General features: G+C 46.2%; 3 protein-coding genes and 1 long non-coding RNA gene across 5 annotated transcripts in view; 1 reads left to right on the plus strand and 3 right to left on the minus strand.

The window, feature by feature from the left end:
• Positions 1–956: 956 nt before the first annotated feature.
• Positions 957–18,795, minus strand: KRTCAP2 (keratinocyte associated protein 2). Its single transcript, XM_068251474.1, has 5 exons — positions 18,694–18,795; positions 17,283–17,437; positions 13,848–13,911; positions 6,705–6,771; positions 957–1,150 (listed from the first exon to the last, which is right to left on the minus strand). The coding sequence occupies exons 1-5, from the start codon at positions 18,695–18,697 to the stop codon at positions 1,030–1,032; spliced, it is 411 nt and encodes a 136-aa protein (XP_068107575.1). The 5' UTR covers positions 18,698–18,795; the 3' UTR covers positions 957–1,029.
• Positions 18,796–34,521: 15,726 nt separating this feature from the next.
• On the plus strand, positions 34,522–72,850 carry TRIM46 (tripartite motif containing 46). 2 transcript variants are annotated; one of them, XM_068252530.1, is made up of 10 exons: positions 34,522–34,638; positions 38,834–39,077; positions 45,063–45,406; positions 46,543–46,686; positions 48,156–48,251; positions 56,495–56,748; positions 59,497–59,618; positions 65,452–65,751; positions 66,152–66,449; positions 67,534–72,850. In XM_068252530.1, exons 1-10 carry the CDS (start codon positions 34,576–34,578, stop codon positions 67,910–67,912), a joined length of 2,244 nt encoding a protein of 747 aa, XP_068108631.1. In that variant the 5' UTR covers positions 34,522–34,575; the 3' UTR covers positions 67,913–72,850. The 2 variants fall into 2 exon arrangements, with proteins under 2 accessions (XP_068108631.1, XP_068108632.1); XM_068252531.1 differs by lacking the exon at positions 34,522–34,638 and adding an exon at positions 34,999–35,067.
• On the minus strand, positions 59,313–98,381 carry LOC137532242 (uncharacterized). The gene is made up of 3 exons (XR_011023893.1): positions 97,679–98,381; positions 94,362–94,473; positions 59,313–59,652 (listed from the first exon to the last, which is right to left on the minus strand). It is a non-coding gene; the product is annotated as an uncharacterized lncRNA (long non-coding RNA).
• A 42,361-nt stretch (positions 98,382–140,742) lies between these two features.
• The window catches only part of MUC1 (mucin 1, cell surface associated), a 40,702-nt gene continuing 37,265 nt past the window's right edge, over positions 140,743–144,179 (minus strand). The window contains exon 7 of the mRNA XM_068252532.1: positions 140,743–143,633. Coding sequence (XP_068108633.1) covers positions 143,565–143,633 — 69 coding nt within the window. The 3' untranslated portion in view covers positions 140,743–143,564. The remainder of the gene's footprint in view (positions 143,634–144,179) is intronic.

The following is a 144,179-nucleotide window of genomic DNA, read 5'->3' on the forward strand; positions in this document are numbered from 1 at the left end:
AGCCTGACTTAAAGGGAAGGTTCACGCTGCTAAAAAAAAAAAACTGCACTCACCTGGGGCTTCTTCCAGCTCCTGGCAGTCGATTGGTGCCCTCGACGCAGCTCCTCTCCCTCCGGGCATCCAGCGGTGAAGAAGCCGACCTCGTCAGGTCGGCTTCCAGGTTGGCTTCTGTGCGCTCCATGGCGGGGGGTCACGTGGAACGCACATGACGCCGAACCGGAAGCCGACCTGGCGAGGTCAGCTTCTTCACCGCTGGACACCGGGAGACACAGGAGCTGCCAGGAGGGCACAGATGGACTGCCAGGAGCTGGAAGAAGCCCCAGGTGAGTGCAGTTTTTTTTGTTTTTTTTTTAGCAGCGCAGATCTACCCTTTAAAGATGAACTTCAGTGAAAATAATGACAGCTGGCAATCTCACAGCACACCCGGAGGATGGAGGGAAAACTGCAGCGCTGGATCCCAGGTCAGATCTCCTTAGCAGCAGGATTTTTTCCCGGTTTTAGGGTCTGAAAGGGTGAAAAAAACATGGTACCGCTTTTAGACTCTAAAATCCGGAAAGAATCATAACGCCAAGGGGGTAAAAGGGAGCAAAAGTGATAATGTAACCATAGCCAATTGCTCCTCATTCCTTCCAGGTGTCATTTGTCAGAGCGCAAAAGACTGCTGCAGTAAAATCTACGTGTCAGAAACTAGTGTTCATATAAGGTTAGTAGATTTTACTAAAGGCGGTCCTGAAGTGGTTATAATTTGGGGTTTGGCTGGGCTTCTTTGACAGATAATGGAGTTTAGGTCTGCCAGATGCCGTGCACAGGCCATGTATCCGCCCAGAAGAGGAATACTGACTGCTAAGGCCTGCTGCACGCGGGTGATGGAGACCAATCTGATTGGCTTTCTGGGAAGGGCGTGTCTGTAGGAGGAGTTTGGCGTCCAGACTATCAAGCCACACCCACACACAGAGTAGTAGAAATATGTGGCACTTTATTTCCCGACATTTGGGGTGGAATGTACAAACGGGGAGTGGGGGGAGGGGATCAGGACCTCTTCTTACTCTTCCCGACCACCTTCCCCGGCGTCATTGCGGGCGTCGCTGTCTGGTACAGTCCGGAGGAGATCTTGTTCACATAATAGATGTCCACCAGGGAGAAGATAAAGCTAAGGAGGAAATGAGAGGGGTTAAAGTGAAACGCCAGATTAAAAATCTACTCAGCAGAGCTAAAAAGGCTTGGTGTTTCTTTAACAGTTTCACAGCATCAGAACTTTGTTTTTCTTATAGAAGTGTCATTTTTAGCTGCATTTTTAGCTAAGCTCCGCCCCATCAAAGAAAACTGCCCGGGCTTTTTTCCCCTGATGCTGTGCAAAGCATGATGGGATTTCTGATGTTGTTGTTCTCGTTGCCTATCAAATGGGAGGGTGATCAGGACACAGGACAGTTGGAACTGTGTCTCATGCTCCCTGTCACCTCCTTTCAACCAAAAAGATGGCTGCCCCATGAAAAAGATGGCTGCCCCATGAAAAAGATGGCTGCCACATGAAAAAGATGGCTGCCCCCTGAAAAAGATGGCTGCCCCCTGAAAAAGATGGCTGCCCTCATGAAATCACAAAGTTTTGCCTGTTCTTTTAAAACAGGGTGGGTAAGAGATTATATTACCTATCTATTTTAATTAACATAAGTAATGTAACTTAATGACAGTATGTTTGTTTAGGCTGGAGTTCCTCTTTAAGGAACGCATCCGCCAATCATAATCAAATTCAGCAACCCGCTGCTACCTGGTCCCGATTCCGCAAATCTCAGTGATGGAATTTGCATAAAACGCACAGCATGCTGGGAAGCATCTACACAACAACACACAGCATTCCCTAGTGATGGTTATCTGCTCAGAGCTGTACATGATGAGTAAGTGCCAGCTCTTGGGGTCACCCATATTGGAGAGGAACTTCTCTACACAGCAAGAAGATCACAGAAACTGCATACAGGCGCAGCCCCCAGAGGTAAACAATGGCACTCCCCCTAACCCCCAGGCACCCCGAACACTAAGTTACACACCTCAGGTTCATTGTAAAAAGCAAAAAGGTTTAAAGGGTGCTCAGTGCACTTTAAAGCACACCTGCGCAGCATGGTGGCCTAGTGGTTAGCGCTCTCGCCTTGCAGCGCTGGGATCCCGGTTCATATCCCGGCCAGGTCAACATCTGCAAGGAGTTTGTATGTTCTCCTCGTGTCTGCGTGGGTTTCATCCGGGTACCCCGGTTTCCAAAAACATACAGATAAGTTAATTGGCTTCCCCTTTAATTGTCCCTAGACTATGATACATGCACTACACGATATAGACATATGACTATGGTAAGGACTAGACTGTGAGCTCCTCAGATGGACAGTTAGTGACAAGACAATAGATACTCTGTACAGCGCTGTGGAAGATGTTGGCGCTATATAAATACTAAATAATAAATAATAACACCTGAAGTGAGAGAGATATGGAGGCTGCCATATTTATTTCCTTTTAAACTGCTGATCTCTTTGGCTGCAGTAGTGTCTGAATCACACACCTGAAACAAACATGCAGCTAATGCCCTACAAGTATTAGAGGAAGAGGATCAGCAGGACAGCCAGGCAATGTGCATTATTTAAAGGAAATAAATATGTCAGCCTCCATACCGGGCTGTGGAGTTGGAGCAATTTGGGGTACCTGGAGCTGGAGGTTTCATAAATTGAGGAGTCGAATGATTTTTGTACAAAATCCACAACCCTGGTAAGTATTAGACTAAGGATTGAAGTCAGAGCCATTTTGGGCACTTGGAGTCAAAGGTTTCATAAACTGAGGAGTCGGAGTCAGAGTTGAAGTCAGATGATTTTTGTACGGACTCCACAGCCCTGCCTCCATATGTCTCTCACTTCTGGTGTCAGGATTTGCTTGCCGGGAACTTCTTGTTACACACACACAAATTAAACTACCTTACTTATTCTTTGGATTATGCTGCCACCTAGTGACCACATGAGATATCGCATTTAAAGGAAAATAACCACAAAACAAAAAGTTTAGAAGCTCCTGCTTCTGTTAGGGGCAGCAGTCTACCTGCACTCCCACATGGATTCTTGAGTCAGGTAAAAAGGGCTCCACTCGGCCTAGGACATTTGGGTGCCACCATAGCCTGTAATGTGAATTATGGCGATAGCAGCGCTCAGTGAGTAATTTGGGCGCCGGCAAAAGACGGAGCCTAAATTACGATAAAAGCAATACCTAAATTGCGTCTTACCCCCAATGTATGACACCTTTGAGGGGGAATAGTAATTAACGCCGCCTGCATTAATTACGAAAACACTCATAATGCTTTCCAATGCACAATTAAGTGTGTGTGTGTGTGTGGGGGGGGGGGGGGGGGGGGAGTGGAGCCAGCACTGTTGCTTTTTATCGCACAATACGTGCGATTCCCCATTCCCGACAGTCAGCTGTTCTGCCTGCCAAGAAAACAGGTTCATCTGTAGAAAAACTGCTTAAGTGGGACCCCTGCTTAATACTTTAGTTATTCTCTGAGCCAGAAAAGCTTGTGAACTCGCTGGCTGCTGGATCTCACGCGCCTGCAGAGTAACAAGCATGCACCAGGAACGTCACAAGTCCTAACCTGCATGCTTGTCAAGGATGGGGCTTAACTATTCAGTGTGCTGCAGGAGCAGGACTCCCTGCAAACCAGCAATGCCAGTCCCCAGATTCACAGGACTGTAAACACAGGTTCACTTTAAGACAGAATTCTGAGGTCTTGTAATTAAAGGGAAGCTCAAGTCAAAAAAATAAAAAATTATTTTAAACTTGCCTGGGGCTTCTTCCAGCCCCCTGGATTTGTACTGTGCCAATGACGTCCTCCTGATCCCCTCCAGTCAGCAGCGGCGACCCCCGCAAAGCTGGCTTGTCGACACCGGCCAGGGGCTACAGCGCATGCAGGGCTCCGAGCTGTGCGCACCCTAAACCGGGAGTGTGTGCGCATGCGCAGTATGGGAAAATCACTACTGTGCATGTGCAGAACGCTCCCGGCAACGCGACCCGTGTGTGCGCGGCTTGGAGCCGTGCATGTGTAGTAGCCCCTGAATGCCGGCGACAGCCAAGCTTTGCGAGGGTCGCCACTGCTGGCCAGAAGGATCAGAAAGACCTCGTAGGCACAGTACGAGTCCATGGGGCTGAAATAAGCCCCGGCAAACTTAAAATCTCCCCCTCCCCCCTTTAAAGTAAAACATGAAGCAAAGTCACAAGAGTGACAGTGATTAAAGTCCTACGTTTTAAAATGACATTGAGGCTTCTTTTACACTAGATGCTAGGAACACAAGGAGAAAAGACACAGCATGCAAGAGCTTTTAAAATTGCAACAAAGTTTAGTTGCATCAGAGCCCAGAGGGTTCTTTTACACTACACACGATTCCTATGCGATGTCCTGGATGCTGCAATTTTTCTCCTTGTGTTCCTAGCATCCAGTGATCTCTGGGGACACCAGTGTGCAAAACCGAATGCGCAGGCTTCAAATGGGACAATTTTTAAAGAGACTCCGTAACAAAAATGTAATCCTATTTTCTACCATCCTACAAGTTCCTATACCTATTCTAATGTGCTCTGGCTTACTGCAGCACTTTCTACTATCACCATCTCTGTAATAAATCAGCTTATCTTTCCCCTGTCGGACTTGTCGCCCTGTGTCTGGAAGGCTGCCAAGTTCTTCAGTGTTGTGGTTCTGTGATGCATCTCCCCCCTCCAGGCCCCTCTCTGCACACTGCCTGTGTATTATTTAGATTAGGTCAGCTTCTCTCTGCTCTATTATCTTTTACAAGCTTAATAAATCGTCCTCTGAGCTGGCTGGGCTTTCACATACTGATGAATTACATACGGGCAGAGCTGTCTGCACTCTGCAGGAAGAAACAGCCTGACACTTCAGTGGATGAGAGCTGCAGGGGGAAAGAGACACACAAATGATCTCTTGAGATTCAAAAGGAAGGGTGTATACAGCCTGCTTGTGTATGGATGTATTTTCTATGTGTGGACATGCTGTACATCAACCTACTTCCTGTTTTGGTGGCCATTTTGTTTGTTTATAAACAAACTTGTTAAAACTGTTTTTAACCACTTTTAATGCAGCGGGGAGCGGCGAAATTGTGACAGAGGGTAATAGGAGATGTCCCCTAATGCACTGGTATGTTTACTTTCGTGCGATTTTAACAATACAGATTCTCTTTTGGCTTTTATACAAAGCACTTTCATGCTGAGAGGTACCCTGTAATTCAGGACCTCCCCTGATGTACATTTTATTTCCCCTTATTTTGTTTTTCTTGTAACTACAATAAACAGATCACACTTAGGGGTTGATTCACTAATAATCGTGCGGGTACCCTCCTGTTACTCGCGCTATTTATTAATCAGTCTGCATAATACGAGCGCTACTGGCAGCGTAGCGCGTAATTAACATCAGTGACATGAGCGGACGATATGCTGCTGTTGTGCAGTATAGTGAGCTCTAGTAACTTTACGCCTGGTATTTGCTAATAATGGGCTCCACTTGTCCCGCCCTGAGCTCCGGCGGGTCCAGTCACTTTAATGAACGTGATCCCCCCCACTTTGATTGTGGGGGGATCGCATCCTTTAAAGTGACTGGACCCGCCGGGGCTGAGGGCGGGACAAGTGGAGCCCATTATTAGCAAATAGCAGGCGTAAAGTTACTAGCGCTCACTATGCTGCACAACAGCAGCATATCGTCCGCTCATGTCACTGATGTTAATTACGCGCTACGCTGCCAGTAGCGCTCGTATTATGCAGACTGATTAATAAATAGCGCGAGTAACAGGAGGGTACCCGCACGATTATTGTTAGTGAATCAACCCCTTAGATCTTTCTATTACTGTATTCACTACCTAACAAACATGATGGTTTTACCGGAGTACTGATGTGGAGAGGTTCTAGTGCCTGGTGACCTGCGCTGAATTTGTATGGTTGAGGTTTGACCGGGAACAGTAGGATTTGTCTTGCATTTGGTAGCAGTCACTTAACCATCCTGGTGTTTGATTGTTTTGCGGCGCTCGGCCGCAGGTGGTTTTTTTTCACTTTTTTTTATCATCATGTAGCTAGCCTATCATGTAGCCTAGTGCTAGCTACATGATTCCCCCCTCCCTGCCTCATCCCTCCCACCCCTCCGATAGCCGCCGGCGATCATACCCAACAGGAAATCCCGCTCTGAACGGGATTTCCTGCTAGGGCTTCCCTTGTTGCCATGGCGATGAAAGGAATGACGCCATCGATGTCAGGGGGAGTCCTGATCCACCCCTTAGCGCAGCCTGGCTGTGATTGGCCAGGCTGCGCAATGGGTTTGGGGGGGGGGGCCCTCTTTTGCGGCACGTAGAGGCGTAGCCACGGCGATTGAGTGAAACGCAGCTAGCAAAGTGCTAGCTGCGTGTTTAAAAAAAAAAAACAATTGTCAAAAACGACCCACCAGGTAATGGACGAGCTGAGAACGTCCATACTGCTAAGGTGGTTAATATGTTTATTAGGACCAGGCACGGGTAAATAACCCCTTGTTTCCTGCCGCACACCTGAGGAAATGAAGCCTCATTTAAATCATGCATAGTCACTCGTAATAACTAGTGAGCCCGTCACTGATTAGGACTATTGGTACTGATTATTGTTTTGAATTATGGCAGCAATATAAATAATTCCCATCTGTGACATTTTATACTCACCACGTAGTGACGCAGACTCTGTGCACCAGCCCTGAGGCGAAGAGGGCAACGAAGAGGCAAACCAGCACTGCAAAGCAAAGATAGAAGCTGTTATCTAACTAGAACAACCACACAGAGGCGCTTGGCTTGCTACCAGCTGCTCCGATATCTGCCTGATGAAGTAGGATTGTACCTGTGAAACGTGTTGCATTGTGGAGCATTCAAATAAAGTGAATTGTTGACTGAATCAACAGAATCTTGTCTACCTTTGGGGGGGAGAAGTCCACCACCATCTCCCTTCTTAAACAGATTTTAGCGTATTTTATTCTTGTCACCAACGCCTTCACATTTACAGTGTATATTCCAGTCCATCCTTGGTGGAGGGGTATTATCCCCTACTTTTCTACAGAGAGTGACTTCTTAACCTGAGTGGGGTTGGGTGTAATCTCCCCACCTGCCTGTACAGTGGTTGCTGAGTGGTAACCCTTGTTTGTGAGTATTATTTATCCTCTTCAACCATTTACTCATTAAATTAAACACACTACACTGTTGTGGGCTCTCTGTTTCTCTTTTTTCTTCTGTACAAGAACCACAAGTACATCTCCACCCCACCCAGAGGAATACCACCAACCCAATCCCATCTCAGCTAGTTGAATACCACCAACTAATTCAAACACAGGGGAGCGCCCACCTACAAAATCTGATCCCCTCCCACATAAAGGAGTACCCAACAACCTGTTCTCTCCAACTCACCTTCACTCCTTCCAAGACAGAAAAGTATGCCAAAAAAACAAACTGCAACCAACCCAACCCACGGAAGTAGCTATCACCTAATCCTATCTTATTCCACCTAGGGGACATTGAAGCAGCCCATACAATTCAGGAGAGTACGTACCCACCAACTGGGTCTTTACTAGTTGGCGGGAGCACTTATTAACCCAATTCTATCCTAACTAGGGACATCCCACCGACTAAACCCAACTCAGTCCCATCCAGAGAAATGCTTACCAACCCTGTTTGAACACATAACATCCAGCAAAGTAACCACCAACAGAATCCTCACTTATCCAAGAGCATGCTCCTCAACCCAATCCCATCTCACCCAGTAGAGTACCTACCAACCTATACTGATCCCATCTCAACCTGGGAAACACACAACACGACTTCATCCCACCCAGGATGCTGCACCCACCAGAAAAGCAGCTGTCAATTGAATTAGACCAAATACACAGAATTTAACCTTATTGGAGGAGACTAAGGCCTAAAACTTTAAAAAGTGTACCAGAGCTGAATATTTAAAAATGTTTTATACATACCTGGGGCTTCCTCCAGCCCCATCCGCTCCAATCGCTCCCACGCCTCCGCCCTCCGCTGCCTCAGTACCGGGTCCCGTCACTTCCGTCAGTCAGAGCCAGTCTGACGTAAGAGAAGTGCGCTGTTTGCACATCTCTCCAGCCACTGGAGTGATTCATAGAGGGCGCCCTTCTCTTGCGTAGCTAGCCGCGACTGACGTCAGTGACGGTAACCGGTTCCCGAAGCTGCGGCCAGCGGAGGACGGCGGCGTGGGAGCGATCGGAAAGGATGGGGCTGGAGGAAGCCCCAGGTATGTATAAAATCTTTTAAAATATTCAGCTCTGAGTCCCTTTAACTTTTATTAATTGTAAAGAGTTAGGGCTCGTCTCCACTAGTGCGGCGTGCGTCTCACAGACGCACGCCGCACTGAGCGGGTGGGCGGGATCGCAGGCGAATCCCATGAGCCGTGCCATGCACGGCTATGGGATTCGGAGCCTCCGCGGCGAATTCTGCAGGGGGTTCCGGGCGAATCGCTCCCGCAAGAGATTCCGCCGCGGCGCCGTCATCCCCTATGGCAGTTTCCCCGTGCGAATCATGTGCGGGGAAACTCTGCAGAATCGCCGGCAAAACCGCCCTACTGGAAACGGGCCCTCAGAAACATTTGTGGCACCAATATAATCAATTGTGACGTGGACAAAAAAAAACAAAACAGTGGATTGAGGTTTGGTAACTGTTTCATAGCCCCACCCCAATAAAAGCAACAGGGGGTTACCTCAATGCACACTGCTATATAGACAAAACACCTTCACCCCACATAAAAAAACCCTACATGTTTCACCCCTTTAAAATGGGGGCTTCGTCAGGGGTACAGAAAAGTGCTTGTGCAGGAGTGCCCAGTGCTAAAGTGCATTAATCTACATAAACAATAATCATTCACATCATATCACAAATGGACAACCTTCGGCTAAGGTAACAGTAAACCGAATTAGACCCCCATCTAAGGACAACCAACCTGATGTCAACCCACCAAGGTGAGCAACCATGAACTTGACCTCATTCCATACAGGTCAGAACTGAATAATGTAATCTCTCAGCACACCCTCACCCAGGAAAAAAGACACATTTATATCCCAACCTACCAAGCAGACTGCTCATAAAACTAATAAGCCCCCAACCCAGGACAGCATCTGCAAACCCAATCCCAAAGGAGTCTGTAACAACCAACAAAAACTAGGAAGCCAACATCCTGGCAGTGTAAGTACTGTACCACTTGACATGCAACACAAGCTCTTTATTCAACAATGTAGATTTATCAAAACAAGTGGAAAGAAAACTGGAGCAACTGACCAGAGCAACCAATCAGATTTTTACTTTTAAGTGAAACAAAGATTTTGAATGGTTACTCTGAGCATTTTTCTCTGCTCCTGATCGAGAAATCTGGCCCAACAAGATCTTTAAGTAGAACCTGTTGCGTGTCAGCCTCGTATGTGTGCAATATTGTACAAATAATAGTAACCCCTCCCCCCATTGACATTGTACTTGCGACTGCCCTACTGGGTGACGGCATCTTGCCTCTCAGCTAAGGGCTAGTTGACACCGCAAGTGAGTCAACGGGAAAGATCTGCAGCAGCAGTGAACAGGGCTGTGGAGTCGAGGAGTCAGGGCCAGAGTACCTGGAGTCGGAGTTGGTGGTTTCATAAACTGAGGAGTCGGATGATTTTTGGACCGACTCTACAGCCCTAGCAGGGAAGCTACATACACACGTCCAACAAGCGCACAACCACCCACACGACCTGTATGTCCACACGTCCGGACGGATAAACGACCAACTAATTTACATATTACGCACGCAAGCAGAACGACTGACTACACATGGACAACAAGTACAAGTTGTTTAAACGTCTTGTAAACACGCATCAACTGCACGATATCACACCAACAGTCGTGTGAATAGATCCGGCAGTTGGATTGTTCGAAACGCCTGTTATCAGTAGCTCTTCAAGTCATTTGCATGCGGACACAATTTGACCAACTCCGTGTAGCATGAGGATCAACAGATTGTAAATACTAGGAGCAGATTGTGTCGGTAAGCTCTCATCCTACATGGAGGTGGTAATATTGGTCAGTGGACTGGTGGATGAAAATTAGCTTCAAGCAAAGTCTAAAGCCTGGTACACACCTTCAATTATGATTGGCCAATCACTGACCAATTTTACCACCTCCTTGTAGTAGAAGGGTTTACCTACATAATCAGCTCCTAGTATTCAATAGCTGTTGACCCTTCAGTGTTCACCCCAGAGTTTTATTTCCAGCCGGCTGGCATGATAAAGTAGCCGGGTGGGGCATGATAAGAGAATGCAGGGCCGGTGCTTCTGTGTGCAATTCTGCTTACAGCATAGGAGGAGGTGAGCCGATGACAGCCGGGTGCTCACCAAAACTGGTCCCAGCTAAAAGAGCCTGGGGAGAACACTGGTCTTATACTACAAGGAGGTGCTTAAATTGGCCAATCAAAATTGAAGGCGAGTACCAGGCTCATGCCTAGTCAAATTGAATATGGCGAATCACAAACGCCTTGAAATGGTTATCGCAAACTCTTCCACAAATGCTCTGATTCAATTACTGGGGAAGTGGTTAAAGGGGACCTGAACTCTTGCACAGGACAGAAGGGAAACAGAGAAATGCACCCTGTATGTATTTAGAGAGTTTAGCCTGTCTAATCCCTCCTCATCCGTGACTAAGCACCACTGTAATTTGATTTCTTCAGCTCTGCAGCACAGCTAATTTATTAATACAAGATGTTAACCCTATTTCTACTTCTATGAAAGCAATAAGTAGACACACTGTCAATTTATTGCAGGATTTGTATGAGCTGTAACAAAGAAATGTGTTTCCTGAAAGGTAATTATGCTGTTGCATACCTTTCAGAGCAAAGAGGAAGTTCTGAGTTCAGGTCCAACTTAACAAAACCGCACTGCAACCATCTGTGGGAACCAAGCCTTAGGTGCCCAGGGTCACTCTGAGGACACTGATAAAATGGCACCATCTTGCGGTGATGCACAAGTAGGGTGACTGACGCTTTTTGTCAATTCTTATTCCTAAGCAGCAAATCTGACATGTATCAGAAATTTGGATTGTATGAGGAGTTCACAGAGTGTGTGCGTGTAGAGTTGCGTGTGTAGTGGGTGTGTGTAGAGTAGTGTAGTGTAGTGTGTGTGTGTAGTGGGTGTGTGTGTGTGTGTGTGTGTGTGTGTGTGTGTGTGTGTGTGTGTGTGTGTGTGTGTGTGTGTGTGTGTGTGTGTGTGTGTGTGTGTGTGTGTGTGTGTGTAGTGTGTGTGTGTGTGTGTGTGTGTGTGTGTGTAGTGTGTGTATGTGTGTATGTGTGTATGTGTGTGTGTAGTGTGTATATGTGTGTATGTGTGTGTGTGTAGTGTGTATATGTGTGTATGTGTGTGTGTAGTGTGTATATGTGTGTATGTGTGTGTATATGTGTGTAGTGTATGTGTGTATTGTGTGTGTATTGTGTGTGTGTGTGTGTGTGTGTGTGTGTAGTGTGTGTATGTGTGTAGTGTGTGTATGTGTGTAGTGTGTGTATGTGTGTAGTGTGTGTATGTGTGTAGTGTAGTGTGTATGTGTGTAGGTGTGTGTGTGTGTGTGTGTGTAGGTGTGTGTGTGTGTGTAGGTGTGTGTGTGTGTGTGTGTGTGTGTGTGTGTGTGTGTGTGTGTGTGTGTGTGTGTGTGTGTAGTGTGTGTGTATGTGTGTATAGTGTGTGTATGTGTGTATGTGTGTATGTGTGTGTGTAGTGTGTATATGTGTATATGTGTGTATGTGTGTGTGTAGTGTGTATATGTGTGTATATGTGTGTATATGTGTGTATATGTGTGTATATGTGTGTATATGTGTGTAGTGTATGTGTGTATTGTGTGTGTGTGTGTGTGTGTGTATATGTGTGTGTGTGTGTGTGTATATGTGTGTATGTGTGTGTATGTGTGTAGTGTGTGTATGTGTGTGTATGTGTGTAGTGTGTGTATGTGTGTAGTGTAGTGTGTATGTGTGTAGGTGTGTGTGTGTGTGTGTGTGTGTGTGTGTGTGTGTGTGTGTGTGTGTGTGTGTGTGTGTGTGTGTGTGTAGTGGGTGTGTGGTGTAGTGTAGTGTAGTGTAGTGTAGTGTAGTGTAGTGTAGTGTGTATGTGTGTGTGTGTGTAGTGTGTGTGTGTGTGTAGTGGGTGTGTGTAGTGTAGTGTGTGTGTGTGTGTGTAGTGTGCGTGTGTAGTGTGCGTGTGTAGTGTGCGTGTGTAGTGTGCGTGTGTAGTGTGTGTGTGTGTGTAGTGTGTAGTGTGTGTGTGTAGTGTAGTGTAGTGTGTGTGTAGTGTGTGTGTAGTGTAGTGTGTGTGTAGTGCAGTGTGTGTGTGTGTGTAGTGTAGTGTGTGTGTGTGTGTGTATAGTGTGTAGTGTGCGTGTGTGTGTGTGTATAGTGTGTAGTGTGCGTGTGTGTGTAGGTGTGTGTAGTGTGGGTGTGTGTAGTGGGTGTGTGTAGTGTAGTGTAGTGTAGTGTGTGTGTGTAGTGTAGTGTAGTGTGTGTGTGTAGTGTAGTGTGTGTGTGTAGTGTAGTGTGTAGTGTGTGTGTGTGTAGTGGGTGTGTGTAGTGTAGTGTGTAGTGTGTAGTGTGTGTGGTGTGTGTGTGTAGTGTGTGTGTGTGTGTAGTGTGTAGTGGGTGTGTGTGTAGTGGGTGTGTGTGCAGTGTGGGTGTGTGTGTAGTGTGGGTGTGTGCAGTGTGGGTGTGTGCAGTGTGGGTGTGGGTGTAGTGTGGGTGTGGGTGTAGTGTGGGTGTGTGTGTAGTGTGGGTGTGTGCAGTGTGGGTGTGTGCAGTGTGGGTGTGTGCAGTGTGGGTGTGTGCAGTGTGGGTGTGTGCAGTGTGGGTGTGTGTGCAGTGTGGGTGTGTGTGCAGTGTGGGTGTGTGTGCAGTGTGGGTGTGTGTGCAGTGTGGGTGTGTGTGCAGTGTGGGTGTGTGTGCAGTGTGGGTGTGTGTGCAGTGTGGGTGTGTGTGCAGTGTGGGTGTGTGTGCAGTGTGGGTGTGTGTGCAGTGTGGGTGTGTGTGCAGTGTGGGTGTGTGCAGTGTGGGTGTGTGCAGTGTGGGTGTGTGCAGTGTGGGTGTGTGCAGTGTGGGTGTGTGCAGTGTGGGTGTGTGTGTGTGTGCGCAGTGTGTGTGTGTGTGTGCGCAGTGTGGGTGTGTGCAGTGGGTGTGTGCAGTGTGGGTGTGTGCAGTGTGGGTATGTGTGTGTGGTGTGTTTAGTGTGTGTGGTGTGTGTGGTGTGTGTAGTGTGTGTGGTGTGTGTAGTGTGTGTAGTGTGTGTGGTGTGTGTAGTGTGTGTAGTGTGTGTAGTGTGTAGTGGGTGTGTAGTGGGTGTGTAGTGTGTAGTGGGTGTGTGCAGTGTGGGTGTGTGTAGTGGGTGTGTGCAGTGTGGGTGGGTGTGCAGTGTGGGTGTGTGTAGTGGGTGTGTGCAGTGTGGGTGGGTGTGCAGTGTGGGTGTGTGCAGTGTGGGTGTGTGCAGTGTGGGTGTGTGCAGTGGGGGTGTGTGCAGTGGGGGTGTGTGCAGTGGGGGTGTGTGCAGTGGGGGTGTGTGTGCAGTGGGGGTGTGTGTGCAGTGGGGGTGTGTGTGCAGTGTGGGTGTGTGTGCAGTGTGGGTGTGTGTGCAGTGTGGGTGTGTGTGCAGTGGGGGTGTGTGTGCAGTGGGGGTGTGTGTGCAGTGTGGGTGTGTGTGCAGTGTGGGTGTGTGTGCAGTGTGGGTGTGTGTGCAGTGTGGGTGTGTGTGCAGTGTGGGTGTGTGTGTTTTCATCTCAGCAATCTGTAGGAAGATTTGGGGTCACACTCACCCTCTGGGAAGATTTTGGCCTGAAATCCTTTTCCGAAGATGAGGTTTTCCAGGTTACTAAAGGCCTGAGGTCCGGGTTAAGGGAAATCTCTGGATAGTTTTAATAAAAATCAATAGGACACATTTATAAAAAGAGCAACATGGCTGTCCTCTTATCACTCTTTGTGCCACACTTCTATCATCCTGATAACCAGATCAGGCTGACTACAGCAAAGACTACACAGGAATAGGGTTGGCAATGCTTAGGAGAACCGTGTGATCAGCTGATAGATTTGTAAGGTTCCGATTTGCTGTAATGACTTCCTGGTTTAACACATGATCATGATCAGCAAATCAGAGCCTTACAAATCTACTGATTAAACTGATCACATGCTTCTCCAGGAGTTCTAAGCATTGTCATCCCTACACAGGGCATAAGACATGAGGCTGAGATGCCAATGCAAACATCTACCAAGCGCATCTCCACCTGATTCATATTTTAGCCCCTTGTGCTACAGTACATAGGAATAGGACCTGAGGGAGGGGTTTATGTGGCCCCCCAAATATCCTTTATAAAAAACACAGATATAATTGAAGACTCGGAAAATGTTAACCTTTCTAGCACAGTAAAGGATGAGGGTAGGAGAAAGGAAGAGAGACAAAAACAGGGAAGGATTGCAAGGAAGAAAGAAGGAAGGGAGCGGGTGAAAGGAGGCAAGGCAGATTGTGAGCAAAAATAAAGAAATAAGGAATGGTGAGAAGGAAGGAGAGGATGAGGGGGTGATAGAGAAAGGGAAGGAAGAAAAAGTGGTGGGAAGGAAGGAGAGGGGGAGGGAGTGATGGAGAAAGGGAAGGAAGGAGAGGGGGAGGGAGTGATGGAGAAAGGGAAGGAAGGAGAGGGGGAGGGAGTGATGGAGAAAGGGAAGGAAGGAGAGGGGGAGGGAGTGATGGAGAAAGGGAAGGAAGGAGAGGGAGAAAGGGAAGGAAGGAGAGGGGGAGGGAGGGAGGGAGTGATGGAGAAAGGGAAGGAAGGAGAGGGGGAGGGAGTGATGGAGAAAGGGAAGGAAGGAGAGGGGGAGGGAGTGATGGAGAAAGGGAAGGAAGGAGAGGGGGAGGGATTGATGGAGAAAGGGAGGGAAGGAGAGGGGGAGGGATTGATGGAGAAAGGGAGGGAAGGAGAGGGGGAGGGATTGATGGAGAAAGGGAAGGAAGGAGAGGGGGAGGGATTGATGGAGAAAGGGAAGGAAGGAGAGGGGGAGGGATTGATGGAGAAAGGGAAGGAAGGAGAGGGGGAGGGATTGATGGAGAAAGGGAAGGAAGGAGAGGGGGAGGGATTGATGGAGAAAGGGAAGGAAGGAGAGGGGGAGGGATTGATGGAGAAAGGGAAGGAAGGAGAGGGGGAGGGATTGATGGAGAAAGGGAAGGAAGGAGAGGGGGAGGGATAGATGGAGAAAGGGAAGGAAGGAGAGGGGGAGGGATTGATGGAGAAAGGGAAGGAAGGAGAGGGGGAGGGATTGATGGAGAAAGGAAAGGAAAGAGAGGGGGAGCGGGTAATGGAGAAAGGAAAGAGTGATGGAGAAAGGGAAGGAAGGAGAGGGGGAGGGAGTGATGGAGAAAGGAGAGGAGGAGGAGGGAGTGATGGAGAAAGGGAAGGAAGGAGAGGAGGAGGGAGTGATGGAGAAAGGGAAGGAAGGAGAGAGTGATGGAGAAAGGGAAGGAAGGAGAGAAGGAGAGAGTGATGGAGAAAGGGAAGGAAGGAGAGAGTGATGGAGAAAGGGAAGGAAGGAGAGAGTGATGGAGAAAGGGAAGGAAGGAGAGAGTGATGGAGAAAGGGAAGGAAGGAGAGAGTGATGGAGAAAGGGAAGGAAGGAGAGAGTGATGGAGAAAGGGAAGGAAGGAGAGAGTGATGGAGAAAGGGAAGGAAGGAGAGAGTGATGGAGAAAGGGAAGAAAGGAGAGGAGGAGGGAGTGATGGAGAAAGGGAAGGAAGGAGAGGAGGAGGGAGTGATGGAGAAAGGGAAGGAAGGAGAGGAGGAGGGAGTGATGGAGAAAGGGAAGGAAGGAGAGGAGGAGGGAGTGATGGAGAAAGGGAAGGAAGGAGAGGAGGAGGGAGTGATGGAGAAAGGGAAGGAAGGAGAGGGAGTGATGGAGAAAGGGAAGGAAGGAGAGGAGGAGGGAGTGATGGAGAAAGGGAAGGAAGGAGAGGAGGAGGGAGTGATGGAGAAAGGGAAGGAAGGAGAGGGGGAGGGAGCGATGGAGAAAGGGAAGGAAGGAGAGGGGGAGGGAGCGATGGAGAAAGGGAAGGAAGGAGAGGGGGAGGGAGCGATGGAGAAAGGGAAGGAAGGAGAGGAGGAGGGAGTGATGGAGAAAGGGAAGGAAGGAGAGGAGGAGGGAGTGATGGAGAAAGGGAAGGAAGGAGAGGAGGAGGGAGTGATGGAGAAAGGGAAGGAAGGAGAGGAGGAGGGAGTGATGGAGAAAGGGAAGGAAGGAGAGGAGGAGGGAGTGATGGAGAAAGGGAAGGAAGGAGAGGAGGAGGGAGCGATGGAGAAAGGGAAGGAAGGAGAGGAGGAGGGAGCGATGGAGAAAGGGAAGGAAGGAGAGGAGGAGGGAGTGATGGAGAAAGGGAAGGAAGGAGAGGAGGAGGGAGCGATGGAGAAAGGGAAGGAAGGAGAGGAGGAGGGAGAGATGAAGAAAGGGAAGGAAGGAGAGGGGGAGGGAGTGATGGAGAAAGGGAAGGAAGGAGAAGGGAGTGATGGAGAAAGGGAAGGCAGAAGAAGGGAGTGATGGAGAAAGGGAAGGAAGGAGACGAGGAGGGAGTGATGGAGAAAGGGAAGGAAGGAGAAGGGAGTGATGGAGAAAGGGAAGGAAGGAGAAGGGAGTGATGGAGAAAGGGAAGGAAGGAGACGAGGAGGGAGTGATGGAGAAAGGGACGGGAGACGGAATGGTAGGAAGGAGAGGAGAAAGAAGTGAAGCAAGAAGAAAGACAGAGTAAGGAAAGGTAGGAATGGTGGGAATGAAAGGGGGAGGATGTGATGGATGGGAAAAGGAAGTCATATAAAGGAGGAAGAAGTGTTGGAAGGAGGAAAAGGAAGAAAGCGTGGCGGAGGAAAGGAAGGAAAGAGAGAGGAGAGGAGGATGTGATGGAAATGAAAGAGGCATGCAGGAATTAGAAGAAATGGTGAGAAGGAATAGGAAGAGATGGAGGAGGAAAGGGAAAGAGGAAGTACTGAAGGGAGGGAAGTAGATGAAGAGGAAAGAAAGGAGGACGAGCATGAAAGAGGACAGGAAGGAAGGGGAGGGGGGTTGCAGTATCCTGCTCAGGAAACAGGAACAGTCATTCCACAGCTGCCACATTTACCACTGGACAGCCAATCACCCTTGATATCATCTTGTGCCAGGACTGTGCCAGCTGCTATGGCCAGAAAACACAGCTTGATCACTATGGACAGTAAGGATACGGTGAGGGAGAAGAAGAAGATTCCGGAGCCCAGCAGTCCGCCCAGGATGGTCAGCCACTCTGAAGAAGCCAACTGCTTGCTGAACATCTGCATCCCAGCAAACAGAAGCAGCGACACCAGCGAGGAGAGGGCCAGAGAAATACCCGTACTGACCGCTGCCAGGGAGAAAAAGAACAGACACCGTTACACACAGCAGTAATCAGCACATGGGGGGAGGGAAGTTGGCGCTAGGCTAGATTAGGGAGCCCAGCAGGACACCCCATAGGGAAAGTACACTAACGTGATTGGGCAGACAGCATCCTCTTTAACTGCAATCACAATGCTTCGTCCTGTATAGGGTGCTGTGATTCGAGAACTGTTCTCTATGAGGTTTCCTGTTGGTCCCCTAAACTAAACTAGCTTTTGGGGGGTTAACTGTCCTTGAGGTACATCCAAGGGTAGGGAGGGCAGTGAGCCCTCAGGGGAACGGGGAAGCTGTTGCAAGGAGACCTCTACAGGAAGTGGGGAGCTGTCTCTGAGGTGTCTCAGGCTAGAAGGGGGGTGTCACTGAGGGAGGGGAAAGGGGGGCAATGGGCTATCGTTGAAGCAACTCTGGAGAAGGGGGGCAGCAGGTGGTCACTGAAGCACCTCCAGGAGAAGGCAGAGGGAGCAGCACTTACAGGGCAAGGGGGGCAGTAGGCTGTCAAGGGGGTGCTTCCAGGTTAAGGGTGTTAATAAATCTGTCACTGAGTTGCCGGAAGGGGGGCATTGGGCTGTCACTGGGGCTCCTCCAGGGGAAAAGGGGGTGATAACTGTCACTGAGGTACAGCAGAAGGGATGGGGGGGGGGGGGGAGGCTATCAGTGGGGCACCTCAAAGGGAAAAGAAGAGCTATTGCTAAGGTGCCTCAAGGGGAAGCTGTCAATGGGGCCAAAAACATACACAGCTAAGTTAAATTGGCCCAAGACTACAATGGACTATGGTAGGAATTAGACTGTGAGCTCCTCTGAGGACAGTCAATGACTTGACTATGTATTCTGTAAAGTGCTGCAGAAGAGGTCAGTGCTGTATAAATACTGACAGAGAAAAGTGAAGCTGCACTGGGGTGCTTCAAGAGGTGGGAAAGGGGGGGGGGGGGTGCAGATATCACTGGGGTATCTCTAGAGGAGAGTTGAAGATGCCACCAGGGGGACCAGGTGATATAATTATGCAGCACCTCCCTTCCCTCCTGCACCCCATCATGCTGCATTATGTTCTATAGCTCTGTATAGTGCAGGGCAGGCCAGCGTGTACAGGAGGGACACGTCATCACTACTCCCCTCATTCTCCACCCCTCCCCCCGCTCTTCAGCCTGTCCCCCCCTTCCAGGTAACCTTCCCATACTGCCACCGCCGCCACTTCCCGCACACAGATCACCCCAATCCCAATCTCACCCATTGCCGCCGCTGTTCCAACAATTTCAGCTCCCCGTCAGCAACTACTTTCCCTGCTGCGCATGCGCGGCTCTGTGACGTCAGGCGCAGCTAATTTTAAGCAGCGCATGCGCAGCTGAAATTAAAGATTATTAGACGACGGCCGCTACTGTTCTAGAGTTTCTTTTCTTGTCGCTGCAGAGCAGTGAAGCACGGATTCCAGCTTGTAAATAGCCTCTGCTGCTCAGCCTGGAGAGGGAACCATCCTGGTGACAGTAGCCTCTGCTGCTCAGCCTGGAGAGGGACCCATCCTGGTGACAGTAGCCTCTGCTGCTCAGCCTGGAGAGGGACCCATCCTGGTTACAGTGGCCTCTGCTGCTCCGCCTGGATATTGTCCCGTCCTGGTGAAAGTAGTCTCTGCTACTCAGCCAGCCTGGAGATTGTCCCATCCTGGTGACAGTAGCCTCTGCTGCTCAGCCTGGAGATTGTCCCATCCTGGTCACAGTAGCCTCTGCTGCTCAGGCTGGATATTGTCCCATCCTGGTCACAGTAGCCTCTGCTGCTCAGGCTGGATATTGTCCCATCCTGGTGACAGTAACCTCTGCTGCTCAGCCTGGAGATTGTCCCATCCTGGTGACAGTAGCCTCTGCTGCTCAGCCTGGAGATTGTCCCATCCTGGTGACAATAGCCTCTGCTACTCAGCCTGGAGATTGTCCCATCCTGGTGACAGTAGCCTCTGCTACTCAGCCTGGAGATTGTCCCATCCTGGTGACAGTAGCCTCTGCAGCTCTGCCTGGAGATTGTCCCATCCTGGTGACAGTAGCCTCTGCTGCTCTGCCTGGAGCTTGTCCTATCCTGGTGACAGTAGCCTCTGCTGCTCTGCCTGGAGATTGTCCCATCCTGGTGACAGTAGCCTCTGCTGCTCAGCCTGGAGAGGGACCCATCCTGGCCATAGTAGCCTCTGCTACTCAGCCTGGAGATTGTCCTATCCTGGTGACAGTAGCCTCTGCAGCTCTGCCTGGAGATTGTCCCATCCTGGTGACAGTAGCCTCTGCTGCTCAGCCTGGAGATTGTCCTATCCTGGTGACAGTAGCCTCTGCTGCTCTGCCTGGAGATTGTCCCATCCTGGTGACAGTAGCCTCTGCTGCTCAGCCTGGAGATAGTCCTATCCTGGTAAAAGTAGCCTCTGCAGCTCTGCCTGGAGATTGTCCCATCCTGGTGACAGTAGCCTCTGCTGCTCTGCCTGGAGATTGTCCCATCCTGGTGACAGTAGCCTCTGCTGCTCAGCCTGGAGATAGTCCTATCCTGGTAAAAGTAGCCTCTGCAGCTCAGCCTGGAGATTGTCCTATCCTGGTGACAGTAGCCTCTGCTGCTCAGCCTGGAGATTGTCCCATTCTGGTGACAGTAGCCTCTGCTGCTCAGCCTGGAGATTGTCCCATCCTGGTGACAGTAGCCTCTGCTGCTCAGCCAGGAGATGGACCCATCCTGGTCACAGTAGCCTCTGCTGCTCTGCCTGGAGATTGTCCTATCCTGCTGACAGTAGCCTCTGCTGCTCAGCCTGGAGATGGACCCATCCTGGTGACAGTAGCCTCTGCTGCTCCGCCTGGATATTGTCTCATCCTGGTGACAGTAGCCTCTGCTGCTCAGCCTGGAGATTGTCCCATCCTGGTGACAGTAGCCTCTGCTACTCAGCCAGGAGAGGGACCCATCCTGGTGACAGTAGCCTCTGCTGCTCTGCCTGGAGATTGTCCCATCCTGGTGACAGTAGCCTCTGCTGCTCAGCCTGGAGATTGTCCCATCCTGGTGACAGTAGCCTCTGCTGCTCAGCCAGGAGAGGGACCCATCCTGGTGACAGTAGCCTCTGCTGCTCTGCCTGGAGATTGTCCCATCCTGGTGACAGTAGCCTCTGCTGCTCAGCCTGGAGATTGTCCTATCCTGGTCACAGTAGCCTCTGCTGCTCAGCCTGGAGATTGTCCTATCCTGGTGACAGTAGCCTCTGCTGCTCTGCTTGGATATTGTCCTATCCTGGTGACAGTAGCCTCTGCTGCTCAGTCTGGAGATTGTCCCATCCTGGTGACAGTAGCCTCTGCTGCTCAGCCTGGAGATTGTCCCATCCTGGTGACAGTAGCCTCTGCTGCTTAGCCTGGAGATTGTCCTATCCTGGTTACAGTAGCCTCTGCTGCTCCGCCTGGATATTGTCTCATCCTAGTGACAGTAGCCTCTGTTGCTCAGCCTGGAGATTGTCCTCTTCTGGTGACAGTAGCTTCTGCTGCTCCGCCTGGAGATTGACCCATCCTGGTGACAGTAGCCTCTGCTGCTCAGCCAGGAGAGGGACCCATCCTGGTGACAGTAGCCTCTGCTGCTCTGCCTAGAGATTGTCCCATCCTGGTGACAGTAGCCTCTGCTGCTCAGCCTGGAGATTGTCCTATCCTGGTCACAGTAGCCTCTGCTGCTCAGCCTGGAGATTGTCCTATCCTGGTGACAGTAGCCTCTGCTGCTCCGCTTGGATATTGTCCTATCCTGGTGACAGTAGCCTCTGCTGCTCAGCCTGGAGATTGTCCCATCCTGGTGACAGTAGCCTCTGCTGCTCAGCCTGGAGAGGGCCCCATCCTGGTGACAGTAGCCTCAGCTGCTCAGCCTGTAGATTGTCCCATCCTGGTCACAGTAGCCTCTGCTGCTCAGCCTGGAGAGGGACCCATCCTGGTGACAATAGCCTCTGCTGCTCCGCCTGGAGATTGTCCCATCCTGGTCACAGTAGCCTCTACTACTCAGCCTGGAGAGGGAACCATCCTGGTGACAGTAGCCTCTGCTGCTCAGCCTGGAGAGGGACCCATCCTGGTGACAGTAGCCTTTGCTGCTCCGCCTGGAGATTGTCCCATCCTGGTCACAGTAGCCTCTGCTGCTCAGCCAGGAGATTGTCCCATCCTGGCCACAGTAGCCTCTGCTGCTCAGCCTGGAGATTGTCCCATCCTGGTCACAGTAGCCTCTGCTGCTCAGCCTGAAGAGGGACCCATCCTGGCAGAGCCGGGACAATATCCTCCAGCAACCAAGGCTGAGACACCAAAGTGCGCCCCTCCATCCCTGCCACCCCAGCTGTCACACACTGATTGCTATTAGACTAAGAGGCGCCACAAGGCCCACAACCTCCCCAACACCTTAATATCTGGTTATCTGGCTTGCAGTCACTGCCATGTATCCCCTTTTCTTATTTATTTCTGCTTCAAACACAATTAGGAATGACAGCTGAATGAATTCTGCGCCCCCTTCTACACTGCGCCCTGAGGCTGGAGCCTCTCCAGCCTATGCCTCGGCCCGGCCCTGCATCCTGGTCAGTAACTTGGCCTTAAGGGCTGGTTCAGCTGCCTTTTGCTTAAAGTGCTTTTTGTGCAAGTGAGCAGAAAAGACGGGAAATGAGGCGGTTGAGCGCAGTGTTTGTGTGAAGGATGGTAAACGATCATGCCAGTGGCTGTCCGTTCACTTGAATGGACAGCGCTTAAACGACGAGGGTCGTGGCCATCGTCTACTACTGTGAGACCATCCATGTGAACCAGCCCTGAACACATACAACTGCTTGTGTTTGCACATCGCAATCGGTCAGCATTTTGCTAGCGTTTTGCACAGGGATTTCCACTGCTTTTAGAAGCAGTTCTTTGTTTCTTTTTCTTACGTTTGCAGTGAGATTGCGGTTTGCAAATTTTTAAACACTTTTTTAGGTGGTTTAGGCAGTTAAATTGCTGCAAAATTCACTTTTCTACAGCGATTGCGAAGCGACTCTGCAGCATTCGTATCTTTTGTGTTGGAACTCAAATGCTCTGAAAATGCTTCAGCGACCCGCGGTTGCGATTTCCCTAATTGCAATCCCTCCAGAGGGTTTGCGTTCATTGACTTTCTTTAGCCTAGAAACTTCATTCCAAAGTGCGGCTAAATCTCTCTACTGGGCCATAGCTCTTAGGGCTGGTGTACACCTAAATGCACTTGCGTAATGGCGAACACTCAGAGTTTTTAGAAGTGATTTTTCTAAGCGATTCTAGGATTCTATTGATTTTTGGAGCGTTTTGGTGTAGCAATTTTTTATACAGTAGAGGTGCAAATGCAAAGCTTTTGTAAAAAAAAAAAAAGTGCTTGGAAAATCGCCCTGTTCGGCCTTGTTCACATTGCGTTGCGCTTGCGCTATTGCCCGCGCTATTGCCCACGCTGAGCAATTATTTATTTTTCTTCTAATCGCTTTGCTCTGCATGTTATAAGCGCTTTTGTAAGCGCTTTAGCAGAACAATTATTTAAACCACTTCCTGACTTCAGTTAGGAAGTGATTACTTTGCCCCCGGAAATGAATAAATACAATATATTTATTCATTAAATTGCTAGGGAAATCGCTATACAAAGCGCTTTCTCAAGCACTTTGCGATTTCCCTATACCTTCCATTCAGGGCAAATCTCCCTGAGGCTCCCTGCATACTGCAAATCCGTTTCCGATTCAGATTTTCAATTCCGATTTTCCCTGAATACATTCAACAGAAAAACGGATCAAAAAAATGCAGTGTGCAGTAAAGATTAAAAATCGAAATCAGAATCGGATGTAAAAACCGATTAAAAAGCGGAATCTGAATCGGAATCGCATGCAGTGTGCAAGGAGCCTTCAAATGGTCCTTACATCGCTTTTGTCAGCAACAAGCAAACGGAATGCATGAGAACTATCTCATTGGAAAGCATAGGGTAAGAGCTTTTAGGGCGATTTGTACAAAAAAAAACCCACCTCTAGTGTGAACTAGCCCTTCTAGCGCTTTTAGGCTCCCTGCACACTGCAAATCCGATTTGCGATTCCGATTTGCGATTCCAATTTTCCCTGAATGCTATCAACAGCAAAAACGCAGCATGCAGTAACGATTAAAAATTGGAATTGCATGCAGTGTGATGGGAGCCTTAGGCTTCTTGCACACTACATGCGATTCCGATTTTTTTTTTTTTTTATACGTCCGATTTTGGATTCCAAATAGAAATCTAAGCAGCATGCAGTACGTTTTTTAATCAGAATCCAAAATCAGATCAGAAAAAAAAAATCGGGAGTCGCATGTAGTGTGCAAGAGACCTTACAGTGATTTTCCACTTTCCTATACTTAACATTGAAGCTGAATCGCCTCAGAAATGCTGCAGAACCCGCGTTTGTGTCTGGAAAAAAAATCACATCGCTCTGGTATGTTCCATCCCATTCAAATACATTAGCCAAGCGCTTTTCAAAAGCGCTCGGAAGCGCACTAGGTGGGCCCTGGCTGCAGCTCATCTCTCCACATTCTATACTTTGCCCATTCTTACCCTCCTAAATGCTGCCACCTGTCTCCCCATCCTCACTAGTGCTTTCTATTTTCAGCCTCTGCCCATCTGCCACTACCGCCGCATTTCACTAAAGCTTTACCACATTCGGTAATGCAGAAAACAGCTGATTTTACCGATCACCTTGTCAAATGCCAATTCACTAAACCTATTTCACTCTCAAGTATATGCACCCAAAAGTAAAATTACTGACTACTGAGGTAAATTATCGACTTGTACAGTAAATACCTCAAGAAATGTCAAGAAATTGCAATTCACAAAGATTGAAGCATTTAGTAAATAAAGTAAAAGGGTTCAGTATTTACCTCCAGCTCTGAACAGCCGGTAACTCTCTCCATGCGGTAACATTGTCAGGCAGCCAATAGGGAGAGCCACACAGCCCTGCTTATCACTCCATTTGATCTGATACTCTGGAGGGCCTGACTTCAGAATGGCATAGAAGGAGATGGAGACATTTAGAGGACAACTGAAGTGACAACCAGATAGAGGCTGCCATATTTATTTACTTTTAAACAGTACCAGTTGCTTAGCAGTCCTGCTGATCTATTTGGCTGCAGTAGTGTCTGCATCACACACCTGAAACAAGCATGCAGCTAATCTTGTCAGATCTAACAATAATGTCAGAAACCCCTGATCTGCTGCATGCTTGTTCAGACTTTATATGGCTAAAAGAAGAGGCAGAGGATCAACAGGATAGCCAGGCAACTGGTATTGCTTAAAGGGAACCTGTACTGAATAAAATTATTTAAAATAAACAAACGAGGTAACTTCAAATGAACATTAAATAGTTACCTTGCCATCAGTTCCTCTCAGAAGCTCACCATTTTCTTCTGACAATAATCCCTTCCAGTTCTGACAACATTTTGTCAGAACTGAAATATATCAGTTGCTGTCAGTTATAGCTGAGTGGACAACTGATGTGCCCGGTAATGTCCATGTTTCCCTATGGCTCAACTGGGCGATGTTACAGTTTAACAGTGTGCTGACCAGAAAGCTGTTATGGGTAATGGCCATTTTCAAAATGTAGGATGGAAAATTCCCTTGATCACAGTGGACAAACAGGTTGCGAGAGAGGAAAAAGAGATTGATGAGTAGACTACATGGGAGAGGAGTATGACCTGTGTATGTTTATTTTGACTTAATTTTCAGTTCAGGTTTTCTTTAAAAGGATATCCGCCATATCCCTCTTGCTCCAGTTGTCCTTTAAAAAGGCTTTTCTGTATCCCTTTAGATGTGCATATATATATATATATATATATATATATATATATATATATATATATATATATATATATATATAAAAGAAGAGCTCCCTCTAGTGCAGGGGTCTCAAACTCAATTTACCTGGGGGCCGCAGGAGGCAAAGTCAGGATGAGGCTGGGCCGCATAAGGGAATCAATCAATCAGCAGCTCCCGCACTGATTGAGCGGCATCGCCGCCTCTGCCCACCCCCTCACTCTTCCTTCACAGAGAGGGGCGGGCAGAGGCGGCGATGCGCCGCGATTGACGTCAGGAGGGGCAGAGCTGAAGCTGAAAGCTCTGCCCCTTCCAGGAAATGCCGGCGGATTGCCCCCCCGGGCGATTTGGGGTCTCTGCAGCCCTCGTTTAGCGGCGGGGATGCGGCGGATTACTTGGGTGCACTGAAGCGAACTATAAGTAAGCTTTTACCGGCGAGGGCCACAAAATATTGTATCGAGGGCCGCAAATGACCCGCGGGCCATGAGTTTGAGACCCCTGCTCTAGTGGCTGCAGCACATTTAAAGGGATGCTGGGGATGCACTGACTGGTCAGTTAAACCCCGACTCATGCAGCAGCAACACCACCTGTGGGAAGACTCCCAGCTTCCTGCCTGACCTGCTCCACAACCAGAGCCGGGACAAGGTCCTCCAGCACCCAAGGCTGAGACACCAAAGTGCGCCCCTCCATCCCGCCCAGCCGTCACACACTGATTGCTATTAGACTAAGAAGCGCCCCAGGACCTCCAACCTTAACCTCTAGTTATCGGGCTTTCTGACTCTGCCATGTATCCCCTTTTCTTATTTCTCTCTGTTTCAAACACAATAGGGGAATGATAACTGGGTGAGTTGTAAGCCCCCTCCTACACTGCCCCCTGAGGCAGGAGCCTCTCTCTGCCTCGGCCCGGCCCTGTCCACAGCTGGTGACACCAAGCAGGGTTTTAGTGAATTAAAGCAAGCTTTTTCCGTACATTACCAAACTTCTACTGCATGTGGGAAATCTTAGTGAATTGGAAAAAAAATAAAAAAAATACCAAATGCTGCATTTTACCAACCTAAATTATTTCACAGGATTACCTTTAGGCTTCTTGCACACCAAGACGTTGCATTAGGTGCTACGTTAAGGTCGCATAACGTGCACCTAACACAACGTATGCTGCTGCAAGAGCCGACGGTAGAGTGAGCCGCGTTAGGCGGCTCGAGTCCTATAATGTCTCCCAGAGTGGCGCTGATTGGCCAGCGGGACCACGTGATGCGGAGCGAGACACTCTGCATCACGTGGTCCCGCCGGCCAATCAGCGCCCGCCAGTGCAGTGAATATTAAGTAGCCATGTGCGCGGCTACTGTAGCTGGCTCTCCCCGCCTCCTCTCCGCCCCCCACTGCGCATGTGCAAACAGTCTAACGCGGCTATAGCCGCTCCAACGCCGTAGCATGCTGCACTTTGCACAGAACGTGCAGCGTTACATGTAACGCAACGTGGGCTGTGTGAACAGCCCACTTGTGTTACATTGCTGTGCGTTGGGGGAGCGTTACAGGCGCACTAACGTGCGCCTGTAACGTCTTGGTGTGTAAGCAGCCTTAGTGAATTGAGGCCCATGTCTTTGCTCCAGCCTAGTCATTGAGTGCTTGGTGTACTCTGCAGAGTGCTGCAACCCATCTTGGCCCATCTACCACTACTGTACAGTTCACTGAACATCCCTGTTTGATGCTGGGCATACACGGTTCATTTCTGCCGCTCGATTTTCCGCTCAATTCTGCAGTTGATTCTCTTATATTCCGCAAATTTTTCTTATCTTGGATGGAACCGGCAGAACAAGGTCAATGTTTTCTCCTTTGCCCCACCTCCTGCATCATCCCCCATGCCATTGGCCCTCCTCCTTCCCCCTGCATAGTAACAGAACATGTTGATAGCCTATACCAGTGAAGGCTAACCTTGGCACTCCAGCTGTGGTGGAACTACAAGTCCCATGAGGCATTGCAATACGCTGACAGCTCTAAGCATAACTCGGGGAGGCAGAGGCATGATGGGATTTGTAGTATTATCACAGCTGGAGTGCCAAGGTTAGCCATCACTGGCCTATACTATAGGTCTGCACAGCCTCGTCCCAAAACTGTCTGTCGCCCTGGCAGAGATGGATTAACATGTAATGGGGATCTAGGCAAAGTAGTAGATTTGGGGCCCCATTGCCATCTTTTTGGTAAGCTGAAGTATAGAGAGGTCAGAAAAGGTGGGCCCCTTAACACCCACTGGGTCCCAGGTACCTGCCTAGTTTGCCTGGTGGAAGATCCTGCTCTGTGCCCGAGGCATTGAATCTCTTTGTCAGGTGTTCAACACTTAACGGAAATGCGCTCAGTATATACGAGTGAGTGACGGCCTTTCGCTCAGAGTGACACCCACGGCACATGACCCCATAAAGTCCCAACACATGGAGCTAGGGCGGCATTCATAATATCTACCTTGAATAATGACACCAAAGAATGAACCATCATTTTGTGGTGCAGATACATTATTATTACACATTAATGTCAGATAGACGGATTGCAATTTAGCGAAAATGATAGTTTCATTTGGTTGATTTTCATGTCAGGTTTTCTGGGTAGACACCGTGTGTGTATTTCCCTGTGCTGTGACTATATGGGGTTCTGTCCATCGCCAGGTGCTCTGAATCAGGGCTTGTGCACACCGAGCGGCTTTTTCCGCGTTTTCAGATCCGCTTGCGGCTGCGGATCTGCTTGGTCAATGTATCTCAATGGGGTGGTGCACACCAGAGCGGCAGGCGTTTTGCAGAAACGAAAAATGCCTGGGTGAGGCATTTTTTGGATTTCGGATGCGTTTCTGCCCCAATGTTAAAGGATACCACAACTGAAATGTGACATAATGAGATAGACATGGGTATGTACAGCGCCTAGCACACAAATAACTATGCTGTGTTCCTTTTTTTCTTTCTCTGCCTGAAAGAGGTAAATATCAGGTTTGTAAGTGGCTGACTCAGTCCTGACTCAGACAGGAAGTGACTACAGTGTGACCCTCACTGATAAGAAATTCCAACTATAACACACTTTCCTAGCAGAAAATGGCTTCTGAGAGCAAGAAAGAGGTAAAACGGGGGAATTTCTTATCAGTGAGGGTCACACTGTAGTCACTTCCTGTCTGAGTCAGGACTGAGTCAGCCACTTACATACCTGATATTTACCTCTTTCAGGCAGAGAAAGAAAAAAAGGAACACAGCATAGTTATTTGTGTGCTAGGCGCTGTACATACACATGTCTATCTCATTATGCCACATGTCAGTTGTGGTATCGTATAGGAAAAACGCAAACCGCTCTGAAAAACGCTTGTTCAGAGCGGTTTTGCAGGCGTTTTTGTTACAGAAGCTGTTCAGTAACAGCTTTACTGTAACAATATATGAAATCTACTATACTAAAAAACCGCAGCAGCAATCCGCAAAACGCTAGCAAAGCGCCTCATAAAAATAAAAAAAAGCGTTTAAAAATCTGCTAGCGTTTTGCGGATCTGCTAGCGGGTTTTGGTGTGCACCAGCCCTCAGAGGGTGTGGCTCACTTGTATGTACTGAGCACATTACTAGGTAAGGTTGTACACCTGACGAAGGGTGAGGAAGACCTGAAACTGGCTGTACTGATACATACAGAATAACACAGGGGAAGTGGTACTGTGCAGCATCTATACATACAGAATGACACAGGGGAAGTGGTGCTGTGCAGCATCTATACATACAGAATTACACAGGAGAAGTGGCACTGTGCAGCATCTATACATACAGCATTACACAGGGGAAGTGGTACTGTGCAGCATCTATACATACAGAATTACACAGGGGAAGTGGTACTGTGCAGCATCTATACATACAGAATTACACAGGGGAAGTGGTACTGTGCAGCATCTATACATACAGCATTACACAGGGGAAGTGGTACTGTGCAGCATCTATACATACAGAATTACACAGGGGAAGTGGTACTGTGCAGCATCTATACATACAGAATTACACAGGGGAAGTGGTACTGTGCAGCATCTATACATACAGAATTACACAGGAGAAGTGGTACTGTGCAGCCTCTATACATACAGCATTACACAGGGGAAGTGGTACTGTGCAGCATCTATACATACAGAATTACACAGCGGAAGTGGTACTGTGCAGCATCTATACATACAGAATTACACAGGTGAAGTGGTAATGTGCAGCATCTATACATACAGAATTACACAGGGGAAGTGGTACTGTGCAGCCTCTATACATACAGAATTACACAGGGGAAGTGGTACTGTGCAGCATCTATACATACAGAATTACACGGCGGAAGTGGTACTGTGCAGCATCTATACATACAGAATGACACAGGGGAAGTGGTACTGTGCAGCATCTATACATACAGAATTACACAAGGGAAGTGGTACTGTGCAGCATCTATACATACAGCATTACACAGGGGAAGTGGTACTGTGCAGCAGCTATACATACAGCATTACACAGAGGAAGTGGTACTGTGCAGCATCTATACATACAGAGTTACACAGGGGAAGTGGTACTGTGCAGCATCTATACATACAGAATGACACAGGGGAAGTGGTACTGTGCAGCATCTATACATACAGCATTACACAGGGGAAGTGGTACTGTGCAGCAGCTATACATACAGCATTACACAGGGGAAGTGGTACTGTGCAGTATCTATACATACAGAGTTACACAGGGGAAGTGGTACTGTGCAGCATCTATACATACAGAATTACACAGGGGAAGTGGTACTGTGCAGCCTCTATACATACAGAATAACACAGGGGAAGTGGTACTGTGCAGCATCTGTACATACAGAGTTACACAGGGGAAGTGGAACTGTGCAGCATCTATACATACAGAATCACACAGGGGAAGTGGTACTGTGCAGCATCTATACATACAGGATTACACAGGGGAAGTGGTACTGTGCAGCATCTATACATACAGAATCACACAGGGGAAGTGGTACTGTGCAGCATCTATACATACAGAATCACACAGGGGAAGTGGTACTGTGCAGCCTCTATACATACAGAATCACACAGGGTAAGTGGTACTGTGCAGCATCTATACATACAGAATTACACAGGGGAAGTGGTACTGTGCAGCATCTATACATACAGAATTACACAGGGGAAGTGGTACTGTGCAGCATCTATACATAGAGAATTACACAGGGGAAGTGGTACTGTGCAGCATCTATACATACAGAATCACACAGGGGAAGTGGTACTGTGCAGCATCTATACATACAGAATCACACAGAGGAAGTGGTACTGTGCAGCATCTATACATACAGAATTACACAGGGGAAGTGGTACTGTGCAGCCTCTATATATACAGAATTACACAGGGGAAGTGGTACTGTGCAGCATCTATACATACAGAATAACACAGGGGAAGTGGTACTATGCAGCATCTATACATACAGCATTACACAGGGGAAGTGGTACTGTGCAGCATCTATACATACAGAATTACACAGGGGAAGTGGTACTGTGCAGCATCTATACATACAGAATAACACAGGGGAAGTGGTACTGTGCAGCCTCTATACATACAGAATTACACAGGGGAAGTGGTACTGTGCAGCATCTATACATACAGAATCCCACAGAGGAAGTGGTACTGTGCAGCATCTATACATACAGAATCCCACAGAGGAAGTGGTACTGTGCAGCATCTATACATACAGAATTACACAGGAGAAGTGGTACTGTGCAGCATCTATACATACAGCATTACACAGGAGAAGTGGTACTGTGCAGCATCTATACATACAAAATTACACAGGGGAAGTGGTACTGTGCGGCATCTATACATACAGAATCACACAGGGGAAGTGGTACTGTGCAGCATCTATACATACAGAATTACACAGGGGGAGTGGTACTGTGCAGCATCTATACATACAGAATTACACAGGGGAAGTGGTACTGTGCAGCATCTATACATACAGAATCACACAGGGGAAGTGGTACTGTGCAGCCTCTATACATACAGAATTACACAGGGGAAGTGGTACTGTGCAGCATCTTTACATACAGCATTACACAGAGGAAGTGGTACTGTGTAGCAGCTATACATACAGCATTACACAGGGGAAGTGGTACTGTGCAGCATCTATACATACAGAGTTACACAGGGGAAGTGGTACTGTGCAGCATCTATACATACAGAATGACACAGGGGAAGTGGTACTGTGCAGCATCTATACATACAGCATTACACAGGGGAAGTGGTACTGTGCAGCAGCTATACATACAGCATTACACAGGGGAAGTGGTACTGTGCAGCATCTATACATACAGAGTTACACAGGGGAAGTGGTACTGTGCAGCATCTATACATACAGAGTTACACAGGGGAAGTGGAACTGTGCAGCATCTATACATACAGAATCACACAGGGGAAGTGGTACTGTGCAGCATCTATACATACAGGATTACACAGGGGAAGTGGTACTGTGCAGCATCTATACATACAGAATCACACAGGGGAAGTGGTACTGTGCAGCATCTATACATACAGAATCACACAGGGGAAGTGGTACTGTGCAGCCTCTATACATACAGAATTACACAGGGGAAGTGGTACTGTGCAGCCTCTATACATACAGAATTACACAGGGGAAGTGGTACTGTGCAGCATCTATACATACAGAATTACACAGGGGAAGTGGTACTGTGCGGCAACTATACATACAGAATTACACAGGGGAAGTGGTACTGTGCAGCATCTATACATACAGAATTACACAGGGGAAGTGGTACTGTGCAGCCTCTATACATACAGAATGACACAGGGGAAGTGGTACTGTGCAGCATCTATACATACAGAGTTACACGGGGGAAGTGGTACTGTGCAGCATCTATACATACAGAGTTACACGGGGGAAGTGGTACTGTGCAGCATCTATACATACAGAATTACACAGGGGAAGTGGTACTGTGCAGCATCTATACATACAGAATTACACGGGGAAGTGGTACTGTGCAGCATCTATACATACAGAATGACACAGGGGAAGTGGTACTGTGCAGCATCTGTACATACAGAATTACACAGGGGAAGTGGTACTGTGCAGCATCTATACATACAGAATTACACGGGGGAAGTGGTACTGTGCAGCATCTATACATACAGAATTACACAGGGGAAGTGATACTGTGCAGCATCTATACATACAGAATTACACAGGGGAAGTGGTACTGTGCAGCCTCTATACATACAGAATTGCACAGGGGAAGTGGTACTGTGCAGCATCTAAACATACAGAATTACACAGGGGAAGTGGTACTGTGCAGCCTCTATACATACAGAATTACACAGGGGAAGTGGTACTGTGCAGCATCTATACATACAGAATTACACAGGGGAAGTGGTACTGTGCAGCAGCTATACATACAGAATTACACAGGGGAAGTGGTACTGTGCAGCATCTATACATACAGAATTACATGGGGAAGTGGTACTGTGCAGCATCTATACATACAGAATCACACAGGGGAAGTGGTACTGTGCAGCATCTATACATACAGAATGACACAGGGGAAGTGGTACTGTGCAGCATCTATACATACAGAATTACACAGGGGAAGTGGTACTGTGCAGCATCTATACATACAGAATGACACAGGGGAAGTGGTACTGTGCAGCATCTGTACATACAGAATTACACAGGGGAAGTGGTACTGTGCAGCATCTATACATACAGAATTACACAGGGGAAGTGGTACTGTGCAGCATCTATACATACAGAATTACACAGGGGAAGTGATACTGTGCAGCATCTATACATACAGAATTACACAGGGGAAGTGGTACTGTGCAGCCTCTATACATACAGAATTGCACAGGGGAAGTAGTACTGTGCAGCATCTAAACATACAGAATTACACAGGGGAAGTGGTACTGTGCAGCCTCTATACATACAGAATTACACAGGGGAAGTGGTACTGTGCAGCATCTATACATACAGAATTACACAGGGGAAGTGGTACTGTGCAGCAGCTATACATACAGAATTACACAGGGGAAGTGGTACTGTGCAGCATCTATACATACAGAATTACATGGGGAAGTGGTACTGTGCAGCATCTATACATACAGAATCACACGGGGGAAGTGGTACTGTGCAGCATCTATACATACAGAATCACACAGGGGAAGTGGTACTGTGCAGCATCTATACATACAGAGTTACACGGGGGAAGTGGTACTGTGCAGCATCTATACATACAGAATTACACAGGGGAAGTGGTACTGCGCAGCATCTATACATACAGAATTACACAGGGGAAGTGGTACTGTGCAGCATCTATACATACAGAATAACACAGGGGAAGTAGTACTGCGCAGCATCTGTACATACAGAATTACACAGGGGGAGTGGTACTGTGCAGCCTCTATACATACAGAATTACACAGGGGAAGTGGTACTGCGCAGCATCTATACATACAGAATTACACAGGGGAAGTGGTACTGTGCAGCATCTATACATACAGAATTACACAGGGGAAGTGGTACTGTGCAGCATCTATACATACAGAATTACACAGGGGAAGTGGTACTGTGCAGCATCTATACATACAGAATTACACAGGGGAAGTGGTACTGTGCAGCATCTATACATACAGAATTACACAGGGGAAGTGGTACTGTGCAGCATCTATACATACAGAATAACACAGGGGAAGTGGTACTGTGCAGCATCTATACATACAGAATTACACAGGGGAAGTGGTACTGTGCAGCATCTATACATACAAAATTACACAGGGGAAGTGGTACTGTGCAGCATCTATACATACAGAATTACACAGGGGAAGTGGTACTGTGCAGCATCTATACATACAGAATAACACAGGGGAAGTGGTACTGTGCAGCATCTGTGCATACAGAATTACACAGGGGGAAGTGGTACTGTGCAGCCTCTATACATACAGGATTACACAGGGGAAGTGGTACTGTGCAGCATCTATACATACAGAATAACACAGGGGAAGTGGTGCTGTGCAGCATCTATACATACAGTATTACACATGAGAAATGTTACAATATGGCACTATCACACAGGAGAAGTTGTACTGTGCATCATGGAGGATTAGGGGCAGACAGGCAGGTTTGAATCCCCTTAGGCAGCAGCAGTAATTGGGACAGTTCTTAGAAATCATTGGATGAGCAGCCTGGTCCTCTCATCCTCCCCCCTCCTCACTGCTCATGCTCCCTGCATCCCCCTTCCCCCCTCCCCTCAGCTGGAGCATCCTCTGCACCGTGACTCCGGCTCCATCCTCTGGGGCCACCTGGACAAGCATGGCACAAGGGGACGACCTGCAGGCTTTCACCTCCATCATGGATGCCCTGGTGCGGATCAGTGTAAGTGCCTCATGTGTGTGTCTGTCATGTCTGGAGGGCAGCCAGGGGCCAGACGTAGTGTGCTGGCATGCAGGGTGCGCTGTGGATGAGATAGGTGGGTGCACACATATGCCAGGGTGGTGGGTGCAGGATATAGCTGACCTAGGGGCTGCATGCATCACATGTGTATCTATGTATCTATAGATTTATTGCTGCACCTATATAATTTCTATTATAGACATATACAACGATGGAGGGGGGGGGGGGGGGGGAAGGGTTGGCAGAGCGGCAGTAGTCCCCCTCCTCAGCTGATGCTGAAGCTGCAGCACATCTAGTGGTTACCACGGCAACTGCATCCTCCATCTTGCCAGGGATGAGAAGGAGCTGCAGAGTCCCCTCCCTCTCTCCATGTCAACCTGGGAGGACATGGCAGCTCGGAGAGCGAACAAGGTGAACTAGACAGGGAGGGACCGCGGGAGGGTGTGACGCATGGATCATATAGTGCACCCCAGGGACCCATCACACAGATTATCCATGCCTGGGGACTATATGGGACACAGAAGCAAGGATCTACCTGTCCTTTACATCGAGCATGTATGTAAGGCCAGAGATGACAAGTGCACTGAAGTCGTCACATAGCACAACTGCTAAACACAGCATGCTGGCAATTTCTGGGGGAAACTGCATAGTTAGTAATGACATCACATAGCATTATACATGCTATAACTACCAAACAAACTGTGCTGGGGATTCTGGGAGAGGCTGCGTAGTGATGACATCATACAGCATTATACATCCCATAACTGGCAAATAAACTATGCCGGGGATTCTGGGAGAGGCTGCGTAGTTATGACATCACATGGCGTTATGCGTCCTGTAACTGCCAAACAATCTGTGCTGGGGATTCTGGGAGAGGTTGCACAGTGATGACATCACACAGCATTATGTATCCCATAACTGCCAAACAAACTTGTGCAGGAGATTCTGAGAGAGGCTGCGTAGTGGCGACATCACACAGCACTATACATCCCATAGCTGGCAATTGGCAAACAATCTGTGCTGGGGTTTCTGGGATAGGCTGCGTAGTTATGACATCACACAGCGTTATGTGTCCTATAACTGCCAAACAATCTGTGCTGGGGATTCTGGGAGAGGTTGCACAGTGATGACATCACACAGCATTATGTATCCCATAACTGCCAAACAATCTGTGCTGGAGATTCTGATATAGGCTGCGTAGTTATGACATCACACAACATTATGCATCCCATAACTGCCAAACAATCTTGTGGGGGAGGGATTCTGGGGGAGGCTGCGTAGTGATGACATCACACAGCATTACACATCCTGTAACTGCCAAACATACTGTGCTGGGGATTCTGGGGGACAGAGAAATATATTCCAATACATAGAGTTGTGGCTGAACATTTGCAGGGATGATGAGAAACTATAGATTGTGCTTCTTTCATGAGGTTAGAAGAAGAAGTTAGAGATATTAGCTAAGCCATAGGGTTCTCCGAGCCCAGTCCTCAAGAGCCATAGCCATGCCAGTGTTTTGGATGGACTGAGAAAGGGGGGAAATGCTCTACTTGATGAACCACACATTTCCTAAATCACTCCCATCAATTAATTTGAGCTGTGACAAAAATGTGTAAAGACGTCAACCCTTGAGGACTGGAGCTGGACAGACCTGAAAGTAAATCGAAGATGAGGTAGTGAAGTGATCACCTTATCAGCATGCCCAAGATGAGGTAGAAGACGATTCGTTTTTGGAGAGTAAGTAGAACAGATTGTAGGCTTGTATGAAGAGGTGCATTTTAAGGGTATGCTTCAAGGTTTCAGGTGTTGGAGGGTGATGGATGTAACATGGGAGGGAATTCCACAGAATAGGAGAAGCTAATGAGAATTCTTGTAAATGTATGAATGATGGAGCTGACTGGGGAGGAAATGAATTAGCCCTAATGCATGTGAGCCAAGCTTTTTAAGAAGCTGATAACTTTGATTTTCCAATCAACAAGCAATCGGTTGGGAGCGTCTAATCGGCCTACACATATATTAGATGGATCTTCCACTTTGGGGTGGATTTGTAGAAAGGCCACAAAGGCCTGGATCTTCTGTGGCTGCTGCCCATAGCTGGACATGGAAGAGGGGGTGCTGAATATGAAAGAGGAGGCTGCAAATGGAAATGAAGGCTGCAAATAAAGAGCAACACATAAAGAGTGGGACTGCTTTGCAAGGGTGCTGTACAGGGGCATAACAATAGACCCTGCAAGGGATGCTGCCGAAGGGGGGCCCAGAAGCCAGAGGGGCCCCATGGGGGGGAGATTATTTTCCCTGTCCTGAGAGACTGACAACTAAGGGCACAGAGAGAAAAAAAACTTTCCGCTCTCTGCACAATTGTTCTAATGACTGTGTCTGCTCAGCCACTGATAAAGAATCATACAAAGTTTTGTAGACAAAGATTTGTAGACCGTCCCTATTCAGTGTTCAGCAGGGTCTTGTGTACAGTGCTGCTCTACCGCCACCCTTTCTACCTCTCCCCAAGTGCTCTGTACTGTAGTGATGCTGGGGAATTCTGCAGAGTCAGTTCTGCTCCAGCAGAGGAGGACAGAGTGAGTGTAATAAGAAGCTGAGGCTGGGAGCGCACTCGTCTGCTGGTTTTCTGCACACCATAATGTGTGTCTGTATGTGTGAAAACATGCACATTTTATCACAGAAGCTAAAGTAATTGATAGAGAAAATGCCTGCAGTGCTTCACTGCTGTCTGTTTTTATCTGCATGGAGAAAACACATTCAAGTGTGCACTAGCCAGTTGAATAACCTTGGTTCTCAGTTTACCTGTGCTGTGTAGAAAGCGAGGAGGGAGGGAGGGGCCCCATCCAAAGTTTTGCAGGGAGGCCCAGTGATTTTTAGTTGCACCTCGAAGAGGGGGCTGCACATGGAATTGGTGGGTTGTTATTTCACATAACCATCAGAAAGTTTGGAGCAGTTGAAAGTGGCGCAAAGACGTGTCTTGTTTGAAAGGCGCCCGTTGTAATCGCGGCCATTATGGTCGCCAGCTATGCGAATTGCAGCTCGGCCCTTATTTGTAGCCACAATTCGCATAGCAGGTGTTCCCAGCGCCTGCAATTATAGTGGGCACCCTTTTAAACAAGACTATGGTGACTAAGATGGGGGGTTAAGGTAAGTGGAGGGTTTAAGGTCTGTCGCTCACCCGGTGGGGGGGGGGGGGGGTGTTAAGATTAGGCGCCTATCAGGTGGTGTATAAGGTCTAGGGGTGGGGGGGGGGGTGTTGTTAAGCACCACTGGGGTGGGGGAGGGGCTTAGACACCAGCAGCGGAGGGTTGCGTGTGAGAGTAGCAAAAGGCTAGGTCATAGTAGAGTTTCGGTGCATATTACCGATATTTTACTATATGACTGCAACCTCCTGGACTCTCAGCTCCAGTCCTTGATACTTCACATTGATTATTTGCACGTGCAAATGACATGACGTACAAGACTAGACACGGTTAACAAGATGCAAATAATACTGGCTTACATGCAAATTTCATGCCAAGTGTATGCAACTTAGGAATTGAGCCAATCAAATGCTCTTCTGTTGTTTTTGATTGGCCCATTTGAAAGATGTACAACATTTTCATATATTTTGCTTGCAAGGTAGAATTTGCATCTCACTGACCATCTTTACGCATGGCGGATTGGTAGTTACCAGCACTTCCCATCACTCAACAACTGGTAAGATGAAAGATCATTTGTTAGTGCTTTCACATCGTACTGCAAGGTCATTTGGCAATCTTTCCATTTTGATCAAATTGTTGACTGGATGTGAGTTTCAGGCTCGTGTTGAGTCTACAGAGAAGGTAAAAAGATAACAATTTCTGGTTTTGACGTGAATGAAGAATTAGCAGGTGGACAGCAAGGAGCTCAAGATTATTAGAACAGAAAGGTCTGTAGCTGAGAAATAGAGTTGATGGCATCTGCACAGAAATGATACTGTACTAAGTGTCCACGACTGTGTATATAGAAAAGAGAAAGGGTCCACAAACATTGCCTCGTGGTACACCATCAGACAGTTGGTAATGACAGGATTTGGTAGACAATAATGACTGTTAACAGCCATTATACATCTCCTATAACTGATGAACACACCACACCGAGAAAAATATGCTGGAGGAAATTATTAATTGTAATTCTGTCGGTCTCTTTGTTGTTACAGACCAGTATGAAGAACATGGAGCGTGAGCTGTTGTGTCCAGTGTGTAAAGAAATGTACAAACACCCAATTATCCTACCGTGTAAGCACAACGTGTGCCACGTGTGTGCCACCGAGATCCTCCTCCAAAGAGGGTACGTCTGTGACCCCAACTCCGAACCCAACTCTCCGCTCTCCTCTCCATCCACACGTAGCCCCCGCATGGGCCGAAGGGTGGTACCAAAGCAGGAGAGGCTCATCAAATCAGGTGAGACACTGATCTACTTACCTCCATCCCCCAGGATCACTGCCGTCTACTTAGCTCAGTTTCCCAGAATGGCTGCAGCCTACTGACCTACATCTCACTGCTTTACTGCAGGCTGCTGATATTCCATCCTCCATGACGGCGGCTGCTGCAGTCTACATACTTCCATCCTACATTATAGCTACCATCTGCTTATCTCCATATCCTAGGATGACTGCTGTATGTTCACCTCGTTTCTCCATGATAGCTGTTGTCTGTTTATCTTTATTCCTCAGGATACCTGCTGTGGATGTACCTCTTTGGAGTGGCTGGATAGTGTAATGGTTAAGGGCTCTGCCTCTGACACAGGAGACCTGGGTTCGAATCTGGGCTCTGCCTGTTCAGTAAGCCAGCACCTATTCAGTAGGAGGCCTTGGGCAAGACTCCCTAACACTGCTACTGCCTATAGAGCGCGTCCTAGTGGCTGCAGCTCTGGCGCTTTGAGTCCGCCAGGAGAAAAGCGCAATATAAATGTTCTGTGTTTGTTTGTTTGTTTGCTCCTAGGATCACTGCATTCTATTTACCTCTATCCCCAGGATGGCTTTAGTCTGAAGATCTCACTGTGATTAGTTAGGTGGTTTAAGGCCTCTTTCCCACCAGGACGCTGCGTTTTAGGGGACGTTATTGGTCGCATAACGTGCCCCTAACGCAACGCCTGGTGGTGCTGGAGGAGGACGCTACCTAGAGCTGCATTATGCAGCTCTTGGTGGGCCTTTTTTGTGCTATGCGATGCGGAGACCACGTGATCCGCATCACGTGGTCCCGCCAGCCAATCGCTGCACAGAGCGGCCGCTCCAGGAAGTAAACACTGCACGTCACAGTGCAGTGAATATTAATTAGCCATGTGGCTGGCCGCGGAGGAGGAGGGGAGACCTCCTACTCCAACATTACTGAGCATGTGCAAACAGTCTAACGCGGCTTAGCCGCGTATAACGTACTGCATGCAGTACTTTCACTTGACGTGCAGCGTTACAATGTAACACAACGTGGGCACTGTGAACAGCCCATTGATTTTTCATGACTGTGCGGTGGGCTGCGTTACACGTGCGCCTGTAACGTCCCACTGTGAAAGCAGCCTAAAGGTGGCCATACATTAGTAGACTTGGCAACCGATCATGACCAATTGTGGGCTGAAATTGCATAAATCGCATGAATGGAAAGGACATGCTGGGAAATCTCGAGCCCACATGCTTGATCTGGTGTGTGGCGGTAATGGCACGCGATAATCCTGAACAACAAACACGATGGAAAAACCCTTGGCCATGTCCTCCCAAATGTAGATGTATCCCACCCCAGTGCCCGTGTATTAATACTTTACCTGTCCGATGTCCGCCACTGTCTCCACACTCTTCCTCATTCACGCACCACATGGTAGCACGTTGGGCGGGTGTGAGGTCACATCGGGTGCAATACGACGGCAACCAGGTGTGGTGCGAATGAGGAAAAGGAGGCCGGAGACAGCTGCGGACGCTGGACAGCCGCACTAGCGGCTCTCCATTCAGATTAAGGAGGAGAAAGCTGAACCCGATCGTATCCGCTCTACTGCGTAGACGTCAAGGACTCGTGCCTGCGCAGTAGAGCGGATCCAATCGGGTTCAGCTATTTCCGCCTTAACCAAAATGGAGAGCCACTAGTGTGCCTGAGCAGGATTGCGGTAGGTAAATATTCACCTTGCCGCGGTTCGGGGGGCTGCAGCGTTGGACTGCCGGGACACCAGAGGACGGAGGAAGCCTCTCGAGGTAAGTATCCTCCCAGAGGTGTTTTGGTTTTTTTACGGATTCTTTTTAAGGGGAACCTAAAGCGAGGCTTCCATATTTCTTTCCTTTTAAGCAATACTAGTTGCCTGGCTGTCCTGCTGATCTATTTGTCTGCCATAGTGTCTGAATCACACACCTGAATCAAGCAGAATAGCCAGGCAATATGCATTGTTTAAAAGGAAATAAATATGGCAACTTCTATATCCCTCTCGCTTTAGGTTCCCTTTAACATAAACTCAGAAAAACAGTCATTGGTAGCAACAGGCTCTTCTACACACATAATAGCAGCTGATGGCATTGTAACACAATAAAAATAGTTTAGATAAGTGACATTCTTAAAGGATGACAATCGCTAAATTTAAAATGCATGAGTATGCATATGTATAAAATGTACATTTTTCCAGAGTAAATTACACGAAACGATTCCGTTTTCCAATGTTGCTGCCAATTATATTAGCTTGTAAAACTCTGGCAGATGTGACAGGTCATTTTCCTCATGGGGGATTCACAGATATTTATTTACAAAAGCACTTATAGTTCCTCAGAAAAACAAGAATGAAAGAAACCGAGAGCCCAATCTGGTGTAGCAATTTCTACAAAAATGAAATTATAGTAGAATTAAATTATACTCACAAGTCAGGGTTACCACATAGGCAACCACTGAGACAGCAGGTGGGGAGAATTGTTACCTGACCCCACTCAGGTTTAAAAAGTCGCTCTCTATAGATAAGAAAAGTGGGGATACACCCCTCCACCAAGGGTGGACTAAGAGATTGAATAACCAGGATAATAGAGGCGACAACCAAGTATAAAATAGGTTAAAAACCGTCTAAAAGGAGGGAAATGGGTGGATTCACCTCCCCCAGATACATAAATGACCAGGCTAATTCAGCCGTTAGATATACAACTGTATTTATTTAAAACAATTCTCCAGTAATGATGCAACGCGTTTCACGGGCCAACATCCCGCTTCATCAGGCAATATAACAAGGAGAACACTGGAGAAAGAAAACAAGGGGAAAAAAAGGGGGGGGGGGAGAGATAAGGGGAAGGGGGGGAACAAAAAGAAAAAAAATGATGATGCTAGAAAGTGCTCCAAACTTCAACAGAACTTATCATATTCTGAAACAATTTTCATAGTAAAATATATTATTATTATGTAAAATACACAAAGCGAAGTGCGCTACCCCCTCCCAGTGTCCAGAAACCTGTTCGGACAGTCCTTATGAGCAATTGCTTTGTTGTTCAGCGTCCAATGTCCAGACACTCCAGATTAGTTATCCGTGGTGGAGGTTTCACATGTATGGAGAGAAAAGCAAGAAGAAGAAATTCATAGTGCAATCCTGTATGTATCGGAACACAGGGACATTCACCCTATGGGGCCCGATTGTGCGACTTCTATTACGGATTCACCTCTATGTGAGTGACCATCAGCCAACAATTGGCACGCTCACCTTATTGTAAGGCTGCCCAGCCCTACAGACAGCAACTGCACTTTCTGAGGTTTAGCCGACCTCCTCCCAACGATCGGATCATATCCAATCTCAAACAAACCAATAGAAAAATATCATAGTGCAAGTATGTTTGTAATACAGCTAGTTTTCATAGCAACGTATCTATTGATCTCCTGCTCACCCTTTGCTGCTGCTGCCCACACTCACAGACAGCTGTCCTCACTTTATGGGTGTGCAGTCTCAGCCACAATCCTTGCAGGTATAGTCCACCTTCTTATAGCACGATATCAGGCACACATCTAAAACTGAAAGGCTTCTGATAGTGTAAAAACCCACAGTTTTATTTATATAAAACAAGTATTGTACTCACAAACACAAGTACCCTGATGAGTCGTATGACATAACGCGTAGGGCGGAGCCTGGAAGGGAAGCGACCAGCAGCAGGAGGAGACGTCCCCTGATCGTTTTAAACCTAAATGCGCTTTTTATACTTGTGTTTGTGAGCGGGATGTTGGCTTGTGAAACGCGTTGCATCATTATTGGAGAATTGTTTTAAATAAATACAGTTGTATATCTAACGGCTGAATTAGCCTGGTCATGTATGTATCTGGGGGGGGAGGTGAATCCACTAATTTCCCTCCTTTTAGACGGTTTTTAACCTATTTTATACTTGGTTGTCGCCTCTATTATCCTGGTTATTCAAACTTACAGTTGCTCGGTCCAGATGCCAAAATAGTGTGAAAACAAGTTTGGAGGTCAGCTGGCATCTTTGTAGGGAGCCTTTTCAGGGAATGCTTTTGTAAAGAATAAGGGAGATACTGAGAAGCCGCCACAATGAGTTGAAGTCCTCCAAAACTTGTCAGATCTTTCATATTGTTACTGCCTACTCTAAGGCTGCTTTCACACTAGAGGCTGCGGTAGAAAAGGCTAAAACGCTGCCTTTTGCTGTCAGCTTTTTGGTGCTTTTTGAAGGCGTTTTTATGCTTTTCAACACCAATACATAACTTTTCAATTTTCAAAGCATTTTACAGCTCTGAAAAAAGTCTTTTTTTTTAATTATTGAATTCTGGGGATTTCTTTCAGCTTTGAAACGTTTTAAAAACGTTTTAAAAAAGCTGTAGTTTGCGTTTTCCATTGACTATCATTGAAACACGAAACGCCGCGGTCGGCCCTGAAAAAGCGCCGGGGAGCTTCAAAACGCAACTCTCAAAAATGCGGTGTTAAGTGTGAAAGGTAAAATGAAAGTCTATGGACTATAATTTTACCATGGAAAACGCTAACTATAGCCGTAGCAGTAAAACCCCGAAAGAGGCCTCTAATGTGAAAGAGCCCTAAGCGATGGCAATATAGGAGAAAAATAATTTATAGTGCATTTCACTCTGGGAGAAATGTACTTCTTATGTATTTTAAATGTAACAGTTTTTTTGTGATAGCGATCTTTTAAGCCAAGCATGAAGACTCATACCAGACACTAGACCTCTGGAATTAACATCTAGTGGGAGCTAAACTACTTTGAAACTTGTAGGCTTGGAAGAACAAAGAGAAATCGAGAACCCAATATGGTGTAGTATTGTTAAGTTGGTTGTGGTTTAAGGCTTCTTGCACACAGGGACGTTACAGGCGCACATTAGTGCAGCCTGTAACGCTCCCCCAACGCACAGCAATGTAACACAAGTGGGCTGTTCACACTGCCCACGTTGCGTTACATTGTAACGCAGCAAAGTGCTGCATGCTGTGCGTTCTAGGCGGCTAAGCCGCGTTAGACTGTTTGCACATGCTCAGTCATGTTGGGGAGGAGGGAAGAGCGGCCGGGCACATGGCTAATTAATATTCACTGCACTCAGTGACGTGCAGTGTTTACTTCCTGGAGCGGCCGCTCTGTGCGGCGATTGGCCGGGCGGGACCACGTGATGCCGCATGCGTCCTGGAGTACGCATCACGGCATCACGGACGCCAGAGCGAGCTGCACAACGCGGCTCACTCTGACGTCCACACCAGAGAGCACCAGGCGTTGCGTCTAAAAGAGGGGGATGTTCAGGTGGACTTACCTCCCTCGAAAATATAAAACTCAATTGAGTCACAATATATCAATACACTCCACTAAGTGGAGTTGAATAAAACATTTTTTTGTATTAATATATTGTGATTCATATTTTCGAGGGAGGGAAGTCCACCTGAACATCCCCCTGTTTTAGACGGTTTTTAAACATTTTTATTCTACTCTGGCGCCTCTGTACACCAAGCTTTTTTGAAATTTGTAGCACTTCATTGGAAAGAAAGGGTAGATGTAAATTTATACTTTTTGGGTTAGAATACAGAGAGTAATAGATCTTTCTTGCTCACTTAAAGGACACCTGAAGTAAGAGGCATATGGCATATGGAGGTTGCCATATTTATTTCCTTTTAAACAATACCAGTTGCCTGGCAGTCCTGCTGGTCTATTTGGTTGCTATTTGGTATATTGGTATACAAAATATACATTGTCATTGAAGGACATCCACGGCTATAACTACCAGGTCATTTTCGGGAGAGTTGATCCAGGGAATTATCTGACTGCCATCTGGAGTCGTAAAGGAATTTTAAGGCTAATTGTGAGTTTTTTTGCTTTCCCCCGGATTGACTAGGATATGTGCAGGTTCAGGACAGTGTTTTTTCTCTGGTTGAACATGAAGGATAGTTGTCTTTTTTCAACTAAACTAACTATGTAACTTTGTAACTTCTACTCTGGTTCTTGGCAGGCTTTGGCACCTATCCTGGCAGGAAGCGAGGTCCTGCCCACCCACAGATGGTCCTCTTTCCATGCCCATCCTGTCAGCATGACGTGGACCTTGGAGAAAGAGGACTGGGCAACCTTTTCCGGAACCTGACTCTGGAACGGGTGGTGGAGCGCTACCGGCAGACGGTCAATATCAGTACTGCTATCATGTGCCAATTCTGCAAACCACCCCAGCAGGAGGCCAGCAAGGGCTGCACCGAATGTAGAGCCAGCTTCTGTAATGAGTGCTTCAAACTCTATCACCCCTGGGGCACCCAGAAAGCCCAACACGAGCCCACACCACCAACTATGACTTTCAAACCTAAGGTGAGACCAAGGTTAGGCCTGTGTAATGTAAGACTAATGGTAATATAGGACACCCGATGTCCACTGCGTGCAGCTACCTCAATGTCAGGGGCGTCAAACTCAAATACAGAGTGGGCCAAAATTAAACACTGGAATCAAGTTGCAGGCCAACCTCAATGTCTAGTGGCTGGCCACCTTCCTCCCTTATTATGTCTCATGGCTCCCTATCTCCCCTATACAGTTCCCTAGTGTCTAATATCCAGGGCAGTTTCTAGGCTAAATTGCACCCAGGAGGAAGGTGTAAAAATTACGCCCCCTTCCCTCCACCCCCGTGGACTCGCGAACCCTTACTCTTTAGGGACAGTCACACAGCCACAGGTCACAAGTATATCTACCTACTTACTAATGACCAGCCGCTCATCCAGGAGGAAGCAGGGACCGGTTAAACACACAGGTGAAGAGAGCCCGGAAAGCCGACTCCTCCATGGGTGCCGTGCACTGACAGCCTGCAGTACCGCTACAGGACATCAGGTGTCATCACGCGGTGGTGACGTTATGATGACTTGATGTTGGGCGCAGGCAGCCCAGGAGGAGTCAAGGAAGGTGATTGCGGTGGTAATCTTCATTCTTCTTCCATTTGGCTGCACTGTGTGTCACCAGCTCCCTAGCGCTTATGTCCTTCTGCCTGCACCGACCCATTTTTTTTATTTGCCAGTCTGTGCCCTCCCTGCACTGCCCAAGAAATTGCCCCGCTAATACCTCCTCCCCTCTACACAATTTCCTGGAGTGTAGTGGACCTCCCTCCTCTATACAGTTCTCTATAGTCTAGTGTCCCCCTCCTTCCTCTACACAGTTCCTGATGTCTAATCCTCTCCCCCCTTCTGTCCCCTATACAGTTCCCTGGAGTCTAGTGATCCCCTTCCCTCCAATATACAGCTTCCTGGTGTCTAGTGATCCTCTCCCTCCGCTATAGAGTTCCCTTCCCTCCACCATATTGGTTCACCTCCAATATAGCTTCTCTGGTGGTCTAGAGTGGGCCAAACATAATGCAAAGTGGGGAAACCCCTTGGGGGCCAAATTTGATGGCTCTGTAGGCCAGATTTGGCCCGCGGGCCAGAATTAGACATGTATGCTCTATGTTATCTGCTGTCTTACAGGGCCTGACCTGTCCGGATCACAAGGAGGAAGTCCACCTGTACTGCAAGACCTGCCAGCGTCTGGTGTGCCAAATCTGCAGAGTACGCCGGACTCACAGCGGGCACAAAATCACGCCGATTATCAGCACTTTCCAGGCACTTCGGGTAAGATGGGTGCCATGGTCTGTCAGGGCTCTGCCAAGGTGCCAGTTATTTCTAATGACTGCTGAACTGTGTAGATATCTGCGTACGTGCTGTTCCTGTAATTTTTGTTTGATGATCAGTGATCATACCTCATCTTACTCTTCATCAGTTTGACGTTCGCTTATGTTCGCTGAACGTATCGCTGATTGATGCCAAATAGATTCTTTAACTACTTTGAGAATCTACAGTCTATATATATATATATATATATATATCTGCTGAAACATTGGTTCTTAAAGGATAATCGAGGCAACAAAATAAATCTACCTTATCTTGGGCTTCTTCCAGCCCCTAGAAGTCATGTGTGTTCCTCTGCCGCAGCTTTGGTCTTCTCTCGGGTCCCGCTAGCTGCCTTTGAAGTATCACCAACCCCTGATGGGCTCTTGAGGCTGGAAGAATGACTTCTCTAATTACTTCTAGGGGCTGGAAGATGAAGCAGTTGGTTTTGGCATACGGTGCTCAGTGCTAAGCACCGAAACTAGTTGCCCCATAGCAGTAATGTTATACTGCGCAGGATGCGGAGCGGTAATCCGGGGATCCGGTGATCACCAGACCCCAAATTACATCTACCTTCAAGTTGCAACAACTCAGAGGGTAGAATAGTATTTTACGCCCGCCTGAGACTTGAGCGGCAGGAGCTGTCATTTGGCTCACCCTGCTCCTAGCTCACTATAGATGGCATACATATACTGTGTACATGGGAGAAGCCCCACAGGGCCGGTTATCTCATGAACCAAGGTGAAACACTTGCATCAAGCGCAGAGTTTACAGGGGCAGCATGTTTGTACTGTGTTGACGCTAAGTCAGAGTAGGAGGAGAAGTGAGAGGAGAGTAAGATGAGGGAGTCATCATTGGGGAAAAGCAGCTCGTTGTGCTGTGTGAGGAGTCTGACAGTAAGTGAGGAGGGTGGAGGCAGGGGAGAAGCAGTGTTTCCTTTGACTTGCACAGCAGAAGGGCACTGCTATTCTGACTGAGGAGGAAAGAAGTGGCTAAGGGTGAGCAGTTTGTTTGTCACAGCCAGCCAGTGTGCTATTGTGTTGAGCTGCAGCATGTCATGTGAGAACATTAAGTGAAGCAGAGTAATCATTTCAAATCCTGGGCGGTTGGGGGGATTGGGGGTCATTTTGGCACAGGGTTAGCCGAATGATGGCTCACCCTGTTGCCGCTGAAATTCCAGGAGATGTTACATACTATTCTCCCTTCTGAGTCGAAGAAACATGGAGGGACAGGTAATTAGTAGTATGGTTATTGCTGGCACCCAAATTACTTTGAAATGTTTGCTGCGCCGCTATAGCCATGATAACATTACTGTATGTCTGTGGTGGCGCTAGAAGAAGGCGCTAAGCGGGTTAGAGCGCACGCTGAAACCACCTGTCTCGTAGAAATCTATCATAATCTAACATGGGGTAATAATTGGCCTTGTGTTTCAGGAGAAGCTGGGTAAAAGCATCACCTATATCCTGGGTAGTCAACACGTCGTACAAGGGCAGATCACTGAACTGGAGGAGAGCATAAGGCAGACGGAGGTGAGTGAACGCCATGTTTTCATGCCCACATTCCAAAATTGGGAAATAAATATGGCAGTCTCCATATCCCTTTAACTTCAGGTGTCCTTTAAGACCAAAATAAGAATGTGAGACTCTAGGAAAGCTCGCCCAGTGTTCATAGAGAACTTGCTGTTGTTTGTGCAGAAACTCCTTTATTGGTTGATGTAATCCAAATGACAAACAAAAGACCCCTATTATCATCAACTTTATGTACCCCAGACTCTGAAGCTTCAGTCTTCATAGAAAGCTCCACCCTTGCCCCGCCCCTTTATAGTCTGAACAGCAGGAAGGCTCCTTTAAAGGGATACTGTAGGGGGGGTCGGGGGAAAATGAGCTGAACTTACCCGGGGCTTCTAATAGTCGCCCGCAGACATCCTGTGCTCACGCAGCCACTCACTGATGCTCCGGCCCCGCCTCCAGTTCACTTCTGGAATTTCTGACTTTAAAGTCAGAAAACCACTGCGCCTGCGTTGCCGTGTCCTCGATCCCACTGATGTCATCAAGAGCGCACAGCGCAGGCCCAGTATGGTCTGTGTCTGCGCAGTACACTCCTGGTGACATCAGCGGGAGCGAGGACACGGCAACGCAGGCGCAGTGGTTTTCTGACTTTAAAGTCAGAAATTCAAGAAGTGAACTGGAGGCGGGGCCGGAGCATTGGGGAGTGGCTGCGTGGGCACAGGATGTCTGCGGGGGACCATTAGAAGCCCCGGGTAAGTTAAGCTCATTTTCCCCCGACCCCCTACAGTATCCCTTTAAGACAACAGTCTAGGTTTTTAGTTTTAAAGTGTAACTGTCGGGCATAAAATCAAAAAAATCAATTCTTTATTTTTATCTGGTAAACAAGTAATAAGGATGCTAACCAGGCAATCCAAAAGTTAAAATCTCTTTTAGTTTTCTTGTTTATAAATGATCATTTTCCAGTTTACCTGACTCTTATTTGGTACGTTGCTGCACAAAAGGAAGTTGCAGGGCATGCTGGGTTGTCCTTTTTTGTTTCTGTATATTAGTTAAGTCTGAGGGGAAATAAAGAAGCAAAAGAAGACAACCCAGCATGCCCTGCAACTTACTTTGTGTGGCAACGTACCAAATAAGAGTCAGGTAAACTGGGGAATGATCATTTATAAACAAGAAAAGTAATAGAGATTTTAACTTTTGGATTGCCAGGTTAGCATTCTTATTACTTGTTTAGCAGATACAAATAAAGAATTGATTTTTGATTTTATGCCCGACAGTTACACTTTAACCACTTCCGGATACCGGGTGGTTTGGCTGATCTGTGCTGCGGGGGCTCTTCAGCCCGCAGCACAGATCAGAAATCAGGCAGGGCGATCAGACCTCCCCCCTTTTTTCCCCACTAGGGGGATGTCCTGCTGGGGGGGTCTGATCGCCGCCGCGCTGCTGTGCCTAGCGGGGGGGGGGGGCTCCTCAAAGCCCCCTCCGCAGCACTAGTCTTCCCTCTGCCTCCTTCCCTCCCTCTCCCGTCCCCTGTGTGCGGCGCAGGACGGAAAGCCGTCCTGCGCCGGATAGGATAGGCTTTAGCCTATCAGATGCCGGCGATCCCCGGCCAATCAGAGGCCGGGGATCGCCGATCTCCTCTACGGCGCTGCTGCTGCGCAGCGCCGTATATATGTAAACACCGGGGAAGATCTTCCCCGTGTGTTTACATTTACCCTGCGAGCTGCGATCGGCGGCTCGCAGGGTGTTCACGGAGACACCCTCCGTGAACTGACATGGAACGGCCGCTCGTGGAAACCACTTCAGGATTCAGGGGCGTAGTTAAGCGTACGCAGAATCCTGAAGTGGTTAAATTGAACCCAAGGTGAGTGGGATATGGAGGCTGCCATATTTATTTTCTTGTAAACAATGCCAGTTGCCTGGCAGTACTGTTGATCTTCTGCATGCCTGTTCAGGCTCCATGGCTAAAGGTATTAGAGACACATGATCAGGAGGCTTGCCAGGCAACTGATATTGTTTAAAAGGAAATAAATATGGCAGCCTCCATATCCCTCTCACCTCGGGTTCCCTTTAAAATTTTCAGAATTGTAGAAATCTCATATGGCTTAAAAGGGTAATATTTGGGTGTCTGCTTGCTATCAGATGGCACATCTTGTTTCACCCTGTGCTGCTTGGACCCTGAAAGATCCGGAGCACCTCTGCACACCAAGAAAGGTGCAATGTGCAGCTTGCGTGAGCGCACCATTCAGCGTGGGTGTGGTCAGAACAGGTCATGGGTGCAGTCAAAAGTAGATGAACCTCGCAGTGGTGTGAAGTCAGCCGGCCTGCCCAGCATAACTTTAGAGGAAGCCCCCTCTTCTGGAATAAAGAATAGGGTCCCAATTACCGGATAAACAGCCATGTGAGGCGTGACAAAATAGGCATTTTCCACAACAACCACTTTTTAGATTATAATTAAGAAGACAGATCCCCCCACACTACAATTAGCTGACATGTTCCGCCAAAACAAATAACACAGCAGCGTGTTCACCAATCAACATAATTAGGCAGCGTTTCCTCCTCAAACGCAATTAGGCAAAGTGTCCCTCAAACAAGTAATTATGTATTTCTGCCGCACACACAAAAAAAGAATCAAAAAAAGGAAAAAAAAAAAAAGCGGTACGGATGTGGAGTCACACAGACGGCAGGGTGAGTGGCTGCACAAGTTGATCCGCCTGGTGGGTGGCTTGCCGGGTGGTGGTCAGGGGCTACTGTACATATGCTGGATTATCACGATGGCGTAGTGGTTAGCTCTCTCGCCTTGCAGCGCTGGTTCCAACCCCATCCAGGGCACTGTCTGCACGGAGTTTGTATGTTTTCCTCCGTGTCTATGTGGGTTTCCTTCGGGCCCTCCGATTTCCTCCCACAATCCAAAAGCATACAGATCAGTTAATTGGCTTCCCCCTGAAATTGGCCCTAGACTACGATACATACACTACACTACACGATACATACAGAGACATATGACTATGGTAGGGATTAGAATGTGAGCTCCTCTGAGGTACAGTTATGTGACAAGACAATATACTCTGTACAGCGCTGTGGAATATGTCAGCTTTATATAAATACTAAAAATAATTATAGGCTGAGACGGTCGTTATCGGCCCCCTCAGCTGACTTTAATCAAGTGTGTGTATGGGGCTTAAAGAGAACCTGAGGTGGGATTCTTAAGCTGGCCACTAACGGTCCAATTTCTAGCAAAACATTGTTTGAGCGATCAGAAATTCTGGTCGGAAGTGAAATATTGTAATACATCGTTCACTACGCCATGAACCAATCTTTGCTTTCTATCTATCACAACCAACAAGAAAATCCAAATTTTGGTTAAACAAAAATTCATTGGGACGACATTTTTTTCACTCATTCATAATCGATTGTGTCCACCAATGGAGACTATTTACAGCCAATCCGATCAGAATTTCTGATCGCTCAAACGATTTTTCGCTAGAAATTGGACTGTTAGTGGCCACCTTAAAGAGAATCTGTATTGTTAAAATCGCACAAACGTAAACATACCAGTGCGTTAGGGGACATCTCCTATTCCCCTCTGTCACAATTTCTCCGCTCCTCGCCGCATTAAAAGTGGTTAAAAACAGTTTTAGGGCTGGTTCAGACGGACGTTTGCAGAGCGTTTACTGCCAGCGTTTGGGGCTTGGCGTTAAACGCTCCCATTCAAGTGAATGGGAGCGTTTGTACCAAGCTTTTACGCGCGTTTGCACGAACGCGGCGTTCGGGTCCTGATTTTCACTGGCGTTCAAGGAGCCCCTGGAAGCTACATGTTGCTTCCAGGGGCGGTTAACCGCGACGGGTAATGTCCCCCTAGGGGAAGAAAAAACGCGACCGCATCCGAACGCAATGCGAACGCTGCTGAAAGCCTGAACGCATCACGAACGCAACGCCAACAAACGCGACGCCTCCAAACGTCCGTCTGAACCAGCCCTTAAAAGGTTTGTTTATAAACAAACAAAATGGCCACCAAAACAGGAAGTAGGTTGATGTACAGTATGTCCACACATAGAAAATACATCTATACACAATCAGGCTGTATACACCCTTCCTTTTGTATCTCAAGAGATCATTTGTGTGTTTCTTTCCCCCTGCATCTCTCATGCACTGAAGTTTCAGGCTGCTCTTTTCTTCCTGCAAACAGCTTTGCCTTTGTCTGTAATTCCTCAGTATGTGAAAGCCCAGCCAGCTCAGAGGACGATTTATCCAGCTTGTAAAAGATAAGAGAGAAGAGAGAAGCTGCTCTAATCTAAATAACACACAGGCAGTGTGCATAGAGGGGCCTGGAAGGGGGAGTTCATAGCAGAACCACAACACTGAAGAACTTGGCAGCCTTCCAGACACAGGCCGACAAGTCTCGCAGGGGAAAGATACATTGATTTATTACAGAGATGGTGATAGTAGAAAGTGCTGCAGTAAACCAGAACACATTAGAATAGCTTTTGGAACTTGTAGGATGATAAAAAACAGGATGCAATTTTTGTTACGGAGTCTCTTTAAGAATGATATCTGCACATGAGACTGGGTCTGCCTATACAGCACAGCCTCTGTTGCTATCTCAATCCCCCCTAAGTTCCCCCTGCGCTCTCCTGTCCCCCATAAATCACAGCCGCGCTGTCAACATGCAGCAGGCTGTGTTTACCTCTACACTGTCACTCCCGCCGCTCCCCCGCCTCCTACATAGCTCCGGTCCCCGCCCACGTCCCTTCCCTCCAATCAGCGGGGAGGGAAGGGACGTGGTCGGGGACCAGAGCTATGCAGGAGGCGGGGGGAGCGGCAGACTGACAGTACAGAGGTAAACACAGCCCGCTGTGACACGCTGCGTGTCGACAGCGCGGCTGTGATTTCAGGGGCATAGCAGAGTGCAGGGGGAACATAGGGAGGATTGAGATAGCAACAGAGGCTGGGCAATATAAGCAGACCCAGCCTCCTTGTGCAGATATCATTCTAAGAACCCCACCTCGGGTTCTCTTTAAAGGATACCACAACTGAAATGTGACATAATGAGATAGACATGTGTATGTACAGTGCCTAGCACACAGATAACTATGCTGTGTTCCTTTTTTTCTTTCTCTGCCTGAAAGAGTTAAATATCAGGTATGTAAGTGGCTGACTCAGTCCTGACTCAGACAGGAAGTGACTACAGTGTGACCCTCACTGATAAGAAATTCCAACTATAAAACACTTTCCTAGCAGAAAATGGCTTCTGAGAGCAAGAAAGAGGTAAAAAAGGGGAATTTCTTATCAGTGAGGGTCACACTGTAGTCACTTCCTGTCTGAGTCAGGACTGAGTCAGCCACTTACATACCTGATATTTAACTCTTTCAGGCAGAGAAAGAAAAAAAGGAACACAGCATAGTTATCTGTGTGCTAGGCACTGTACATACACATGTCTATCTCATTATGTCACATTTCAGTTGGGGTATCCTTTAAGGATGGGGATGCTATGATTCAAGATTCAAGCACTTTATTGTCTCAATATTATTTTGGTATGTACTCCTTTTGAATGTCTCTGCTCGCCCAGCACCCAGTATATAGTAGGCATTATCTTAAAGGGAAGGTTTAGGGTGAGTAAAAAAAAAAAAGTATAAAAATACACTTACCTGGGGCTTCCTCCAGCCCGTGGCAGGCAGGATGTGCCCTCGGCGCCGCTCCGCAGGCTCCCGGTGGCCGACCCGACCTGGCCAGGCCGGCTGTCAGGTCGGGCTTCTTCGGCGCTCCAATCTGCGTTTCACGCGGGCGCGGTGACGTCATCAGACGTCCTCCGGGCTGTACTGCGCAGGCTCAGAACTACTGAGCCTGCGCAGTACAGACCGGAGGACGTCCGATGATGTCAGCGTGAAACGTAGATTGAAGCGCAGAAGAAGCCCGACCTGGCAGCCGGCCTGGCCAGGTCGGGTCAGCCACCGGGAGCCTGCGGAGCGGCGCCGAGGGCACATCCTGCCTGCCACGGGCTGGAGGAAGCTCCAGGTAAGTGGATTTGCATTTTACTTATTTTTTTACTCACCCTAAACCTTCCCTTTTAAGTACCACTTGACACAGATATATTTAATAGTAGTACACAGTAATTGTCTCTAAACAGTTTCCAAGTTTTTATATTTGCTTTTAATTATCTAAAATACTAATTTGGTGTTGTTGTTTAAATAGGATGTTCCTTTTCTAAAACTCAAATTTAATTAACTACATTAAGCCCAAATAACCCCTGGACCCATCAGAAGTACCCCCTGGTGTACACGTATCACTGGTTGAGAAACTAGGATATAAAGAACATAGTGATTGTAACAAAGGTAGAAGTAGAGGAATTATTCAAATATGCCAGGTATTACAAATATTTAAAAATGTTGTACACAGTGTTAATTATTTCAGAGAAGATGCAGAGCTTAACAAGTTTATGGCAGATGGGAAAATGCTGTTTTTCAGTGTTTGTGTATGTGTGGAATAATCTAAGACAGGGCATTTCCAGGGTGAAAGTGTTGTCCTTGATGATGTTTTTGGCCCTGCTCATACAGTGAGGCTTATACAAGAGTTCCAGTGATGGTAGTTCAGTGCGGATAATAATAATAATTCCAATATTTGTATAGCGCTTTTCTGCTTTCGGGCTCAAAGCGCTTGCGAGGCAACCACTAGAGTACATTCAGTAGTTACATAGTTACATAGTTACATAGTTATTTTGGTTGAAAAAAGACATACGTCCATCGAGTTCAACCAGTATAAAGTACAACACCAGCCTGCTCCCTCACATATCCCTGTTGATCCAGTAGGCAGTAGCAGTGTTAGGGAGTCTCGCCCAAGAACTCCTTACTAAATAGGTGCTGACTTACTGAATAGGAAGAGCCAGGATTTGAACGCTAGTCTTCTATGTCAGAGGCAGAACTCTTAAACGTACTCTGAAAACACACCTGTTCAGAAAAGCCTATAATTTGCTATAGGCAGCACTGAAGGCACACTGGCTCACCCACTAATCCTGGTGTTTCCTTCCCCTTTGTTTCCTCCCCACTACCCTCTAGATTGTAAGCTCGCAAGGGCAGGGACCTCCTCCTAGTGTTTCTCATACTGCTGTAATTTTAACATATGTATATGTACCAACTACATATCCACTATGTATGTATCTGTATTTATTCTATTCAATGTCATGACTGTACAGTGTCTTGTATTTCTTATGTATATTTGTTCCCCATTATTTGTTTGTACTATGTACAGCGCTACGGAAGATGTTGGCGCTATATAAATAAAAAATAATAATAATAATAATACACTATCCATCCATAATGACCTTTGCTCCCTGAGAGAAGGGAGGAGCACGCTTAGGGTGGAGGTACTATAAGCAGAGGGAAGCTTTCTGGAGGAGTTAGGGGTAGGGACCACCTGCAAATGGTAACATACACCGAGGGAGGGGAAATGTGTCAAGCTTGAGTGGGTAATTAGATTTGAAATGGGCCTGTGCAGTTAGACACAACATCCTGAGTAATAGGTGCCTTGTTGCTTTATAAACTCTGAATTTTAATTTATGTAGTGCTGGTTCAGCCTCTGATAATGGGTAAAAGTCAGGGCCGGCCCTACCATGAAGCTGACTGGATCATGTAATTTAGGGTGGCAGACTGTAGGGGGCAGCATCAGCTCTACACTGAGATGATCTTTGTCAGTGTCTCACTCTGCTCTAAAGGAAGAGATGGAGCGCACTATAGTGCATTACCAAGGTTGGGCTTTATTCGCAAATATAAAAGTTATACTCACAAGACTGACAAAAACGCCTCTCAGCGGTACAGCCAACCGCTTCACTCCCTGGCAGTATGTCGGCGGCGCGCTGTGGCCAGCAGCGCGATCTCCGGTGGACTGGAAGCCGTTTCGCTCTAGGGGTGGGCGTGGCTGGAGGTCAGCGTGCGTAGGACGTCATGACGCGTTTCGGCGCTCTGCGCCTTCGTCTCACTCTGCTCTGCTGCTTCTGCCTAACTCACAGAGCTGTGTGTGCTGGCCCCACCTCTTAATTAATATTCACTGCACTTTGCTAGTTTTTGCCCAGGGATAGGGGTGGGCTCATCATCACAAGTTTGCTTCAGGCAACAAAAAGTCTAGAACCTGCCCTGGTAAAAGAAGTGGAAATATTAATATCTGTCATTGTTGTTATAATAAATGGGTAAATCTCACACAAGTTAAGGTCCTAGATTCATTTCTGTGTTGTGCTATAATAGCAAGCAATAATGTACCCATGTTTCTCTGGACAGGCCAACGGGGCGAAGACACATGAAGAGGCTCTGCAGCTTATCGGGGCTTTGCGTTCGGCACTGGATGACAAACAAGCAGCGCTGACCCGGGACATAGCAGAGCGGCAGCGCGAGCGACGCTGTATCCTGGAGGCGCAGGTGTGGGAGCGACAGACGCTACTGGAGAACTCGGGGCTGGTCTGCTATGCTCAGGAGGTGATGAAGGAGATAGAACAGCCATGCTTCGTCTTGGCTGCAAAACAGCTGCATGAACGGTAAGAACGGCTGCCTGGAATGCTGGGAAGAAATGCGCCATCCTTTACCTTTCCTGCAAGATTGCAAATCACAGCTACTCACAACTTAGGATGTAAAAAACTTAGGATGTAAAAATTGCATGACAATCACATCTATGTAAAATCAACTGCAATCAACAGGAGTGATGGAGCTTTGTATTCTGTACACACAGATAGGCACCCAGTATAACAAGTAGTGTATACTGCAGCGCTGTGTTGGTCACATGGATACATTCCTCAATTTTTCACAAGGAGGTCCACACTCTTCACTGTAGTGTAGTTTCATCTGTGGTAGCATTAAAGGTGCATAAACAGAAGAAAGGGGAGGGATCATCTCAGTGTGCTATCAACAAAGCTTTACTAGAAATAGTAGGCAAACAATAAAAAAGTACAGGGTCACTCACATAAAGAGGGTCCTAATCCATCTAGGTCCTCCCTCGGCTATGCTGGCTTCCCACCCTTGTGGTACTCAGGACCCTTCTGTACTGCGATCACACTGCCAGCTCTTGTCCCGACTAGTTTCGGCTGTTGCTATCCTCAGGGTAAACTTTTTTTATTGTTTGCCTACTACTTATATTAAAGCTTTGTTGATAGCACACTGAGGGGATCCCTCCCCTTTCTTCTGTTTATGCACCTTGAGTGCTACCAGAAGGTGAAACTACACTACAGTGAAGGGGAGTGTGGACCTCCTTGTGAAAAATCGAGGAACCTATCCATGTGACCAACACAGCGCTGCACTATACACAACATGCGATTTTGGGAAAAGGGATTGTTCCAGCTGTGGCAGCAGTGTAACACACTATACAAGTATCTGATTGGATGTGCCTCTGTTTTGTTGTACATTACCCAGTATAACAAGTTAGAACTCTTTACTGAAGAAAAATATATAAAAATAACAGAAATATACCATACACCAAGATCAGGAAATGCAGGTAACTTAAAGAGAACCCGAGGTGGGGTTCTGATTCACTTGCATTGATGTGCGCTTTACAGCTCAACGCACAGAAATGCAATGCAACCCTACGTTTTTGTAACGCTGCTCAGCACAGCGCATTGATGTAATCCAGCTACATTTAATTACATGGGAAAATCAATACCTTGCTGAACGCACAGGACAGTGCGCTGTGAAAAGCGCACAGAAACGGCCCTGTTGTGAACGAGGCCTAAGACCCCCCTGGTGGTGCCTAACCCTAAGTCCCCCCCCCCCCCCCTGGTGGGCGTACGAGAGGAATCGGCGTGGGTGACTTGGGTGCTGGATACAGCCGGCATATGGCTGATCCTGCTGCTGCACAAGTCCCGGCCGTGTTAAAGACTATTCCCCCTCCAGGCCGCTATGGATGGTGGAGAATCAAATAATTTGTCTTCCAGCTATCACTAGAAGCCAAATTATTGTGTTTTAAAAGTAAGTTCAGCTCCATCTTCTGACGGCGCCGAAGTTACTCCCTGTACGCCCAAGTCTCCTGCGCTGTATTCACTGTGTTCCCCTGGTGGTGCCTAACCCTAAGGGTGGTGCCTAACCCTAAGACCCCCCCTGGTGGTGCCTAACCCTAAGAACCCCCTGGTGGTGTCTAACCTTAACACGCTACAATCCCCAATAACGATAAAATGATACATTTCAATTTAATCACAGCCACCCGCTAAATAGCGTAACGTCTATTGGTATTACGATAAGTAACAATTGCGCCCATATATTATGATAAATCGGAATTGCGCCCATTTTTGGCCATGACTTTTTTAACTGCTCCTCTTCTGCCCAAGTACATATTCTTCCTGACTTGAAAGCGGGATTGTCAGCCATAAAATAAAATTCCATTTACTCACTGCTCTGAGTTTATTATGTAGTCTACATGCAGTCTGCAATGCAAGCATTCCAATATAATCATAAATGTGTCTGCTGTAATGAATCTTATCTTAGGGCCCGTTCACACTGCACGCGTTTCCATATGCGTTTTGGAAACGCGTGCGGGGGGGCCGACACGCAGGACATCAGACATTGCATAGAGTGCAATGTCTGATGTTCACACAGCATGCGTTCCGGACCTGTGCGGTCCGGGAACGCATGCTGCACGCAGATTTTACAAAAACGCGCGGCTGTCCCATTCACTTTTCAGTGATGGGATCAGCCACGCAACGCATACGAACGCGGATGGCGTGCGTTCGTACGCGTTGCGGTCCGCACTTTGTAGTCTGAACGGGCCCTTAGACATCCGGTTTTTATTCTGGTACATTGCCTGGGATTGGGAAGCTTGTTATCCCCCCTACCACATTCCTGCTACTCACTAATTGGCTGAGGGCAGTTCAGTGGGACAGACAGAGGCTGAGAAGGGAAATACACCTCACCCCTACGAAATACAATCTATGCTGTGCTCAAATTTGTTTACAAAGCAAGCTAGATATCACAGTGCAGTTCTTAGCACAGACCTCAGTGGGGACGGGAGGAAGTCTGACAAGGCATACACCATTTCAGGCAGGAGAAAAAGAGTAAGGGAGGAAACAACATCAGGATTGGCTTCAGTTATGGGCAGTAAAGATGGAAAATGCCTGGAACAGTTTTCTCTTTATTTACTATATAAAATTCACTGAAATCAAAACATGGGCAGTATAATACATCTGTTATGTAAGTAGAAAAAGTTTTTATCTACTTATATATGTGTTTTTTTTTCCTGGCATAGTATGACTGTCCCTGCAGCTTTAAGAGTCCACGTTTAATGTCCCTTTCTCATTGCTCAGGATTATGCAAGCAATCGATTCCGTCCAGGGCTTTCGCTCAGCAGCCTGCGCTCCTCTCCCGCCTTTCAAGCTGGACGTCAGCAGAGAGCTGAAATTACTGACCGAACTCAACTTTGTCAGAGGTAATTCTGAAGTCCTTCAACTAGAAAACATAGCCTGGAAGGGAGAGAACCCATCACGGGAGTTTATATAGGAAGTACAACCTCATCCATCAGAAAATGAGTGTTTGGTAGAACAGCCAATCAACATACACAGGCCATAGACCCAGAAATGGATAAAGCTGAAATGTGGCCCTAAGTAAGATAGCAGTTTTTGCCCTCCACCGATGTTTATCTATTTTTTTTTAGATTTGGTTGGGGGTAGCATCCACCAGGCCCCTATACTCTCTCCAGGCCCTAGGCAACTGCCTAGGATTGCCTTGTAAATGATCCGGCTCTGCACAGACCTGACTTACTAAGGTTCTTCTAGGCTGTAAACCAAGGGGGAACAATAGCCCCTGCCTCCCCTGTAATTTTGGGGTGGCCTGCTCCTCCTCCCTCTCCCCACCTGCATGCAAAGTAGCACATGTCTTGCATGCATCACTGCCACACCCTCTCTGCTGCCATTCGCCAGCTCCCGATCACATGACTGATGTGAGCCACATGATTGGGAGCTGGCGAATGACAGCAGAGAGTGTGTAGCTGGGATGCAGGCAGGAGACCCCCATTGCTGGAAGCAAGTAAATATTACTCTGCTCCCTGTGCTACTTTTCAATGGTGTCAAGGTAAAGTGTGCCCGGTGGCAAATTCAAAGTTGTTAACTAATTAATAGGGGTACCCCAGTTGTCATCAGGGAAGGTGTCGGTATCAGCAAAGTTAAGGTTATGGGTAATGTTTCAAGTGTGGGAATGTGTCAGAAACCCGAGTGTAGGGTATATGAGAAGTTAAAGCATTAAGGTCCAAAACCTGGCATGTGAAAGTTCAGAGTGTGGGGAAAAAGGGAAGCCAGGAAATATTGCCCAAAATAGGAAAAATGGGCACGTAAAGGTGTAAGGAGAGGGTGTCTTGCGCTGAGTGAGGAGTTGTTCAGAGTGTGGGAAATGGTACAGGTATGATGGAAATGTTGAAGGTGTGGGAAGCCGAAAGTAGGTACCTAGTACTCCTGTCTAGAGTATGAAAAGGAAAACCAGGAAATTAAATCCCAAAGTAAGGGAAGTGAACCAAATGGGGTATGAATGTTTGGTAACATGGGCAAAAAAGTGTTCAGAATGTGGGAAATGGATATGGTATCCAGAGCACTGGAGATGGTAAACAGAAAAAAGGGGCTTGGGTGGGAGGATTCCACGCTGTCCATTTGGGAGGGGTGCTACGGGACAATACCTCCCAACCTGGGATAGACCCAGCCAAATCGAGACATTTGGGAGGTATGCACTGGTCACTTACCACAGCACTGAAATATCTGTTAATAGACTCAAACAATTATATTCCTCCTGCTGCGGCTGTTCACCCCTATTCCTTCTTATGGACTGTTCCTTTATGCCTATGATTCATATCTACTGTAGTGTTGTATGCATCAGAAATTATGGTATTTTAAATAAATCAATATTACTAATGAAAAAATATTCTCAAACAGAATTGTATTAAAATGCCATTAAATTCTCAACAGTGGTCCTTAAATGTGGAAATGTTGTTCTCTGTGATACCTTCTATTTCTTCAATCCTTTATGTTTAACGGTTAGCATCCTTCACATAACCACACATCGGAGGAGTAGATTCATGAAACTGCAGTAAGCAAAATATCGTGCACAAAGTCTAAAGGGGCCCATACACTGGTCGATTTTAGCCATCTATCGACGGCCGATTCGACCGTTTTGATTGAATCGGCTAGAAATCGATGCAGCAGCAAGCATGATCGATCGGCAGATCAATCGATTTCCGGCCGATTTCGATCAATTTGCTCGATCGGTCCAGATGGAAAATCTGGGTCGATCGGCTACTGGCAGCCGATCGATGGCCCATAGGGTTGCATTGGATCGAATGGTGCAACACTGCATTTTGATGAAATTGCAATAGATTTCATTCTGAAATCTATTGAAATTCGATTCCTGCTGTGTGGCACACATCAGATACATCCCTGTCAGATTCGACCTGATAGACATCTGACAGAAATCTATCTGATGGTCTAATCTGCTGCAAATCTATAAGTGTATGGCCACCTTAAGGCCCCGTTCACATCTGAGCGTTTTGCCAGCGATTTTGGCAAAGCGATCAAGCGCTAGCGCTTTTTAAAGTGCTATTGCCATAATACCCTATGGGCCCGTTCTCACTTGGGGCGATTTACGTAAATCGCCAAATGCAAATTTGTATCCTGCACCATTTTCAGGCGATTTCCTCACGATTGCGTTTAGTGCTATAGAAGCGCTAAATACGATCGCGGAAAAAATCGGCAAGTGTGAATGGGTTTTTTTTTGTGTTAATAGCCAAAAATCGCCATAGCAAAATGCTAGCAAAAGCGCTAGTGTGAATGGGGCCTTACGCATGATGAGCAGAGCTTAATGCATTGCATGTAATGTATTGTATTCCACTAAAGGAATGGTCAATGAGATGCAAATCATTTTGAGGTGATGCAGTCTTATGCAAATTTTTAATGCAGCTTGAACATGAACCAGTCAAATCCTGCTGAGGTAAAATTCGATTGGTCCATTATCAAGCTGCATAAATTTGCATACAAAATTAGCATAATACTGCATCAGCTCGAAATGATGTGCATCTAATTAACCATCCCTATTCTGCTTACTGCAGTTTAGTGAATACACCCAAAAGTGACCTGCATAATACAGATCAATGGAGAAAAACGATTGCTTATTTTAGTCTTGATGACAGATTTCTAAAGATTTGATTTGCTGTTTCTGTAATTGCTTCCTTCTTTATTGTACATGGAAAGCAAAAGCGACATGTGATGACAATCAGCAAATCAGAGCCTCACAAGTCTAGCACCCGATCATCACACCATTTACAGCAGGATTGTCAGCCATAAAATAAAATTCCTATTACTCACTGCTCTGCGTCTATTATGCAGCCTGTAACCTGACCCTCCATTGCGAGCATTCTAATATAATCATAAATGTGTCTGCTGTAATGAATCTTATCTCAGTCAGCCTGGCTCTTTTCTTGTACATTGCCAAGGAGAGCTTATTATCTCCCCCCCCTCCCCCACCACCACATTCCTGCTCCTCGCTGATTGGCTGAGGACAGTTTGGTGTGACAGAGGCTTAGAAAGGAAATAGAAGATAAATCACCTCACCTCTCTGCAGAAGCTGCTGAAATCCAATCTTTGGTCTGCTCACATGTGTTTACAAAGCAAACTAGATATGACAGTGCAGTTCTGTATACACCATTTCAGGCAGAGGTGTAAGGGAGGAAATTACATCAGGATTGGCTTCAGTCAGAGGTAGTAAAGATGGAAAATGCCTGGAACAGTTTTCACTTTATTTATTATAGTAAATTCACTGAAATCAAAATGTGGAAAGTACAATACATACTGTATGTTATGCAAGTAGAACAAGTATTTAGCTACTTATATTTGTGTTTGTCTTTTCCTGGGATAGTATAGCTGACCCTCGTTCCTTAACACTGCAACATTTGAGCAACTGTAATGTTAAAATAGAAATGAAGTAAACATGTTGTGGATTTACAGTAAAGAAAGACTACCATAATTGGACATCCGTAGGTTTGAATACTCATATTGCATGCCGTGTCTTACATATTGTTATACACTATAATATACTAATGGGTCATTTCACCCACCAGTGCTAATTTAACTATTGGTGGAGGCCGGTGTGTTTCTGGCTTCTCTCTTCCTTCTGCCACATGAAAATGAATTGTAAATCCAAGAGGGAGAATGGGAGACCTTTGAGGTGGGTGTGGTGAGTGGGTGGAGCTGGGAATTCTGGTACAGAGATCCAAAACTTCTGGCAACTGAAACCGACTTTATGGTGGAGAGATCCTCGAGTTCACACACTCCAATGTTTATTGCAGTAATGCAGCCACATATGCTAATGGGCTGTAAGGAGCTGTTAGTACCGTCTGGGTGTTCCCACTGCCTCCCGTGGGGGTCCAGCTAGTCCACCTATAGCCCATTTCAGATCTACATGTCCCTCTCTCTGTTTGTAGGCTTGTCAATGTGACCTGCAGTCCAGGAGAGAGAAGAGGCAAGTTACTAAACCCGGTCTCCTTTTCGGAGTCTACAACCACCCTTTTTACCCTTCCCCTCCCTGTTCCGCCCACTGCTAATGGGAAACTCTACCCTAATTTCTAAAATGGCTTCCAATCTGACTTACTTTTATCTTCTTCTGTGTTTAGGATAATTCCAACCTTTTTTCATTTCTCATATTCTATCACCATTCTCTGGTCATTTGTTTTCTTCCATTATCTTCTGTCATACGTACTTCATCTCCATCATCTTTCTACTCATATTCTGTCTCTTCAACCTCCATCATCTCTCCATCATTTGTCCTCAAACTCCACCACAAATATCCCTCCACTTTCTTTCACCCCCAAATTCTTTGAATTTCATTGCCCCCTTTCTGCCTTCCATGTTCGTACACTATCTATCTCCATTCTCTATGTTCCATACCCTTCCATCGTACTTTTCATATCCCTTCCCCCTCTATCTGCTTTATTTAGTTTTCTTCATGTTCCATCTACTTCCTTTGTCCTCTATTCTCATCTATCATTCATCATCTTACCCTCTCCATTCTCTATTCCGACTCCTCCATCACTCCTATACTATTGGCATTTTCTCTAATCTCTAGCCTGTCTTTTCCATTCACACACCATTTTCCAATCCTTTCTCTCCATCTCCATTTGTCCTCTGTTTCCTTTATCTTCTGTTTGCGGCCTCCGTATTTTAGTCTTGCTTATATTTCTGCACTCCTTTCTTATTTTCTCTCCACCATCTCCTTTCCTTGCCCATATTTTTTTTCTTTGATAGTCTGTTTCCTAAGACCTCCATGTCCTGCTCTTTTTTGTCATTTAATTTTGTCTTCCTCTTTTTTCCAGTACCATTCATCTCAATCCTCTGTCATGAACATGGCCTTCATGCTGACTTGCTTTTTGTCTGCTTTGTTTAGGTCAGCCCCTTTCAATCTCTTATCCATTCTCTATTTTTCACCTTCAGGTAGATGTTTCCGTCCTCTGTCGTCCATTCTCATCCTTTATCCTCTTTCCTCTATGCTCATCTTTTTCCTCTTTCCTCCATCAACTTTCTCTCTCTACCACCTCCATCATCTGTCCTCCACCCCCATCATCCTTCCTATGTCTTCATCCTCTCTTTTCCATCTTTTTTATTCTTTCCTTCACCACCATCATATCTTCTCTATTTTCATCCTGTCTCCTCCTTCTACTGTACATTCTTTCTTCTCCAACCTCGTCATCTTTTCTCTATACACATCCCCTCTCTTTTTCTTTTGTCTTTTCTTCTCTATCCTTTCTCTTCTATCCCTTTAATCTTTTTTGTATCTCCATCACCTGCTCTTCATCTACTTCCATCTCCATTCTCTGATCTCCATCTCCTCATCCCACCTTCAACTCAGTCTCGAATGTCCATCTTTTAATGACATCCTTTGGCCCCCATCTCCTCTACCATCTTTTTTTCAGTCTCCTTGAATTACCACTTTTGTCCTACATCTCTATTCTTAATATCTGTCTATAGCTGCATCCTCATCTGTCATCCTCTTTCCTTACTCACCCTCTCCTCATCCCCTGAGTCTCCCTGGCATCCTCTTGACTCACCAGGCTCCCTGGATTGCCTATCTGCCTGCGTCTTCCTGCTCGTTATCTGATCTAGGATCTGCAGTAACGAGATCTCTGTTTCCCCCTCTCAGCATGGATTGCTCCCCATCTCCCCACTCTACCCACCTCACCCCTGCCCACCCTGCTTCTCTTATACTTGTGTTGTCCTTCCTTCCTCTTGCAGCTCCAGATGCCCCGGTAATTGACACCCAGCGCACATACGCCTATGATCAGATCTTCTTGTGCTGGCGCCTCCCCCAGGACTCAGCCCCTGCCTGGCACTACACGGTGGAGTACCGCAAAACAGACACCAAACACAAAGCCCTCAAGCTATGGCAGCGTCGGGAGGAGATATGGAGCCTGAGTACCATCTTAGAAGGCCCTGACATTGATAGCGTGTACGTGCTGAGAGTGCGAGGCTATAACAAGGCTGGGTATGGCGAGTACAGTGAGGACATCTACTTGCATACACCTCCAGCACCAGGTACACTTCCTCTACTGTAACGTGACTTCTTGCTTTCCAGCTTCGGGCTAGATGGCTGTGATGGCCTCTATCCCCAGAGATAATAAGATACCATTCTGTCCTCTCTACCTCATCCTCAGTCTATAGCAATTCCATGATTTGATCTTATAGTTACACAGTTAGCTTGATTGAAAAAAGACATTTTTCCATCAAGTCCAACCAAATCGATATTGCATTACTCATCTTCTATCTTCCTTTTCCCTCTCTCTTCATTCCTCTGTTCCTCAGATTCTCTTTCCCTATCCCCACTCATCTCTCTCTCTCTCTCTCTCTCTCTCTCTGTCCTCCTCATCATCTCTCTCTTAGTCCCCCCCTTTCTGTTTTCCTCTTTCTTCCTTACTCTCTATTTCTTTCTCCGCAGTTTTGAACTTTTTCTTGGATAGCAGCTGTGGATTTCCCCGTGACCGGCTCATAGTCAGTAAGGATCGCCGGGCGGTGCGTAGTGTCCCTGGTGTCCCCATGCTCTTTGCAGCAGAGCGTTTGATGAGTAGCTGTCACGTGTCCATGGAGCTGGTGCTGGGCGATGTCGCCATCACACAGGGCCGCTACTATTGGGAGTGCACAGTGGACCCCAGCTCCTACGTGGTGAAAGTGGGCATCGGCCAAGAGAGTAAACTGCAAGAGCTTTTTCAGATGCCACAAGACGTGGTCAGTCCAAGGTGAGAGCATAAAATCAACACCATAATCAGCATGCCATATGTGGGTTTCACCAACAAACTTTGCTTTTTTATACCTATTATCTAATCCAGTGTTAGGATGTAACTGTCCACTATCCAACCACTTTGGAGTGTGATCCTGCTCCTCTTTTTGTATTCTCCATAGTATCAAATAAATAAATGTTCAAATGGGAGGGGGGGGGAGGTGCGGCTTGATAATGGCTGGGGCAAGTGTTCAAACCTGGAAACTCATAAGTGCATATATCTTACCACCAGAGTTGAAGTAACCTCTCTGTGCTTTATCCCTCCAACCTTCACCAAGGTCTGAATTTACATTTCAGTGTAAATTGATCTGAAGTTTTAACTTTTATCCTAAATTCTTGCAAACTCTCCATCCTGGCCTGTGATTGATCCTGGTCACAAACAGACGAACTATCCCTATAAGAACAAAACAATAGACCTAATTTACTAAGGATCTCCAAGGCTGGAGACCACAAATGATCCTGCAGAGTTCGGTCTTGGTTTTTATTAAAGTTCTTATTGTGGGTGATTTATGGAATCATTAAAGTTCTTAAATCGATGAAAGGTGGGGTGTCTTGACACCCTATAGGAAAAAATTATACAGAAACAACAGGAGCTCAGATAGTGTAGTATATTAGTGATAAATGAGTAGAAATAATAAACAAAAGAGGCTACTCACAAAGGTAGGTTGCAATAGGGGCAACCACCACTCGAAACAGGTGGAGACAATAAACCCGACTCCACTCCGGGTGTCCAAACTGGACTGGGTGCGGTCGCATTAAGAGGCGCCTAATGCTTCTGCCTGTTCCTTGTTTGGTACTCTTATTGGTCTGAAGAAGCATGCTGTGACCCATAAAACACGTTGCCTATGTTTACATTCATTTTTGTCTTGTGAGTCTGTTGTCTTTGAGGTAAGCCACCTCATCTTTTTCGTTTTTATTATTGTTTTGAAGTTTTATTCACATCTGGGCATCTCTTTATCCCTATTGTTCTCGAATCGTTTACATTTTCCATGAAAGTTTCTTCTTGTGCTGATGAGCTGTCTCTATCTTTCTCCTTCCTGCAGCCGGTATGACCCAGACAGTGGACATGACTCTGGCGCAGAAGATGCCACCATGGACTTGTCTCCAGCCTTCTGCTTCCTGACCATCGGCATGGGAAAGATCCTCCAGCCACATGGCTCCCCACCCACCTCTCGAGACCCTACGGGGTGCACCATCCCCCTTCCTCCACGTCTGGGCGTCTGCCTCGATTATGAGAAGGGACGAGTGGGTTTCTTTGATGCCGTTTCCCACCGCAGCCTGTGGGAGGGCAGCGTGGACTGTTCGGGCCCTGTGTGTCCCGCCTTCTGCTTCATTGGTGGTGGCGCCCTCCAGCTGCAGGAACTGGTTTCCATCAAAAATGAGCGTAAGGTGACAATAGGAGGCTTCAGCAAGTCAGAGTGACTAGCTAAACTCACCTAGAGGCTGAGTTACTGAATGGCCTCTGCCACAAGGGGGCGTACTCCAGCCCTTTGTGTCCATCAGTCATAGTGCAAGATGCGACTCCCAGAATACAACGACAACGTCTCGGGGGAGCACTCTGCGGCCTCTTGTTATCGAATGGAGCGACACTGAGGCAGGTGGAGAAGGACGAGTTCAGTATGAAGACGATGGAGAATGTTAAGAGACACTTTGCGTCATTGGAGATTGTACCTTCATCCTTGTGACTCTTTGTCCATGTTTAACTGACCCTTCTGTCTCCATCGATCTGGGCTGGACCCACCATTACCTACCTTAACCCGAATAACTGGGTTACTTCCTTCCCTCTCCCAGTGTGAGCTCCTGTCCTTGTGTCACATGTCCTGTCACTGATAACCAACACTTTTTATGCACTTTTTTTGTTGGGATAAAACTCTTTTGTAGGGGAACGTCTTCCCATTTCTATCCGGATGTGACCGGCACACACAGACTGGGAATGAACACAGCACACGCATGCGCATATACACACACGCACACACACACACACACACACACACACACACACACACACACACGCATGTAGACCACCCTGGGCCCTGCCTGTGCCCTCTGGCTGCCGCTCAGCAGTATGCATGTTCCTGGGTTACGCAGAGAGGATTGGGCCTGATGCATTAACATTGGCACTGTCTGGCATTATATGAGAATGCGCATGACATCACTTCCTGATTTTTCTCAGACTTTTGCCATTATTTCATCTGAAGATGGAGCACGTTGATGATTCTTATCTAGTTTCCACATGTGACCAGTAATTGCTTTTATGGCATCCAAGCTTTCCAGTCATTCCAGCTCAACTCCAGGCAAGACGGTACTTTAGGTTTTGGACAATGCAGAGAGTCCCTTTTACTTCCTGTTCCTGTTACCTTCAAGAGTCAGCTATGACCCATGAGAGTTCTGCTGGGTACACACTATGAGATTTTATGCTCGACTTACTGTCAGATCGATTATTTCTAACATTTGCTTTCCGTTCGATTACCGAGCATTTTCAAAGCGATTTCCGTTATCCTTAATAGGAAATCGATCGGAAAGCAAATCGGACATGTTGGAAATAATCGGTCTGACAGTAAATCGACCATAAAATCTTATAGTGTGTACCCAGCATTACAGTGACTGACAGCAACACTGTAGATATTCCTTTTTTACTTCCTGTCCCAGTGACCCACAGAAGTCAGCTGTGAGTGATAGGAGTCACTGAGACAGGAAGTGAGGGGAAAACCCTCCAAATGAGATATAGGGGCTGATTTACAAACCTTACTTATTTTTCACCTTAACTGTAAGGAGATAAATAAATAAGGATAGATAATTCATGAGTTAAACAGATAGTCGAGATAGATCGCAAATTAAATGAGCTAAAGCATTTACACTTACCTGGGGCTTCCTTCAGCCCCCTCGCTGTCCTCCCAGGTTGCTCCGGTAGATGCTGATTACTGAACATGCGCACACTTAACCACGTGCATCCTTGGTCACACTACCATCCATGGCTGTGAGCATTCTGAGTTACAGTCTTGGTGAACTGTGCATGCGCAGAACTCCTGGCCACGGCAGATCCATCAGGGGGTCCTTAAAGGCCTGTACCGTGCATGCGCAGTAAAGCGCAAGACTGCAAGAGAGCAGCAAGGGAGCGCACAGCTTACAGGGGGCTGGAGGAAGCCCCAGATAAGTATAAAATGCTTACACTTCTATCATCTCGGGTACACTTTAAAGAGAGATAAATCATGAGTTCAGTTAGCTAAGGAGAGGTAAATCATGAGTAAAGTCATTTAAGGAGAAATAAATTGTGAGTTAATAAGTGAGATGAGATGCTGTACTTCAACAGACAAGCTTTGTGAGTCAGCCCCATAGTGAGCAAGATTCTAAACTTTCCTCATTGTGCACGGAAGTGTTTGTTATAGCTGTCAGTTTCCATGTAGTAGCGATTTACCCAGCCCCAATCTCAGTTGCAGGTGTCACTGAGAACAGGAAGTGAGCTGAGTCCCCGACAGCCTTAAAAACTTGTAATCTTTCTCCTGTTTGTCCAAAATGCAAACAAAAAGCTTGCCAGGAGTTGGATTTAAACAATGAAGGATGAGCAGTTCCAACAGATGCCCATTCTGCAGTACAGTCTATTTTGCTACATTATCAGAACTATGGTAATGAGCAATGGCTTAGGTAGGTATAAAAAATGCTGTGAAGTAAGCGTGCTAACAGTAGAAAAATTTAAATCAAATCAATAATTGGTGTGACTACCCTTTGCCTTCAAGACAGCATCAGTTTTTATAGGTATACTTGCATAGTGTCAGGGATTTTGTAGAAGCATAGTCAGGGTGTTTGATTAATCAAATATACCAATCAGGTGCTAATGATCATTATTTTCATATGTAGGTTGGAACACAGTCATTAACTGAAACAAAAAATCTGTGTAGAAGGATGAAAACTGGGTGGGGAACATCCAATTTCTGCTACCAAGGTGAGGTTGTGGAACACAGTTTCATGCCACAGGTCACACACCACCTACTACATCAGCAAGGTATCTCCCAGACAAAGATCTCAAGGCAGACTGGGCTTTCAAGCTCTTTTGAAGAAGCACAAAGAAGCACTACATTCCAGTGGTCAGCCAAGAAAACTTATTGAGGCATATAAAAATCACATCACGCTTACTTCACTTAGAGATCGGAAGATGTCCAACAGAGTTCTCAGCTCAGAGCTGGAAGAAGCCTGTGAGCGCTTGATGAAGGTCTTGATGACCGTAACGTTGTGCATGCTGTTGTGATATGATAGTAAAAGCAATGTACTCAGGCCCGGTTCCTTTTGAATGTAGAATCCTGTGGGTCCCAAGAAAATGGATCTAGAGAAGTCTGGCCAGAAGAGGTCTTTATGAAAAAAAGCATCAAAAAAAGCATCACCTTTGGCATGGATACAAGGCCAAATGACTCAACTATGCATGAAAACCAAAGCACTGGGGTGAAGAGAATTGGCATCAGGTGTTCTGGACTGATGAGTCAAAATGTGAACTATTTGGCTGTAGCAGAAAGCAGTTTGTTCACCAAAGGGCTGCAGGGCAGTATTATACTGAGTTACTGCAAACAACAATGAAGCATGGTGAAGGTTCTTTGCAAGTTCATGCAAAGGACTTAGGAGTTTTGGCTTAAAGATGAATGCTGTCCTTAATGTTAACAAATACAAGCAGATATCTATCTACCATGCAAAATCACCAGGGAGGCATCTGATTGGGCCAAATTTGTTCTGCATGGGACACCAACCCCAAACATACAGCCAATGTTACAATACAATAACATTTGTAAAGTGCTTTTCTCCCATAGGACTCAAAGTGCATAGATAATATGTCTCAGATCAATACATGGTTGCAAGCTGGACAGTGTTACAGAGGACCTAATAAGGTGTTCGTAAATGCCAGACAAAACAGGTGGCTTTTCAGTTTGGACTTAAATGCTTTCAGGGATGGAGATGTCCTGCATGGGAGTGTCAGGGAGTTCCAAAGTGTAGGGGCAGCATGACAGAAGGCTCTGGCTCCAAAGGTTTTAAGATGGACTTTGCAGTTGACCAAGTTATTAGATCCTTTTGATCTAAGATTTTGTGTGTGTGTGTGTGTGTGTGTGTGGGGGGGGGGGGGTGTAATGCAGTTGCAACAAATCCTTTGGGTATCCAAGGACCAGATTGTGCAAGGATTTGAATGTCAGTAAGCCATCCTTAAATAGAACTCTCTTTTTAATGGGTAGCCAGTGGAGTAAGCAAAGGACCGGTGTTATATGGCAATGGTGGTGTTGGTTTCCTAAGAGCCTTGCAAGGCATTCTGAAATAACTGCAGAGGGTGCAGGTCTTTATTTGGAAGGCCTGTATAGAGAACCTTGCAGTAGTCCAACCATGATGTGATGAAGGCATGAACTAGGGAAGATCTGCTGGAGGTATGAGGTGCTTAATTTTTGCAATGTTCCTTTGGTAAAATAGGTTGTATTATTTTGTATTGCACTATCTTCAGTGTCAAGAAGAACAAGAAGTCCTGAAAATAATGGTATGGCCCATGCAGAGCCCCGATCTCAACATCACCAAGTGTGTCTGAGATTAAATGAAGAGACAACAGGATTTAAGGCGTTTTACATCCATAGAATATCTGTGTTTCGAACAACCTACTTTCTGAGTTCCTTAAAAAACTGTGTGCAGGTTTACCTAGAGGTAGGGTGGTCACCAATACTGATTTGATTTTTCTTCTGTACATCAAACTTGCATTGTTAATTGACAATAGTAAACTAATAACCACACTATTTGTGAAAGTATTCTTGGTTCACAGCATTTTTTTTACTTGCCTTAAACTTCCACAGTTTTGTAGATGGTATGTCTCTTTATTAGACTGAAGGATTCACCCACATACAGACCATCTGCATGGAGACATCAGACCACCGGGTCCTTTATCATCCTCACTCAGGGTGCTTTGTGAGGGGTCCTTAATAGTAGCTGTGCCCTTCTCTAAGCATCTTGCACTTGATTGCAGCAGATTAATTGCTAGCCAGGTTCTAACACCTACGGTTCCCATTTTGACTTGTTATAATTGAATGGAGTGGTATCGTTGCACTTGACAAAAATGCTTGCTGAGACTGTTTTGGCTTTTGTGATAGGTGCTCCTGCAGCTTAATGAATCAGGGCCAACCAGTCATATCTCTCTTTGTTTCCCAGCCTCTGAACAGCGGGGGAGGTACTCAGGCATCACAGTGCTGGGCTGGCAGTGACCGCCCCCGAGGGCACATGGGGCTGAGATCCTCAGGGGCTCTTTGCAATTAATCACCGATTAAACACAATATTTCATAGGTAGTACATTGCAGACAGTGACAGCTCTGTGTAGTAGATGGACAACTGATAATAAAGAGGAATATGGTGGATCTGCAGTGGGCCTCTTCTTTTCTGACTCTTGCTTGTACAAATTGCTTGACAGATTTCAGCATCCTATAAAGGGCAGGATAATCATAGGGCAATAACAGACACTGGTATAGTCTGGAGATGAGAGAAGCACAACACAGTGAAGAAGACTGCAGCCGAAGACTGTAGCTTCCCACTCCCGAGATGAGTACTCCTTTGGCGATCTTTTTCCCTTAAAGGGTCCCTTTAAGTATTTGACTGGGTACCTCCATCTAATACTTTTACGGAAGTTCCTTCAAGGGGCGCTGAGTGATTCAGAACTTTCATGGTGCAAGTGCAGTTCAAAACTAATGCATGTGCGGTTCAGAATTGCTCTGGCAACGCTCGTTGCTCTGGGGCAAACCCCCAGTTTGGCCCTTTGGAAGTGCCGTACCTGCCCGCAGGGCCTAAGGGGTCACCTGTCAGGGGGGTACCATCCCTCCGCCCACAGCTCTGGGCCCCCATGTGGTTGAAGGTGCTGCTCCTAGTTATGCCTCTGCCCAAGAAGTGCCATCACCATACTTCTTCACACAGTACTCCTGGCCAATCTGTCGTCTTCCTGTCAGGAAGTGCAACACGTGAGCACCAATGTAAATTAAAAGCATGCACAAAAGACATTGAGTAATATGTACATCAAGGGGTATATTGACATCAAAGTATAAAACTCCCAATAACCCAACAATGTAAAAAGAAACTGTTCCTATAAGAGACAAATATCGTTCATTCCCTTTATTGCTGTAATTAGAGGTAATATGGGGGCGGGGACTCTTCACCCACATTTTACAACGAGGCAACTGGTGGTCATAAGTAGTACAGTAAATCCCCCATTATCCGGCACCAATGGGGATTGGCTGATGCCGGATAAGTGTAGCTTCTGGTTGCTTGAAAGTCAATGTTAAAAACTGTTCTAGCTAAAAAACGGTACTATATGCTGTATGCTTACCATAAACCAGGGCCGGATTTTCCATAAGACACTGTAAGCATGTGCCTACAGGCACCTTATGTGGGACAGGTGGCCCATCCTCCTCAGATCACTTACCTCAGGAGCTTGCACCCTATACCTTGTCTCGTGTCACTAAGGGTGATATGAAACAGTGATTAGAGTGTGAGATTCTAAGGTCGGTTACTGAAATAAGGCAGGAATTAGGAGTTCAGCATATTTTTCCTTGGGGATGTCAGGGGCAGAGTTTAGGGTGCCAGAATGCCTGTGCCTACAGGCCTCTGAGTTGTAAATCCGGCCCTGCCATTAACTTTGTATTACTGTTCATATACAGTCATAAAAAACAAAGTAATTTAAAGAGACACTGAAGCGAAAAAAAAAATGATGATATTATGATTTGTATGTGTAGTACAGCTAAGAAAAAAAACATTAAGATCAGATACATCAGTGTAATTGTTTCCAGTACAGGAAGAGTTGAGAAACTCCAGTTGTTATCTCTATGCAAAAAAGCTATTAAGCTCTCCGACTAACTTAGTCATGGAGAGGGCTGTTATCTGACTTTTATTATCTCAACTGTAATTGAACTGTTTACTTTTCCTCTGCTAGAGGAGAGTTTATTACTTCACAGACTGCTCTGAAAGACTCATTTTGAATGCTGAGTGCTGTGTAATCTGCACATATTATAGAATAATGCAATGTAAGAAAAAACACTATATACCTGAAAATAAAAATATGAGAATATTTTCTTTGCTGCTAATCTTTTAGTAATTATTCATAGTACACAACCAATTCATTATATCATATATATTTTTTTCGCTTCAGTGTCTCTTTAAGACAAATGACAGGCTTATTGTAACAGAGGTGTATTACTGTTTAAAGTGAATGGGAACCGCATTTAAAAAAATGAGACCGATACTTACCCAAGGAGAGGGAAGGCTCTGGGTCCTATAGAGCCTTCCGGCTCCTCTCCTGGTCCCCTCGATCCAGTGCTGGCTCGCCCGGTACCAGTATTTGACTAAATTAGTCAAATACTGCTTTAACCGGCCGAAGGAGGATTCAGAAGTTTTCAGGGAGCCCGAGTGCTCCTGAAGAAGGGCGGCCCTGTACTGCGCCTGCGCAAACACGCTCTCTTGAACGCTCACACCTGTGCAGTATGGAGCCGCACGTCTTTGGGAGAACATGGCTCCCAAAGACTTCCAAATGCCCTCGGCGGGGGATTGAAATGGGGGGGGGGAGCCAGCACAGGATAGAGACCCCCGAGAGAGGAGACTGAAGGCTCTATACAACCCAGAGCCTTCCCTCTCCTTAGGTCAGTATTTGCTTCATATTTTTTAAAATGCGGTTCCCATTCACTTTAAGGAAGTGTAAAAGTAGATTTATGCATCCTGCAAGTCCCGAATTTTTTTTTCTGTTTCCTTGAGACTTCTGGTTAGCTGAGTTCTAGAGAACGGGTTTTAGGCCTGGAACCCACTACAAATCCGCAGCTCAGAGCGGTAATCCCGAGCCTGAGTGAGTTATATGCAGGAGCTGCTGCAGATCTCTCTGTGGTATGTTTTTTTTTTTTTTTCTTGTTTATAGGGTCTAAACACTTGTGGAAAAAATTGCACGGCTTTTAGACCCTAAATCTGCAAATCATCATAATTCCAAGGAGGTTAATTAGCATTTTGTAAACAATTCCATGAGCATTTTCCAGCAATTTTGGTAGCGATTTTGAAAAAGTGTAAGCTTTTTGCCAGCAATTGCGATAGAGATTTGTGATTAGCGATTTTAATTTTGATTGGTCCTTTCAGTTTATTATAATTTTTTTTACAGTTTGTAGAAATTTAAAATCGCACACAAATCACTATGTGTATCATGAGTGATTTGCCAGCGCTTCAATTCTTTACATTGAAGTGCAAATGCTCCCACAATGCTGCATGTCCTGCTTGTGATTTTGCTAATTGCAATCGCTACTTGTAGAATTTGTTACATTTATTTACATTGGCAGAGCGTTTGGGGAAATCGATAGCGATTTAAAGCGCTCCCTAAATGCTCAGAAAAGCGCTCTAGTGGGTTCCAGCCCTCACTTTGCTTGGATTTCTACATTATTCGATTCTAGCTAAAAGTTGAAGATAAACTTCCTAAACTGTCCACCAGGTGGCAGGAGATTCCCACTGAAAAGACGGAAAATTAAAACGACTGGATCGAAAGAGGATCTGTGAGCAGGGATGGGCTTCCGAGTACTAGTGAACTACTCAAATTCAGAATTCTAATGAAGTTTAATTACTCCACGTGTGACCGCGGGATGGGGGGTTAACTTACCCAGAAGTTTGTGGATCCTATGCGTGTCATTGCTGTCATACTCGACATATGGGGCGTGTTCTACCATTCACTACCGGCGGAAGAAGGAAGGGTGAAGTGCGATAGTGAATGGTGTTAACGAGTCCCATAGGTCGTGTATGACAGCAATGAGATGTATAGTATCCACAAACTTCTGGGTAAGTTAAATCCCCACCCCCTCCCCATCCGCAGTCACAGATGGAGTAATTAAACTTCATTAGAATTCCGAATTCAGACTGCAATGGGTCTGACCAGAGCACAGAGATTCTCGAGCCCTAAGCTCCACCCCTCAACACAGGCCACACCACCAACCCCAGCCCTTGTTTTCTTATATCACATAATGAGATAAATGTGCATTAATCTAGCAGTGGTGTAAAGCAACGAGTAGGCCTGCCCAGCCAGATCATGGACAAGGCCCCCCCACTACTTTAATAATAAAAAAAATTGTAATAATGATATACATCATGCCTCTAGTAACCCTACGGAACAGGCTACACACAATCGGGGGAGGGACTACACACAACCAAGTGACCATCTTACATTGCCTCAACCCCACCCCCCACCAAGATGAGAAGTAGGTGGCAAATGGCAGTGTGTGTGGCCAGAGTGCACCGCTGATCTTTTCTGTAGCTGGTGCCATGCAGGGGCAGAGGGAGGAGGGTGAAATACCCCCACCACCCACCTCTCACTTTCACAGGAGGCACTGATTAGCCTCCGATCTCTGCCCCAAACTATGTGCCTGAGGATGCCGGACTTGTGGTGAGTGACACTGCCCTCTGGCTCTGCTGAGAGGACATTGAGGAACGTAGGGGAGCCGCCCCTGCCACATAAAGCGCCTCTAGGCTCGCGCCTACAGGCTCGCCCCTACAATGCCTTATGGTAAATCCAGCCCTGGAGCTGACTGAGCAAAATATCATGGCTGTCCATTTGTAAGTACCTGCATGTTTTTCTGCAATTTTCCAGGTTTTTCAGGAGCTCTCTCGCTGTGTTTCTCCTGCAACATAGTGTGGGCTTGGGCATTATATGGCAAGCAACTGAATGGGCAAAGAACTGCAATTCATTCTGGTTTGCATGCAGCTTGGTATCTCAGAATTGACAGGACAATACTTTGATTGGGCAAATACCAAGCGGCGTGCCATTTGCATACCTCCCAACTTTTGGAGTCAGGAAAAAGGGACACTAAGCCACACCCCTGCCACACCTCCAGCCACACAGTGAAAATAGGCGTGGTCATACTATGTGGGCGGAGCCAAACATAAAGGGGCATTCAAGAGAAGGGTCCCCTATCCTAGTATATAATAGAAATTATTTTTTCCCCAGACAACAACATCACCCAGCCCCTGTACCACAGCCTACGGGCATGAAACTGGCATGGTTGGATAGTGCTGGATTTAAGCTTGTATAATCTGCAAAAATCATCATTCTATGTTTTCTAGTTTTTGAGATATTCAAGTTCTTATATGAAGGTCAAAAGTTCACTCAGTCTTTGCAATGTTGTAGGGGGATTGAGTGAACTTTTAACCTTCATCAAAATTTGAATATCTCATATAGAATGATGATTTTAGCAGCACAAAAAATAGAAACACAGCACTATCCAGCTAGGGTTGCCACGGTATACCGGTATGACAATATACCGCGGTTTGATTGTGCACGGTAATCATACCATGCACAATCTCGTTTTAACCAGTTTTCAGGGGGCGGGGCTACCAGGGGGCGGAGCGACGTAGCAGCGCCGCACGAACAGCAGTGGGGATAAATACTCACTTACCCGTGTAATATCAGATTGGGCAGCCCGGAAGCTGCCTCCCCCACTGAGTATCACGCATGCTCAGTGGGAATTTAGATGGTATTTTCCTGAAATATCGCACCATGTACACTCCTGAAATTTTCAGGGTAGGGAGGGGAGCCCCTGATCTAGCTCTGTGCCGAATTGCAGCCCCCAAACTCCGCTGATTCCCGAGACTGATTACAGCAAACCTATCTCGGGAATCAGCGGAGCTCGGAGGCTGCAATTTGGCACAGAGCTAGATCTGGGGCTCCCCTTCCTACCCTGAAAATTTCAGGAGTGTACGTGCTGCGGAAGCGGAGATATTTAGGACATTGTACGTGGCTGCACATTTTAAAGCGACGCAGGCTCCTACTGCTCCTACTGCGCATGCAGGGCTGCCCAATCTGCGGGGCTGCCCATTCTGTCAATACACCGGCAACCAGGTCCATCCTCCACGCTGTACTGGGCTTCATTGTTCTTCCTGTTCTTGCATCACATTTCCCTAAAACAGCGCCCCCTGGGTGCTATTTTAAGGAGATGATGCAAGCAAAAACAGGAAGTAGAATGAAGCCCAGTACACGCCTGAGGACTTGACTGAGTATTTGTCCCCCCTCCCTCCCTCCAGCTCATTGTGCTGCGGCCACCTAATTCTAGCTACACCTATCCCTGGCTACCTAGGCTGCACCACCTACCACTGGCTACACCTATCCCTGGCTACCTATGCTGCGCCACCTACCACTGGCTACCTATGCTGCCACCACCTACCGCTGGCTACACCTATCCCTGGCTACCTATGCTGCGCCACCTACCACTGGCTACACCTATCCCTGGCTACCTATGCTGCGCCACCTACCACTGGCTACACCTATCCCTGGCTACCTATGCTGCGGCCACCTACCACTGGCTACCTATGCTGCTGCCACCTACCGCTGGCTACACCTATCCCTGGCTACCTATGCTGCCGCCACCTACCACTGGCTACCTATGCTGCCGCCACCTACCACTGGATACACCTATCCCTGGCTACCTATGCTGCGGCCACCTACCACAGGCTACAGCTATCCCTGACTACCTGTGCTGCGCCCCCTACCACTGGCTACACCTATCCCTGGCTACCTATGTTGCGCCACCTACTACTGGCTACACCTATCCCTGTCTACCTGTGCTGCGGCCACCTACCACTGGCTACACCTATCCCTGGCTACCTGTGCTGTGACCACATACCACTGTCTACACCTATCCCTGGCTACCTATGCTGCAGCCACCTACCACTGGCTACACCTATCCCTGGCTACCTGTGCTGCGGCCACCTACCACTGGCTACACCTATCCCTGGTTAACTATGCTGCAGCCACCTACCACTGGCTACACCTATCCCTGTCTACCTGTGCTGCGGCCACCTACCACTGGCTACACCTATCCCTGGCTACCTGTGCTGCGGCCACCTACCACTGGCTACACCTATCCCTGGTTAACTATGCTGCAGCCACCTACCACTGGCTACACCTATCCCTGGCTACCTGTGCTGCGGCCACCTACCACTGGCTACGCCTATCCCTGGCTACCTATGCTGCGGCCACCTACCACTGGCTACACCTATCCCTGGCTACCTATGCTGCAGCCACCTACCACTGGCTACACCTATCCCTGGCTACCTGTGCTGCGGCCACCTACCACTGGCTACAGAAAAAGTGGGATCAGCGCATCACCAGGCCGCCTCCGAATGGCCTCAGCTCAGAGATGCGCTGAGCCCCCCCAGAGACTACAAACGCACTTTGAACCCAAACAGAGGCTCTGCATATACACCAAAGAAACACTAACAAGTGGGAGCAGCTGACCAGAATTAAATCAAACATAGCAAAGAAATGAACAGCGCTACTTAACCACTTGATGACCCACCCTTTACCCCCCCTTAAGGACCAGCGTGGTTTTTAGTGATCTGTGCTGGGTGGGCTCTACAGCCCCCAGCACAGATCAGGGTGCAGGCAGAGAGATCAGATTGCCCCCCTTTTTCCCCCCTATGGGGATGATGTGCAGGGGGGGTCTGATCTCTTCTGCCTGCGTGTGGCTGGCGGGGGGGGGGCACCTCAAAGCCCCCCTCCGCGGCGAAATTCCCCCCTCCCTCTCCTACCTGCTCCCCCCCCCCCCCCCGGTGATCGAGGCTGCACAGGACGCTATCCGTCCTGTGCAGCCAGTGACAGGACGTCCCCTGTCACATGGCGGCGATCCCCGGCCGCTGATTGGCCGGGGATCGCCGATCTGCCTTACGGCGCTGCTGCGCAGCAGCGCCGTACAAATGTAAACAAAGCGGATTATTTCCGCTTGTGTTTACATTTAGCCTGCGAGCCGCCATCGGCGGCCCGCAGGCTATTCACGGAGCCCCCCGCCGTGATTTGACAGGAAGCAGCCGCTCGCGCGAGCGGCTGCTTCCTGATTAATCAGCCTGCAGCTGGCGACGCAGTACTGCGTCGCTGGTCCTGCAGCTGCCACTTTGCCGACGCACGGTATAAGCGTGCGGTCGGCAAGTGGTTAAAAACAGATGAATGCTTACCTGCAAAAAAGTGCAGACCCCACTCATGGGATACAAATACACAATGAGCACACATACAACCTGTCTACCACTTGGAGGATGTTAGTTTCCACTAACAAGCTTGCATGCAATTTGTTAGGTACTCGTCCCTCCCACTGTCGAAGAAGTCTTTCCTCCATTAGAGGGGACCTAACACTAACTAAATCCTACCTATGCATATGCATAGCCTGGGCGCGCTACCAGTAAAATTAAGCATTGCGCAGAAAAAGTGGGATCAGCGCATCACCAGGCCGCCTCCGAATGGCCTCAGCTCAGAGATGCGCTGAGCCCCCCCAGAGACTACAAACGCACCTTGAACCCAAACAGAGGCTCTGCATATACACCAAAGAAACACTAACAAGTGGGAGCAGCTGACCAGAATTAAATCAAACATAGCAAAGAAATGAACAGCGCTACTTAAAAACAGATGAATGCTTACCTGCAAAAAAGTGCAGACCCCACTCATGGGATACAAATACACAATGAGCACACATACAACCTGTCTACCACTTGGAGGATGTTAGTTTCCACTAACAGCTTGCAATGCAATTTGTTAGGTACTCGTCCCTCCCACTGTCGAAGAAGTCTTTCCTCCATGGGAGGGGACCTAACACTAACTAAATCCTACCTAGGGGACCTAACACTAACTAAATCCTACCTATAGGGGACCTAACACTAACTAAATCCTACCTATGCATATGCATAGCCTGGGCGCGCTACCAGTAAAATTAAGAATTGCGCAGGTAGGATTTAGTTAGTGTTAGGTCCCCTATAGGTAGGATTTAGTTAGTGTTAGGTCCCCTATAGGTAGGATTTAGTTAGTGTTAGGTCCCCTATAGGTAGGATTTAGTTAGTGTTAGGTCCCCTAGGTAGGATGTAGTTAGTGTTAGGTCCCCTCCCATGGAGGAAAGACTTCTTCGACAGTGGGAGGGACGAGTACCTAACAAATTGCATGCAAGCTTGTTAGTGGAAACTAACATCCTCCAAGTGGTAGACAGGTTGTATGTGTGCTCATTGTGTATTTGTATCCCATGAGTGGGGTCTGCACTTTTTTGCAGGTAAGCATTCATCTGTTTTTAAGTAGCGCTGTTCATTTCTTTCCTACCACTGGCTACACCTATTCCTGGCTACCTGTGCTGCAGCCACCTACCACTGGCTTCCTGTGCTGCGGCCACCTACCACTGGCTACACCTATCCCTGGTTAACTATTCTGCAGCCGCCTAATACTGGCTACACCTATCCCTGACGACCTATGCTGCAGCCACCTATTACTGGTCAGGTGGGGGCACATTATTTAATGTAAGGGGGTGGGGCCCGGGTCCAAATAATTGTTTAACACCGTATACCGTAATACCGTCATACCGTGGTATTTTTTTTTGACGGTTATTTTACCGTGGAATTTCATACCGTTGCAACCCCGATATCCAGCCATTCCATTTTTATGCATGTAGGGGGGCTGGATGATGTTATCGTCTGGGAAAAAATAATTCTTATTTTTTTTCCCAAATGAAAGCAGCACAAATCCTAATTTTTGCAGCACAAATGGGAACAAACGTAGCACTAACCAAATATGATGGGGTTTTTATTTGTGCTGATTGTAGGGGCGCCAGCTTCACCGATCTCCTGCACCCATATAAGCACCAGGGAGAGGATAATTTGTACAAAATGTGTGGAGGCGGGTGTCAATATCAACAGTAGAAAGCAATGCAGGGAAAAGCATCCCTCTGGCTGTTTGCTGTAAGCGTCCTTGCACTGTCCAACAGACCTCAGATCCCAGCAGCAACCTGACCCCAGGAGCTAGTGTGCTCCATCCATCATCCGTTGGCTGCATCCGGAGGAATCTGACTTCTGTTCTGCAAAGCTTTATTGGCAGTACCAAATACATTTAGCATTGCCAAACAGGGGCGTAACTAGAAGTGCCCGGGCCCCTTGCAAGAATTTGAGCGGGCCCCCCCACCCTGGGGCCCGCTCATGGCCATTTGGGGGGGGGGGGCAGGAGGGGTCGCAGCATGAGGGGAGAGCTTTGCACATCAGCGGGTAGGGGGGACAGTCCCCCCCCCCCCTCCCTTACCTCGGGCTCTCCCCTCTGCGCTCCCCTCCTCCATCTATCTAAGTGTCAGCAGCGGCAGCAGCTATAAACACCTCCATTCACCACCAGAGGTCTCCGATCTGCAAGGGCTTCACATTACCTCCTGTTTTAACATAGCAGCAGTGAATGAGGCTAGAGGCAGTGACTCTCGGTGGAAGTATTAGGCAAAGGTTGGGGGAGGTTAGTGTTAGGTGTAGGTAGGGGGGAGGTTAGTGTTAGGCGTAGGTAGGGGGTAGGTTAGCGTTAGGCGTAGGTTGATTATTATTATTATTATTATTTTTTATTTATATAGCGCCAACATATTCCGCAGCGCTTTACAAAGCACAATAAGACGACAAGGGGAACATAGATACAACTAACAAATATACAGCAGAGTTCCAAGCAGCACAAATATTGTTACAAAGACAGTAAACATTAGGAGGATGACCCTGCCCTTGCGAGCTTACAATCTAATGGGTAGTGGGGGACACACTAGGTAAGGGGGTGGAGGATGGATGAGGCAGTGATTCTTTGCCTCTGATTACATTGTGACAAATAAGTAAATAAAGGGCTATAGAATGTTATAAGCTTGTCTGAAAAGGTGTGTTTTAAGAGTGCGTTTGAAGATGTCCAGGTTTGGAGCATGACGTACAGGTTGATGGAGGTTAGTGTTAGGCATAGGTAGGGGGTATGCTAGTTTTAGGCGTAAGTAGGAGGAAGGTTAGTGTTAGGCATAGGTTGGGGGTAAGTTAGTGCTAGGTGTAGGTAGGGAGGAGGTTAGTGTTAGGTGTAGGTTGGGGAGGTTAGTGTTTGGTGTATTTGGGACGAGGTTAATGTTAGGCATAGGGAGGGGGGGGCATTAGAGTTATTTGCAGTTAGGTGTGAGGTTAGTGTTAGGTGTAGGTTGGGAGGAGGTTAGTTTTAGGCATAGGTTGGAGGATATTAGTGTTAGGTGTAGGTAGGGGGGAGGATAGGGTTAGGTGTAGGTAGGGGAAGGTTAGTGTTAGGTGTAGGTAGGGGAAGGTTAGTGTTAGGTGTAGGTAGGGGGTAGGTTAGTGTTAGGTGTAGGTAGGGGGTAGGTTAGTGTTAGGTGTAGGTAGGGGGAGGTTAGTGTTCGGTGTAGGTAGGGGGAGGTTAGTGTTAGGTGTAGGTAGGGGGAGGTTAGTGTTAGGTGTAGGTAGGGGGAGGTTAGTGTTAGGTGTAGGTAGGGGAGAGGTTAGTGTTAGGTGTAGGTAGGGGGAGGTTAGTGTTAGGTGTAGGTAGGGGGGAGGTTAGTGTTAGGTGTAGGTGGGGGGAGGTTAGTGTTAGGTGTAGGTGGGGGGAGGTTAGTGTTAGGCGTAGGTAGGGGGGAGGTTAGTGTTAGGCGTAGGTAGGGGGGAGGTTAGTGTTAGGCGTAGGTAGGGGGGAGGTTAGTGTTAGGTGTAGGTAGGGGGGAGGTTAGTGTTAGGTGTAGGTAGGATGGAGGTTAGTGTTAGGTGTAGGTAGGGGGGAGGTTAGTGTTAGGTGTAGGTAGGGGGGAGGTTAGTGTTAGGTGTAGGTAGGACGGAGGTTAGTGTTAGGTGTAGGTAGGGGGGAGGTTAGTGTTAGGTGTAGGTAGGACGGAGGTTAGTGTTAGGTGTAGGTAGGGGGGAGGTTAGTGTTAGGTGTAGGTAGGGGGGAGGTTAGTGTTAGGTGTAGGTAGGGGGGAGGTTAGTGTTAGGTGTAGGTAGGACGGAGGTTAGTGTTAGGTGTAGGTAGGGGGGCGGTTAGTGTTAGGTGTAGGTAGGGGGGAGGTTAGTGCAGTGAAGCATACCGTCAATAATAAGTATGCCTCAATTTTACTATTAATGTGCCAAATTAACGCTAACGAAACCCATTATACCGCAACACTTGCGCCGCACTGTGAATGTCGCATAGGTGGTGCATTGGAGTGTGGTAAGCCACATTACAAAAGCGCCTGTTACACCGCACTGCAATGCACCACTGTGAACGTCTGCGGAAAGCAGAATAATGTGTGCAAAGCAGAGCGATGGGAGTTCATCTGAGGAGGCACATGGATAGGACCGCACATGTGCAGCAGCCCGGGACTGGAGTTCTAGTCACAGATCTTTTGGTTGTGGGCAGCAGCAAAACGGAGGGGACCCAGAGGACCTGAGAGACTACGAGGGGCAGGAAGAAGCCCCAGGTAAGTAATAATCTACTTTTTTGGTCTAATTCAGGTGTGCTTCAAAGTGAACCTGTGGTGAAAATAAACTGATGAGATAAGCAATAATAAATTTGCCCTTCTTTAAAATTATTTTTTCCCTCCCTCCTCCCGCCAGCCAATCACAGCGATCGGCTGTCATAGGCATCAGCCTATGACAGCCGATCGCTCCTGAGCCTCCCAGGGGGGCAGCCGTGTCACACGGCTGTCTCCAGTACAGCGCTGCCATAGATCGCAGCACTGTACAATTAAAATATATGGCGAAACGTCTAACAGTCTCCTAGGGGCGATCACCGCTGGGAGACTGATGATGGAGCGGAGAAGCGCGTGATCTCCTGCAAAACCCCGCCCCAAGACTTCATGCCAATTGAGCGGTCCTGGGGCTGCCGTCGCGTTCATGCCCATTGGCATGGAGTGGTCTTACGGTGGTTAAAGTGAACCAGAGACGAAGCACCCTCATGTATTTTACCATATATATCAGTGGGAACATTAGAGAAAACACCTACCCTGCTCTCTGTTTCATCCTCACTGCTAAAAAGTGTCTGTTATCAGCTGTGATAAGAATCCCCCGACTGAGCATTCAGTCTAGCTTTGCCGGGAATGATTATTGCTGAGTCATTATAGCAGAGGCACAAGGGGGCAGGCTTGGGCTTGAAAAGACACCAGAGAAGACAGACTCAGCTATAATCATTCCGTAGCAAAGCCAGACTGAATGCTCAGTCGGGGTTTCTTATCAGAGGTGATAGCAGTCAGATTAAACAGAGAACAATGAAACAAAGAGCAGATAAGGTGTTTACTGTCATGTTCCCACTGATTTATAAGGTAAAATACATGCGGGTGCTTCGTCTCTGGTTCTCTTTAAGCACCCAGCCAACAACAGAGTATTCCAGATACGTTTAAAAATATTTATTTATTTATCTACATTTTAGTACTTTTTGTCAGGTGCTGAATTGTTTTCTTTCTTGTAGATAAGATGATATATTATCCCCTGGGAGAAATATCTGGCAATAAAAGTAACTGAGTAAATGCCCTTATAGATGAGGTGAAAAATGAGTGCGGATAATTCCTGAGAAAAGTGTGAAATCTGAATATAATTCATTATATTGTTATATAGGGCAATGAATTACAACATGATTATACCATAAAAACAGGTTATAAGTCATCGTAGATGAAGTTCCTGTGTTGGCAAAAATCCACATCTTTAGTTACATGATTCTAGTTAAATGAGAAATGCTTAATTGAATCACATTTATTGCCGCTTACTAATAAATCATGTCCAATGTGTAGCTTTCAGGGAGTCATAAAATCCCAACATTACTGTGCAATCAAATGCTTGATAAAATCACTGGATAAGAAATACACACAATTTGTGTTATGTAAACTCATTACCTTCCAATAAATGTTTCTGCAGCCAGGAATAAATGGGGTCAAAGTAGTAGAGCGTAGTGACACATAGAAGAATGCAGTCAAGTATTCAAGATACCCACTTTGAGGCCCCGTCACACTGGCACGTTGCGTTATCCTGTTATGCCGCAGGGTAAAGCTAAACCAATGTAAGTCTATAGATCATTTCATACACAACGAAAATGTTGATACATGCTCTTATAATTTCTTGTCTGGACTACTGCAACATACTACTTTGTGGACTACATTCTAACAGACTGGCCCCGCTCCAGTCAGTACTGAACTCAGCTGTTCGTCTCATTCATCTTTCTTCTCGATCTTCCTCTGCTGACCCTCTCTGCCAAGCTCTTCACTGGCTGCCAATTAACCAGAGTATCCAACTCCTAACCCTAACCTACAAAGCTCTCCACAATCTCTCTCCCCGGTACATATCTTCACTAATTTCCAGATACAAACCCAATCGCAATCTCTGATCGGCACATGATCTTCTGTTGGCCCCCATCTAGAATAACCTCCTCACATTCACGTTTACAAGATTTCGCACGCGCTTCACCCCTCCTCTGGAATGCCCTCCCACAACACATCCGTCACTAGCCAACCTTTGTTACCTTTAAACACTCTCTAAAAACACATTTGTTCCGACAAGCATATGCGCTACCTTAGGCCACTTCCCTTTGTCCTAAGACCAAATTGCACTCCTACTAGGTATCCTAAAACACACTGCCTCTATATTTTTGTTGTATACTACCCCTCCTCTTGTTTCCCCCCATTCCCTTTAGACTGTAAGCTCACAAGGGCAGGGCTCTCTCCCCCTTTTGTGTCTTGGAAATCATTATACATTTTATTCATCATGTAAATTTTATCACTGTCATTACCAATTCTATATTTTGTATTTTGTATCATTCTTTGTATTTTGTCACTAATCTTGTATATTCGTGTCTGTATTATTATGTACCCCATGTTTGTTTATTACTTTGTACAGCGCCACGGAATATGTTGGCGCTTTATAAATCAATAATAATAATACCTGGATCGGTGCAGTGCGCCGGAAGTCTCCAATTTGGCACACGGACCAGCATGCGCAGTGACGTGTGGCAACCGAATGTCATGTAAGTCTATGGCGATGGAGCTTTTGGAACTGTTAAGCGATCGCATTGCGGCACCCATGCACGGGAGCATGTTTTTCGGGCCACTACCTTGCAATACGTATTTCCGCCACAGGAAGTGAGCGCTAGCGAGCCTATTTTAGGCTCTCATTTACCACTTCACGTCCCTGGTCATTTTCACAGTTCATCTCAGTTCTGATTACTTTGGCAATAACTTTATCAATAACTATCACCACTAAATGATCGATATATTGTTGCTTTTTGTGTACCTTATTTTCTATGCATTTTAAAATGAAAATAGGGAAAAAAGTGAAAAAATACACAATTTATCCACTTTCATACATTATAGCTTTTATGTAAACAGTCCTATTGTACATTAAACCCACACATTTTATTTGTCTATCTCTCCTATTTATTTAAACAGTTCTTTTGTTTTGATAATGTATTAGTAACACATTGTATACACTACCTAATTGTTACATTTGTCTGCTCCTAAAATGTTTATTTTTCCACTTGTTAATTCATTAGGCTTGCCATGGAATTCCCTAGGGCAGGGGTCAGGAACCTTTTTGGCTGAGCGAGCCATAAACATCACATTTTAAAATGTACTTCCGTGAGAGCCATACAATTTGTTTCAAACTGGGAAAGTGCGCATGCGCAGCAGAGGGCTGTCCCTGTTGCCACGGTGATGAGTATACAGTTGATCCTCTGGGCAGCGGAAGTGTCAGACACCTCTTCAGCTTCTCCTGGGTTTCAGGAACACCAGCAATTTCCCAGAGAACCAGAGAGGAGAAATACAGATCAACAGCTTGTACAATTAGCTAGCTGACTTGGGGGTTAATTTACTTTGTAGGACGAGATCCCCGCACTTTAGCCCAATAGGCTACCTGTGAAGTGACAGGCAAGCCTATTGAGCCAATCAAAGTGCAGGGATCTTGTTCTACAAAGTCACTGGACCTGACGGTCCAGAGTGGGACAGTTGGAGCAGCTGTTAGTTTTGGGGGAGCAGGAGTAAGTTAGTAGTAGTGCATGTTACAGCAGTAGCCTTCACTACTTTGAAAATGTTACTTGCGCTGCCACACTAAGGCCAGGTTCACACTTGCGGTGGCCCTCCGGAATCGCCGTGCCGGAGCCGCACCGCCTGCAGAACGGACGGAACGGACGCACGGCATAGCAATTAAAGCCTATGCGTCCGTTCACATGGGTCCGTTCTGCAGAACCGGAGCCGGACCGGATCCGGGCCGGATCCGGACTCCGTTCCAACATGCGCTATTTTTTTATCCGGCCCCTCCGGCAGCCGTATCCGGGGCGGAGCCGGACTGCACCATCCGGCCAATACAAACAAATGGGAACCGGAGGCCGCACAACACACTGGCTGAGAAATCCGGATCTTCTACCCCACTTCCTATGCGGATTTTTGCGGCGATATTGGCTGGGGACACATGGGCAAGCATTTTGGAGTGGAGCAGCAGGAGCTGGAGGTGTTGGCAGGATGTTGGCAGCATGTCGGAGGTGGAGGTGAGTGCTAAACAGCAGAGGGCCTGATTCCACAGGTCCCCCTTCTGCTGACCTCCCAGACCCCAACATTTTTTTTTTTTTTTACGTATATTTTGCCAAACGGATCCGGATCGCATCCTGATTGCCACCTGATGCAACCTGACCGGATCCAGGATCGGATCCGGATCAGAACCGTACGGTTCCGATCCGGATCCGGTCCGGATCCGGTCAGGTCATCCGGTCCGTTTGGCAAACAACCGCTAATGTGAACCGGGCCTTAACTGTACTGCTTGAGCAGAGCAGATTTGTGAATCAACCCCTACTGATTTGTATGTGAGCCAGATGTAGCCATCAAAAGAGCCACATCTGGCTCCCGAGCCATAGGTTCCCTACCCCTGCCCTAGGAGAAGGAGAGTGCTTTGTTTTTATTCTGTTACAACTGTATAGCATTTTCAACAGCTCAGAGACAACTAAACAGTGGTATCTAGGATTTTGTAGGGAAGAGAGTGCAGACTTATTTTAACGTCATGGAGCTTCAACTAGTTAACATACATGAATCCCATTACCGCACATCTGCGCAGGTATTTGGGAAGGCTTTTTTTATGCGTTGCGGTGCGATCCGCACTGAAAACGCTGGTTAGCAGTGTGAAACCGGCCTGACAGTAACTTTCCTGATTTCCGCATCAGAAACACTTTCTATACCTTCAGTATAGATTTCTGTATATCGGTAAGTAACCCCACCCTCCCAGTGATGTTTAGATAATGCTTAGCTGAATTTCAGAATTTTCCTCCCAGAGCAGTCTGGGGGACAAGGTATATTTTCTACTGGCTTCAGAACTCTCAGTAAACAAACATTACGCAGAGATCAACTTACAGAACTAAAGCTGTCACCACCTGGGATACATTTCATTTCTTCATTTTCCCTTTTTTGTTTTAAAGAGACTCCGTAACAAAAATTGCATCCTGTTTTTTTTATCATCCTACAAGTTCCAAAAGCTATTCTAATGTGTTCTGGCTTACTGCAGCATGTTCTACTATCACCATCTCTGTAATAAATCAATGTATCTTTCCCCTGTCAGACTTGCCGGCCTGTGTCTGGAAGGCTGCCAAGTTCTTCAATGTTGTGGTTCTGCTATGAATGAACTCCCCCTTCCAGGCCCCTCTATGCACACTGCCTGTGTGTTATTTAGATCAGAGCAGCTTCTCTCTTATCTTTTACAAGCTGGATAAATCGTCCTCTGAGCTGGCTGGGCTTTCACATACTGAAGAATTACAGACACAGGCAGAGCTGTTTGCAGGAAGAAACGAGCAGCCTGAAACTTCAGTGCATGAGAGATGCACGGGGAAAGAAACACAAATGATCTCTTGAGATTCAAAAGGAATGCTGTATACAGCCTGCTTGAGTATGGATGTATTGTGTGGACATACTGTACATCAACCTACTTCCTGTTTTGGTGGCCATTTTGTTTGTTTATAAACAAACTTTTTAAAACGGTTTTTAACCACTTTTAATGCGGCAGGGAGCGGCGAAATTGTGACAGAGGGGAATAGGAGATGTCCCCTAATGCACTGGTATGTTTACTTTTGTGTGATTTTAACAATACAGATTCTCTTTAATACTGTTTCTATCATTTTCCTATTTGTTACTTATAACAAATTTTCTGTAATATTAATAATTTAATTGCATATTTTAATAAATGATGAAAAGTCATTTTGACGGCGATTTACCTTTATTGAGTACCACAGATGAACTTGCCTCTCCGGAGAACCGCTAACTTGAGGATTGTATTGTTTAACTAAGAATAGGTTGTGTTAAGTGTTAACCATTTTTTTTCTGCAGGCTTAGAATAGTCAGAAGAGGCCTTTCCCTTTGTAATTGAAAGGTGGTGGCAGCTTACCAGTAACATTTTGCGTTGGTGTTTTCACGGCTCCTGGCCTGTATGTTTGCTCAATTCCAGCTACTCAAGCACATCAATGGCATCCACGTAATGGGATGGGCTGCAGCAGATTAGGAGGTACTAAATGGTCTGGCCAGTAGAGGGAGATATCATTTGCGAAGTAACAGCAATACCCGGCACCCATATTATTGCCTGTTGGATACATATAAAGTGCCATTCATACTGTACAAGGTGTCACAAAAAAAGACCCATGATGTTTCGCTCCATAAGAAAAAGGGCTTCATCAGGGAGTGAACAACGACAACAAATATTATTGTAGACTATGGATTAATGATATGAGGCTGAGAGCAGTGTAAAATGAGTAGTAGTATGGGGGTATGTGGCTGTGGGAGAGGTTTGGGGCGGAAGGATATAGCTATGGTGGGAGGACATTTGCTCTCCTTCACTGATTGCTTGCTTCCTCTTGCATTGGTTCACATGTAGAGCTTCATACACACACTAGGCCAGTGTTTCTCAAACCTGTCCTCGTGACTCCCCAACGGTGCATGTTTTGCAGGCAGCCTAACCTATGAACAGGTGGAGTAATTATTGTCTCAGCTACATGGAATCCACCTAGTGGTGGCCATACATGGTACAATTTTTTCATACAATCTTACCATTTCTATGTAGTATAATGGTAAATTAAGTGAATATACTGAAAGGATAATTTAGGCAGTTCCTTTATACTACATAGAATTGGTAAGATTGGATGAAAAAAAATTGTACTATGTATAGCCACCATTGCTGAGATACTAATTACCCCACCTGTGCAGAGGTGAGGTTGCCTGCAAGGTATGCATCATTGGGGAGTCACAAGGACAAGTTTGAGAAACACTGCACCAGACCATCGTCGTCTGAAACAAACAAGGAACAACATCTCGTCAGAGAATTGCCGGAAAAAAAGACGCAAAAAGACACCGGTAGACAACGATTATTGTCTACTTAGACAAGTCCATTCTGGCAGACACTAATCAGTGTTAATCAATTCGAAAGCATGTATTTGATGATGTTAAAGGATTTCTCTGTTCAAAACTCCCATGTGCAGCTAGCCACGTACTTCCGGATTCTCAGTTTTGCACAAGCACGAATGATACGATCAGTAGATCACCAATTTGCTGTCGCTGAATTCAGGGGTGTTGCTTTGGGGCACTTTTGGGTACTCTAGATGACAAATGGGTGTGGCCATGCATCAGAATGTGGGTGTGGTCCTGGGTGAATCCTAATTTATGGTACATGAAGGTAACAGTGGTCTAAGTAGGCCTGCCCAGCAAAATGTTGGATGAAGCCCCCTTCTCCATTAATACAAAAATATGACATAACTAGGCAGAGTTACCTGGCTTCTGTGCTGTCTGCTTTGTCTTTTTGCTGGGTGAACTGGCCTGCTACCAAGCTGTCTGGCAGTCCCCACATAACATTCCCTGACATTCTAGTGGAACCCCTCCCAGCATGCCCCATAGAAGAACCACAGCTCCCTGCATGCCACCATAGAGGCATCACAGTACCCAGCATGGCATCACAGCACACACTATGCCCACATAGAGGCACCATAGCAACCAGAATACCCTCCATTGATGCACCACAACTCCCAGCATGCCCACCATTGAGGCACCACAACTTCCAGCATGCCCCATAGAGGCTCCACAGTTCTAAGGTGGTGTGCTGGGAGACGTGGTGCCTCCAGGATGACATCCTGGGAGCTGTGATGTCTCAGTGGGGACATGCTGGGTGCTGTGGTGCCTCTATGGGTCATGATACTCTGCCTGGGAGACATCAGGGGCACCCCATAATAAATCCGGGGCATGTGCCACTGATCTTTGGGGCTAGTAATGCCCCTGGTTGAATTTAAACGTGTTATGTTGCCAATTTGCCATTAGTTGTTAATTTTTCACATTGTCGCTGGGGATCGTTAGTTTGCTAACACCGGCAGTCTAGCACGTGTACACATAGCTCCCAACTGTTCATTTGGGAAAGACCCTCTTTGGCAACCCAATCCCTCTGTCCCTTTTTCTCCCCCATTTGTTCGTCTTTCTGGACTGGTGTACAGATCTGTGCAAATGTATTTTTCTAGTGAAAAATGTGTTTAATTGACTCTAAACTTTATTTCCATCCTTTAAATTGATATATTTCTCATTTTTAATGTTAAAATGAAGTCAAACTAATGGTGTAAGAAGGGACCAGTGTGGTTAGAATGATAAAAATACATCTTTAGCTCCTAAATTCTTTGTAGTATGCATGATGAGGGGTGTGGTGGGGGCGTGGTTACATGTGCAGCAGACCTGTTTTTTAAAGTGTCCTTCTTTCATATTTTTAAAAAGTTTGGAGGAGGTATGTGTACTTTATGCAGCCTTATGGCTCGCAGTTCTTTCTACCTGTCAGCAGGGGGTGCTGTGTACACTTTCATGTAGTGTACACAGCTACAACTCATGCTTCTTGTCCATTGTTATGAAATAAATACACCTAAAGGTAATTAGTGAAACTGGCTGGAGTAGGTAATGATCATTCCTTAGTTATTGTTTAACATCACATAATTATATATACACAGAGTGGTGATAATGATGAAGCTGGGGAAGTCTTGGGAGTCACTGGCATAGCTCCCAACTGTGCTGCTTTCAGAGGGACAGTCCCTCTTTGGTAACCAACTCCCTCTGATGTACAGATTTGTGCTAATGCATGTTTTGTTCTACTGAAAAATGTGTTTAACTGACTCCAAACTTTATTCACATCACTTAAATTGATATAGTTATTATTAAATATCAAAATGAAGAGAAACTAATGACGATAAAAAAGGCCAGTGAGGGTTGAATGATAAAACCACTTGTTTTGATTCTGAATTCTTTGTGATATGCATGGCGAGGGGTGTGGTGGGGGCGTGGCTAAAGGTGTGGCAGGGGTGTGTCTTAAAGTGTCCGTTTTTCTTATCTCAATAAGTTGGGAGGTATGCCAGTGGCATAACTACAATTCATGGGGCGCCCTAGCAATACTTTGATGGGGCCCCTCCCAATGTTCCCATGAATCCCACCCCTTCCCTTGCCTCTACTTGATGCCCTTCATGGCCTGTGGGCGCATCTCACAAGGGTTATAAAACAGATGTGGCCTTTATGATCTTCACACCCATAACATGTGTAGTCACAAAAACACCTGATCAGGAGTATAGTCCCCTGTATCAGAGGAAGGGAGCGTTAGTAGTTGGGGGCCCCACAGCCCTGGGCCCCTCTGCAACTGCAGGTGCTGCTCTCCTCTAGTTACGCCTCTAGTCACATCTAAACTGTTCCTATTGTTTTCTATAAAAGAGATGTGGGCGGCGAGTGTGGATCTCGGAGAGGTGAGTTTCATTCCTGCTGCCACTCTGCAAACGTCCCGCTGCTCTCTGGCTACCATATATGGGCAGGAGACATTCTAGTTAAAAGGGAACTCTGGCTAAATGGGGGACTTTGGCAAAAGGGGGGCTCTCTCTGGCTACCTAAAGAGGGGGTGCTCTGGTTAAATGGGGGCTCTCTGGCTACCTAATGGGGGGATGCTCTATGGCTATACAGGACCTCTCTGGCTAAATGGGGGCTCTCTAGCTACCTAAACAGGGAGTAGTGGTGGTGTCTTGACATCCTAAACAAAAATTACAGGAAACAAAAAAACAGGAGCCAAGTAATGCAATATGTTTGGGTACAGTATTTGTAATGAAAGAGGAAATAGATGCTCTACTCACAAAGGCGGGTTGCAAACGGGGCAACCAACAACCACAGGAAGCAGTTGGAGACAATGAACCCGACTCCACTCGGGGTGGTCTAGATGGACCTGAATGCGGTCGCTCTCCAGTCCTAGATAAAAGTGACAGGTTTACACCGTGGTGGGGACTCTGTTGGGGGATGTTAAAGTGAACCTCCGGACTAAAAATCGACTCAGCAGCATTGAAAAGGCTTGGTGTTTCTTTAACAGTTTCACAGCATCAGAACTTTGTTTCCCTTATACAAGCCTCATTTTTAGCTGCACAGAAGAAAACTGCCTGGGCTTTTTTCCCCTGATGCTGTGCAAAGCATGATGGGATTTCTGATGTTGTTGTTCTCGTTCTGCTGTTTTGGTGCAAATTATTTTTTTTTACATTTTGAATTTGACATTTGAAGCCTAGCGTGTGCATCTGGGAGGGGTTATCAGGACACAGGATAGTTGGAACAGTGTCTCCTGCTCCTTGTCACCTCCTTTCAACCAAAAAGATGACTGCCCCCATGACAAAGATGGCAGCCCCCATGAATCACAAACATTTGCCTGTTCTTTTAAAACAGGGTGGGTAAGAGATTATATTGCCTATCTATTCTAATTAACATAACTAATGTAACTTGATGACAGTATCTTTGTTTAGGCTGAAGTTCCCCTTTAAGATGCACAATATGGGGAAAGAGGCACCCTGGTGTATGTATAAAAACATTTAAAAACAGAATAAAATAGAAAAAGGTTGAGGTGTCTTACCTCAGTGACGGAAACCTTTGTGTGAACAAAAAGTTTTTATTTTGCACAGGATGTTCACACAAAGGTTTTCGTCACCGAGGTAAGACACCTCAACCTTTTTCTATTTTATTCTGTTTTTAAATGGTTTTATACATACACCAGGGTGCCTCTTTCCCCATATTGTACCTAAACAGGGACTCTGGCTAATTGGGGGGGCTTCCTGGCCAAACAAGAGGCTCTCTGGCTAAACATAGGGCTCACTGGCTATATGAGAGCTCCCTCGCTACCTACATGGCTGGCTCCCTGATCACTTAAATGGGGGCGGCTTTCTGGCTACCTATACTGAGGGCATCTTACACTGGTGGCTGCATCTGGCTACCTAATACTGGGGGCTATTATGGCTATCTATACAGGAGGACTACATCCGACTACCTAACATTGGGGTTGCTCTAGCTACCTTTACAGGGTGGGGTGTGGAGTGGGTGGGGTATCTCTGGCTAGCTGTATTGGAGGCTACCTACTGTATTTTTTGGACTATAAGACTCACTTTTTCTCCCCCTAAAGTGGGGCAAAAAAAGTCACTGCCTCTTATAGTCCAAATGCAGGGAGTTCCTGACTTGTGAACGCCTGCCAATACGAATCTCCAACCCGCTGTGATGTCGGGGACTTCCTGTACTGAGCCCATGCAGAGGAGGAAACGGGACAAACAGAGGACACGGAGACACAAAGGGGTGTAGAGGAGGACTCAAGGAGGACAGAGGAGGACACAGGGAGACACGAGGTACAAGGGGGCATGGGGAACAAAGGAGGCATAATCCACAAGATGCCCCTTCACCATGGATGCACCAGGATTAGTATATATTTTTTTCCCCCCTGGTTTTTGTCCTCTACCTAGGTGCGTCTGATGGTCAGGAGAGTGTTATAGTCCGTAAAATACGGTAATACTGGTGGCACCTCAGTCTACTGCTTTGCGATAGTTAGCCCAAGTCTACGAGGGGGCGCAATTTATAGACCCTTGCCCTGGGAGCTCTATAGCCTAGAAACTGCCCTGATCCTGAGTTATGCAGTACATTCTACTGTATGTCATTATGGTTCCTTTTGAAAGGGGTCTATAAGACCACTAACACTGTGCACCGTAGTATCCTCAGCCATGTTTCCCTTCCTGCTGCTTCAGTCATTACCGCTAGAGATGGTCAATGAGATGCAAATAATTTCGAGTTGATGCAGCATTATGTAAATTTTGTATGCAAATGTATACAGCATGAAAATAAACCAATTAAATTCTGCTGAGGTAAAATTTGATTGGTCCATTTTCAAGCTACATAAATTTGCATTCAAAATTTGCATCATCCCACATCAACTGAAAATGATTTGCATCTCACTGACCATCCCTAATTACCTCCTGTATTTTACAGGACAACTGAAGTGAGAGGGATATGGAGGCTGCCATATTTATTTCAATTTAAACAATATCAGTTGCCTGGCAGCCCTGCTGATCCTCTGCCTCTTAGGGCTTGTTTCCACTGTTGCGACGCGATTTCGGCCGCATTCCGACGCTTGTAAAAACGCATGCGGATGCGTTTCCACATGCGTTTTTACCCGCGATTTCGCATGCGATTTCGCATGGCAGGGTGCCATGCGAAATTAACCATGACACTGCCAGGGCTAAATAAAATTGAAAAAGGTGCGAAATCGCACGCGAAATCGCGGGTAAAAACGCATGTAACAAACGCATGCGTTTTTACTATTAAATACATTAGCGGCGATTCGCACGGATTCCCGACGCAGGCGAAATCGTTGGCTCTTTTGTGCGTTTTTTTCACGCTGAAAAAAACGCACCTCAACAACGCTACAGTGGAAACAGGCCCATCCACTTGTATTACATGTGCGGATCTGCATGCGTTGGACGCATGCAGATTCGCGATAGTGGAAACGAGCCCTAATACTTTTAGCCATAGACCCTGAACAAGCATGCAGCAGATCAGATGTTTATGACATTATTGTCAGATCTGACAAGATTAGCTGCATGCTTGCTTTCTGGTATTATTCAAACACTACTGCAGCCAAATAGATCAGGAGGGCTGCCAGGCAACTGGTATTGTTTAAAAGGTAATAAATATGGCAGCCTCCAAATCCCTCTCATTTCAGTTGTCCATTAAAATACAGGAGGTAATTAGGGATGATCAGTGAGATGCAAATCATTTTCAGTTGATGTGGGATGATGCAAATTTTGAATGCAAATTTACGTAGCTTGAAAATGGACCAATCGAATTTTACCTTAGCAGTGATTTGCAGATTACGAAGTGATGCATCTTGGGAACTCTCTCTTGCTCACATGGGGCTGGATTCACAAAAGTGTGATAATGCATATCACGCCCGCGCTTTGCTTCTCACCCGTAAGGGTTTACGTGCACGATGACAAAGGTTTGCACACTTTAACGTTCATGCGCTTTGTCATAGGGCACGTAAACGCGAGCACAGCGCGGGCGTGATAAGCATCATCACGCTGGTGTGAATCAAGCCCATAGTGTGAGACATAACGTAAAGTGACAATAAAGTGCTTGAACTAATTGCAAATACCTCCTGTTCTCTGAAGGCAAGTTTACATTGAGCAAGTGAATGTTCTGATGCGCCTGGATCTGCCCCGTTCTGTACACATTAGTGCCGTTTGGCTTGGCTGCCTTTCCTGCCGCTTCTGGCACTGCGAGTGTCGTGTCAACATGTTTTTCAAAGGTATTAAATATTGTATGTAAATTTCTTCCTAAACAGAGCGTACATTTTCTTCGCTTCCTCTTCTGTGAAGGATTAGCGCCGTGGCACGGCAGAGACAGCGGTGATGACTCAGCCGTGGACAGCGCGGCCTATTTCATTTCCCTCACTGCCAAACGAGAAGGGTGGCGGCCAATCCTGAGGCAGCCTTCTGTGGTGTGAAGCTGTCACATGGATGAAAGACGACTTTCGATTGGTTGTCATGGGCTACCGCCCGTCACAGCTTGCTGCTGTGCCTTGTCAAATAAAGTCGTGTTGGGTGAACGCAGGGAAGTGTGACCGCTGGAAAATCTCAATTACAGGTTTATAACTTCTCACGCCTGATAGAGCAAACACAGTACAAGTGGTGACAGGGGACGCTAACCCTTCAACTGCTGCTTATTCTGCCTGTAACCCTTCCACTGCCGCTGTGTCTCCACCCGCCGTGCAACTGCCACAATGACCACTGTCTCTCCCAAGTGCCACTGTGATGCCATTAACTCTTCAGTTTCTTCCCTAATTGTATTAAACCCTCATCTGCCATGCTGCTGCCATTACTTCATTAACCCCCTCAGTTTCACAGGCAGGGCCAAATTTGCATTCTTTACTGCCCAACGCCACTGTCAGCAGCCGCCCCCTTCAGTATAGGTAACCAGATGTCCCCTCCCCTCCTCCAATTAAGGTATTCCGATGACGCTTCCCTCTCCCTCCAGTTTAAGTAGCCCGCTGACCCTTCCAGCTATTATCGACAGCCAAATGACCCTCCCCCACACCTACACTATAGGTATCCAGATAATCCTTTCCCCCTTCCTCCAGTTTAGATAGCCTGATGACCTCGCCCCCCTTTCTCTCTAGTATAAGAAGCCAGATGACTCTCCCCCTTCTGTAAAGTTAGCCTGATGACCACCCCTCCCTCCAGTATAGGTAGCCAGTTGACCCTTCCCTCCTCCCCTAGTACAGCCTGCTGTGTACCCGCCCCTTGATCTTGTGGTGCCCTAGGCCATGGCCTATGCGGCCTTGGCTTAAATCCGGCCTTGGTCCCAGGTGATGAGCTGTCCCTAGAGTGTCACAACCGTCATCAAGTCACTTTTACTCCAAACGTTTCTCCTAGAAGATAATTTTAGTTTTTATTGCTCTGTAGGAAACTAGAGATGTTTAAACAAGCAGCTTTTGTCCTTACCTGGGACTTCCGCCAGCCCCTTGCTCTCCTGGGCCCCTCTGTTCCTCCGCTGTGTCCCCTGGATATATATTAGTGGCAGCAAGTCAGTGTTCACCACACATGACGTGCTCTTGTTCCCGGGAGCGTTCTGTGCATGTGCAGCTAGTACTGTTTGTGTAGGTGCAGACTAGCCTGGGCCACGGGAGCACTACAGACACACGCATGGCTGTGCCGTGCATGTGCGCTGAACCATGACTGAGATATATATATAGGGGACACAGAGGAGGAATGGAGGGGCCCAGGAGAAGGACGATGGAGTCCACAGCCTGCATGGGACTGGAGGAAGCCCCAGGTAACAAAGCAGGTGGTTTCAGCGCACGGAGCTCACTGTCGGATGCCGAAATCAGGCGCCCCATAGCAGAAATGTAATGCTGCGTGGGGCAGGTAGGGGTAATTCAGAGTTTTCGGGGGCTGTCGGACTGATTTACATCAGGAATAGCATTTAACACCGCCGTGGAGTTTTGCAGGCTCTCCCAGCCGGCACCCAACTCACCGGCGACGTGACAATACTTACGCCCAGGTAAGTGTAAAAGCTGCTGATTTAAAAATCTCTGGTACACGTACATTTTCAGCATCTACAATCAAAAAAGTACAAAAAAGCAGGTGAAAAAGTACGGTAAACATTGTTCTGAGTATTTTCTTGCTTGCTGGTGGTGTAAAAGGCAATTTATTGATATTGGGAAAATAGTGAATTGCATATAGGCCTATGTGTAGTAGAAAATGCACACTAATGCGTTTTACAGTTGGGTAGTTTACTTCTTTGTGAACTGCAGAAGCACAGAACGCTTCCATCCATAGGATCGCAATCATGAGGTGCGCGGCGCGCCCCGCACATGCGCAGGAGCCGGAGACTACAGCTGGGGGCGGTGACCTTGTGGAGGAGACAGCGACACCCGGGAGGGCAGCAGAACTGCAGAGCTGGACAGCACAGACTCGTAGAGGCTGGATGGTGTAATGGTTAAGGGCTCTGCCTCTGACATGGGAGACCAGGGTTCGAATCTCAGCTCTGCCTGTTCAGTAAGCCAGCACCTATTCAGTAGGAGACCTTAGGCAAGTCTCCCTAACACTGCTACTGCCTATAGAGCGCGCCCTAGTGGCTGCAGCTCTGGTGCTTTGAGTCCGCCAGGAGAAAAGCACGATAGGTTAAATGTTATTTGTCTTGTAGAGGCTGGAAGAAGCCCAGGTAAGTTAAAGAGTACCTGAAGCTTAGATACTTACCTAAAGAGAGGGAAGCCTCAGGATCCTATTGAGGCTTCCCTTGGTGGTCTGAAGTCCCCCCATCGATGAGCACGGCCCCCCCAGAAGATTAACAAGGCATTGTCGCTAATCATATCGGGACTGTGTGTGCAGCTCTTCTTCCTCCAGCAGCCCCGCTTCAGGAAGAAGAGCTGAGCGGCCCCGATGTGGAGGGGGCGGTGCTCAGGAATGGGGGGGGGGGGGAGAGGCTTCAGGTCAGCGAGGGAAGCCTCAATAGGATCCTGAGGTTTCCCTCTCTTAAAGGGAACCTAAACTGAGAGGGATATGGATTTTTCCTTTTAAACAATACCAGTTGCCTGGTAGTCCTGCTGATCTCTTGGCTGCAGTAGTGGCTGAATCACACACCTGAAACAAGCATGCAGCTGATCCAGTCTGACATCAGTCAGAGCACCTGATCTGCATGCTTGTTGATGGACTGTGGCTGAAAGTATTAGAGACACAGGATCAGCTGGAGAGTCAGGCAACTGGTATTATTTTAAAAGGAAAAAAAAACATATCCTTCTCAGTTTAGGTTCCCTTTAAAGAGAACCCGAGGCGGGGACTCACAATGAAATCCCAATACAGAGGCTGGGTCTGCCTATAGAGCCCAGCCTCTGTTGCTAATCAGATCCCCCCTAAATCCCCCCTGCGCTCAGCGAGACCCCATAAATGACAGCCGCGCTGCCGACATGAAGCGTGACAGCAGCGGCTGTGTTTACCTTTGGAACATCAGTCTCCGCTCTCCTCCGCCTCCTGCATCGCACCGGTCCCGCTGATTGGAGGGAAGGGACGTGGGCGGGGACCGGAGCGATGCAGGAGGCGGGGGGAGCGCCGAGACTGACGTTACAAAGGTAAACACAGCCACACAGCGCGGCTGTGATTTATGGGGTCTGGCTGAGCACAGGGGGGATTTAGGGGGGATCTAATTAGCAACAGAGGCTAAGCTCGATAGGCAGACCCAGCCTCTGTATTGGGATTTCATTGTGAGAAACTCGCCTCGGGTTCTCTTTAAGGTTCCCTGTACCGTATATGATTTTGATCCTGAGCTTCGGCTCGTGATCACTTTAAGCTTCACAAATTTCTCAGCTTGGATATATTATGTAGGTAGAAAAAAAACAAAGTCTTGTAAAAATAATACCTTTTATTGGCTAACCGATAAAGTTAAATTATGCAAGCTTTCTGGGATCTAGTATCTAGACAAGACAAATAACATTTATATCTTGTTTTTCTCCTGGCGGACTCAAAGCACCAGAGCTGCAGCCACTAGGACGTGCTCTATAGGCAGTAGCATTGTTAGGGACTAGGAGACTTGCCTAAGGTCTCCTACTGAATAGGTGCTTGCTTACTGAACAGACAGACCCGAGATTCAAGCCCAGGTTCTCCTGTGTCAGAGGCAGAGCCCTTAACCATTACTCCATCCAGCCACTAGTATCTTTCTGGGATCTGAATAATTTAACTTTATCAGTTAGCCAATAAAAGGTATTATTTTTACAAGACTTTGTTTTTTTCTACCTACATAACTTGTTTGGCTAACACGGTACAGAAACATTTTAACTACTATCAACTTGGATATCTAATTTCCATTGCGTAACATAATTTAGGATGATGTAATCCAAGAAGTGTGGTTGGGACAGCACCCTTGTATAGGAGATAATGTGCCCAGGCAGTCGGTCTTCCACACTACTGGAGCCGTCAAGTACAGGAACACAGGTTTTGCAGGCACCAATATAGTAAATTATAGCTTCTTTATTGGTCACATCAGACAAAGCAGAGGGTACAACGACAGACCGCTGTTTCGAGCATCTGAGCTCTTTATCAAGTTGTTCAACACTGCATAAAAACTACATACAAGTCATGTGCTTATATAGGTCTAAAAACCAATCAGAGTGCAGCACTGGTATCATCCAATCACCGGACATTATGTCATCAGAGGACCTGATGGAGAACTTCAATGTGTCAGAAAAAAACTCCCCTTTTATCAGAAAAATCCTTATTAGGCACTGTATAACTTAAGCGCTTACTCTAAAAATTACACACTACAAAGCGCTAACTGCACCTTATCATATAGTTGACTCACCGCCAGATTCACTACGGCCATCAAAGATAAAATGTATAAAGATAAATTCAGCCAAATCGGCATGAGGTACCCTCGCAGGGGCCTCCCACAGATGGCCAACCATATAGACGGGGTGGATACACTTGGCCCCACCCTCCCAAAGAGCCGCCGACCAATCAGATGGCCGCAGGTCCATGACGCGTAGTCATGACTTATGCGGAACTAAGTACGCATCACACGTCATGACGTATGCGGAAGAAAAGAAGGGAACGCCCGCTAAGCGCATGTAAACAAACATGCGACGTCTATTGCGGACGTCCATAAGTGTCACGTGGGCGCGTCACTTGCTATACAAAACAATATGAACCACGCCCACCAAAGAAATACGCTCACTACGTCCTAATGGTAACAATTGGCCATAAACACAAGGCGTAAATCTAGCGGTGTTCAAACTCGACATAGGGCAAATAACCATCTCAGAGAGGGGGATAATTGTATAAATACATACATAGACTCCCTATTAAAGATTTCTTTACCTTAGTCCAAAATTGAATAAAGACCAGCACTGCACCCATATCTAAAATAGATAAAAACAATGAACATTACTACAGAAGAACTCACAATCAACCTATGGAAAATGATAAATCATAATCTAAATTGAGACCCCCAATACCCAACGCCCCCAATTTACGGATCCAAAATGCTTCACGTCTAGAGAGTTCCTTTTCTGTCACGCCCCGCCCCCCATCCCAAAGGTACCCCATCTATCACTTGTACTTTAAGTTGCGACAAACTGTGTCCAGTCTCAGTAAAATGCCTTGCCACTACATGCGAAGTGTCCCGGGTCCTGATAGTAGATTTATGTGCCGAAAGGCGTACCTTAAGAGGTTTGGTAGTCTTTCCTATGTATGCCAGACCACACGGGCACTTCAACATGTAGATGACAAAACTGGAATTACAATCAAAGTGCTCCTTGATATGAAAAACTGTTCCCTTAGAGGGATGTCTAAAGACGTCACCCCTGGTGATAAAGTTACAAAGATGACAACTAAGGCATGGGTATGTACCCTTCCTACCCTCCCTGGGTCTACCCATAGGGGGTCTAGTATGGACCAACTTATCCCTGATAGTGGGAGCTTTCTTAAATGATAGAAGAGGGGGGTAACGAAATTCTGGAACACGTGGAAATGCTTTCCTCAGCAGATGCCAGTGTTTTTGAATGATCCTGCCTATCTGCGGGCTACAGGTATTAAAGGTGGAGGCAAAGGGAAGTCGGGGACCACCACTTGTGGTTCTCCCCGTCCTACCCCTTTCACATAACGTGTGAACCAGATAACCTCTAGATCTGAATTTTTTCTTCATATTATTTAATTGGTGATGCTGTTGTTGTTCATCTGAGACAATTCTGGTAATCCTTTTAAATTGGCTATTTGGTATTGCATTTTAGTCTGCAATGGGTGAAAGCTTTAATAATGTAGGATAGAATTCCTATCAGTGGATTTTACAAAAAGATCTGTCCCCAAACCTTTCCCCTCTCTGTACACCATGGTGTCTAAAAAGGAGACCCTCTCACAGTCTACATGGGCAGTTAGCTTAATGGTGGGGAATCGTTTCGTCACACCAGAGAGGAACTGGTCAAGGGTCGAACGGGGCCCCGCCCACAAACAAAAAATATCATCAATATAGCGCCACCAGCACTTTGCGTGCTGGCGGAAAAGATCATCTAAATAAATAAAAGTTTCCACGAACAAACCCATAAAAAGGTTTGCATAGGAGGGGGCCACGTTCGACCCCATCGCAGTTCCCGTCTGTTGCACGTAAAAGCTCTCCTCAAATTTGAAGTAATTACAGTGTAATACAATTTCCAGCAGACCAATCAAGAACCCACGCTGTTCTTTCGTGAGATCGAGATGCATCATCATATACCAATCTACAGCCTCCACACCTCCATCATGTGGGATGGAGGTGTAGAGGCTTTCAACATCCAAAGTAACCAGTAAGATCTCTTCACCAAGGTCATCAATCATAGATAATTTCTCCAAAAAATTGGACATGTCTTTTATGTATGAATCTAGTTGGACTACTAGGGGCTGCAACACTTTATCCAGATACTGAGCCAAGGGGACAAATATTGAGTCCACGCCGGAGACTATTGTTCTGCCCGGCGGGAACTCAAGATTTTTGTGTATTTTGGGCAGTGTATAAAAACTCGGGGTCACTGGGTGATCCTTAATCAAGAATTTTGATAACTTTTCATCAATAATGCCACTCTCAAATGCTGCTAGAACCAGTGTTTTAATACGAACCTGTATTGCACAAAGTGGATCACTATCCACCCTCCTATACACATCTCTTTGACCCAATTGCCCAAGAATCTCCCCCCGATCGTAATCTGCATCCAAAACAACTACTGCCCAGCCTTTGTCCGTGGGGCGGATAACAATATCAGTTCTGGATTGGAGATCATGCAAAGCTCTAAGTTCCCCTTTAGTGAGATTGAATCTGACAATATCTTTTGGAAAGTCTTTCTCGATGACCTTGATGTCCTTATCCACATTAGAGATGAACAAGTCCACCAGTGCATTATTAGGGGGCGTAAACGTACTCCTTAAACGTAGACCTGTGGAGGACAAAGTTAACTTATCCACACTATCAGAGGATTCCTCCTGTGTGGGTATCGGCAGTGAGCTGAAAAAAGCTTTCAGCTTGGTGTTTCTATAGAACCTAAAAAGTTCTTGTTCAAGTAGGAAAAAGTTCGGACAATTCGTTGGGCTAAAGGACAGTCCATAATTCAAGACTTGTTTTTCAAGTTTCGAAAGTTTATATCCAGAGATATTCACCACTAGCTTCTTGGTAAAGTATCCTTCCTCTGGCGTAGGGTCATCTGGCTGTTCAAATTGTGGTGACCTCTTTTGGTCGGCGGCTCTGTGGGAGGGTGGGGCCAAGTGTATCCACCCCGTCTATATGGTTGGCCATCTGTGGGAGGCCCCTGCGAGGGTACCTCATGCCGATTTGGCTGAATTTATCTTTATACATTTTATCTTTGATGGCCGTAGTGAATCTGGCGGTGAGTCAACTATATGATAAGGTGCAGTTAGCGCTTTGTAGTGTGTAATTTTTAGAGTAAGCGCTTAAGTTATACAGTGCCTAATAAGGATTTTTCTGATAAAAGGGGAGTTTTTTTCTGACACATTGAAGTTCTCCATCAGGTCCTCTGATGACATAATGTCCGGTGATTGGATGATACCAGTGCTGCACTCTGATTGGTTTTTAGACCTATATAAGTACATGACTTGTATGTAGTTTTATGCAGTGTTGAACAACTTGATAAAGAGCTCAGATGCTCGAAACAGCGGTCTGTCGTTGTACCCTCTGCTTTGTCTGATGTGACCAATAAAGAAGCTATAATTTACTATATTGGTGCCTGCAAAACCTGTGTTTCTATAATTTAGGATGATGCGTGATTATGTAAATGTTTAGAACACCAGTGTTTTATATTGTATTTGTTGAAAATTTGTGATAACAGAGGCGCCAAATTAGAGTAAAAGCATCTAAAATCAGTTTAAAAGGAGGGGGGTTGGTGGATACCACCCTCAGGTATATAAAGACCAGCCAATAAGCCGTTATATATGAATAAATATAATTTATTATAGATCTCCAGGCATGCAACGCGTTTCACGGGTTTTTCCAAGCTACTTTTCCTCATCGATTGATCGATTGAGTGTGCGACCGATTGCAGCCTGAAACATGGACTTTATAGAGATGAGAGCTTCCCACAGGGAACACCTGCTGATCCAATTCAAGGCCTCTCCGTTACCACCACTCCATGAGGCCATATCTGAAAACACACCGGACACTGCTATTCCAGATATTGATTTAAAACCCTTATTCAACAAACTTGAACAAGCACTCAAAGACGAATTTTTTAACATTGCAGATATAGCGATGCAACAGACATACATTGAAGAAAAAATATCCCCCGAGGGTATACGCATCAAAACATTAACTGCCTTCCCTAAAGATATTGTATTCACCGATGATTGGTACATTTACTTAGAAACCTGTACAGGGGGAATGATGGAGAGAATAATCAAAAAGCGTACTTCCATCATTAATGATCTTCAACCTATTATTCTTGAGTGCAAAGAACAATTGTCTCTTCACCACAAAAGCAAACAATATCACCCCCTCATGTCCAATCTTATTGCACGTTTAAAGAAATTTGAGGCAGATACAGTAGAAACCAAACTAAGAAAATTAAATCGTGACCGTTTAGCTTATGCGGAACATAGAGAGAGAGAACGGAAAACCAGGTTTCCACTTCAGAAACCCAAACCACCCCACCACAATCCACTGCCACACAACCCCCCTCCCCCTCTCATGAGCCTCACTTTACCACCACCACCGCCACGCTACCCTCCTTTCCCTCCACCGATCCTATTTCCACCACCAGATTTCATTCCACCGGTCACCCCAAAACCGCCAACAGCTAAGCCCCCACTCACCACACCCAAATTCAGCTTCACCCATTCCGCAGCTTTAACCAAAACACTTTTAGACAAAACCACCATCAAACCAACTAACCACATTCAGACACCATTCAACACAAAAAAAGTTAATACAACTGCCAAATCACAGTCCCAATACAAAAAGAAGCTAAATACCAAACACCCAACCCCAGCACCCAATCAGATGACGAAATTACAATCAACTCCATCTAGTGTGAAAACTACCCAATTTAGGCCCAGTCTTACCCCAGTGTGTAATTTCCTGAACAGTGCCCCCCCGGACACAATAGCCATCCAAAACAAGGTTACTGATAGCATTAACACATTATCGGTCGATCCGATTCAAACCGATCCGGACGACCACATACACATTGACGACATTCTTGGCCTCTCACAGATCAGTACACATGAGACCCAACCATTCTCCCCCTCTCTACTCAATACACAAGGTCCAATTCCCCAAACCAAAACGAGTGCGCTCACGAGTTTCTTTAGACCCATTACCAAACAACAACATGACGCCATGGCCAGTCAGAACACTTCTCCTATCAACCTCACATCCTCTTTTTTAGATTTACCCCTCTCGTTCACACAGAACACGTTAATCATGCCGTTACCGAGCCCAACAGCGTCCAGAGTAATTCTTCAACCCAAAATAACCCAAAAAAGACCGTTACCAGATTCAGAAAAAGGGGACACAGAGGGAAAAGAAAAAAGAAATCGCCAATTATCTCCGAATCAACCACCTCAGACCCGATGACAGAAACACGTTGCATCTTCAATCTGTCCAATCACATTCTTTCCCAATCAGAGACCCTACTTCTAGAAAAAGGTCTCTCTTACTGTCCAACTAGCACATCCGATATGTCCAAACTTTTCGTAGAACTCAACGCATTTGTCCGCAAACTCACTCTAAAACGGCACTTTGCAATAAAAAAACATCAAGGATCTATATTGAACCCAATCAATAGCCTCATTTTGACCAACAGTGATGAACTGCCAATTTGTACAGTAAACATTGATGAGATTAACACCGAAAAATACATTTCCACACAACTAAAGGGCAGATCTAGGTTCTACCCAACGGCCTCCAAAGGAAACTTCATCGAAACATTTTACACCTTAGTACTGAATGATCTACAAAAATTGGACACCAAGGCCACCACATCCAATCTTACCAGACCAGAACAACGAGCCCTTCAAACTCTGAGAAACAACCACGATATTATCATAAAACCTGCTGATAAAGGGGGTGGAATTGTTATTCTCAATAGACTAGACTATATAGAGGAGGCAAATAGACTATTGGACAATCCCCTCCACTACACTAAATTGATCACTGATCCTACTCTCGAATTCAATAATACCCTTAAATTGTTCATCAATGAAGCCTTCTCAAACGGCATCATTACCAAAAATGAACGCAACTTCATCATTAACCACCATCCAAAAACACCGTTTTTTTACTACCTTCCTAAAATACACAAAACACTACATAAACCCCCCGGCAGACCAATCATTTCAGGTATGGAGTCCATCACCAGTAATCTGTCCAAATTTGTCGACAAACACTTACAGCCACTAGTACAAGCATTACCCTCGTATTTAAAAGACTCCCAACACCTAATAGACCTACTGAAACCCATCCCTTGGGATCCAGATTATTGCTGGCTCACCTGTGATGTATCCTCCTTGTACACCAATATCCCCCACTCCTTTGGCCTTCATTCACTTCAGTTCTTTCTATCTACATTTCCCGATATGCCTATACTACAACAGCAATTCATTAATACTTGTGCAGAATTTATTCTACACCATAATATCTTTTCATTCATGGACAATTTTTACCATCAAATCACGGGCACAGCTATGGGTAGCTCCTTCGCCCCTTCTTACGCTAACCTCACAATGGGCTACCTCGAACTATTAAAATTCCACAACCCACACCCTTTTTCCGATAATATCGTTTTTTATAAGAGATATATCGATGATCTCATCTTTATCTGGAGGGGTGACCATATATACATTCCCAAATTCCTCGAATACCTCAATGACAACCCGGCAGGTCTCTCATTCACATCTCAACATCACCCCATCTCAATAGAATTCCTCGATCTAGTCCTTTGTTCCACTAATAATACCATAAAAACAAAAACACATTTCAAAAAGGTGGATGCCAACAATTTCATACATTTTGACAGTTTCCACCATAGACCATGGACCACCAACACCCCTTACTGTCAATATAAAAGAATTTATCGCAATTGCACAGAACTTTCAGATTACCACACACAATCACAGGTCTTGACCAAGAAATTTACTGAACGGGGTGACCCGAAAAAACTTATTAAGGACGCCAAATTTAAGGCAACCAAGAGTTCAGCCACCACCCCCACAACTCACCACACAGTCACAACAGCTTCTTTCCCAAGATTTATCACTGGTTTCAGTAGCCAACATAGACAAATACGTACCATCCTTCAAAATAGATGGGAATTACTAACCCAAGATCCGTATCTCAAACCAACAATACCCAAGGCGCCATCACTCACTTTCAAAAGGGCCCCAAATCTACGGGGGCTTTTAGCCCCGAGTAGATTTAAACATACACCATCCCATGCAGCAACCCCAACTACCTTGATTAATCCAGGCTCTTTCCCATGTTATCATTCACGCTGCTTGGCCTGTTATTTCGTTACAACTACCCAGACATTCAAATCCAATACCACTAACAACGTATTCACTATTAAACAACACATTGATTGTACCACAAGGAACGTCATCTACGTCATCTCATGCCCGTGCAATTTACAGTATGTGGGCCGTACCACTCAATTAGTCCGGAGCCGAATAGGACAACACAAGAGGAACATATTGAAACATTATCCCTTACATAGCGTCTCCAAACATTTCAGCACTTATCACAAGGGAGACCCCCATTCACTCACCATCACCCTAATAGACTCTGTTCACTCACCAACTAATACTTTTGAGGCCTTGAAGAACAAAGAGATGTTCTGGATTCAAACACTCAAAACTTTGGCCCCTGAGGGCTTAAATGAAGTACTTGAAAAACTTTTTTAACCGATCATTATCAAAAGAATCATTTACTATTTATCAACTACAGTCCTCTCTTTTATTGTTCCCCCGTTCTCGGTTTTAATATATTTCGTTGTTTTTAAAACCTCTGGCATTAATTATGGCAATTAAGCGACCAATGTGTACCCGTGATTTATGTGCTTGATGTAATTTCTGAATCCATCTCCATTCTCATCCCTTTCCCCTTCCTTTTATCCCCTCCCCAACCCTCTTTTTCCATTTCTTTTCTTTTTCCTTTCCTCTTTTCCCTTTTCTTTTTCTTTCTCTTTACCTTTAGCTTTTTCTTTCTCCTTTTCCCATCCCCAACATTCTTTATATATTCTTTACTTATAATATTTATTTCTATATTTATATTTATTTTTACTACCAGTATTTATTGTAAATATTTTAATTTTAATTTTTATTGTCATTTGTGATTCTGACTAAACTATAGGTATTCCTATCTAAACTCATTTGGGTAATGCGGCCATAATAAAATTAACCACTAGATGGCAGCATATTAACAAAAATAATGCCCTACACAAATGTTCATTTTCCATCAATTAATCTAACTATATGTTAATTACATATAGTTCACCATGGTCCCATTGTATTAATTCAAGCGATATGGAAATATCCCTGAAAATAGCCCAGCCGCCCATATAAACATGGCGGCGCCGTCCTAAACCACTTAGTGCGCATGCACCATTTTCATCTGCGTAGTGAAGAGCGGAGACACGACCTTGCGCCCGCGTCCTCCCTCGACACGCGTAATTTACGACATGACGTCAGCGTCATATCGCGCTACCTGCCCGTCGGCCTTTGTTACCGGAAGCAGCCGCTGGCTGCTCTTCCGGGTTAAACCTCACTCCACGCTGGCGCTCAGTCTCTTTATAACACCCCTAACACGCGCAACACCTTCTACAGTAGGCGCTGAGCTTGACAATCGATACAGCTTCGGTGAGTAATATAATAATCACTAGCTCCTTTCTTTATCTATCATTACGCTTCTAGAAGCTCTATGCTTCTGCACTCTGCACTTTAGCTAAGTTTGGTTTAAATTCATTACACGCAATACCATACCCCCTCTCCTATAAGTGTAACCAAACCTTGGGGCCGGTGCAATCGCATATAATTTTTGCATACCATGTATCATATTGTTCTGCATACCATGCATCATTAATTTTTATTGGAATCCGAATTTTTTATTTGAATCTTGATCACATTTGATAATTGCTTAAAGAGATCCACTAGTGTATTCATCAATGTTTTGTAAACACTGAGAGCTCGTTCAGACATTTTTATTTTATTCTATCTTTATTTTTAGTTTTCTACTCCTGTACACGCGATGTAACACATCCTTAAGTGCTTCAGGGGTAGTACTGTTGTATATATATTCCTAGTTTCTTATGTTTTGTACGCATATGGTAATGAACCATGGATCTTTTCTGTTGTCTACTAAAGATGCTTTGTCTTTTGGTCTACATTTATCTATTGTTCATTGGTACAGATTGTTTTGTTTTGTTTTTTGTCTCGTAGTGTGTCTCCAACACTGATTGCCTGATGAAGCGGGCATTTGACCCGTGAAACGCGTTGCATGCCTGGAGATCTATAATAAATTATATTTATTCATATATAACGGCTTATTGGCTGGTCTTTATATACCTGAGGGTGGTATCCACCAACCCCCCTCCTTTTAAACTGATTTTAGATGCTTTTACTCTAATTTGGCGCCTCTGTTATCACAAATTTTCAATCTGATCCAGTCCACCCTTGGTGGAGGGGTATATCCCCATCTGTTTCCTGTCTACAGAGAGCGACTTCTTAATACCTGAGTGGGGTCAGGTTACAATTCTCCCCACCTGCACTTCCAGTGGTTGCCTTTGTGGTAACCCAGACTTGTGAGTATATTACTTGTCATTTTAATATTAATACTCAATTTTTGACATACTACACTATATTGGGCTCTCGGTTTCAATTTTTATATTTTTCCAAGCTATATTGTATTTGTGTCTGATTTTATTGGTGTAAAATAAATATTAAGTTTCAACTTTACACAAGGTGTGTGGTTCTGAATATACCATAAACATGTGTGTTCTCCCTTTCAAGCGTACATTGCATTGTGAATTGTCTCACGTTCTTCCCACTGCTCTGTATTGACTTTGTTTAGTGATCGACGTTTACAGTTCTTTAACTTTGCTGTGTTCATTCTTTAACTTTCAATAAAAAGTTGTGACATAAGTAGCTGTGTTTGCCTGGCCTGGCTGAGCGGATGTGTTTCTCCAATAAATGAAGTGAAGCAGTAGAGGATGTGGGTGGATCTGGGTGGAGGTCGGGGTTACTAAACATACAAGTTGTAGATGGTGGGTTACTCCGGGGTGGAACACGGGTGTTCTGAAGCATTGCTCACAGAGGTGGAATTATCCATTGACTGTATTATTTTGCACCCCATGTTTGTTTCTTATTTTGTACAGTGCTGTTGAATATGTTGCTTTAAAAATCAATAATAATAATAATTACAGGAGGGGGGCTACAAACACAGGGGGTGATGGGAAAGGCTATGGTAGACCCCAACTTCTTAAAGAGGACCTTTAACCCAGGTTTCATCTTCATCCCAATCAGTAGCTGATACCTCCTTTCCTATGAGAAATCTTTTCCTTTTCACAAACGGATCATCAGGGGGCTCTGTATGGCTGATATTGTGGTGAAACCCCTCCCACAGTGTGATGTCAAGGCCATGGCCCTGACGGATTCATGTCTGTAAACCTCGTTGCATTGTGGGAAATAATTACTGTTGTGATGGATTCACCAGTGCCAGAGGTGCTCATGAAAGCATGTGCAAATAGGTGCACTGCGGAATAACCCTTTATGTTTTTAACTTTGCTTTAAAAAATAAATGTTCTGTCAGAGCCCAAGCCCTTTTCCATAGAAAGTGACTGTTTGCTAGGATCAACAATATTTGTTTATGCTTAGTGCAATTAAGCCATAAAAACCTTCCCTGCTGCAGAACCTGCACATTTTTTGATACCTTTTTCAAAGAATATTGATAAGGGGAGTCAGGGACCAGAAACCAGATCCCCGTCATAAATCCCTAAATGACAAAATCTACATTCCTCCATATATCCTGTCAGGGGGAAGGTCTTACAAATGCAAGGTATTTGTGATTATTCAGGTTGGAGTGAACATATGATATCTCCCACAATGCTTCTCTGCTGATTAGGCAAATCATCCTTTGATGTCCCTGTAAGCTAACCACACCTCCGGAACTGCTGGAATGCAATGATGTGTCAGCTTGTTAACTGTACAGAGCCACAATAATCTAATATGCATACAGGCTGTTTCAGATTGGTTGATCCAAATCCAAATCCAGATCCTCATCAGTACATGGCATGGATTAATGTGGCTCTATGGAGTAGGACTTGAAGCACCCAGAGACTTGCTGGGTAGTCTGTAATAACCAAGAAATACCAGTAAATAATATTATTTTTTCTATATTTACATCCTCTCTATAAATGCCAGTCATATCAAAATTAGCTAGATGGTTGCTGGGCGCAACCTGAACATGTCCAAACAAGAATCATCCATCTACCACCTTCTCTCACAAAGATACAGTTTTCTCTAAAATGCAACATAATTAACTTATGTTTGCTATCGGACAACAGCAGAGAACATGAGGAAACCACAAGTCTCACCCTCTGCGTGATTTCACGAACTGACGCAGAGATGTGATCATTTCAGATATTTCATATCTCCTTTTCCCTCTAATGAGGGACGCGGAACTGGATCATGTGGTAAAGGCTGCCCATCTCTGATTACCATCTCCACCCTCCAGCGGAGAAAGGGTTAAATTGCTGTCCAGGGTTCTTCTTGCCAATCCAGACCATCGAGGATTCTCTAGCCCAAATTGGACCTGGGCTTTTATCTTTGGACTATTATTACCCACAGAACTTTTTTATATTCTGTTTGGACTTACATTTCCCAAAGGACACAGTAATTCTATACGCTAATCAGACTATATTCAGGGCGGCACTTCTGGGGGGGCGGCCGCGGCACCCGCCCATTCGTGGGTGTGGGGGAGCGCCCGAGCTGGAGGGGATAGCGGGCAGAAAGGGGGTATTGGGCCTAGCGGCGGGGAGGGGGGGTTCGGACCCTCCCCTCCCTCGCCTGGGTCCCCCGTCCTCCGCTCCCCTCCAGCTTTAAACAGTTACGTTGCTGGCTGCAGCTATTGTAAGAGGCAACGGGCGGGGATCACTCACCTCTTCCTCGTTCCAGCCTGCGTTCCACTGAGGTCACTTCCTGCGGCGTAGCAGGAATTATGAACTTGAAAAATTATGCCTCTAAAGAAGCGACCCTGATATAGGGCGCGCAAGTTGCATTAGGCTATTTATACGAGAAGAACATGTACTAAGGACTGTTTTTTATGTGATGTCATACAAGAGTAAGACCACTGTTTGTTAGAATGAACAGTTGTGTTTTATACTAATTACGAATATTTACTGTTCTGCTAACCCTTAGGCCCGGTTCACATTAGCGTTCCCTGTCCGGATCCGCCTGATCGGATCTGGACCGTATACTGTACAAACGGAATGTACGTTCCGCATAGCAATGCAAAGGCTATGCGGACGTTCACACACGTACGTTCCGTACAGTACGGAGCCGGATCGGATCCGGACTCCGGAGGCTTTTACAACTTGCGCTATTTTTTGGGTCCGGCTCATCCGGCCCGCGCACCCGGACCGGAGTCTGACTGCACCATCCGGAAATAGAAACCTATGAGGAACGGAAAGCACAGAACACACAGGATGCAAACACCTGACGTTCTACCCCACTTCATATGCGGATTCTAGCGGCCATTTCAGGTGGGGACACATGGGCAGCAGTGGAGCAGCAGTGGAGCAGCAGTGGAGCAGCAGTGACTTACGTGCTGGAGCGTGCCGGAGCGTGCCGGAGCTGTTTGGCAGTATATGTCGGACGTGGCGGTGAGGCCTACAGCGGAGGACCTGATTCTACAGGTGCACCAGGTGCACCTTCTGCTGACCCCAACAAGTTTAGGTACTTTTGTTATTTTTTTTTCTTTTTCCCCGGATCCGCATGGCAGCCGCGTTCACACCGCAAGAAATACGCATGGAAACGGACCGGATCCGCATCGCATGCGGATAGGTGCCGTACAGCTCCCATGCGTATCAGGTCCGGCTCCGATGCGGATCCGGTCCGTTTGCGTGACAAAACGCAAGTGTGAATGGGGCCTTATCCTATTGTTTTGCTTTTGTAATGTGTAGATTGTTATTAGTGAACATGGTGACATGAGAGCAATCTGTACAGGCAGACTTGGAATTCAGGTCCGCTTTCATAGGCACTCTGTGTCCTCCTGTATGTTATTAATTGTGTGATATCAGCCCTAATGATGATGCTCATCAGCAGTGGCGTAGCTAAGGAGCAGTGGGCCCCGATGCAAGTTTTACATGGGGCTCCCCAAGCACTCTATACATGACAATTGATACGGCGCACCAAAATCTGCTAATGGCAACTACAGTGTCAGAGGTGCAAGAAGGGGATGGGGAACTGTTTGTTAATGATTACCACTATTCAAAGGATCTATAGAAGTGATTATTGTGAGCACAGGACCAATAGAGAGCTAATACTGTAGTTGAGGGAGGGACCTTCAGGGCCCCTCTGGCCCAAGGGCCCCGATGCGGTCGCTACCCCTGCACCCCCTATTGCTACGCCCCTGCTCATCAGACTCTTTCCGCTTCCCTGGACAATGCGGGGATCAGGAAAGGCCTCAGACAGACAGAGGTGATAACTGACAACAAACAGCAGAGAGGCTGAGGTGTTGCCGATAATCCGCTGTGTACATTATAAACAGGGAGAATATCGCCATTTCCCACAATGTCTCACAGCTGCTGGGATTCCAGGAAGAGGGAGGAGCTGCTCAGCTGAGCATCGCAGGGAGTTGTACTGAGCAGAGAGGAGCTTTTCCTGAGCCGGAGATTTATACAGCCGGATGCCCTTCACTTCTCCTAAGTTTTCTCCTAGGACAGTAATGGCTAACCTTGGCACTCCAGCTGTGGTGGAACTACAAGTCCCATGAGGCATTGCATTACTCTGACAGCTCTAAGCATAACTCAGGGAGGCAGAGGCATGATGGGATTTGTAGTTTTGTCACAGCTGGAGTGCCAAGGTTAGCCATCACTGTCCTAGGAGATCATTTTTCGTCCTCTGTTTAAAATAACTTTGTCACAGCTTCCAGAACTCCTGCAATAAATCTGCAGTCTGTCCACTTCCTGCTTTCATGGAAGCAGACAAAGGGTTAACATCCTGTGTTTACATATTAGCCGTGTCTGCCGAGGACTGTCAGATTTTTGTGCTGACACAGCTGAGACATCAAATTACACTTGTGATTACTTGAAGATGAGCGGGAATTAGGCTCTTCTCTCTAAAAACAAACAAGGTGCATCTCTCTCTTCTTTGTTTTCCTTGTATCATGTGCAAGCGTTCAGGTTTAGTTTAAAATGCATTTTATTGATAAGGTGTGAAAACATAAGTGGTTACCTAGTAGGTGTTAAAGGGTCCACATTTATTTATTGTGTTTACTGTATTTATAAAGCGCCAACATATTACACAGCGCTGGACATTAGTTAAGGTTACAGACAATATTTAGGAGTGACATATAGTAATAAGACAATACAGGTATACATGTAAACCAGATCATGCAGCACAGTATGAGTACAAGGTAATGCTTAGTCAGTCACTGGATGGGAGCATGGAGATTAGGCCAGTCGAGTTCACTCAGAGCCATATGATGGGTGTACGGTAATGGAGGTGCGTGATTCGGTAGGAGATACAAGGAGGAGGACCCTGGCGAAGGCTTACAATCTACAATCACATGCCACCTTCTCTGACCCCTCTCCACTTAAAGGATACCCGAGGTGACATGATGAGATAGACATGTGCATGTACAGTGCCTAGCACACAAATAACTAGGCTGTGTTCCTTTTTTTTCCTTTCTCTGCCTGAAAGAGCTAAATATCAGGTATGTAAGTGGCTGATTCAGTCCTGACTCAGACAGGAAGTGACTACAGTGTGACCCTCACTGGTAAGAAATTCCCCTTTTTACCTCTTTCTTGCTCTCAGAAGCCATTTCCTGCTAGGGAAGTGTTTTATAGTTGGAATTTCTTATCACTGAGGGTCACACTGTAGTCACTTCCTGTCTGAGTCAGGACTGAGTCAGCCACTTACATACCTGATATTTAACTCTTTCAGACAGAGAAAGAAAAAAGGAACACAGTACAGACACTGCTAGGCACTGTACATACACATCTATCTCATCATGTCACATGTCACTTCGGGTATCCTTTAAGCTTACCAAAAGATTCCACAACGGTGTGCCAAATCTACTACCTCCCCCATTCCTGCCCAGGGCCCATACACTATGGAAGCCACAACTACAAATGCGCTGCAATTTTGATTTTCTCTATTTGTAAAATGCATGGTTTGGAGCGATTGTGATGTGATCGGGAGAGTTTTCATGTTTTTCTGACACACAAAAAAAAGCATTGCTTTCTTTTGTCCTCATGCATCGCTGAACACACTGCTCAATTATCTACAACCCATAGTGCCACCTCCCCTTGCCACAGAGCAGCACACACACACTGCTTAGCTATGGTAGAGTGGCGTGTCTGTACAGCGCTTGTTTCCAACAATTAACGAATGGCAACAGAAACTGAGTGTGTATGAGGCATCAGAGAACCCTGTGATGTAGTAACTGAAAACCTCTCCATAGAAATAGCAGCAGCTCAGATCTGACGTCCCTCCCGCAGCCGCCTTATCTGCTGGCACAGCGCCACCTATCCAGGAATGTCGCCCTCACTGCCGATAACCTCACCTGCTGTTAGGAAGTGAAGGGTCATATTTCTGAATAGAAAAATGTTGGCTTACTAATAAGCTAATGCCCTACATAGGAGAAGAGACTGGCAGAGCAGAGCAGGGCAATCAGTTACCCGCTGCACATTCCAAACTTATTAGGTGTACCTGCTGGGTTCATAGGAGGTGAATAGAGATGGAATTGGCACCTGCATGGTTTTATCAGCGGCGGGAAACACACATGCAAAAACGGCGTCGGGAAACTTGGGCACAGGGTGAAGTCAATAAATGACTCACTCTGCTCCTGCAAAAGCCCCAGTGGAGTTAATCACTATTCCTCCTCCAGGCCACCATAGACTAAGACCCCGTTCAGACTATGTGCGTTCCTAGCCGTTTTTACAGAACGCGTACGGGCAGAGTTTGCATATAGAAACTGCTACTAATGTTGTCTAATAGCTTCGTTCACATGTATGCGTATGAGACGCATACGTTTCTCATCCGCATTGCTGCACGCAGTTCTGTGCGTCACGCACAGAAACAGACGCAATGAAAGTCTATAGATGCGTATGAAAAACGCGTACTATTGCGTTTTTAGCGTACATTTCCCTCTACGTTTCCCATAATTCTTTTCTGTTTCCTGTGTGACGTGTGTGTGTGTGCAAAACGCAATAGAAAGCGCATTTGAAAGCAAGAAAAATGCATACAAACGCATGCATTTTTCAACTTGCGTTTCTTTGAATTTCTATGCGTTCTGTAAGCGCTGACAGTATGAACAGGGCCTAAGGGGAAAGATGTAATATAGCTGCCAGCTATTGCTGGTGGCTAGGGATGATCAATGAGATGCAAATTGTTTTGAAATTATGCAAATTTTTATGCAAAAGTATGCAGTTTGAAAATGGACCCAAGTTTAAATTAGTACATAGCAAGGAAATGAACAGCGCTACTTAAAAACAGGCAAGTGCCTACCTGCAAAAGAGTGCAAGCCCCACTTATGGGATAAAATACACACTGAGCATACACATGACCTGTCTACCACTGGAGGATGTTGGTTTCCTGTAACAGCTTGCATGCAACCTATTAAGTACTCGTCCCTCCCACTGCGTAGAAGTCAATCCTCCATGGGAGGGGCCTAACACTAACTAAATCCTAACCTATGTATATGCATAGCCTGGGTGCGGCTAATCAAGTAAAATCGAAAATTGAAAATTGCGCAAAAGGTGGATCAGTGCAATACCAGGCCGCCTCCGAATGGCCTCCATCAGAGATGCGCTGAGCCCCCCCAGGAACTACAAACGCACCTTGAACCCAAACAGAGGCTCTGCATATACACCATCAGGGGGCTCAGCGCATCTCTGAGGGAGGCCATTCGGAGGCGGCCTGGTGTTGCGCTGATCCACCTTTTGCGCAATTTCCAAGTTTAAATTGATTGGTCCATTTTCAAGCTGCATATATTTGCATACATTTGCATACAAACGGAATAATTTGCATATGTGTGATCATCCCTACTGGTGGCCGAATTACGCAGTTTTTAAAGTAATTTGGGCTCCTTCTTTTGATGGTGCCCAAATGACTGTATGAGCGCCGCTATAGCTATAATTCACATTGGCCTCTATTCATAAAGCATTCCCGCATGCCAAGCACTTAGCAAAGTGTCCATTTATAAAAGCTGTTACCCCATGAAAAGCTGACATTCCTGAGCAGTGCGGGGAAATTACCTCCTTTATCTCATCACATGTCACTAAATGTCAATTTATAAAGATTAGAGCAGGTGGAATTGGGACAGAGAATACCGGCTGTTTAGAAGAGGTAATAGCATGCGGATAACTGCACAGCTAATGTGGACAGACCTCCCAGGCAGCAGCAGCGAAGGTGGAACAAAAAAGGCATCCCAGAATACCCAGGCTGTGTTTTTTAACCCCATTGGGTACCGGTTTTCAGATAAATTTCACATCAGAAAGCCTGCATGTGTAACATTTCTTGAAGTTCTTCTAAGCTGTGGCAATTAAATAGATTGTTTAGGAAGACTAATAGACAGATTCAGGGCAAACAGAGGCAGTTAAAAAAAAATGCACATCTTTTATTGTAACGCTGTATCTGCACGGTGAAAATGTAACAACTCAGGCAGCACCATAAGTTTAGTTCAGGAATTCCCCCGACCTTTTATCGCAACTGTAAACATTTACATGAATTAGGACACAAAAGTCTAAAATACCGATGCAGCATTTTCCCTCCAAGATTTTTTTTACCGCAAAGCCTTTTATGAATAGAGCCCATTATGGCCTATGGCGGCACATGGTGCGCCCAAATATCCCTGCGCCGTTTTTCATGAGTGGCGAACCTCCATCTTGTTGTACCCGGCATGACATCCGTGTCAAGAACCGCAAGGGCCGATCCTTGATTGGGTCAATCGCTCAGAGTCAGAAACTCGGTCTCGCTGTCGCTTTGCGCATAGATGCCCATATGTGAATTCGCAATCTATGAATCAACTAGCTGAGAGGACCGTTCTGACTCCAAAGGATTCACCACACACGCACTTCAAATGCTTGCCACCACGTGCGAGTCAGCACACGACTGTAACTATATTAACACACTGAGAACACTGTAACTCCAAGCATACAGGTTGGAGATACAAGATACTATAGAACACAAGGTTTCAGAGGAGTAAGTACGATTGTGTATGTTCAGGAACAGGTCATAACCGTTAAAGCGATTTTTAAACGTTTTAATAACAAAAATGCATTACACACATTTATATACACTAATTAACATATGAACACAAAGCTTAAAATAAAAGAGGATAACAGTGAAAAGTTTACTTAACTGCATGCAGTCTGTGTGGAATAGAAACAAATAAAATCCAGGTCACTTGCAGGCATTGATATCACAAGTACTTACTACAAGAAAATGTATGCGCGCATCAAACACCAAGTTTAACCCTAACAAATCTGGCTTTGCAAATTTGGCCTAATTGGCTTATAATGAGGCAAAGCTCATGCAAATATGCATTTGCTTTCGCATGCAAAATTATGCAGGGTCAAAAACCAATACCGCAAGGCGGCTACCCTGCGGGAATTAGTTTATGCTACATTAGCACTATCCAGGAGCGCCACGGGGAGGCTTCCCAATGCCCACATACAACAGGGGGGCTTCTCGCTGCTTGGGAACCACAGAGGCACCCCGGAGGGGGAGGCTGGAGGGTGCAGGCGACCCCTCCAAGAGTGGCCAGCGCCGGGGAGGGCCGTCTGCACCCAACCCATGAGCATAACTTGGGAGCACCACATGGGAAAGGAGTGAAGCATGGGCCACCCCAAGCTTTGGAGCTCAGGGCTGGCTTACACGCAACACTCCAGAGAGAGGGGAGGACAGACTCAGACAGCTCACTCCAGGGCTCACACCACCTAGAACAAGCCATTCATCACCTGCCTCCAAAGGACACAACTATGGAAATACTTACCACAAGAAAATGTATGCACGCATCAAACACCAAGTTTAACCCTAACAAATCTGGCTTTGCAAATTTGGCTTAATTGGCTTATCATTAGGCAATGCTCATGCAAATATGTATTTGCTTTCACATGCCAAATTATGCAGGGTCAAAAACCAGTGCCGCAAAGCGGTTGCCCTGCGGGAATTAGTTCATGCTACATTAGCACTATCCAGGTGCATTGGGGGCATTGGAGAGCCTCCTCATGGCGCTCCTGGATAGTGCTAATGTAGTATGAACTAATCCCTGCAGGGCAACGGCTTTGCGGTGTTAATTTTAGACCCTGCATATTTTGGCATGCGAAAGCAAATGCATATTTGCATGAGCAATGTCTCGTGATAAGCCAATTAGGCCAAATTTGCAAAGCCAGATTTATCAGGTTTTAACTTGGTTGATGCACACATTTTCTATCTGTTGTAATCATTGATATCACAACTCCTTATATGGCATGCGTCTGGTCCTCCTTGGAACGCATGCATGGAGACAGTTTCTGGTCGGTGGAATTTGGAGAACTGGGAGGGGTCGGTTCTGCCCGAACTTTTATACCATCTGAATTTTGGGGCTTGCTTTAGTAAAACATGGGCGGTTTTTACCTCCTGCGGAGCAGGATAGACAGGAGTTTGTACAGGCACAGAATTACACAATTTACCAATAACCTGCACCATTTCTGTCTGGATTGGCGAACAGCGAATCCAAAGGCAGATTTGTAACCTGTGGCCGATATTTGATCAAATGACACCAAATAACAGTAAGGTAACATGTGCGCTCAGAGAACGCCGAATTACTTGTTTCCAGAGCCACTAGACTGCTATAAATTGGATGAGCTATTAGGCGGATTTTTAGGAACCGGGAAATATATTTGTCTTTTGTCTGCGATAACCACATCTTCAATTATTAATAAATGGGATCTCCCTATTGTTCTGATGCGGCATTTCGGAGGGAAGTTTTGAGAGAGAAACAAAAGGGACTGATCGCTATCTGCTTATTCTGCTACAAGGCCAGCATTTGGTCCTATGCTTAAAAACAAGAAGAGAATCGAGAGCCCAATATGGTGCAGTATTGTCAGGTAAAATGAAGAGTTCAATACAATTTTATGTGTATATACTCACAAACACGGGTTACCCATAGGCAACCACTTTAAATGCAGGTGGGGAGCATTAGGACCTGACCCCACTCAGGTTAAGAAGTCGCTCTCTGTAGATAGTAGATGGGGATGCACCCCTCCACCCAGGGTGGACTAGAAGATCAGCAAAAGCTCGGTATACAGAGGCGCCAGAGTAGAGTAAAACGTTTTAAAAACCGCTTAAAAGGAGAGGGGGATGTTAAGGTGGACTCACCTCCCTCTTACAAAAAAGAAAACTCACTTGAGTCTCAATAAAATAGAATTGTCAAGTAATTTATTCAACTCCACAAATGCAACGCGTTTCGCGGGCGTGACCCCGCTTCCTCAGGCAAAAATGGGAGCACAACTCAGTGGGTCAAGCAATAGGTTTGAGCCCCTCTCCTTTTAAGCGGTTTTTAAAATGTTTTACTCTACTCTGGCACCTCTGTATACCGAGTTTTTGCTGAGCATTTGGTCCTACACCTATATGTGAATAGCTAGTAAGGAAGTGGGGTGATGGGTCTGCTCTTAAGTCAGAGTGGAGGAAAAAAAAGACATCTGCTGTACATTTAAATCAGAACTGACATTCTGCTCTGCTTTGCAGAACGATACGGAATTGATAATTGTCTCGACTTCCGTATCATTCATGACACTCCGAATTGAAGTGAACGGAACCTCTGACCGGAAGCACCAGAACTATAATTTCCACAATATCACCTTGTGGTCAGTGCATTTCCAAAACCGTCTCTAGTCAAATTTGGCACAGGTAAAAGTCTATATATTAAGAATTAAATAAGAAATACATTACTTTTTTCTTTTCAATTAGCGTTTTTAAAATTTTATTTTACAGTGAAATATGATAGAATTACAAACCCACTCCATACGTGGAAAAAAGCAGAAGGTTCTCTGACTTTTAACTGTGGAAAAAAACACAAAAAACGCAGAGCAGACGAACCCTGCAATAAAACTCTGAGCGGTCCATTGATCTGTATTGCCCATCTTCTCATGTGTAAACATAACAGAAAATTCACCTCAAGGTCAGACCGTGTAATGCTCAGAGTATTAGCAAAAACCCAAGAACTACATTATAGATATACAGTAATTTATATATTCAATGATAACGTTCATGACACTATAGTTAGCAGAAGAGTAATGCTACGTACACACACTAAATTGAAGTTGGGGAAGGCTGACAATAACCACAGCCTTTTCCAGTGGCGTAGCAATAGGGGGTGCAGAGGTTGCGACTGTATCAGGGCCCTTGGGCTAGAGGGGCCCACCCTCAACCACAGTATGGTCACTCCAGGACACCATACTTTGGATGACACCACAAGGAGCATGCAGCCCTGGGTGAGGAGTCTTGTGCTGGCGAAGTCTGGCATTAGTTGCGGGATGGTCACCTCAGAACACCATACTAGGGATAACGCCACAAGGAGCATGCAGCCCTGGGTGAGGAGTCTTGTGCTGGTAAAGTCTAGCATTAGTTGCGGGATGGTCACTCCAGGACGCCGTACTCAGGATGACGCCACAAGTAGCATGCAGCCCTGGGTGAGGAGTCTTGTGCTGGTGGTGAAGGCTGGTATTGGTTGTGGGATGGTCACCCCAGGACACCGTACTCGGCATGACGCCACAAGGAGCATGCAGCCCTGGGTGAGGAGTCTTGTGCTGGTGAAGTCTGGCATTGGTTGTGCAATGGTCACTCCAGGACACCGTACTCGGCATGACGCCACAAGGAGCATGCAGCCCTGGGTGAGGAGCCTTGTGCAGGTGAATCACGGAGACCAGGCTCGTCAGGGAGCTTTGGGTGTGGACAGGAGATAAGATCTGGACTGACGTGGGTGACGCAATACAAGTTACCTGATAAAGGAATCTCAGCTGCTGGTAAGGATACAGAGAGAGCCACACCCAGCCGTCACATGAGCGAGATATTCAGTAAACAGTCATTGTCCAAACACGTCGTGCACCAAGGTGTCTGAATCACTAACGTACTCCAGGGCTGAAAGCGATCCCACAACCACATTATTAGTCATTGTCTGTTAGGTTAACAGAGTGTGAACGTTACAGCTCCAACCTGGGCCATATCAAACCATTGTGGGTGCTGCTGAAAAATTAGCAAATTAGTGATTGAAGTATCATAAAGAGGAACTACAGTGAAAATAACGTAATTGAATTAAAATGGCTTATGTTTCTACAATATAAACTTATAAATTATTTAATCAGAGTTTGCCCATTGTAAAATCTTTCCTCTCCCTGATTTATATTCTGAAATGTATCACAGGTGGCGACGTATTTAGTCCTTATTTCCCACAATGCAATGAGCTTCACAGACAATAACAGTCAGGGCCATGGTCCTGACATCACACTGTGGGAGGGGTGTATATCAGCCATACAAATGATCTGTTTGAGAAAAGGTACAGATTTCTTGTGGGTGGTACATTTTGCTAAGAATTAATTTTTCTAACTGCATTTTAATGGGAATATAAAGAAATAAAATGTAAAAAATTCATTATTTTTCAGTTTTCGGACATATAGCTTTAAAATAACATATGCTACCATAATTAAAACCAATGTATTTTATTTGCCCATTTGTCCCGGTTATTACACCATTTAAATTATGGCCCTATCACAATGTATGGCACCAATATTTTGTTTGGAAATAAAGGTGCATTTTTTCAGTTTTGCATCCATCACTATTTACAAGCTTATTGTAATGATCTGATCTGCTGTCTGCACAGGCAGACAGCCTTTTGACCATTTTGTAGCTCTCAGCTCTGCAGGTCCCTGGAAAGGTGACCTGTCTTCACTCTGCAACTTGCTGAGCTGCTGTTCTGGTGAGGAATTTGCATCCACTTGGCATGCAAATTGCTTAGCTGCTTCCTTTGATGGCTTGCAGTATAAATACCATTTCCTCCCAGAATCCCTTGCTGGTCATGATGGTTTATTCCTGCTAACTTGCCTGGAAGTCTCAGCCCTCTGCTCATAGTAGGCTATTATTGCTAGCTTAGAGTAGTTACCCTTTGGGAGTGCTCCTTGCATTCCTTCTAGCGTAGACAGGTTGTATTATCTGTTTTGCCTTGTACTGTCTATCTCTTGCGATTGTCTTGTCGGCAGCGGCGGTCGACAGGAAATCGTTCTGTCTGTTTGGATCGCATTCGCTCTAGCGGTAGTGGCGGTGGTTCCTTCTGTATTCTGCATTGGGGTGCAAGCCAGAGCAGTGGTTGCTATTGGTAGCCCCTTCTGTCTGTCTGTTTGGATCGCATTCGCCCTAGCGGTAGTGGCGGTGGTTCCTTCTGTACTCTGTCTGGGAGTGTAGGCCAGAGCTGCGGTTGCTACTGGTTACTCCTTCTGTCTGTCTTGTCTGGAAAGAACGCTTGCTGTAGGCTGGGTGAGGTAACCGTTTAGTAAGCGTTCGCGTTCTCTATTCTTTTGCGTGTTACATTGGTTAGTTAGGGTTGGCGTGTTTTGTCTTTGTTGCGCTTTTCGTACGGAGACCGCGCATTAGCGTGCTTTGTCGCTGTTGCGCTTTTTGTACGGCGACCGCGCTTAGCGAGTGCATTTGTTATTTTCCTTGGTGTTCTGATTATTGTTATTTGCCGTATCTTCCTTGCTACACTTGTGCTCTGTCTTACTCGGTCTTGTGTCACTATTGGCAATCGCCACTCTTGCAATTGCATTCCCACTTGGTTTCCGCTGTTGTGTGTTCACCGTCGCCGGGTGGCGACTAGATTGGTGGACACACATACATTCTATCCCTGTGCTCAATCTCTCTCTCCAAGGGCTATCTTGCCCTGTATAAGCTTCACCTCGTACAATTCCCACCTGGCATCTGTGACAGTGCAGATGGTTGGTTCCTCTGCACACCACAGCTCCATCTGCCGGTGGGAATTTCCCTCTACAGATGCATTGCACCATAGCTGGGTTTTGTATTTTATACGCTTGTTGAGGATTTCCGCAGTGTCAGCGCGCTTCTTGTGCGCTGACCACGGAAATAATTCCTCAATCGTTACAGTATGACCAGCCAAACCGAAATTCCCAGTGTAGAGGGAATTTCCGATTTGTATGTGTTTGTCAAATATGGTTCTTATACCTTTAAGAGCTTTAAAAGACTAGACACTGAAACTAAAGAGGACTTCCTTTCTGAATGTGTAAGATTTTTTCTGAATCCTACCTTTCAAATTACTGATCCGTCCACGTCAGCTCTCCAATTCGCTTATACTCTATTGCAAGGAGATCTGTTTGTGTGGGCTTATGAGATATTGAAAAGCAATTCCTGGAATGATAATCTTTATCAGTTTCTGACATTGATTTTATCCCACTGGTTTAAACTTCCTTGTTTACCACCCATTTTTGATGAGTATGTATCTGCTAATCAGTCAGCTGTTCTATCCCTTCCATGCAAAACCATTCAGCATATTAAAGGAGTAGGAAAATCTATGTATGTTCCTGATCCCAACCCGTATGAGTGTTACCTTGATACACGGTTGTTTGAGCCTCCATTTGCTCCATGGGAGATTGGGGCTTTGATTGAGGAGTTTGAGATTGATTGGAAGGTGTTTTGCGATTTTTACATCGCAGAAAGCGAAGTGGTTCTTAATGCTTGTATCAATTCTGTGTACACTTTGATTGAATCTGATGAGTGTGACGAGTGTTATGTGGATCCGGTGATTTGTGTGTGACAGACGATTTTGGATGAATTGCACACACACCAACCAATTGACTCCAATAAAGAGACACCATTATCGGATGATTGTTCCTCCCTTTCTGGGGTAAAGCAAGTGAGTTTAGACACTGTGCGATCTAATGTCTGTTTCTCAGGTGTTCCTGCAGATTATGATCAACGTGAATGTGTCAGTTTTGTCAAAGATGTGTGGGATCCTTTGTCATTTAAAAACAGATCTTTTTCTCCCAGTGTTTCCTTGAGATCTTCCATCTGTGATCCTGCTATGGGGAAAGTGCCTAAACTAGGCAACCTCAAGAGTAATGTTAACATGACTAAAAAAGTTCCCCATGTTGTTGTCGCAACTTTGTCTGCAAATAAATCTATGTGTCACTCTAAGTCTGAGGGAACTTTGCTTAGTCCAGAGAATATTTCTGTGAGTCCACCCTGTATCATGAATGAAACAATGATGTCCACTCACACTGACATTTGTGAGTCCCTTTCTTGCTCTGAAGAAAGTATGGACTCTCCACCCTGTACTCTGGATGAGTCAATATTGCCTTGCAATAAATCTCCAGGGAGCCCAGAGGCTCCACGAGGTATTGCAGCTGATTTCATCTGTTTTTCTGCCATTTCAGAATTGCAGTCTGGTTTGACTGCTATGAAGGATGCTGCCTGTAGTGAGACTAGATGTTCCTGTGCATCCTGTTCTTGAAGATGAAATTCAGTCCCAACGTATGGTAAAACCATCCCTGGGACATCTGTCCCGTCCGCAGAAGGTATTTGATGTTCGGCCCTGTATCATGGATAGTTCAGAATCCTTGATTGCTTTATCAGAAAACTTGGGAAATGACGTGTAACGATTGTGGAATTATTCCCGTAGTCAGCGCACAGGATGTGCGCTGACACTGCGGAAATCCTCCACAAGTGTATAATCTGAGGGAACCCAGCAAGGGTGCTATGCACTTGTAGAGGGTAATTCCCACCAGGCAGATGGAGCCGTGGAGTGCAGAGGAACAGATCCTCTGCACAGCCACAGATGCCAGATAGGAATTGTACGATGGGAAGCAAGGCAGGGCAAGATAGCCCTTAAAGAGAGAGAGAGCACAGAGATAGACCAAATGCGTGTTCCCCAAACTAGTTGCCACTTGGCGACGGTGAACACACATCCACAGAAACAAAGCGAGAACGCAATCGCAAGAATGGCGATTGCCAAATAGTGACACAAGGTTGAGCAGGACAGAACACAAGAGTAGCAAAGGCACAGCAAACAACAATCAGAAGGTGCAGAAAAAACAAACGCTAGCTAAACGTGAACACCACACTCATTCGCAACAACGAACGCGTTTACGCCGCGATCTCCGCACGTTAAGCGCAACAGAGACAAGCACGCCACCCTGATTAACGACTCAACACAAAAGAACAAATAACAGGAACGCTTGCTAACGGCTGCCTTACCGCAGACAACCGCAAGCGTTTGCTCCAGACAGACAAACGAACGGAAAACAGGAATAGGTTAGATAAGATCCACCGCTCTTCCGCCAGAGCGAGTGTGATCAGGGTTCAAGGATAGGACAGGAAGGATCCACTGCTCTTTCCTCCAGACGAGTGTGAACCAAGTAGAGAAATAGAGTTAGCAGGATCCACTGCTCTTTTCCACCAGAGCAAGTGTGATCCAAGTACAGAAACAGGCTAGCAGGATCCACTGCTCTTTCCACCAGAGCAAGTGTGATCCAAGTACAGAAACAGAGCTTAGCAGGATCCACTGCTCTTTCCGCCAGAGCAAGTGTGATCCAAGTACAGAAACAGAGCTTAGTAGGATCCACTGCTCTTTCCGCCAGAGCAAGTGTGATCCAAGAACAAGAATAGGCCTAGCAGGATCCACTGCTCTTTCCGCCAGAGCAAGTGCGATCCAGGCACTGGACCAAACGATTCACCATCGCCTACCGCTGGCGACAGTGCGATCACAAGGACAAGACAAACAGGCAATACAGAAAATACAAACTAACTGCACTAGAAGGATTGCCTAGTGCAATCCCCAGGAATTACTCTAAGATAAACTTTAGCTAACAATAGCAAGGCTGACACTCCAGGAGTGTACTAACAAACCATCATGACCAGCAAATGATTGTGGGAGAACATGGCTTTTATACTGCCAGCCTTCAAAGGAGGCAGGTAGGCGATTTGCATAACGAATGTATGCAAATTCCTCAGCAGCAGAACAGGTCTGAAACCTGCAAAGCAAAGACAGGTCTCTCTTCCAGAGACCTGCAGCCCACAGACTAGAGGAATGGTCAAACAGCTGTCTGCCTGTGCAGCCAGCTGAGCGGATCATTACATGATGTTCCTGAAGTTTTGTTTGATGTTCTGGAGGTCTCCGAGTTCCTCCCAAAGGGTGCAGAACTTTTAGGAGGTGCCTACTGCCCCGCAGGGCCGTCTGAGGTGTTGCCCACTTCAGTAGGCATTGCTGCTATACTGACTACTTTTGCAGCTCTTGTGGAGCTTCTTCACTCATGCGTAGTCAATAATGAGTTCTGGTTGGATACTATTACAGTCACAGAGACTTCTAAGTCTGAATCCAAGTCTTCTTTTGAAAGACCAGTACTTGTGACCACTACTCATGATGATTCTCTGCCCGGTCCTGGTTTTGTTCTTGTCGTGGCGGACTCTGAGGTTGGCAGTTCCTCGACGTGTCCTGAGGTTTCTCTTGTGCTAGTGTACCCCGGTGCGCTCTGTGAGCCAGAATGCCCAAGTGTGTCTCGGTTACTAGCATGCTCAGATGCTTCCTCGGTGGAGACATGTTCTGATTTTGCCAGCCTGCCTGCATGCCCAGAAGTGGTCCCTGAAAGCCCTGATCTTGATGGTTGTCCTGGTAATCCTGAATCCGGAATTGTCATAGGTTCCATAGGGGTTCTTGATAGTTCTCCGTGTGAGCCTGGTGAACGTTCTGGCCTCTTGAGATCTCTGCGGAGATTCAAAGTGTTCTGGGAGATTCTGGGAGAAATTTTTCTTGGTACCTTGAATGGGATCAACAGTGGCTTCTCTGTTGAAAGGGACACTTCAAATGGGTATTGTGGCAGATTTGGTATTTTTGGACGGTCCCTGGAAGGTGGTGGGTATTGCTTGGAGGGTATCGATGGGTTCTTCTCTGGCATTCACAGTTCTGATGGGTGTTACGCTGAGACTTGTAGTACTGATGGGCATGTTTCGGTGGTTTCTGCTTCCGACGAGGTCGGTTTCAGGAAGATTGACTCTGGAATTGAGCCTTGTCGGTCTGTCCCGACCTTCATGAGCGTTCAGTCAGATATTTTTTGGGGAAATATCAGTTTTGAGAGACGTCTGGAAGCCGTCCCTAGAGGGGGGGGGGGGGGGGGGGTACTGTAATGATCTGCTCTGCTGTCTGCACTGGCAGACAGCTTTTTGACCATTTTGTAGCTCTAAACGTTGCAGGTCCCTGGAAAGCAGACCTGTCTTCACTCTGCAACTTGCTGAGCTGCTGTTCTGGTGAGGAATTTGCATCCCTTTGGCATGCAAATTGCTTAGCTGCTTCCTTTGATGGCTTGCAGTATAAATACCATTTCCTCCCAGAATCCCTTGCTGGTCATGATGGTTTGTTCCTGCTAACTTGCCTGGAAGTCTCAGCCCTCTGCTCATAGTAGGCTATTATTGCTAGCTTAGAGTAGTTACCCTTTGGGAGTGCTCCTTGCATTCCTTCTAGTGCAGTCAGGTTGTATTGGCGGTAGTTCCTTCTGTATTCTGCCTTAGGGGTGCAAGCCAGAGCAGCGGTTGCTACTGGTTACTCCTTCTGTCTTGTCTGGAACGAACGCTTGCTGTAGGCTCAGTGAGGTAACCGTTTAGCAAGCGTTTGCGTTCTCTATTCTTTTGCGTGTTACATTGGTTAGTTAGGGTTGGCGTGTTTTGTCTCTGTTGCGCTTTTCATGCGGAGACCGCGCCATTAACGTGCTTTGTCGCTGTTGCGCTTTTCGCGCGGCGACCGCGCTTAGCGAGTGCGTTTGTTATTTTCCTTGGCGTTCTGATTATTGTTATTTGCTGTGTCTTTCTTGCTACACTTGTGCTCTGTCTTACTCGGTCTTGTGTCACTATTGGCAATCGCCACTCTTGCGATTGCATTCCCACTTGGTTTCCGCTGTTGTGTGTTATAGATTGGTGGATCCACATACATTCTGTCCCTGTGCTCACTCTCTCTCTCCAAGGGCTATCTTGCCCTGTATAAGCTTCACCTTGTACAATTCCCACCTGGTATCTGTGGCAGTGCAGAGGGATGGTTCCTCTGCACGCCACAGCTCCATCTGCCGGTGGGAATTTCCCTCTACAGATGCAAAGCACCATAGCTGGGTTCTGTATTTTATACGCTTGTGGAGGATTTCCGCAGTGTCAGCGCGCTTCTTGTGCGCTGACCACGGAAATAATTCCTCAATCGTTACACTTATAATTTAAAAACGAATAGTAATATACCCTCTGGACACACATATTAAAAAAGTTCAGACCCTTAGGTAAATATTTATGGTTTTTTTAAGTGTAACTTTTTTTTCTTTTTTTTTTATAATGAAACATTTTATTTGGGTATTTTTTGGAGTGTTGGAGGTAAACAGTTAATTTTAAATGTAATTGATTGTGTGTTTATTAAAAAAAAAATATGTAGATGTAGTTTTATTATTTGGCCACAAGATGGCCTCAGTCAATTTTTTGTACTGTCCTGTAAGCGTGCGATCATGCTTACAGGAAGTGAAACTTTTTTTTTCTTCAGAAAGATTGCGGCTTCTCATAGAAGCCGTTGGTCTTTCTAAGAGGGACTTAGATCAATGCATTTCATTCATTGATCTCCAGGCTAACGGGCGGCGGCACGGGAGCACACGTGATCGGCCGCAGGAGCGCGCAGCAGCAGCCTTTGGGATGTAGCAGCTACGTCCAAAAGGCTTACTTGGTTAAAAGTAGAGTGTGTTAAAGAAACGTTTCCTTTTAACATTGGTTCAAAAAAGACAAGAAGTGTTTCTCTCAGAAATGACATTTTAGGTCCCTTCCATAGGAAGTGTTTTGTTTACCAGAAAGGGGACCATGATTAACCTCTCGAGGACTGCGGTGTTAAACCCCCCCAAGTGACCAGGCCATTTTTACTGAAATAGGCCACTGCAGCAGTAAGGCCAAGCTGCAGGGCCGCACAAGACAGCACACAAGTGATTCCCCCCCCCCTTTTTCTCCCCACCAACAGAGCTCTGTTGGTGGGATCTGAACGCTCCCCCAATGCTTTTTTTTTTTTTATAAATATTTATTTGATTATTTTTTTAATAAAATTAGCTATTTTTTTAATTAATTTTTTCTATCTCCCTCCCTCCCCCGGCTAGCCAATCAGTGTGATCGGCTGTCATAGGCTTCAGCCGACTAGTGAGTGCTAGTGAGTGCTGCTGTAGATCGCAGCGCTGTACATGATAATTAGACGGCGGAGATGCATGAGCAGCAGCACACGCGATCTCCTGCTAGCCCCACAGAGAGCCGTTTCCTTCAATCAGCGTGGAGCGGTTCTGGGGCTGCCACTGCGTCTATGCCAATCGGCGTGGAGCGGTCGGCAAGCAGTTAAAGCCATAAAATCCTCTCCACTAGAACAAGCAAATTCTCAGATAGGGACACGGTGGTAACGGCAAGTGATATCGGGACGAGTGACAACCCCCCAACGCTATCCCCCTCTATTGTTAAATGTGCCCCTCAGGTGCACTATACATTACCTATCCATCTCCGCCGTTGGCACCGGGCTTCGTCACACTCGGCATACACACACCCCACGTGCGGATTGCGGCAGAGCCCGGAGCCAGCGGCCGATTCCCTAGAGATTTTAAGCGAAAGTGATCAAGAATTAGCCTGTGGTATATGGACAGCCGACAGATCTCTCCGACCAGGTTCGATCAGAGAGAGATCTGTGTCTTCTTGGTTGATCTGCCCGTACATCGTGTGATGTCTGGGCAGCTTTACTGTCAAAGGGAGATCTCCCATGTCCTGTCAAGGAGGAGAAGAAATCAGATGTCAAGTTGTCAACTTTAATTCACCTATAAATAAATAAATATATATAAATAAATAATAGCAGTTTTTAATCATAATTTCATATTTTCCTTTATACTAATCATAGAAAACTTTAGTGCAAATGTCACTGGTTAAAAGATGAACATACCGGGCCATTATGCAATTATCTCCTAGGAGATAATTTATTCATCTTCTATTTAAAATATCTTTTCACCACTTTGTAATTGAAAAAGTACCAAAAAGAACCATCAGCATTATACTGAGTATTTTCTTGCCTGCTGGTGGCTTATTATTATTATTTTTTTAAATCAGAGTTTATTCAACAATTAAAAGGAACATATGACAGAATATGCAGTGTAGCAGTGCGCCTCCTAACTTTTCCACCAGTCTGTAAAAGATTCTGACATCAATTATTAAATCCAACAAAGTATATAGCTTCAGCATCAATTATCACTGTGGAAGATGAGAGGTATTGTTAACAATAATATAGTGATTGTCACATAAGATATAGAGCTCAGATTGAATTTAAATGTCCAAATATTCTATCTTTTACGAGATCGTAATCAGCAAGACCAGGGGTATCTAACCATGGAGCCCATATTTTCTCAAATTTTTGAGTGGCACCTCTGTGAGCATATATTAATTTTTCCATTTTCAGATAATTATTCATATGTAATAACCAATCACTAGCCTTGGGAGGGAGTGGTTGTTTCCACATCAGAAGTATTGATTTTCTAGCTTGGAACAACGCCCTTTGTACCATTAATTTCATATGTTCTGCCATATTCAGACCAGATAATAAACCAAAAACACAGGTTTTAGTTGTTCTAGAAATGGCAGAGCAAGTGACAGTGTCTAAAGTGTCAAATACCCCCCCCCCCCCCCCCCTTAGTACCTATGCAATTTTGGACATTTCCATAACATGTGCAGAAGGTCCCCATGGTCTCTCATGCATCTCATAAGGGATCTTCCCTCAAGCCCATACTGTGTCATTTTTTGGGAGTTAAGCAGCTCCTATGAATTATAGAAAGTTGGGATAATTTTTGTGTAGCATTGGTAGAGATTAAAGGTACGGTCTGAAGTATATCCTCCCATTCCTCCCCAGTCATAACACCCAAATCTCGTCAGTGGCTTATTTTTTTTTAACAAGTTGTGAAACTATTACTTGAGGAAAACTCTGAGTCTATGTAAGTGTTAAGTAAACCAAGGGTCTTATCTATTTGTCATAAACACCTCACAATCCTTGCAAGAGCACTTGCAATTAATGTATCTGGATGACACTTATATTTGCAAAAACAAACCTCTCTACCCCTTCTGATTGTGTGTTCTAACATTGTCAGTAAACAGGAACAGAGTCTGAAGAAGGCTCACTAACTGAAAGGTTACTGTTTTTCTTTTAAATTAGCCAATAAATAGTATTATCCTGATATAAAACTTCCTGTCTGTAAAAAACAAGCTTATAAAGGTGCCCATACACTTGTCAGATTGGCAGCAGATAGATAAGAAATGCATCTGATGATCTATCTGATGCGTTTTTAGAACATTTTTTACCAGGATAGAATTCCAATAGATTTCAGCTTGAAATCTATTGAAATTCGATCTGATGGCATTTTTTTGCCATCAGATTTCCATTAAGGCCAATGCAAACTGATAAGCAATCTCATCAGATCGACCTAAATTTTCCACCCTGCCAGTTCGATGGAAATCCATCGTGATCGATCGAAATCGGCCATCGATCGGTCGATTGGCCAACCGATTTGCAATCGATCTATCGATCGGGATCGATCGGTTGGCCAGAAAATCGGCTGAGTGTATGGGCCCCTTTAGTCTCCACTCTCCAGCACTAAGATAAGAACTACACACCGTGTTTCTCTCCCTCCTGTCTCTCCCTTCTGCCCTTACTTGTAGAGTCCTCAGACGCAAGCTGGGAGCTGGAATGGTTTCTCTGTGATCTGTCCACACAGGAGCAGCTTGCTAGCAAATAAGGATTAAGGCTCCCTGCACACTGCAAATCCGTTTTCCGATTCTGATTCCGATTCCGTTTCCGATTTTCAATTCCGATTTTCCCTGAATACATTCAACAGAAAATCGGATAAAAAAAACGCAACATGCAGTAAAGAATAAAAATCTGAATCGGAATCAGATGTAAAAACCGATTAAAAAGCGGAATCTGAATCGGAAATGCATGCAGTGTGCAAGAGGCCTAAGGCATGCCAGCAAACTAGCCAAGTACATCTGTAGTTAACTTTTCTTCCTTAATAGCACCATCATTTGGACAATCTGCTCTGCGCAAAAGCCTCTGAGTTCTTTTTGTGATGTTTACGTTTGGTTCCTATCACTGCTGAACTAGCTAGCCTTAATTTTATCTCCTGAGTTAGGCAAAAAATATCTAAAGCTTGCCATACAAACATTTCCTTTGAAGCTGGAGCCGCCGCTCATTAGAATTGCTTCTTAACAATAATAACATTTCTATAGCGCTTTTCTCCCATAGGACTCAAAGCGCTTAGGCTCTCTCAGAGTCAGTAATTGGTAGTATGATAGGATTCTCACGCTAATGAGAAGTGGTGGCAGCTTACTTGATCTCTGAACAAGATCGCAGACTGTATTGATTGTACATACAATCGAAATTGTGTGTGGACTCACCAACCAGTACGAAAGGTTACTTTGCCCAGGGACGGATCTGGGGGGGGGGGGGAGGCAAGCGGGTATCTTGCCCCAGGCGCAGTTTGTTGAAATCTTAAAAAGGCGGAATTTGCATGGGGAATGGCAGTTTAGGCGCCAAAACCTGACCTTGCCCCAGGCGCAACTTGGTCTAGAGATCCGTTCCTGACTTGGCCTACAGTGCTGAATGCCTTCAGAATTCCCTCAATGTCTGAGGACCTGAATGGCACATGCTAAGCTGTGGCAAAGGGAGCAGGAATTGGAGGGTGATGTCACAGGGCCTTACTCCAGTTCCTGCGTTAGTTCTTTATTGGTGTTGTAGTGGTAATGATCATTACCTCTTCCTTTACTTTTCTCTCTGGTCTTAGTGTCCTTTATTAAAAACTTTTTTTTTTGCAGTGGGCGGCGGCGATTGGCGACAAGGAGTGGTAGTGGTTATTAGGCATCGGGGGAGGAGGCAAGGCTGGATTACCGACTAAGCAAGAGGCACTTGCTTGGGGCCCCAGGCAAGGTAGGCACGGTATGACTACAGGCAGCCTTGGGTGAGAGGTGGGCGGCTTGCTGGCCACTCTAAGTGCTCTCCTTTCTCTCCCTCCCTCTCCATGCAAGACTGTAGTTACAGGGAGAGACTCCCGTGCCTGGGCATCACCCTTCGTTCTTCTCTAATTCACCTCGATCTGTCCCCCCTTGTAGGTGCGGTTGGCGACCTCTGACCCGGACATGCTGTTCACTAGAGCGCCTTGCGACTGTGCGTATGCACTCACGTCATATGGAGTAGTCATGGAGTGCGGTCATAAGGCGCTCTAGTGAACATATTGCGCATGCGCAGCATAATATGCCTAGGTCAGAGGTCACCGACCGCGCCGACCAGGGGGGACAGAAAGAGGAGAATTGGAGAAAACGGAGGGTGATGCCAGGGCACAGGAGGTGCGGAAAGACTCTGCACAGCTCCCCATAAACACATTAGGCATCCCTTTTTTTAAATAAAATACATTTCTAATAACATTTTTAAAGGGTGGTTGAGGGAGGGGGCACAAAACTGGCTACTTTGCTTAGGGCCCCATTTGGCCTTAATCCGCCTTGGGGGGTGGTAGTTAAGGCTCGGCATCAGGTAGGGTGTTCATATGGGGGGGGGGGGGGGGGGTTAGGGTAAGTCATCAGAAAATCAGAAAGGGTGTCTGTGCAGGTGGGGCGGTTAGGGTTAGGCATCGTGGGAGGGTTCTGTGTGAGAGTAGTGTTAGGTTTAACTATAGTAAAATATCAATATTTTCCCATCCTTCTGCACACTTTAATAGTAGAATATATCAGTACATTTTCCAATATTCAGCTATCGGCGTTCCTGGGCAACCAAATTTCCAGGAGCCCTTTTATTGCGTACACACTGCTATATGCTATCCAGTTGTGGTAAAATTGCCTCAGTAAGTTGTGCTGCGGCTGGAGTAAGGTGATGTTTGTGTCTCCCCCGTCCATCTGTCACTCACATACCAGTTCCGGGTAGTCGGAATCTACTTTATTGTGAGATAATCCGCCTGAGTATAACGCAGCAATATGTGAGCGGAATCGGCATTTCCTGGCCAGGAGCAAATTCCTGATGAAGGCCACATTCCTCCCCGACACAGACGCTGAGCCAGAGCAATATTTACACTGAAAATAAAGTCTGTGTTAGTGTGCTGCGACGGCTCAGAGATGCTGGAGGCCACCAGTGCTGCGCTAGCTGAACTTACTTAAAGAGGAACTCCAGTGAAAATAATGTAATAAAAAAATGCTTCATTTTTCCAATAATTATTTATAAATGATTTAGTCAGTGTTTGCCCATTGTAAAATCTTTCCTCTCCCCGATTTACATTCAGACATTTATCACATGGTGACATTTTTACTGTTGGCAGGTGATGTAGCTGCTGCTTGCTTTTTTGGCAGTTGGAAACAGCTATAAACAGCTATTTCCCACAATGCAACATGGTTTACAGACAGGAAACTGCCAGGAGTACCATGGAGTCTCTTGTGGGAGGGATTTCACCACAATATCAGCCATATAGAGCCCCCTGATGATCCGTTTGTGAAAAGGAATACATTTCTCATGTAAAAGGGGGTATCAGCTACTGATTGGGATACAGTTCAATTCTTGGTTGGAGTTTCTCTTTAAAGGAATACTCCACTTGTTGCCCTACAAGTTATGAGTGTCAGAGCTGTGTGGGCCGGCTTGTAAGTTAAAGTGAACCATTTTTAGTACGCAGGGCATCTTAATAGCACATTAAAATGCATGCTAACAGTGTGGTTCATTATTAAAAAAACCCTTCCATTTTACCTCTTCTTATTACATTTAAAAGTTTAGCAGAGGCCTTATTACCCTAATTCTGCAGACGGCAGGTCCTGCATGACCACAGAAAATTCAGACAGATAAGGATTACTGTAATTATTTTATGGCACACATTAGCGGAGAGCAAACAAAAGCTTTCATCACTGTGAGGGGTGGGGACGTGTGCTTCAAAGAGTTTACAGAAGTCACAGATACTATCTTCACACCTGCCTCTGGATAAATAAGGACAGCTAGAAGGGGAGGGGGGACCATGGCAGCTCCTATAGCTATTATAAATCAGTAGAAACTGCAGGAAAAAAATGGTGCTTTGTTCCCTTGAAAGGGCTATACATAAATCTACATCACAGATATGATCACTAGAGATGGTCAGTGAGGCATACATGCTAAAAAGGCGTCCATTTCTCTTCATTTGCCCCATGGGCGCTGGGGATAGCGTCTAGTAGAATAATGGTTAGATGACCAATATTCTAATATTAGGCTCCATGTAATTACAATAGTGAAATATCAAAATATCGGAAAATGTTACTGATATTTTACTATTGCCCAACCTGACCCCATCCTCTCTTGAACCCTCCCTCTATCAATGCCTAACCCTAACCAACCCACCTAACTGATGCCTAACCCTAACCAACCCGCCTAACTGATGCCTAATTCTAACCAACCCCCCAACTGATGCCTAATTCTAACCAACCCCCCAACTGATGCCTAACCCTAACCACCCCCCTAACTGATGCCTAAATCTAACCAACCCCCCAACTGATGCCTAATTCTAACCAACCCCCCAACTGATGCCTAATTCTAACCAACCCCCCAACTGATGCCTAACCCTAACCACCCCCCTAACTGATGCCTAATTCTTACCAACCCCACAACTAATGCCTAACCCTAACCGCCCCCTTCCCAACACCCACGACAATCCCCACACATTTCCACTTCCCTATCTATGCCTAACATTAACCATGGTGCAGCTAGAAAAATTGGGTGCCGGAGGCTAGGGGTGTAACTAGACGTCACAGGGGGGCCAAAAGCTGTGGGGGGGGGTCTCCAATTACTAAATTTCCCTTCCTCCTACACTTCAGATCAGGTGTTTTTGTGGCTTATGAGTGTTAAAATCATAATGGCCTCACTTGTGAGATGGACCCCAGGCTGTGAAGGGCAAAAAGGGGAGGCAAGGGAAGGGGTGTGAACACTGGGGGGGGGGGGGCATGTTTTTCTGGGGGACCCCATGAATTGTAGTTACACCACTGCCGGAGGTTGTGGGGGAGCCTCCATAAGCACCAAACTTAATAGCCACGATTAGTTGGCTATACAAACTGTGGCTAGGAATAGTAGGCGCTCTGCAGCTATTGCAGCACCCAGAACTTCCCCGGCACCCGTCGCCCAAATTATCTTCACACTACGTACATTGTGTTGTGCTGAAAAGTTCCATTGTGTTTTAGTGGAGCGTTGCTACCATACAGTACATTGAAAGTATGCTTCACTGCCGCCGTAGACGCGCTTGTGGGTAAGCGCAATGGACATAGTGAGAAAAGAGCCTTAAGGTGGCCACTAGTGATCCAATTTCTAGCGAAAAATCGTTTGAGCGATCAGAAATTCTGATCGGAAGTGAAATCGGTTCACTACACCATCAGCAAACCAATCTTTGCTTTCTGTCTATCCCAACCAACAAGAAAATCCAAATTTTGATTCAACGAAAATGTAATCAGACGACTGTTTTTATAATCGTTTGTAATCGATTGTGCCCATCAACAGAGATTATTTACAACTAAGCTGATCAGAATTTCTGATCGCTCAAACGATTTTTCGCTAGAAAAATTGGACCGTTAGTAGCCACCTTAAAGAGACTCTGTAACGTCAAAAAGATCCCCTTGGGGGTACTCACCTCGGGTGGGGGAAGCCTCCGGATCCTAATGAGGCTTCAGCCCTCCGAACAGCCGGCGACAGAGCCGACTGTCAGTTCAATATTTACCTTTGCTGGCTCCAGCAGGGGCGCTGTGGCTGCTCTCGGCTCCGAACTACACGGAAATACGCGATCTCAGTCGGGTCCGCTCTACTGCGCAGGCGGCGGAAACTTGCGCCTGCGCAGTAGAGCAGACCCGACGGCGATCGGGTATTTCCGTGTAGTTCGGAGCCGACAGCCGTCAGAGCGCCTGCGCAGGAGCCGGGAAGGTAAATATTGACGTCATTATTCTCGGAGGGCTGCAGCGAGACCCCTGAGGGACGGAGGACGGCGTGGGAAGCCTCATTAGGATCCGGAGGCTTCCCCCACCCGAGGTGAGTACCCCCCAGGGGATCTTTTGACGTTACAGATCCTCTTTAAAAGTGGCCACTAATGGTCCAATTTCTAGTGAAAAATCATTAGAGTGACCAGAAATTCTGATCGGAAGAAAAATCGTTCATTACACCATCAATGAACTAATCTTTGCTTCCTATCTATCCTAACCAACAAGAAAATCCAAATTTTGGTTTGCCAAAAATCCAATCAAACGACTATTTTTATAATCGTTTGTAATCAATTGTGCTCATCAACTGAGATTATTTACAACCAATCCGATCATAATTTCTGATTGATCGAACGATTTTTCGCTAGAAATTGGACCGTTAGTGGCCACCTTTTTAATGATACCGCTATTGTTTGATGGACAATTAATAATACTATTGAAGCAAGTCTCTTCCATCCAGTTTGTTGACATTTTCTTTATTGAAAATAAATCATTAGACAATAATACAGATATACATTATCGCCCCCAGTATATAAATATTGCATTGGCGTTCAAGGAGGAGGAGCATAGCTAGGCAGCGAATCGCTTGGTGACTATATGAGATGAGCCGAAGCTTAAGTCTAGTACACACATACAATTTTGATTGGCCAATCCCTGGTCAATTTTACCGCCTCCATGTAGTAGGAGAGCTTACCTGCTAAATCTAGTCAAATCTGTTCGCCCTCATACACTATGGAGTTGGTAAAATTGGTCAGCCATTGGCCAATCAAAATTGCATGTGTGTACCAGGTTTTAGTATCATCTCCATTGGCAGGGTAGTCATCCGTTGCCAGACTCCGAGGACGGTTCCGTCTTTCCGAAGATTTCTTCCGGAAAGGCTGGAAGTTCCCGTCCTCGGAAATACCTCACATGAAAGCTGATCAACTTCACAGTCGAAAGGTTTTGCGTTTTGTGATGTCCCGTCCATTCGTACCGCAGATCAGAACGATCTCATAGTTTTTTTTAAAGGTAAAATCATTACAGAACAAAAAACACTTATAATTAAATGTAATAAATATGAGATTGGGGTGTGTACGTATCTCTCCCCTCCCCCCCAGACCAGCCCCCTCTGCAATGTGGCGCATCCATGGAAACGATTCGTTTTAGTGTAACCGCTGGTGTTCAGTGTTAGGTAATGGGGTCACACTGGAACATCCGGTGCCAGTTTGAGGTCTAGGCGGTGGCACGTGCCAGTCGCTGTGGGTTGCCACGAGCGCCAGCCCAGTGTGGTAACAGTCTAAGCTTTGCCGATGAAATGTTTATTGTTTTTCGCGGCACACTGGAGTGTTAGCGGATCAACGGCGGTGTGTGGAATAAATAAGCTCTTTGTCTGTGCGCAGATCAGCGCCGTCAGGCATCTATATGGCGGGTGCCGTCATACTGCCGGGGTATAAACAGAAGAGGCTTTTCGGGCACCGCGCCAAACCCCCCGACTGACCTAAATTTTATTGAAGCAGCATTGCTGAGCTTTCCTATAACAGCGACAAAGGGGGCATTTACACGGGAATATGTACAAGAGTCAAGTAACAGCTGTAGCGCCAACCTCGCAGAGGGGGTGGGGGATCGGGTGACGGCCACACGCAGGCACAGGGGACAATGATATGGGGGGAAGCAGATCGCAATCTTGGTGCTTTATATCCTCTTAAGCTGGCCGATATAATTAACGTCAGTTTAAATTATACCCATCAGAGGGAAGAACGTGGAGGCTGCTATTACTGGTACAGAAAAAGGCTTGTTCCCTGTCTGTCATATCGGTCCTCTAGCTACAAGGCCTGGTGCCCACTACAGATCGCTGATCGCAGTCTCACAATGTTTTTGCTAGTGTTTTGTTTAAGTGGACCTGAACTCTGGCACAGGACAGAAGGAAAACAGAGAGAAATGCACCCTGTATGTATTTAGAGAGTTTAGCCTGTCTAATCCCCCTCATCTGTGACTAATCACAAGTTGTAATTTGATCTCTTCAGCTTTGTCAGCCGGCTGCCTCGGCAGCGCAGCTAATTTGTAAGCACAGGATGTTATGCCTAAGTCTGCTTCCATGAAAGCAGGAAGTAGAAAGACTGCAGATGTATTGCAGGATTTGTATCAGCTGTAACAATTTTTTTTGATTCTATAAAGATTATTGTGCTGTTGCTTATCTTTTACAGCAGAGAGGTAGTTCTGAGGTCAGGTCCACTTTAATCGATTTCAGCAGTGATTCACATCGCTTTATTTTTTTTTGTGCTTTGATTTTATTTTAGTGCTAGCGATTGCAAAAGCAATTGCGATTCGCGATTTACCGTAAGTTTTCAACTGCGTTTTTTATTAAATAAATATGATACTGTATTTTACTACATTGAAAAAGGGAAACTACTTAAAAAATGCTAAACGCAGACACACCAAAAATGCAAATGCAATCGCCAAGCATACAAAAATGCACCCAAAAATGTTGAAATCCCAAAATGCAGAAAACGCATGGTTTTCTGCACTGCCTAGTGTGCTCCTAGCCGCATACTTGTTTCAGGTCAGAAAGCTCTGTAATCAAAGGATCAGCATGACAGCCAGGTAACAAACATGTTCCAAAGGAGGTCAGCAATAGTAGATACCATAGCGCGTATGAGACAGGTGTAGCGTCAAGTTCTTGCTGCCCAGCCAATCGCAATCCATCAAGGACAGCTCATGCAGGGGGTGGAGTTGGGAAGGTTGCTATAGCAACCATACATATGATATAATTCAAAATGGACCCTCTGTTGGCACCAAGAAGAGCAGCTGAGCACTGTGACAGGAAATGGCATGTGTGCCTGCAGTCCTGGCAGTCAGAGCTCTGAAGGCTCCACAGGCATTATGGTTCCCAGAGTGGGCTGAATTGGCGGCCCCATGTGGCCATTTCGCAGTCAGTTCTCAGCAGAGTTGCTCTTTAGCTCCATGGGGGGCAAGTGAAGCCCTGAAGCGTACCCTGTATGGGCGTACCAAGTTTTGATGGCTTCTGTTAGCAGCCCAGCTTGGAGTGTTTTTGTGTTGATTGTAAAGTTAGACATGGAGAGTCCGTTGAAGGTGCGACACATTCACAGACGGTTCTTCCAGAGCTGCAGAGGCATACAGTGGTGTCCACACCAGCCGTAGAAGCATAGAACTGTCCTTTGTGGCAGTATACACAATGTCCTAAGAGATGAAGGTGCAATGTTTCCAGTGTGTGGTGAAGAGCAGATCACTCCTCCAGGGAGCCTCTGTCTGTCCCGCTGGCTGTTGTAGGCCGCAGGTCACACATCACAAGTCGTTGGTCTCCAGGGCCTGGTTGCTGTATGAGAACTTGTCCTTAGTTCCGTTTCCCGACGTCTGGAAGAGAAGGGGAGATGCAAACTGTCAGGGGTGCTTTCAGCCAACAGACAAAGAAACACCCTACAGCATACATGTCAAACTCTGGCCCACTGAGCCATCAAATTTGCATTATGTTTGGCCCACCCTAGACCACCAGGGAAGCTATATTGGAGGTGAAGCTCTAAATCACCATGTAAGCCATATGGGAGATGGAGGGGAAAAACACTAGACACCAGGGAACTATATAAGGGAGGGGTCACTAGACACCAGGGAACTGTATAGGCATAGTTTCCAACTGTGCTCCCAACTTTTTCAGAGGGACGGTTCCTCTTTGGAAACTAAATCTCTCTGTCCCTCTTTCTTCCTCATTTGTCCCTCTTTCAGGACTCATGTACAGATCTATGTAAATATATGTATTTTTCTATTGAAAAATGTGTTTAATATACTCTTAAATGTTATGCCAAGCAACCAGCATCTCCCTATGAGCATAGAACTTAGTATCGAACATTCTGTACAGATCACCTGGCAAGACTAATGATGTCACCATCAGTGATAAATTTCAGA

Source organism: Hyperolius riggenbachi, chromosome 9, assembly GCF_040937935.1.
Source record: "Hyperolius riggenbachi isolate aHypRig1 chromosome 9, aHypRig1.pri, whole genome shotgun sequence".
NCBI classification, from domain to species: domain Eukaryota; kingdom Metazoa; phylum Chordata; class Amphibia; order Anura; family Hyperoliidae; genus Hyperolius; species Hyperolius riggenbachi.

Bases quoted from the DNA above. Each gene is read 5' to 3' on its own strand.
- TRIM46 (XM_068252530.1), top strand. From the start codon at position 34,576: ATGGCACAAGGGGACGACCTGCAGGCTTTCACCTCCATCATGGATGCC. The intron at 48,252-56,494 runs GTGAGTGAACGC...TTCTCTGGACAG, and splicing joins AGAGCATAAGGCAGACGGAG to GCCAACGGGGCGAAGACACA. The intron at 65,752-66,151 runs GTACACTTCCTC...CTTTCTCCGCAG, and splicing joins GCATACACCTCCAGCACCAG to TTTTGAACTTTTTCTTGGAT.
- KRTCAP2 (XM_068251474.1), bottom strand. The intron at 13,912-17,282 runs GTATCCTTACTG...CCCGGACCTCAG, and splicing joins TCTTCTTCTTCTCCCTCACC to GCCTTTAGTAACCTGGAAAA. The intron at 1,151-6,704 runs GTGAGTATAAAA...TTTCCTCCTTAG, and splicing joins AGAGTCTGCGTCACTACGTG to CTTTATCTTCTCCCTGGTGG.